Raw genomic sequence first — 139323 nt, forward strand, 5'->3', positions numbered from 1 at the left:
TTTTTGTTTAGAGGTTAAAAATTGAATTTCGAAAAAGTTAAACAATTTTGACGGATCAAAATTTTGTTTGAGAATTAAAAATTGAATTTTAAAAAATAGTAACTAAAAACTTAGTTAAAAAAAGACACTAGCATTAACGTAAAATGGATAATAACCCTGAAATAATTTATTGGAATTGCACAATTGAATTGATGTTTGAAAAAAAAATAGCGTAAGTTTCTTGATACTAATAACTAGTGTAAGTTAATATAACCAAAAAAACCCTAGTATATATAAACTTATAAATAAAAAATATCACCCATTATTATACAACCACCACTACTACAAAATATACGTTTAATATTGTTAGAATAACATCAATTTTATAGAAAATGGATGTAAACAAAAATGCGATGACATAATCATAAATAAAGTAATTTTGTTAACATCAGTTTTTGGGAAAAATCAATGTTGTGTTATCTTATTTGTAATATTTTTTCGTGTTTCTTGCTCTCACTCTCTCTCTCTCTCTGTGTGGCACTTCACTCTTACTCTCGCCCTTGCGACGGTCCTCTCCCTCACGACTCTGACTCACCGCCATCACTTGCGAAGGTGTTCCCTCGTGTTCTGCTGCGAGCCTACGACGTTGTCATCATTTTGTCTTCTCAATACCTCATGACTTGAAGCCCTATTTGGTTTCTTGGCATGTTCCCTCGTAACTTCCTCCCCAGGTTAGTACCTGAAAATGTACAATCTGAGCAACACCTTTGCTTTATGTCTGAAAATGTGCTAGTTGACCTTGATGGTATTGCTTCAGTCATGAACATTGTTTCAATATTATAATATTCAACTTTGGTTTACCTTAGTCTTTTATATATAAGAACCTTCGAATTAAGTGTATTTACATATTGCATTATTCATAATGGTTGATCATCCTATTTGAAATTGATAATGGTGATAAATGCTATTAAACCCTTATGAGATGAATTTGTGATTCTCTAATGAAGCTTGTGTTCGTAAGCTATGGTAGTGTTTGTTTTTTTTTTTTTTTGCTTGGTTTGCGGTTATGCATGTGGAAGTTAAATTATACTTTGTGTTTTTAAGCTACGGTAGTGCATTCTTTTGTGTATAGTTGTGACCTTATATGGGTTATGTATATGGTAGCAACTTCATGTACATGATACGAGGTTAATGGCAATTCTTAGTAAAACTTTAGCAGAATAATTTTGTTTTTGTAATGCTGCATATATGGTGGTTTTATAAAATTTGCATAAGTGACAATGCATCTAATACATAAGAGGTCATATGAAGCTCTGGTAGCTATGGTAGTTAGTTGTACCAATTGTTACAATTTAGTTGCATTAGCATGTATCAATCAATTAAGATGTATAAATTAGATGATAATTAATCATGTTCTATGGTTGTTCATTTTCTTCCATATATGGTATAGTACTTAAAAGATACATCTGCTTTAAGCAAATTTATGGTTCTTAAAATAGAAAAAATGAGCATTTTTTTACGCATTCACACACTCATTTTCTTTTATCATCATCTTTGAATTAATCCATAAAATAAGTATTATTAGTATTATAGTATTTTACTTTTTGCTACAAATAGTTATACTAGTCATTTACTTTTAATTGGCATGAAGCTTTATGAATGGTCCAAAGAAAATGAAAAGATTAGTGTTCTAGTATTAGTGTACAAACAATTTTTTCATACAATTTTATGCTAAGCTTATTGAGATGTTAGTTTTTATATGTTTATTTATGCTTCACAATTTAATAATAGTAACTTTTATATTACAAATGGAGTTTAGAAATGATGAATGAAAATCAAAAGAACTGAAATGAAATGATTAAGACAATGATGAAGATTAACAAAAAATCAGAATAAATGTTCAAAACAACTAATATTAAGGATCAGGTTAAAAATTTCAAGACTATTATCAAATAAACATGACATAATATAACACATTAATATTACTTATATTAGTTTACTTTAAATGTAGGCTTATGGTGAATCGGGTAGGACCTTTGCTGTAAGATGAAAGGATCAACTAGAACATACTTGACATCTATTAGACTATAAGGACAACATGCACTTTGTTACATACAATCAAGATATGGTGAACCTAACTATACTAGTTGAATAGACAAAACTTAGAGATTTCTACAGACTCAGGAAATCATTAAGTGACCATGATCCAGTTTGGATAAAGTGTTTTATTCTTGACTATCTTTAAAAACAGCTCTCAACCAAAAGCTCATCTTAAATGACTCTTTGTATCACAAAATTCATAACTTAGTCACTTTTAAAGTATGCCGAATGAGTATAAATTTACTTGCAACAGTTTGGTGAATAACTCAACACTGTATATAATAAGTACAAAAGCACCTTTGTTTGTCAAATTTTAAAACCATCAAGTTATTGTTGTTTTTACATATAATCAATACAAAAGAATACATGGTACTATACATATCTAAGACAAACTTAATGTTAATTTCAGAACGTGTCAAGTACTATGTACTCATTTATGAATGAAAGATGCATAATTCACTCATTTAAATTTGGAGGAGACTACGAAATGCAGGATTGTTTATAATCACAAAGTTTACAAAAATTAGCTATGAAAAGAGAATTTTTATACAATCATAAAATTTGGAAGCTAGAACTCAATTTTCTCATATCCAACATCTAACTTTGTTTTATTTTAGATTTGTTTGTAATTTAAATACATTATACTATACTAATATCTGCAAATTTACATTATACATTAATGTTAATACTTTTAACATTATTAGTTTAAACTTCTATTAATAACCAATATTAAAAACTTATCTTCTATTATTGCACAATATATTAATTATCATAGTCTTATTATGCTTAATGGTCCAGACTTGGCCGAGTTTGATAATCTTGGCTTTTAAGTCAATAAATTATTAAAGCTTAAAATCTTCCATATGGAAAGCTGCCAATCGAATGGACTAGGAATGGGGGAGGATAAGGCCGGACAACGATTATCAAACTCGTATCAATCTTCAAGCGTCCTCATCTCATGTGCGTAATGCTTAGAAAAAGAAAGCGAAAGGAAATATAGTATATATATATTTTTAAAAAAGTTGTGAAAAAGAATCAAGGTTGAGAGTATTACGAACGTATGTTTTGATACATTTTTTAAACACATTTTTATATTATCGACTAAAATTTATTAAATATTCATAAAACAATGTGATGTGAGTCTGAAACATTGTTTATCATTTAAAAATACTAATACATCTTGATCAATACTAAACAACACATTTTTTTATCCGTATACACAACACATTTAAAAGAATATATGTGAGAATGAAAAAAAATTGTAGTTTTTGAAATTCTGTGGATTGAATATTTCAAGCTAGTTTTCAATTCAATAAAAAATATTTATGTTAATTTATTTTCTATTATCCTTTCCATTATAATAAATTAATTAATAATACATTAATTTGATTGAAACTAAGTTGAAATTCTTTAAGTCTAATCTTAAATTTAAGTTTTTTAAACCGAGAAAAAGGAATTAGAAGGAAATACTCAAACAAAGGTGACGATGAGTTGGCAAACTTTATAACAATAACATAGTAAAAAAAATAATTAAAATGAACATTATTTTACAATATAATTAAATAAAGCTCTTCAAAACGGATTTATTTTCGGTATAAATAAGAGAATAAAATCATCGGATGAAAATTAGATTACTCAAATATTTTTTTTTTATTGAAGATTACTCAAATCATAAACTATATTTCAAATCTAATTTTTTTATAAGCAAGTTTTTGAATGAGTTGTTAAATCTTCATTTACCTATTTTAATTTGCTGATTGCATCATCATCATGGAAGGCCTGATTATCAGTCTCATTGTGGTAACCAATCATGTTGAGGAGAACTAATTAATGATTAAGTAAAATTACAAATTTGATTTCTATTTCTATCAAATTTTGATTTTGATTCTTTTTTAAACTTATTTTCGATTCGTGTCTAATCTGGTAAGTTCGATCAACGGTCTACGTTGTCTGAACTTTAGAATCGAATTTACGGATTAGATATAAAAGAGAGATTAGATTCGTAAATAAATAAATTAATCTAAATTCGTAAATAAATTAATTTATAATTTTGCCTAATAATTAATTAATGACATTAATAATATTTCTCGTGAAGGATTTTGACTTTTTTGGGGGTGAATCCCAAATTCCCGTATCCCGTCGCCACGAGTTGTGGACAACACAATATAAAAACTAAAAAGTGGGTACACCAATAGAAATGCCCTTTTGTGTTGCGATCTTCGAAGAAGCGTGAGAGCTCAAACACACAACAACACCACCTGCCTCTGGCTGAGACAACCTTAACTCCGGTCGCTCTCCGGTTCTTTCCAAGTTCCATCCACGGGTTTTGTGTTTTCCGCACGAGTGACGGAAACAAAGAGAAAGCTCAAATTGCACGTGCCTATCTCTCTTCTCAAGTAAACTTTCTCCATTTCTTCTTCGATCTTGTGCAAATTTTGGAGTTTTGTTTCCCCTTGTTGGTTCTCTGGAAATTAAGTGTTCGGAGCTCTGTGGTTTTTGTTGTGGCTGGATTAAGAAGAAGAAGAATGTGGGGATTTGGTGGTAGATATTACTGGGGAAGAAAAGTGGCTTGTGAGAGAGCTGATGGGATAGTTGTGGTGTTCGCGTGGATGTCAAGCGAGGAGAAGCACTTAATGAAATACGTGGAGCTCTATTCCTCTATCGGATGGAATTCACTCGTTTGCCATTCTCAATTTCTCAATATGTGAGTTCTATACTTAATTCGCTATTGGGTGCCCCTCAATTATTTTTTGTTCTATTTATCATCTTTGTAGCAAAAATATTAATAGGTGGTCACAAAGTTGTATCAGTCGACCGGATTTGATTCCTAAACTGTGCGGTGATAGCTTGTCAATCGACATTTGCTATCCATGTGTATATATTTTATCACAATTTCAACCCTTGATTTTCCAATTAAGGATTATCACTCCACACTGTATCCTCTGAAGTGTACTTTAGAGATGTCCAATCGAAGATAAGGTTTTATCTTATGGTGATTCCTTGTAATCAACTCACTTATCTCAAGGGTAAGTAGTTTTGAATATGAATTCCTCACCTTGAATGTTGGGGCCACTAGCCTATTAAATTTTGGGAGACTTGCACACCACGCAGATAAGTTCTGATCATAGTGTGAAGTCTCACACATCTCAGGCTGTTTTTGTTCGTGATCAATTGAGCTCATGAGTTCGAGATTGGGTCGTGGTTTGTGATAATGGACAGCTACAACACCCTCCCCCTCCCCACACACACATCCCCTAAATTTTTTACCTACTCAGTAAGAAAACCCATGATGAGTGACTAATGAACCTCTGCCAGCATGCATACTGAAGTCTTACTGTCTTGGCCATACATGGGATCAATGACTAAAGACAAATAACAGCAAGAGGATACATATTGCGAAGGGTGTCGCAGAGGTAAAAACAACTCCAAAGCTAAATATAAAACATGAGTTACTACTACTAAAACCATATTATCCAGAGTGCTAAGTGGACATTTCAAACCAAATGATCTCAAAGCAGAAAAGAGAAATGTGAGATTCCAGACTAAGCATTACTTGTATGAACTACTAGTACCTGGCCTTACAGTTTACATGTATAATTGGATATTGAAGCCTGATTTCAGTTTATACTTTCCAAAAAGTTGAGGTGGGGGGAGGGGGTTCCCTCCATTGAGTCCATCCAGTGTACAACTTTTCAGTTACTGATGGAACTGTCACATATTAGCTTCAAGAAGTGTAATGAGTAGGAGTAGTGCCTTTGTCTTTTAGGACTCTAAAATAGACAGCAATACCTGGTGTTTGCTGGTTGGCCTGAAGCATGAAATGTCACAATAATCTTACTCGTGTATATGAATGCTGTCTCTAGAAGCTAAGCTTGCCTTGAATTGATCAGTATGGTTATCATGACCAACAAGTTAGGTGAATCAAATTTTTTCTTCTACAAATTGAATTTTAATTTAAGCTTTATAAATTGAAGCCTTTTGGATGGAAGGGGTTCTTATTCCAATTGTTGAAACTTGAAAGTTTGAGTGAGCTAACTATTATTATAACCTCAGCATTTAATGGATGAATCACAGAAGGTCAAAGTTGTAGCTGTTTATTTGCATTTTAGTTGTCTTTCTTTTTTACTGGGTGTGTGAACACTTTGTTTAAAATTTTTGCTGGTACTATTTAGAAATTAGAATGGTGATGGCATAAGCTTGAGTAGTTAATCTTCAAATCTCTTCTTTAAGGGGTTTACTGGGTGCATGATGAACTAATGCTAAATATGCTAAATTATTTTAATTGAAGTCTTTGTTTGGTTGTTAGGTAAAATGATATGCAGGTGCTTTGGGATTTTATTTATTTTCCATGAGAAATGAGGCCATTGATACTTTGATTCTTTGCACATATCAATGTATATTAGATAATGATTACAACATTGCTATTATTTGCAGGTTCTTCCCAGACAAAGCCACAATTCTTGCTGTTGATATTCTTAACGAACTTGTTGAGGTAAATTTTACTGTAATCTCAATTTTGTAGGTCAGTCAGCATGACTTTAAGTTAGTTGAAAACCTCCTTTAACTTCTTAATTAATTCTGAGGTGGTCTACATTTCTATGATCTTGATTAAGATTTGCTACAAAATGAGTGTGGATGAGATAAAAAGCATTATTGTAACACCTGTTGTTCTTTTATATCCCATTGTCTAGAACCTGTGTAAAGCAGCTTGAAGTGAAGTAAACTTATTATATTTTAAACTACTGTTGAATTTGTCAAAAGTTGATCCTTAGGCTCAAGCTTACAAATACCACCTTTTATTCATTATACAGGTGCTGAAAATCAGGCCTTGCCCCATTGTTTTTGCATCCTTTTCAGGCGGTGCAAAAGCTTGTATGCAGAAGGTTCTTCAGGTATTCTATTCTAGACTGATTTTTATGTTTTGACCATCATGCTATACAGTCTTTTAGTTCTAATGTCTGATGACTCTGTTTTCCTTTCATCCAGATAATTAGTGGCAGCTCTGAAGCTCATAATATGGTATGTTTCCTGCCATTAGCAGTTCAGAAGATGGCTGAGATACATAATTGTATAATTGATAAACTCATCATTGTCTTAAATTTTCTTAAATCATTTTAATGTGTGAATGAGGCATACAGTGTTGAATCCATACCCTGCATTCTGTTTCTGTGTTCCATGATGTAATTGATCATATATTCCCTTTTACCCAGTGTTTTGGTCAAGTCAAGTTCTTGTTACATGGACTTATGTTCGTTGGACAGTATTTTTCATCCTTGTAACTCCTGTTCTCACACAGAAAAAAAAAATCAGTTCACTAATAGTTTTATCTTTTATTTTCTTTACCACTTCTAAACTATTTTCATGGCACAGGATGACTACCAGCTAGTTAGAGACTGTATTTCTGGCTATATTTATGATTCCAGCCCAGTTGATTTTACCAGTGATTTGGGTGTTCGATTTCTTCTACAACCAAGTGTTTTAAAAGTGTCCCATCCACCAAGATTTGCTTCATGGGTTGCAAATGGCATAGCCTCTGGTCTTGATTCTCTTTTCCTCAGTAGATTTGAATCACAGCGTGCAGAGTATTGGCAGACACTTTACTCTACCATTGTAAGTAGCTAAGAATCAATCAACAAATTAACTCTTTTTCCTTTCTCAGGTCTCTTGAATTATCTTATCAAAAATTATTTTGCAGAATATGCAGGTCCCGTATCTCATTTTATGTTCAGAAAATGATGATCTTGCTCCTTTTCAAGTTATTTCAAATTTTTTCCAAAGACTAAAAGACCTTGGTGGAGATGTCAAGTTGTTAAAATGGAGTGCTTCTCCTCATGTAGGTCAGTATCTTGACTTTTTTTTACATAATGGCACATGAATGAGTTGGTAAGATTATAATTGACAAACATATACTGTTGGACTCAAGAAATAAACACGTGGAATTATGAAATAGAAATAATTTTTTCAGGCCAAATTTGAGTACAAACATGAACAAACATAGGGTTTCTCGCTAACAAGGAGTTTCCTCCTTCAAACCACTAGAAATAACAGTCTCATGCCTTAATTGCCTTGAGTATATCACTGTATCTGTCTGATGGGAATCCATAATAACTGTCACGAGCAGTCATGTATTAGTAGATAGTAGTGTAATAATAACTATTATGTGGGTGTTTATGGGTAGAAGTTAGGAGCAGTACTGTATTATTATAATATGTGATAGAAAACAAGTTATCCTGCAATAGATCTTTTTTATTAGAATTAGATGATCGATTTGGAAATAAAATAATATTTATGTGAAATTGAAATGATTTTTGTAACCAAATCATTTTCAGTGCAATGCCAGTTGCAATGTAATATTTAAAGTATGTAGATCAGGGATGAATGTATTGAATTTGTCACAGGTCATTTTTGGCATCATCCAATTGATTACAAGGCTGCTATCACTGAGATCCTTGGCAAGGCTGTTGCAATTTATCATTCCAAAAATAGTCGAATTGAAGATGAGAAACTGGGTATGGAAGGAACAAAAGATGAGATCACAGATCCGTTCTCTGGATTGAGGAAAGCGACAATGTCCTCAACTAGTTTTCAGGGTTTTGCTCTTGCTCCAAGTGATAATTTGTCTTCTAGTTCAACGGAGTATTACGTGGGTAAGGGTGTTGGCACCATAGCAGATGAACGCAAAGGAGGGTTTATTCATCTCCCGAGCCGTCCGAGCATCAATGCAAATGGGGTTCTTGGCCAAATATTGTTTGATGTTTGTGTACCCAAGAATGTTGAGGATTGGGATATCAGGTCAAATTCCAAGAATGCACCATTAGCAGGTACAAGGAAGCATGTTCCATTTAATCCTATAAAATGCATTCGGCGTTCAAGGTTGTAAGATTGTTGACTGACAAAAGCCTCAGGAAAATTATGCTTGGAAGGTTGGTGTTTTCTTCAAGGTTCAAAATTTTTAAGGAGATCCAATGGGCACGAGAGATGTGTAGTAGTATTATTACCTTAAGTAAGAGGCAAACGGACTAATAACTTACCACCTTAGCTGTTCTTTTAGCACTTTGGACTTAGTAATGTGATTGAGAAGCTTGCCTTTTTCTTAATGTAAATTGTACATATACTTCAATGGAGAAAAGAAAAATGTTTTAACTAAGATCACTATGACAAGAATATAGGTGGAATTATAATTGTAGCCCCACCCAAATTCTGTTCGTAAAGAAAGTAATCCTAATCACTGCTTCTGAGCTCAATATCAACCTCGGTGTTCAGAATCAAGGGTTGTTTGACGTGTTGAATAAATGGAATGCTCCTCGATCTTGTTCAGCAGTTAGTACAACTTATCAATAGCACATGTGAATAGTACTGTTCGTTATATATTTTTCGTATCTCTTCTATAACAATGCAACCGACTCAGCTACTAGTACTTGAGAATATATAATGAGAGTATTCTAATTTAGTTTGCTTTTTAAACCTGACTTTTCAAGATAAATTCCTTCCTTTTGCGATTAGGACTAATTGGACACCCATATTAAGTTACATAATAAGTAGCTTTCTCAGTGGTCATGACATTAGTTGAAACAAATAATCATTTACGGAACAAATGTTTAAACTGAATTCTTTTGCTTAATAATTGTGATCAGTAATATACTTTATTGTTAAAGTTATTAATACAGTACTTATTTAAATAGTAACATTTAAGTTAAGTGACAAAATGATAGTACATATGTTAGAGGTCAAACACTTACACGAAATATTGACTAAGGTATAGGCGAGGATTGTTGATGGATTGTAGGAGGGAGTGGTTCCTAATTTGAATTTTTTTACTAACATTTTAACAAAAATTAACAACTAAGTTGATGATTTTTTTATAAGGATTGGTACCCATGTTTAGCTCTATCATATATCTTTAGGGTGAATAATTCATATTTTTATATTCTATTTTAATTTAAAAATAAACAATAAAACAAGACTAAATCTACATTTTTATACTCTACTTTAATTTAAAAATTTTATTTTAATTCACTTTCATTCCATTTCATTTCACTCTTCCAAATTATTCTTTAGTATCAATGACTAAGATAGCTCATGAATCCTTTTCTTAAGAATTATACAACGGATTATTATAAAGAAATGTGACATAATGGGACTTAATCAATGGCCTCGTCTATAACAAGGACACTAATTAGGCATTTACTGAAAAATACTTGTTGATTCTTCTTTTTTGTCATAGTCACTCACATAACTTGCCCACATCACACATTTCACCTTTAAGATTCGGCAAAAACTAAAAGTTGAATTGTACTTCAGAGACTAGAATGATAGAATGATAGTAATAATTAAAAATCTTTCTTTCCCCTTGATTCTAGGCCCATTAAAGGATCAGTAGCACCCAAATTGTTGGACCAACACTTTCTATCATTGGCTATCGAAGAACTTAATTATTAATGACGGGCTTTAAAGCGTGATTTTTGTAGCTACATGTTTAATGACGTCCTTTTTAGTTATATACCTACATTTTTTTAATTTTTCCCCTAAATTAATCTTAACTTTGTTTCTCTCTTATAATTCTCTCTATTCGTTTTTTCTTCACAAAACAAAATCCCAAACTAATTTTAAAAATAAGAATATCATCATACCCATCACTCTCGAGAGAGGGAACACGCATAAAAAACTGAAACACCTTCCTTGGCTGACCTAAATATTTTTAGGTAGTTTTATTCTAAAATGTATACAAAGGTTTGAAATATATGATTTGACCTACTAGGATGGAGCCTTGTTCTGTGCGAGAGACGGAAGAAGAATTGACGAGAAAGGGAACCATAGAAAAGTTGTAATGTACTATAATTTAGGATAAATTTATTTGTTGAAATAAATATTTATTTTAATAAAATAAGTAACTTTTTTTTTATGTTTGTCTAAACTATTTTTGTTTAATTTTTTTTACTTATTTTAAGAAGCAAAACTAATTGCTTTTTAAAAAAGTACTTATATATAAAACATTTATTTTATTTTTTTTAAACTTAAACAACCTCACCCATAAATCTATTCCATCAAGAAAGAGCCAAATTGTCCAATAATCCTTTTTTAATTGGAACCCTACTGGGCAAAATGCAACCCCCATGCTCAATAATCCTAATCTAATACGAAACAAATCACACCATAAAAACTATTACTTGTTTAATTGGAAAACTACCATATTCACATGAAACAATACTTTTTTTTTAAAAAACGAGGTATCATCAAAACCTCCTTCCTATTCAAAATGGTTTTTGACCCTCGTCTTGTTTCTTGGGGCAACAGTTGCTTAGTGACAGTTTAGGAATTCAATCTTCTCGGTTTGTTTTACGGTAGTTTTTTCCTGGACCTTCGGCTCCGTCCAATTGAAAAAAAAAATAGTTTTTTTTTTTTACAAAAAAAAGAAGGAAGCGTTGGGACCTTACTTCGATGGTTGTTGCTAGGTTCACCCAGAATTATTGCTAGTGCACCCAACATTTTATAAAAATACTAAAACTGTACTTTTTTTGCATTTGTGATGGGTGTGTGTGAGGGTGGTTCGTAAATCGTATGGATCAAGTTGATCCGTAAGATTGATACGGATCAAGTTGATCCGTAAGACTTATATGGATTAACTTGATTTGTATTGTTTTGTAAAAGAGTTACGGATCAACTTAAATGGTTTACGAATCAAGAATATTTTTGTCATTTCACCTTAAGTGCGGGGTGTACCAGCAATAATGTTGGGTGTACCTAACAACACCCTACTTCGATTCAACACCGCAAAATACAAAACCCACAAATTCTTCCTATGTGATGTAGTAATAAATTAATCAAAGTTAAAAAATATAAATTTAGTTTTTAAATATGTAAAAAATATAAAAAATTAGTTATATTGTTAAATTTGTAAGATTATTTTATTATTAAATTATAATATTTAAGAATCAATTTAACATTAAATTATAAAATTTAGAGAAGAATTATCCTAAAATAATTAATAGTGATCGATAACAAAAATGGATGGAAATTTTGTTTAAGAAACAAAATCTTACACAAAGATAAAGTCAATTATTCAGACATTTTTGGAAAGGATTAATTCTCAAAAATAAATGTACATTTTTGTAATGGCGTTTTATGACTTTCCTTTTATAATGCCATTTATTTAATAATTATTAGATGAAAATAATTTATTCGGCTAAATCTTAATAATTTGTTTACCTTATAATAATAAAAGAAGTAGTGTAGCATTTTAATTTTTAGCGGCAAGAATGAGGGAAAACCTAGTGCGGAAATGACGCAAGACATTGGGAAGTGGGAATGCAACGGTCGATTGAGGAGACACGACACTGCTGCAATTGCAATGCCATTTTCTGTACGAATTTATAAGATCCAAACAATACATTAACATAACATAACATTATTCTGGGCGTTGCCATTGTTCTCTTTTCCAGAAAGAAAAAATGGTGGCAGCAATAGCATACGAGGAGAGTCGTCGCAAGAGAGTGGAAGAGAACAGAAAGAGGATGGAAGCCCTCAATCTCCCCCTCCTCTCTCAAGCTCTTCACAAATCCCCTTCTCCCAAATCCTCACCGGTAAATAATAATAATAATAATTATCTCTCATCTAATTAATTTATAATTCAAGATCCATTCCTTAACCTTTGGTTGCATTGCATTGCAGCTGAAGCAGGTCAAGAATCGCACCATTCAGAAAGAGTTGGTTGTTGTCCGAAGGTCTAGCCGTGTGGCAAATTTGCCCACTCCTGTTTACAAAGAAGTCGGTTTTCTTTCTTCTTTCTTTTTTTCTTTTCTTCAATCAGTGCTTTTCTTCCCTCACTGTCATTTTTTTTCTTTCTTTCTTAACAGGTGGTTGTTGATCGCGTGACAATACCTAGAAGGTTGGACTTGGACTCTCTCGCTCGCCCTGACTTTCATTTTATTTCATTAGGAGGGGATGACATGTTTTTCCATTTGTCTTTGTAGAACCCTTGGTAGACCTTACAATAGACACAGGGATTATGCCAATAGGGTATATGCTTCTGATGAAGCCAGAGAGGAAGCATTGGAGAAAGCAGAAACCTTAATGTCGGGTCTAGAATCTGAACATCCAGCCTTCATAAAGTCAATGCTACAATCCCACATCAGCGGGGGATTCTGGCTGGTAACATATCAAACTAATTGCTAATCTACAGATTTTATTCCTTCTGCATTCTGATTCATGACTGCATTTGTTCAACACACCATCTTTGTGATGAGAGTTGTTATGATAAGGGTTTTGGAACATCTATATTTTGGTTCAATAGATAAATGAGTATGTGCACACCAAGGAGAGACAAAAAGGGGGAGAGTTTTTGGTACCAAAACCCTTAATTTCCGAAAATAACGAAAACAAGCTTGTTATTAAGATATTAAGTGGAAGTATTGGTCAAAACACACAAGGATTGGGATATAAGATTCGTTATTCGTGAGAAAAGTTGACGCCCTTATAACCACATAAAAAAATTGGCTTTGCAATTATTACAATTCAATAGAAATTGAACAATTGGAGAAAGTTTGAAAATTAATTTGGGAAAAAATTTAGCAATTTGATTTAGGAGATAAAGAATAGATTAAAGATAAAGATAGAGCAATATTTCAATTGGATAAAATTCAGAATTATAAAACTTCCAGGATTGGGGTTTTCAGTCCAAGACTTCCTATTTGACCCTAAGGTAATTTCACTCCAAGACTTCCTTCCTTTATTTCAACCTTCCTTCTTCTCTTCAAGAGCGAATTAACCTAAGGTAATTTCTACTCTATTTAAAGACATAGTATCTAATTGAATTTACTCCTACTTTTGATTACATTCTTTGCTAATTCGTTTTACCCACTTAGGATTAATTGTACTTTAGTGACTTAAAGCCTAAGTCCTTCTCCTATAGGTCCAAATGTTAGGTTCACCTTTCGATACCTCCCTAACAGTTTCAGATTATGACAAACAGTAGCTGAGCGTTTTGCATATATAAAGCAATAAGAGAAGAATTGAGGGAAGAAATAAGAGAACATCAAAATAACTGCATTAGAATTGATAGTTGTCGAGGGCTAGCCCCAATCCTAGAATAAAAAGGACGACTCACAGGTAGCCATATAAAAAAATAGAAATAACAAAGAGAAAGACAAACCAGAGAAGAGGGAGATTAAGATCTTGTTCTCTTTCTAAGCTGTCATAAAACTAAAGTCGGCCAAAAAGGATTTTCAAACTCAATCAGAAAAACCAGATAAAATAAATTAGCAGGTCGCAGTCATGGGCGTGATTAGAATCAGGTCTCCCCTCCCCATGATCTTCTCAAATTGTTTCAGCCCCTTTTGTTCAGCTTCTAGTCATGGGTGTGATCTTCTCTGATATCTTTAGCATGAACCATTCTTTTTCTTATCTATGCGGCTTCCAAAATTCTCCTAATCTTCCTAAAAAGACTTGCTTGAAAGAGAGCAAACATGAAAAATATCATGACAAGTTGAAAAGAAAGAAAATCTACACAAATGCAATGACCTAATACTAAAATACAAATAAAATGCATTCAAAACTCAACAAAATGCTATGCAAAACAAAGGTAAAATTATAATACACCACTATGTTAAAAGCATTTTATTTATAGCAGCAATTGCAATTTTAATCGTTTAACCACTGTGCAATCATTGACAACAGGGCCTTCCAGTCCATTTCTGCAAGAGCAATCTTCCAAAAGGGGACGAAGTGATGACTTTGATTGATGAGGATGGGAATGAGTATCCAACAATATATTTGGCACGAAAAACAGGACTTAGTGGTGGATGGAAAGGTTTTGCGGTTGGTCATGACCTAGCTGACGGAGATGCTGTAATTTTTCAATTAATTAAGCACACTGCATTCAAGGTGATTAAATATTGATCATATTAGGCTCATTCAAGCTTTGGTGTTTATAACATTCATCATATTTTTGTATTATGCGAGTGATATTTATGATTGTTAAAAAGAAAAAAAAATGTGATGTGACTAATAATCAAGTCATTGACTCTTCTTTAGAACTTTAAAAAATGTGCTGGCATATTTCAGTTCATGTGCTGTGGTTACTACTTATACACCATTATAGTTATTCAGTTTTCTTTTCTGTTGTTGCCACCTGATCCCTTTTGAGCTATCTCAATATTGCTATCTACTGCAATTTGAATTCATGAGGTGCCACAGGTGTACTGTTTTTTTTTTTTTGGTACAGAGGTGTACTGTTTGAATTCATTAATCATGACACTAACTGTTGTTGCTTTCAGGTGTACATTATTAGAGCGAATAGTCCACCAGAGGATAAGTGAATTGCAGTTGGAGATTGGATCCAGGAAAGTTAATCTAGGTATTATTTTCTTCATAAGCATAACCAATATGTCTTTGTTTGAATTGAGCGCTTTTGGGAGCGAGAGAAATGAGAGGATAAACAACTTAAGTGAATTGCAGTTGGAGAATTGGAGCTAGTAAAGTTAATCTAAGTATTATTTTCTTCACAAACATAACCAATTGTAAATTACATCCAGAGTATATATACTTTTGTTCAGATTGAGTGATTTGGGAAGAAGAGATATGAGAAGGAGTGAAATGGAAATAAGATGGAGAAATTGTGATTTAAAAAAATTAAATATTTTTTTATAACAAGAAAAGATTAAAATAATTTATTATAACAAGAAAAAAATAAAATAATTTATGTTAAGAAAAAAATAGAGTAATTTTTTAGTTAGTATATCAATATTTTTATATTATTTATTTATTTTCACTTCTTTTTTCACCCATCCAAACAAGTAGAAATTTTTTTTCCAAATTTCTTTTTTATTTTTCATTCAAACAACACTTCTTTTTAACTCTATTTCTTAAATTTTTTTCCTTACTTTTTTTCCTTCTCTATATCACTCCTAATTCAAAGTAGTAGAATAATGATATTGTTTTGAGATTTTTGTTTTACTTTCTCATTATATGCTCAAAATAGAAGTTGACCAGGTTAAGGTTATAACTTGGGTCACTTCTGTTGGTCCCTGGAGCTTTTGGACATCAATACCATGGGAATTTGGTTTGAAACTTTAGAGATGAAAAATTAAGCAACAAGTCTGTATTGTTAGAAAAGGATATGTACATACAAATGACACATGTTATCTAAGAAAATGCCTACAGGGGAAGAGACAATGATCCTTTTGAAGTTCAGGATGAGACAAAGACACAGACAATCTTCCCTGTTGCTTTTGGACATCAATGCCATGGAAATTTGATTTGAAACTTTAGAGATGAAAAATTAAGTCACAAGTCTGTGTAATGTTAGAAAGGGATATGTGCTTGGAGAACTATACAAATGACACAAAGTGACTAAGAAAAAAGGCCTACAGGGGGAATAATAGAAACTTTTGAGGTTCAGGATGAGAGAATTGGCAAAGCCAATCTGCTGCTCATTTAACAAGTGGTCTAGAATGGTGTTGAGTATTGTATAGCAAATTGTGTGTGTATTGGAGAAACTATCGACATTAGTTTCTGAAAGAGATCATTGTCATTTGATAATTTTAAAAGGTAAAGTGATTAGTGATGCCATTGAAAGCACTGGTTACTTTGATACTTGAAAACATTTGTGCTCTTTAATAGGAAGAGTTTATTGCAACAGTGAACGAGCTTTCTTAATTTATCGTAATTGTATTATTGACTTTCTTAGTTGTTTTCCCGTGGTTAGAGCTAGGTTAGGCACGCTAAATTCTAACTTTCCTATCACGTTCTGTCTGGTGGTTGCATAGTCATATATTAATTTTTTTTGTTTGTCGTCTTAAAGAGACATGTGGGCCTTGTGGCGTGTGTGTCAAAGGGATTGTTATAGTTGGTTTCATTTTTGTCTTCAAACAAACATTGTTCGTATTCGAGTCTTGAAGCAGTGAAAGTTTGCTTCTGTTTCAGATTTTAATTAATTCAATTATTTCTGCTGGGGGATACTGCGAGAGCAGCATTGGAGTGCAACATTATTTAGGTGCTCTCTCATGAATGTGTTATTTATTTAATTTATTCTTTTGCAGGTTCTCTTATGTGGTGGAAGTGGAAGGGAACGTCTTGGGATCAGTTTTTGGTCAAGTTTTGAAGACTTGTAGTTTGGCTGACTAATGAAGTATAACTTGTGTTAATATCTGTATGTGAACTGTGAAGGGACGTGTTTATATCTCTATGTGAAAGGGAACTCTTCAGCATCTACATATATACTAGTAAATGAAATATAGAATGATCCCATGACGGATTTCTTGAATCTGATGCTCCATTGTTCAATAGCGTTTGATGTTTTGTGGGGAAACGGTTGGGATAAAATATGTGGAAGAGCGTGGTAAATGGTGTGAACTTGTTGACTCTAACAAATAGATGGCCTTGCCCGAATTCCTGGTTAAACCAGAAGCACAAAGGCAGAAATTAGTCTTGTCGCACATGTTGGCGACGCGCAAACATGTGTCACGAATCACGATCATGTGTTTACTCTAACTTAATCTGGGGTTGCTTATTTTTTACTAAATTAGATAGATGCTTAGGTAGAAAGAATTGAGTGGGTTATGTACAATAAAAAAGGATTTTTTGAACATGAAATTTTGACCCAATTTATTCTTTTGTTTCTTGCATGAGAGAGAGAACTTGAATTTTTCAATCAATTGCAGAAATGTGAACTCAAACATATAAATTGAAACAAACTGAATTTCATACAATCTGTGACATGTTTCAACGAAATAATTTGATTTTAGATTATATTGATCAAAACACGTAGGCTAACAAAATTCTTCAATCAATTTTAAGATTCATGAAACAAAATGAGAAAAAGACAAACAATACTTTTTTAAAGCAAAATCACATATATAATTGAAAAAAAAAGTTTTAAGAACCTAACAAAATTAAGAAGGGATATAAATGTATGTAAATCCACCCCCTTCCAATATAAAATGAAATATAATACCAAGTAGCATTTGCTGCTCAAGTTGATCTATGAATGTATGTAAATTCAAGAGCGCAAAACAAAGAACAGTAACAAAATTGAATGAAACATGTATAACAGAGAGTGGTGTCGACGATGGTCTCAGAGGAGGTGACAATGAGGATTCTCAGAGGTGAAGAGGGGAGGGTTGGTAAGGATAGAGAGAAAGAGGCCGTTCCCGATGGTCACGTCACGTGCATTTAGTTTTAAATTTCATATATTGTCATTTTGTGAATGGTTGTGTGCAAAGCTGATGTGTAAGATTTGTGTGCATACAAGATTTACTCTCATTGAAAATTTAAAATTACAATTACCAGTGTGGTTAATAAACTGCCAGAATCAAATTAGAATAGCTAAACAAAAATAGAAAGGGAGCACATGATACTTTCCCAAGACTAACATAAACCATGGTAAAATCCTGTTGTTACTAATAAGTTCATTTGCTTCACAGCTTTGTTTATGAGAAGACCAAAATGCTTCTTTATCTCGTCAAATCCCAACACACATGACCTCTTGTTCTTACTGTTGGCTCTGCAAATTCCAAATCTAGAACTACAACAACAAATTTGAAATTACATATCTAAAACAAATCTCATTACCTCCTCGGACATTACCCAAAACACAAGCTACATAAATCAGAACATAAGACAACAAAGTTTGTAGTGGGGTTTTGAAATGGGGGAGGTTGGGGGGGCTTGAAGCTAACGACAGAGGAGTCAAAGGAAGCTTTGGTTGTGCATCAGAGAGGGGTTTGGGCATGACGGATGAGTGCGGTTTGGAGACAACGTTGGAGAAGCACGAGTATTTAAAATGGATTTTTACAATTAATGTTTTTAAAGAAAATATGATAAATAGTTATTTCTTTTATCAAAATTTAAATTTTAATCCTCAAAAATAAAAAAAATAATAAATTCATTCATTCATTAATTTTTATCTATCCATTAAAGAGTTTAACTAACACATTCAGAAATAAATTTAATTTATCATTATTTTATATATTTAATGATAAAAATAACTGTTTATCCAATAAAATAAATAAAGTTTATAGTTTATGCCTTTTACTACCTTCTTGCAAAGTTTTAGATTTTCCATTTTTTTTTTGCGTGGTGTTAGTAGAATCATGCAAAAAGGATAAAAATTAGTCATGATTATATATCAAATTTTAGCTTTTTTATATTTTTCTATAAAGAAATTATTGTATAAATGGGAGACTAAAATTATAAATTGAAAATTATGAGATAATTAAAAGTGTAAGTCAGCCATTATTTTTTTTATGAAAAATAAGCAACCTAATATAATTAATTGATTGTGTAAAGTAATTGAAAATTTGAATTTAAAATAATGATAAGTTAGATTCTTTTAGCAAAAATTAACCATCAATAATGCGTGTAATTTGTAAAAATCTCAACCGTATTAATATGATTTGCTCATGTGTCATTTTAGGATATGTTTGGATTTCTCGTAGAGGATGCAAAAGTATATTTGAAAGTGAAATTAATTTGGGATCATGTTTAATTACCTTTCAAAAATATGTTGGAAAGTAAAATTTTACTTCTCAGTTTAATTTTAAAGAAAAAACAGATTTGGGATATACTTTTGCAATCTTTTAAGTTTAACTTAAATTGAAGTTCGGAAATTTTGTGTTTGGGAAAGATTATAATTCCAAACTTGAACTGTTTTATGAGAGAAAAGTTATTTATAAAATAAGTTGAATGTTTGAAACTAAGTTGAAATTTGTAAAAAAACTTTTTTTTTTCAAAGTAAGTTTTTTTTAATATGATTTCTTTTTATGCTTCTTTCTTCTTTTCTTCAAACACTTGTGGGGTACTTTTGTTCATCTTACTTTCCATTCTCACTTACTGTCGTTGTTTTATGAAATAGATAGTTATTGATCGCGTGACAATACCTAGAAGGTTGAACTTGGACTCTCTCAGTCTCTCCCTGGCCCTAAATAATTTTCATTTTATTAAGAGTGGATGGATGACATGTTTTGCATTGGTCTTTGTAGGACTTATGATAAGCACAGGGATTATGCGAATCGGGTGTATGCTTCAGATGAGGTCAGAGAGAAAGCAGAAAAGTTAATGTCCGGTTTAGATTCTGAATATCCAACCTTCATAAAGTCAATGCTACAGTCAATACATTTTTTGTTTTGTTCCATCTGCATCCTCATTCATTCATCGCTATATTTGTTCAACTCACCATTTTTGTGAAGAAAAATATCTAAGTATTTTGATACAGGTACTCCTCTATCCAAAAAATAATTATCATTTTACGTTATTTTACACAAATAATAATAATAAATAAAAGAAAGAGAATAATAATTTTATAAAATTAAGCTTATATTATTATTATTAATTTATTTATATATTTTAGTGTATATCATTAATATTATAAGGTGTATAAATAAAAAATAATAATTAATATTATATTAAAAAATTAAAATTATTTTAAGATATATTTTTTCTATGACAATTATAATGGGATGGAAATATTATATTTTGGATCAATAGTTGAATGGGTTTGAGGAAACCATCGGAAAGGGAGTTTTTCTTACTAAAACCCCTAAATTTCTGAGGATAGCATAGAATTTTTATTTTGTGATTTGTGTCTATTAACTTGAGTTATTTTATATTAATTGGGTAACTTGATTTCAGTGAAGCCTATGCCCCTCTCGTTCAATAGGACGACTTGTTCTCTGTCTCATTCAAGGCGTCTCTTTATAACAGAAATACTAATTCCTAGTTATTTTACATTAAAAAAATTGTACTGGTAGGATTTCTCTCAAATTCCTAAGATTTTTTGTTGAATGTGGGATTTAAATTAAGGTGAAAAGAAAATTGTTAGATCTATTCAAGTTACTGTGTTTTGATAATCATGGTTGCTTTCTTATCTATTTTGAATTTTGTGCCAATCTGAACGAGGTAAAGGGGTGCAAAGTGTATATAAAACTAATACAAGAATGGGGGTGTGACAATGCTGGAGATTTATTTTATTTTCTGCAAAAAGACACTAAGGCCTTTTTTGTCAAAGGTTGCAATAAGAAAGGGATTTATAATTTTGTTCATTCAAAAGTTATAATACAATATCTTGTATATGTAAACGTAAATATATTAAGTTGAATCCTGATAAATTTTAGGCAAAATTGCACTTATCTCTCATGAGGTCTTCTTAAATGTTGTTAACATCTTCTCCAGTTTTTAGATCACGCTTATCTTTCCTAAATAGCATCAAAGAAGGAGTGTGTGTCACTTTTATAAAATATATAAAGAAGATGAATGCTTGTTTAAGGTGCAAGTATTGTTTAATAAAAGACTTAGAAGGTGAGTGTAGTTTCTCCTAAATTTTATATATAGTTTGTTTGTAATTAAAAATATTGTTTAAAACACACAAGGATTGGGATTTCCCACGAAAAGTTGATCCCTTTATAACACCACCAAATTGGCTTAGCAGCAAATGTGTTACCTCAATACTGCAGAAGTGACCCAGTTAAATGCATTCTGTTCATAGCCGAAGTTTTTAACGGATTAATCACTGTGCAATCGTTGACAACAGGGCCTTCCAGTCCACTTCTGCAACAGTCTTCCAAAAAAGGACGAAGTGGTGACTTTGGTTGATGAGGATGGGATTGAGTATTCGACAATATATTTGGCAGGAAAAACAGGACTTAGTGGTGGATGGAGAGGTTTTGCAATTGCTCATGACCTAACTGATGGGGACGCTTTAATTTTTCAATTAATTAAGCGCACCACATTCAAGGTGATTAAATATTGATCATATATGCTCATTCATGCCCTTATGTTTAAAACCTTCATCATATTTTTCAATTATGTAAATGTGACTGGTATTTATGTTTGTTAAATAGATTAAAAAAATGGTGATGCGTCTAATAATCGAGTCCTTGACCCTTTTCCGTTGTTACCTGATCCTTTTTGAGCTATTTTCTGCAACTTTAATTCATGAGTTGAGCTTCTTCTGGTGCCACAGTTGTGTTGTTTGAATTTGAATTCACTAATGACCCATACTACGGTTGCTAATATTTCCTTTCAGGTGTACATTGTTAGAGCAGATTGTCCTCCAGAGGATAAACAGCTTGAGTGAATTGCAATTGGAGGTTGGAATCGGTAAAATTAATCTAGGTATATTATGTCTTCATACACATAATCAATCATAAGTTACATCCAGAATGAACATAACCCCTTTAATTGAACTGTGAATCCGGATGCAGTAACAACTTGAGGCACTTCTGATGTATACGATCGTCAAATGTAGGTTTGTTAGTCCTCGGGCTTTTGGACATCAATAATGGTGATTTGATAATAAGTCTATGAAAAATTAAGCAACAACTCTGTAATGTTAGAAAGGAGATGTACTTGGAGACGTATAATGACAGATTGCATAAGAAAAGACGTACAGGGAAAGAATAGAAAACAATGATTCTTTTTTGAGTTCAGGATGAGAGAATTGGCAAAGCCAATTTGGTGCATTGTTGGCTTCTACGATAATAGGCATGCTAGAATTAGTATTGTCAGAAATTATATGCAGCATCCATTGCTTAAGTCAAGATCTCATACATTTAACAAGATGTCTAGAATGGACTAATGTTGTATAGAAATTATGTGTATTGGAGAAACTAATGGCGTTAGGTTCTGAAAGAGATCACTGCCTATGAATAATACACAGGGCCAGAACACCTCAGCAAGGCTTACTATGATACTTGAAAACATTAAGATTGAAATCGGTTTAGTTTTTTAACCACATACAATACTTGAAAACATTAAGATTGTAAGCGGTGTAGTTTTCAACCAAAATTATTTTCTTAAATAGGGTTTATTGCAAAAGTGAACATGTTGTAATCGTATATTGAGTTTTAGTTGCTTCTGACAGGTTAGGGGCTAGGTTAGGCACGCTAAATTCCAACTTTCCTATCACATTCTGTCCGGTGGTTGCAATCATAGTCATATATATTTAAAAAAATTGTATGTCGTTTTAAAGAGACATGTGGGTCTTGTGCTAGTGTCAAAGGGATTGTTATAGATGGTTCCATTTTTGTCTACAATCAACGTTGTTGGTATTTGAGTCTTGAAGCAGTGAAAGTTTTCTTCTGTTTCAGTTTTAAATTCAATTATTTGCTCCTGGGATACTGCCAGAGTAGCATTTGAGTGGAGCTTTATTTAGGTTCTCTCTAATGAATACATTATTTATTTAATCTTTTGCAGGTTCTCTTATGTGGTGGAAGTGGAAGGTCTTGGGATCAGTTTTTGGTCAAGTTTTTAAAGACTTGTAGTTTGGCTGACTAATGAAGTCTAACTTGTGTTAATATATACTAGTAAATGAATAGAATCATCCCATGACGGACTTTGTTGAATCTTACGCTCCATTGTTCAATATGTAATTTTTATACTTCTTTTTAAAGCAGCGTTTGATGTTTTGTTGGGGAAACGGTTGGGATCAAATGTGTGCAGGAGCGTGGTAAATGGTGTGAACTTGTTACTCTAACAAATAGCTGGCCTTGCCTCAATTCCTGGCAAAACCAGGACCACAATGGCAGAAATTAGTCTTGTCGCACATGTGGCGATGCGCAAACATCTTACAATCATGTTTTTACTCTAAACTTAATACAGGGGTTGTTTATCTTTTATTATCAAAGTTCCATTTCAATTCTTTTTTTTTTTTGCTGAATTAAAGTTCCATTTCATATTTTAACAAATGAAACATTTTTACCTCTATAATTTTTATCATATGTTCGTTAAAAACTATTTATTTATTGGATGTTATTAAAATATTTCATCATTCAAATTATTTCATAGTCATAAATTCTTTCTTATTTTGTGAAGATAAAAAATTTCATCGAATATAGGAAAGGAAGTAAACTTAAATAACTACTATTTTTGTTTAACAAATTTAGAAAGTAAAAGATAAATACAATTAAGACATATTAAAATGAATGACTACTTTAATTTTTTAAACAAAAAGACTTAAGTTTAAACCTTGTTGAGGGATAAAAATGTGATTAAAAATATAGACTCTATTAAAAGTGAATTGTAATAGTCATTGAGATGTTAATCATCAACAAAATTGATAAAATATTTTATACCCACTTGAGTTTTTAGCATGATTATCTAAATTATTTTTACTTAAAAAAATAATTTTATATTTATTTTAAGAAGTAAATTTTATCTATTTCTTAAAAAAATACTTATTTAAAAGTATTTATTTTAAATTTATTTGTTAAGTTTAAACAAACTCATTCAATAAGTTTAGGGATATACATAGGTCTGTTTGAGTGGATTTCACTAAACTCATAATAAAATCCAATCAAATTTAAACCGGATGATTTGAATGATTTTTTAAGAAAAAAAATTAAAAATCTAACCTAAAATTAATTTGTTTGTAAATAATTTATATTTGATAAGAAACGGGTCAAAATATTTAAATTTATCTTATATTTTTTATAAGCTAAATTTTTATTAAATGAAATACCTCATACATTATTTATAATTATTACATATACTTAAATAATAATAAAAAGATAAGGAAGGAAATCACATTATTATAATCATCATCATATAAACTAACTTACTAGGTTAAACATAACTTAAAAATTGAAATATAATAAATAAATACTACACTTATGAAACAAAAAAGAACTTAACAACTAAAACTATTCCAATATAATTTAAAAATTCTAATATTCTCAGATAATCAAATGAGCAATGCGAAAATAAACTTCAACTAAATTTAAAATAACCTTGAAACAAATTAAACAACAAAATATATGTGTTTTATAATCAATTTTACTGTAATAGAATTGAACTAAAAAATTTGAAACATAATAATAATTGATTTTAAAAATTTTTAAAATATATTATATACGCTATATATAAAAAATAATAAAAATTTAATATAAATTATTGAGTTAATGGACCAAATCAGTAAATATTAAAATTCATGATCCTAAGAAAAACTCAATCAGTTTGAATGAATTGGATTAAGTTTGACCCAAACCAAAAATATAATTTAAACTAGTTTAGATTAATTCGAATTTACCGTTAACCATACAGTGAACACCTAAGTTCTTCTGGTTTTGTACTAATTTACAAGTACTAGTAGTATTCAGCCACTCACTCACTGAGCCATGAAAAGTTGGGCATCATTTTTATATTGATTTTTGTAGTGGCTGATTAGATTATGCACTATAATTGACTACTTTCACGCGGAGTTAAACTATGTCTACCTGTTCTGTTCTCAAACCCTCACACGATTGCACTTCAGCAATGGTGAATCTATCAAACTAACCTAAAACAAACAAAGAAATTAGGATCTGTTCCTTTCGGCGATGGTGTGGTGTGGACGCGCCCATAATAGTGCGGCACGGCACTCATTTTTTTTCGGCTATACTATAACAAGCGCCGATAATTGCGGCTTCTGCTCATCAAAGGTAGCTTCAACTTTTTTAGTTGAGGGATAAAATGATCAATTATCTATGGACTCCTAAAAACTAATAATTATATATCATGAGTATTGAGAATCTTAATTCCTAAAAACAAATAAAATGTTTTATTATTCATAAATATTATTAAAAATACTTTTGGACTTTTGCAAGCAAAAATACATTTTGCACGATCTTTTGTTTCTATTTGCTGGCCTTAATCGCTCCAATGACAATTAGGTAGAGAAACCAGGAAGAGAAAGAGCAATTAAAAGCATGTGCTTAGCAATTTGTGTGGATAAGGAAATTCCCAAAAATAAAATGTAAGACCTTCTGATTGTTACCAGTGTACACTAGAGTTTCTTAACTATTTATTGTTTGCTCTTTGACGAAAGTGAAATTACTGTTCATAAACAAGTAATCGAAATTAACTGCGTCCTAAATGGTGCGTGAGTATTTTTTATTTAAAGAATCTTAATTATTAAACTTACAGAATAAATTTTAATAAATCCATAATTAATTATATTTATAACATGTACCACTACGTAATATTAACGATAAATTTTTATCAATATATTTTTTTTCTCTTTTAAGTAAACGAACTGGGTTTAACGGAGGAGTTAGCAGAGCGGCGCAAGAGTTAATAAAATGTTGACATTTTTTACCTTGGCTGGCTGGCGCTGATGCCGAGCGAGCGAATGAAACGATGTCGTTTTGCCATGTCATGTCATTCACCGTCTTCGGGGAAAAGAAACATTTCATTCATTCATTTTATGCTTTATTGTCTTGTGTTGTATGCATCAACCAACCAACAAACCGATGCAAGTTCTGCAGAACGCCGGGATCTTCGTTTTCGACCGCTCCATCACGCCCTATCCCTTGATGCTCTGCGACTCAGGCATTACTCAATAGAGGTGCAAGGCTTACAGAAGTACTGAAACAACCTCAGTATAATCCTCAAAACCTCCCATTCTTCTAATTACCCACATTACATCCTCATTATTATAATAAATGCCCAATTGGCGTAATGAGAAACGTGTGTTGTGTCGTAATTAGTTAACGTGTGTGATTGTGTCGTGATTTTTGGATTCTGTTGTAACTAACGAACGACACAGTCACACCGAGGATTAAAGCAGAAGGCGTTGGTTGGTGTGTCGTATCGGAGAAATTGAGGTTGATCGGCGCCAACAATGTCTGCTCAGAGTGAACACCAATCGGTTTCTCTTTCGGTGCTGCTGAAGCGAGAGTTGGCGAATGAGAAAAATGAGAAGCCGGAGGTTGTTATTTTGCACGGCCAAGCTAGCGAGAATAAGAAAGGAGAGGATTTCACGCTATTGAAGACGGAATGCCAAAGGGTGCTGGGAGATGGGGTTTCTACCTATTCTGTTTTTGGGGTATGTTAGTGTTATGTTTCTTTCTCACACCATCACATCCTCTTTTTTTTTTTTTTTTTTTTAATTTGGATTTAATGGATTCTAAATTTGTAACTCACCAGTGGATTTTAATGTGATTGTGATGCATCAGAAGTCAATGATCGTGTGATGTGTTATTTACGTATGATACTGACATGGCATTATGATGGGGAAAAGTGAACAAGCTATGTCAGTGAGTACAATGCGTTCAGCTTGTTGACTAGCTACTTCTTGTTGAGTTACTTAGAATTTAAAGCCAATTATATCTTCTTGATTTTGCTTATATTTGATGTTTGGATCCATATCTCATTATGTGGTTTTTCACATTTAATGAGAAACTAGTAGTTATAACTTCCACATCTCCAACATGATTTCTTACTTCTCAGCAGGTTTCTAAACACGCTCTTAGACCGTCAAAACTCGACAGAGTTTTAGCAATTTGCATATGATGTTTCTATCAACAAGGAACCATACTACTGACTTTATAGTTCATTGACAAGGCTTTTTTTTTCTCAGAAATGATTTTCCCAAGAGCCCCCCCCCCCCCCAAGAATGATTTTCTTGCGAATTGAAATGATTGTTCACTGGCTACTTCTTGATAACTAGCTTTTGTTTGTGTATATGTGAAAGGAACTCAACTGTATTTTCTTTCTAATTCACTTGTTATTAGTTGAATGACAATAATATGTTAGCAGTTTATGCAATGAATGCTTATGTTATAACAAAAATAAACTATTTTGTATTTTTTTTTCCTTGTTGCATTGGCATTCTCTGATGTAGAAGTTTTACAGCTATTCGATGGACACAATGGATCTGCTGCCGCTATTTATGCCAAGGAGAATCTTCTAAACAATGTTTTAAGTGCAATTCCTTCTGATCTTAACAGAGATGAGTGGGTAGCAGCGTTGCCTAGGGCTTTGGTTGCAGGCTTTGTAAAAACTGATAAGGATTTTCAAGAGAAAGGTATAACTAGTTAATTCCTTGTAGTGTTTGTTCTTGCCTCTATTAATTATTAGGCTACGAGGAAAATTCATGTATTCCATCTGGAATCTTCATAGTAATAATGTAATATTACCAAAGATTAATGCTATATCTCTTATGTAACCTCCTTCTACAAAATAAAGAAAATATTAAGTGAAAAAGTAAATGTATTTAATGTCTTAGAAATATAAAAAGTATTCATACTTTTTTCATCTAGTATGTTGGGGGATTAATAGGAAAATATTGTAGAAGAATTTAGAATTATTTATTACAAAAATAATTTGTCAATATTCCCAATTCCCATAAGTAAAAAATGAAAGAGTAGAAGGTAAAAACATAGAAAACGGGTAGAATGCATGCGGAGCATGTTGACTATATCGGGAAACCTTGATAATTTTTTTCCAACCTCTGCTGGCACATTGCCGTGTCAATAAAATTTCAAAAATGTACTTATATTTTCATCAGCTTAAGCTTAAAATTGTGTAATGAATACTAGGAACAGTTTAACATTGTTTAGCCATATAGACAGTTGAGTTAATGCAGCTATTTTATATATATAGTTGCTGGGGAACATACATTTTTTAATGAAAATTATTAAAGCTTTTGTAACTGAGCTGTGATGGTAGGTCTTATATTTCTGAATTACTGAGTTTTTGTTATATTTTTCTTAACTTGTATGCTGATTTTATATACATTATTTTCTTTGCTTGCACAGCACAAACATCGGGAACAACTGTAACCTTTATGATTACAGAAGGATGGGTTGTAACAGTTGCATCAGTTGGTGATTCCCGTTGCATACTGGAGCCTTCTGAAGGTGGAATTTATTACTTGTCAGCAGACCATAGACTAGAGAGCAATGAAGAGGAGTAAGTTGTTACTGGAATCTTTTGTTTGAACAAAACTGGTTGGAATTGCTCCTTTCCCTTGCAGCCCAGTCTCACCCTTTATTTTTCTGTTCTTTTCATCAGGAGGGTACGCATCACTTCTAGTGGAGGTGAGGTTGGTCGTCTAAATACAGGAGGAGGCACCGAGGTATTTTTCCTTTTAATTGTGATCCCTTTGGGTCTGATGCCTCTAGCAATAGCAATACTACTCTTTTGCACATGATACTTGGGCAGTTAAACCACAAAAGCAGAGATTAAGAAATAAACTAGGTCAATTATACCATGGAGAGTTGAGAGGCAAGATAATTGATGCTAGTTATATGGTCATGTCTTTCGCTTAACAGTACTCATCACATGTCATTAAATTTTTATAATATTTTGGGAAAACTGTTGTTTAAATTTTTGGTGTTATAGTCATATGTGATGCTATTTAGATTATCTTCCTTTGCAATTTACTAATATTCTCTCTAGAAGAAACTTGCATTTGAGTTGTATTATGCCTGGCTAGATTAATGATATTTGTAGGTTGGTCCTTTGAGATGTTGGCCTGGTGGCTTGTGTCTCTCACGATCCATTGGTGATATGGATGTTGGTGAATTTATTGTCCCTGTACCACACGTAAAGCAAGTGAAGGTCAGTCACTGCTTTCCAGTGTTTTTATGTTTATTAGTTGCTTTTCTCATGCTTCCCTTAATTTTACTTTGGTGTATATAATTTGTTTATCTACTTAAGTATAGTTTCTTTTCTATCTCTGCTTCATAGGCAGAAATAGTGTCTTCATTAGCATGATTTTCTACCCATTCATAAAGAGCATTTGAATTTTCATTTTTTCTCTTAAGATTATCTATTGCCTTTTAAAAATTGAAATGAATTTTTCTTGCTTCATTGCTGTAAATCCTTTTGTATTTTTTCTTCCCAAAGTGCTTAAATCCTGCATTTTCCACTCGTGTCTGGTTTTTGCAGCTTTCCACTGCTGGAGGCAGGATTATTCTCAGCAGTGATGGTGTCTGGGATGCTCTAAGTGCAGAAATGGCCCTTGATTGCTGTCGTGGCATGTCACCTGAGGCTGCAGCAACCCATATTGTGAAAGTACGCTCATCTTTTGCACAATTTTTTAATGCTATAGTTTCACCTTGTAACTTGTGTCATTTTGTGGTATGCATTACTTGTTTCTATTTCTACCATTTTTTCCTGTCTCTTTTCTTCCTTCAGGAATCTGTGCAAGCAAAGGGACTTAGAGATGACACAACCTGCATTGTTATTGACATATTACCCCAGGAGAAGCCACCTACTTCTGTGCTAACACAAAAGAAACCGGTAAAAGGAATGCTTAAGTCCATTTTTCGCAAAAAGTCCTCTGAATCATCATCTTTTATTGACAAAGAATACCTGGAGTCAGATGTGGTACAGGAACTATACGAGGAAGGGTCTGCTATGCTTTCAGAGAGGTTTGATGGCGTAACAAGTGTTGTGAATGTTAGCATATTGCTCTCCAGTTATGTCTTCTGACATGGAAACATCTTTGTCTGAGATGCAGATTAGAAACAAAATATCCACTTTGCAACATGTTCAAGCCGTTTACCTGCGCAGTGTGTCAGGTAGAGATTAAACCTGGAGAAGGTATTTCCATACACGAGGGTGTGCCTAACCCAGGAAGATTGCGTCCCTCATATGGACCTTTCCTTTGCCCAAGTTGCCAAGAGAAGAAAGAAGCCATGGAAGGGAAGCGAACATCAGGTGTTTTGATGACGCTTGCTTGTTTTTATGTCCGTTGATGTCTTAAGTTATGCATGCCAATATTTTAATTCTATCCTTCAACCTTTTTGCTTTCAGATAGACTTAGCAGCGGGAGTGACTAATGAATTATCTTGTACATTTGCATTTTTGAGAATGACAAAGATTGTTCATATAACGGGAAGGTCAAACTTCCACGCAACAGTGACCCCCCTACTAGATTACCACGGAGGTTTCTCAGAATACGGATCTATTTTGGAAATCCACATGATAATCAATATGGAGTTTTCTGTGTTGTTCAGTCAAGACATTAACCAACAATTGAAGCTTGTTAGAAGAATTCTGACTCAGAAGAGAGGAATATGAATCACCCAAGTGTTGTGTTAAAAGTGGGAATGCACAACAGGACATCGAGGTGATTCATTCTGTTATTCCTTTTTCCTCCCTGGATCCGTTCATAATCATTTGTATATAGGTCTTTGGAATCACGAAATGTACCTTTAATGGAAGTGATCTTTGTTGTTGTATTGTTCTACAGGGAGGGTTTTCAATTTTTTTGGGGTCCATACAAGGGAGTTTATTTAGATGTCACATAGATCAATTCCACTAAGAATAGACGTGCGCTTAAGGCCTCTGAACGATTTCTTTTATTCTTGTAGCATTCAGTTTTGATAATTTCTTTTACCATTCCAATATTAACTTTTATGTAATCGAAATGTTCGGAAACCCCCCACCTTTGCAATCCCTTTATTTTCCCGAGTAACTAACTGATCCTTTCAACCCATTTCATTGTTTTTTTTTTTACGACTGTTAGATGCATGAACAGGAACCAAGGTGAGTTACTTGTACAGGTAGGGTTTCCATTATTGCATGCACAAGAACTGAAAGCAATTAGTTTTGCAAAAAGTCAGAAGCATGATACTTCTAAAACTAAAATCATGCTGAGCATGTAGCTAGGTACTCATTGGGTACTTACTAAAAACATTTTTCAGCAAAAAAAAAAGTATATACATGAATACTTTTTGGGATACGTACTCATGTTGAAGAATTTAATTTCCTTGTATATTATAAATTAAATTAGGCTTATTTATGTTTTTTTTTCATTTATAAAATTTAGTCATATTTATATTAAATTTTATTTTCATACATATATTAAAGTACATATTTTTAAAAAAATTATATTAACGTACTTGTACACTAAATATTCATGCACCATATTGAAAAAAAAAGACATTTGTGAAAAGTGAATTTTTTCTATTTGGTAAAAAAAAAGGCAACTCCTTAATCATATTCTATACTGGTACCTTACCTATATTCATGCAACATATTGAAAAAATAAGACATTTGTAAAAAGTGAATTTTTTCTATTTGGTAAAAAAAAAAACAACTCAACTCCTTAAATGGATTAGAACCTCAGGGATTAGTTTGTAACTTTTGGTCGGATACCATAACTTGCCAAAAAAAAGAGAAAAATCCTTTTCTAAACATAAATGATTATTGAAAATATTAATTTGTGAATAAGTAAATATATATATATATATATATATATATATTTATATAGGTTAAAATATTTTTTTAATGATTAATAAATTTTTTATGATAATTAACTGCAAATAAATTATTCCTATAAAATTGAATAATGATTAAACATATTTTATAATTTTTAAATAATTTTAATCCTAGGAATCTTATTCTTAAGAAAGTGACACTTACACTACCCCTCCCCCACCTGCGTCTCCTCTTCCGATCCCCTTTCCTTCTCCCACCTCCATTGGCGGCCTCTCTTCCCCATCCTCCACAACCCCTTCCCATTCCCAATTGCCTCCCATCTCTCCATGTGTACTGCTACACAAAAATTCAATTTGTGTATCGGATGCATCACCTATTAAGAAAGTGATTTAATTAGAAATGCAAGATTCTATATACCAAACACTAGCTATGATTTTGAGTAAGTTGACAAACTATTTTCCTAAGCAGTATATATTCTTGGGGTAAAGTAGGTATGATTCTAGATCAGTTTAATGAATATCTATCTATGGTATAAAATAATTTACATTTTTATTTAATTATTGTTGGTATAATTTTTAAAGTTATTATTATAAAAATTAATAAATTTATCATTTAGACTATGATTAAATAATAATATAAAATTATTTTATATCGTGATTGTGAATATATAACATTTTTTCTCTTTATATAATTCCTATACAGTCAAAGAGATAAGAAAAAAGAAAAAAAAAGTGAAATATATGATTAATGAAACGAAAAAAAAGAAAAAAAAGAAAAAGGTTAAAGAGGAGTGGAAGTAATGTTTAAATATGGATATCATTGTTATTGTTGCATGAGTATAAATATATTATTGTTGTTTCTTTGTAAAGGAGTTAGACTTCAATAAGCAAAAACAATTGTTATCAGGGGGAACCAAATAATTAGTGTGATCTTTGTTTATGATTCTTTTGCTGGGATGGAATGCATCATAATTGATAAAGATAATTCAGTAGTCACTTGAACTGCTAAATCTAATTGAAAGCCAGCGACCAAAGGGAGGACATTATGTGGACATGCAAATTTGAACCAAAGATGGTGTGAAATAACGAATTGTTGGTTTTTAACATGATTATGTAATTCTATTTTGGAACTACCAAATATATTACACCATATAATCAAGACAATAGAGATACATTATACATGCTTCTAATAAATTGATGCTTGCGCGTGCAATTAGGTAATAAACTATACAGTGCATGTTTAATTACTCTTAGCTAAATTCTGTTAAGAATTCTTATTGATATTTGTTATTGTCATGCTTTTATAATTTGAACATATATATATATATATATATATATATATATATATATTATATACCCAGAATTTGTAAATATCAATAATAAGCAAATAAACTGATTTTTTAATAAAAAAAATTATAAAGCTAACGTCAGCTTAGTTGATGCTTCACATCTACGTTGGCTTTAAGGTTGATGCTATTAGATAGACCTTTTCTATAAAAATTTAGCTTTCCAACTTTATGTTAGTTTTGTTGATTTATAAAAATTTAAGACATGTATTAAAAATTGATGCTAGTTAATGTTGACTAACAAGAAATTAGCATTAAAAATTAACTTCAACCAATTTGCGTTGATTTTGACACTAACACAAAACTAATGCTAAAATCATATTTATTGTTGATTTTGCTTAGTCAGCGTCGACTTTTTGAGGGACCCGGATCCTCTCCAAAGTGGTGCTCTCTCCCGCACAAGCATGACCTGTTGGATTAATTCAATAATTTTGATTTCAAAAGAAAAAAAAACGCAAACAAGCAAATTGAATGCAGGCCAGCGTTTGCCGTATTTTTCTTAAATATGTTGTTGGATTTTTTATGATTTATTAAATTTGTACTAGAAAATCTCTACTTAGATTAGTTCAGACAGAGAAGACCATCAAATAAAAATCAGAATTCTGAGAAAATGAGAAAAAAAAATCAGATTCCAGCCCTAGCTATCTACTAATTCGGGGAAGTATGCCATTTTTTCAATGAGAAAAACATAAAAAATATTCAACGAGAAATGTCACATAGATGATATAATAAAACTAAATTGATTCAATAAAATGTGGGTTGGATATTTGTCAGTGGTCCGTTTGCATGTCTTAACACTGGCATAGGACAAATTAAAGGCTCCCCCTCCTACATGAGTTAAAGCATATGTTCACAACAAAAGTCAGCATAAACTAGTAAATATGTTAATTAAAATTAAAAGTTCACACGAGCTATTTCCTGTTTGAAATTTTGAACCGTCGACTTCACTGTCGGATAGGTAGGGGGATACAAATGATCCGGTAGGTATAGCGAATCATATTGTATAAGGAACATTATTACATTTACTATTTGATTAATTAAATTTTTGAATTTGAGTTACAATTTCATAGATATTTAGGATGTGTACTTCTCTGGAATAGTGTCCGGCGATTATTTTTTTTTATCAATAAATATTAATTTTGTTAAAAATGTTAGTTGGGTTAATTATTTAAATCCACCACCTTTTTCTTTCTTTCTTATTTTAGGTGTTAATCTTATATCTCATTTGATGATCAATTAGAATTGAGATTTACATGTACTCACCTCACCTAAGCCGAGAACTAGATGGAGAACGGGTGACCCTTGAACTATGTGATTGTAAACGTTTACTCTTTCTCCTCTCTCAAACGCTAACTTGGCGTGAGAGTGTTGTAGTTATTTCACTGCTGTTATACACGCTACCTCCATCGAGCTCGGTCACTGTACTCCATCGTTTCTGATGAATATGCATGGAATCATTAATTGAATGAAGCATTTGCTGTATTTAGATATATATTAGTACGATATATAGTTTAATCTCGATATATAGTCCAGTAATAAAAGTTTCTAATAAATGTTAACTTACATTATTAAGGTAAAACTCTAATTCTAATTAAGAAACAACAAAAAACACATATGATACTGTATCTAATTAATTCCGTTAAATATTGCAAGACGCAAATCATTGTAATCTCTAGGTGGGTGCACATGCATGCTAAGATGAAAACGTTATCCGGTTTCTCGGGGATTTCTGAAAAAGATTCAAAGTACTTTTTCTGACAAGTTGAAACGAAAACAAAAGTCATCGAGGAAAGTGAGGTGATCCCTCAATCTGATCCAAGGTTTTGTTGTTGGTGTGCTGTTTCATGTTTTGGAAAAAGGGGCGTGTGAGTGTGATTAATTGAGTTGAGGGATATATTGAATGGCTAATATGAGAGGTGGAAACGCAGAAGGATCTTTATGTTGTTGGATGGCGAAGGATTTGTTTTATGCTACAACGTGTTTCTCTCTCTTATCTCAAAATGTAGAATAGAATATAATATTTACTTATTTAGTGGTGAAAGTGGTTCAGTCCAATGCAACCAAATAATGGCTCCATGATTAACCATGCATACAAAATTCCTTTATGCTTGCACGTGTGTGTGGGTCTCTCATCACCCCACCACCTAACTATCTATATCTCTCTCTCTCTCTCTCTTTTTTTTTTTAAATTTAATTTTCTTCAATTCTATTCTTCTAATTAATATATATGTCTTATGAGCTTAATTATATGACTATAGAAGTAGTCAAATGTATGGTTGTGTACTTGTACATATATTGTATAGATAGATGGATACGCAAACGCAATAGGGTAGTGTAGTTGGCCACCGTTGGATAAAGGGGCTCACAGTCACATGACCACTCTCCCCTAAACGACATTGGCCATTGTGTTTCTTTGAGCTTTCGCGTTCATCAATGAATGAATGGGTGAACTGAATCATTCCCAATAGCTGGCGGTGATCATGGCCCCTCCCAATCTCCTTTTTCAATTTAAAAATAATTTCCGACCATTTATTTATGTGATTATGCTTGAGGATCTTGTTAACAATTTTTTGCACCATGCATTTTTTATTATAATAATTATGTTTGAGCCAGATAAAACTATTATCAACAATAAAAGTTTTTTTAGTGCAACCGTATTTTAAGTATATATCAAATACCACCTATTTTTCACAGTAGCAATTATGTTTCGATCCAAACAATCTCATTTTTTTAGTTATTCAAAAACAATTTTATTAATTGTTAATTACCTCAAGTCCTCAACTGTTAGGATAATGGTTACAAAAATTAATTAAAAATAATATTTAATGTTATTAACATTAATAAGAGATTTTTTAATAAGTTTTTTTTATTAATTTAAAACAAATATAAAAAGAATGTTATTATTTAATTTTTTTTAATATATAATAATAAATTAATTGAAAATATTATTTACTCTTCAACTATAAATGTTTTCAAATATCTTTTAATTTCTCACTATGTAATCATAATAAATTTTAAACACATTTAGTATTATCTCATAGTTAAAAAATATTTAAAATATGAAAGTTGTATGATACAAGTTTTTTTATTATGATTTATATGTAGCACGATATATAGTTTTTTTTTAAAGAACTACATGTAGTTAATATCTAGGTTGAATATAAATGACAAAATATTTCCTTTAAATTTTTAGCGTAATTACGTATAATCTTATATTTTAACCCTTTAATTAAGTTAAAATAATCTCGTATCAATTATCAAATAATTATTACTTTACATTAGATATTGACAAATTATTTGAAGAACCAGCTATTAATTAATAAAAAATAATTACTTGAAAGATCTCCACGGCAAAGTTAATTTTAACAACTTCCCGATTTGTGTGGAAAGTGTCTTTAAAAAATTAATTCAAAAAAACTAATATAATCTGACTTCGTACAAAAAAAAAAAGCATCTTCTAAAACTGTTTTTGGGGTGCTAGCTAGCTCTTTCAAGATTCAACTGTGCATTGTCTAGCCTCTTAATAAACTACAAGAGTTGGGTAAATCTTTCTAATTCTTCTTGTAATTTAATTATGTACATGGAATTGATTTATTTCTCTAGGGACCTTCTCACTGATTGGAAAACAAAGTCCAAATGTCTCGAGTGAAATCGGCCATGCCAATCCCATCTTCCTTTAGTGGCCAAATTTGGATGTTTGCGACCTCATTCCCAAAACCAGCACAACAATTGCTGTTGGACTTGATAGGGACCCAACAAAGCACAGCTCTACTAACCCTTATAACACACGAGAAAAACATATATACCATCTCATTCTCATCTCATCTCATTCCTCAGCACCCTTCCATTAGTGGGAAGAAAAAAAAAATCCATCATTGATAATGCTTAATAATCATCACACGTAAATAATACGCATACACACTAACACAGTTTGGTGTCTTATGAAAAAGTTTCAAAAGAAGGCAGACCAAGTCTAACGCTGGTTTGACAAAGACCCTCTCTTTCTTTCCATGTTTTTCGGTTCCCTTATCCCTCATAAAGCTTTGTTAACATCCATACAACAAATTAGAAAAGATCACAACACAACACCTCTCTTTCTCTCCACCAAAAAGAAAAGATCATAAAGCGAGAATTTCACATACACATTAGTCTTCAAGACCATCTCAACTGTAATAATGGAAACACATCATCAACCCCAAAAGAACAAAGAAAACGATGTGCAAAAGATAACTGAAGAAGGAGTAGCAATAGCAAAGCCACCTTCACCATCCTCTTCCCCTTCTCACGAATTCTCCTTCACAATCTCTCTCCATTCTTCTAACACCACAATCCATGACAAATCCAAAACTCCACCTTCTCTTGAAGTAGATCTATCTCCAGCAGATGATATTTTCTTCCACGGTCACTTGCTTCCTCTACACCTCTTATCTCACTTCTCTTCATCACCTCGCTTTTCCACCAACTCCGTGGACAGCTTCACACTCCCCATCAGAGAGTTCTTAGAAGACGAAAAACGCAACAGCTGCAATAGCTGCAACAGCAGCAACATCACCATAGATAGCATTACCAACAGCAACAACATAGAAGACCACAACAATAGAGTCACAAAGGAAGGAAGTAAGTCCAAGCCTAGTTTCTCATTGTTTGGTTTATCAAAGGGGCGTAAAGGGTGTCAAGTTAGAGACAAAGAAGATAAAGAGGATAACATCAAGCACAAGAAGAAACTCGGGTATGATGTGATGCATGCACTTAAGAAGTACTTGAGAATGGTGCAGCCACTAGTGCTTTTCGGAGGGAGAAGAGAAAAAGGTCGGTTCCATGGACAAGCTTATTCTCATTCGGGGAATTTGATCCGGAAAAACAAGCCTGAATTGAGAGGAAGAAGAGGCGAGTATTCAGCACCAGCATCTATGAGAACTTCTCCAACAAACAGTGGTCTTCTGCTAGCAACTGCTGCTCTTCCTCCTGCGAATGACAGCACCATGGAAGAGTTGCAAGCAGCTATTCAAGCTGCAATTGCTCACTGCAAAAATTCTATTGCCAAAGAAGAGAAGCTCAGTTGCTGATACACGTGGTAGATAATATTTTTTTTGTTACTAGTTGTGCTTACTATTGTTATAGTTTTTGTATGTTATATTTTAGTAATGTAAAATCTATGCCTGAAGATTATTACACTTGGTTGCCAATATGTTACTTATTGATTACTAACATTTGTCCACTCGAAATTTATTTTTTTAAACAATATATATATATATATATATATATATATATATATATATGTTGATTAACTGATAAACATTGATGATCGATAATTAACACATTGGTAACTGAATGTAACTCTAGTGTGGATTTTTACATGTGGATATAATATTTCTGTATTTACTAATTTGCACCCAAAAAAAATATTATAGTATTTATATTTTAAGTAATTTTAGGCATAGAAAAATTCATGTTCTATTATGAGAGTTTGAAAAGAAGGGCAAGTGTAAAAAGTATAAGTCAGAGAAGATTGATGATTTGTGTCTTCTAGCATATAGTATCTCATAAAATTCTGAAAACTCTGGCAACCGAGTCTTTTTCCATGATGAGGTGATAGTAACAATTGTCCCACACTAGGGCCTCTTGATGAAAATGGTAAAGCTAGAGTTGGGTTTTTTTAAGTAAAATTTTAAGTTGGAGTGTCATGATCATGGGAAAAAAATTGACTGTAATTAAGATAATTTTACTTCGTCCAAATCAATTAAACTAGTCAAAATTCAAAGTAACTCCCGGTTCGAGAAAAAAAATGCATTAAGACTACACTAATGCAGAGAATGGGAGTGCTTATATATATTAACATATAACTGTTACTATAAATTTATTTAATAAAAAGGCGCTGAACTCTATACATGGGAATTCTCAATTCTGAGATTCCAATGATAAGCATATACTATATAGCAGCTAGAGACGCGTCAGAAAGTTTCAAGTCTAAACTGCCTATGTTTTCTCTGACATATTCTCCTAGTAGATCCATAGTGACCAGAGCGTTTTTGCATCGATCTGTTATTTTTCATTTTCATTTTCCTCTGTCGTGGTTATTTTGTTTAACTTTTTCCTTTGAAAACATGTCCAATCGAAACATATTTGGACCCGATCGATATATTAGATTCCCCGCCAAATAATCTGCTTTACCTTGTCACAATCATGTCCCATTGCAAGAAAGACTGTACTCATGGAACCACGAAGGTGAGGTTACAACTGTCACTGACTTATATGTACGTAAAGGGTGGGAACATGCTCTTTACAGGCTTAACAGTTAGGAAAGCGCAATCTAAACCAACCAAATTAAGCCTATAGTCACAACAAGGAAAACTACATATCATTATATCATTATACTATAGTTTCGAATTTAACTACTGAAATACCTACATTATAAAGTCAAAAAGGTCAAATCAACTTTTTCGTAGCTCCCTACACATGAAGACAATGAATGAAAAAGGTACTGGAAGCTAGGAGGATTTTTTATCATAATAATGAATAATGAATAATGAATAATGAATGAATTAAAGAACGGTCGTGAATGGATAGGGATGGCATGGGCAAAGAACAATTAAAGGAAGGCCATAAAGTTCCAAGTACAATTATTTGAAGTTCATATACTATAATTCACATAAAATATATATTTCCCTGCATCTAATAATTATAAGGAGAGACAGTAGTGATGATAGACATAAGGGTCATGCTAAGAATTAATTATAAACATAATGATGAGCTTAGAAATACATATAAATGTGGGCAAGTATATGGTTACAAAATGTTAGCATTATGAAAGAGGACCACCATCTGCGCGCGATCGCTGTTGTACTACGAGTCAAATTGGAACAAAATCCCATTCTCTTTGCAAAGTGCATGTGTTGTGTTTGACCATTCCACTTTAGTATTAAGCTGGAAGCCACGCACAACATACGTCACGGAGTAACCGTTCATGTATCTGGTAATAATTAAGTTAAAGATGTAACTGGATAAGTTCCACTGCTTCCTTTCTTGTGCATCAGAACGCATCAATTATCAACAAAATAAACTTTCTGCATCAAATGTTAAAATGAGTCAAGTTTCAATGATGTAAATACTTAGTATTCTAACCAACAAGTTTTTGGTTCGGATAATCTTGAGTTTGATCCCTTAAGTAAAGTCTCAGATTGAAACTTGTGGATAAGAAAAACTTGGTTAAGAAGATTTTTAGGCATAGGCTAGTCAACAAAAAAGGTAGTAATACTATGCACTAATGAAAAATTGATAATCTATATTTGTTCTAAATAAAATGATAACTTTTTAAGATGGGGGATTGAGATTCACGAGCGGGTTAATAATTGTTGCTTCTTGCACCCCAATAATTGCTTCATGCACTTCTCTAAAATATTTTTTTCACCTTTCAGATTGGTCAATTCAAAATGTAAAAGATGTAAGTGTAACCAATCCTATCTTGAATGTAAAACTACATTCCGGTTGGTCAATAAGATGCAAAACGCAATAATCTTTTGGTGCAGGAAGCAGCAGCAGCAAAGGTGAGCCTAATGACCCAATCCTATTAAGTCCACAAACACAAGGTGAAAATATGACCATTTCGTTTTTGTCCCTCCTAAATGACAGATCATGCCATGCTCAATTTGTATTTAAGTGTGTTGGACTGAAATTTCTATTTGTTCATGCAATTGGGTCAAGAGACAAATGACCCAAAAGCCCAAGAAGAAAACTATCTACTGAACAAAGTCCTAGTATCATTTTATCAGTTAAAACAAGCAACAGACAGAGGGTGGAACATAATTTAACTAGCGATCTCCCATGCTAATAAGCTAGTGACCTAATTAATTTGTGACAGGGGAATGATATTTGGACATCTCATTATTCTAAATGATAGAGCAATAATACCACCAACAAGAGAATTTGACTACGCAAACATGTCCAAATTGGATCTCCCACTCCTGAGCAACATTCTTTGATTTTCACTCCCCACAGGAAAATCGGAATGAGTTTTTGGGCATGCAGAATCCAGTAAATTAATTGCACATCAAGAATCAGACTCTAGAATGATGTTAGAGAAACCTCGGCTTCAAGGAAAACAAAAGGCGATGGCTCAACACGAACGATGGAGCAAAAACCAATATATAATTACACGAAAACATTAGAATATAACAGCTCTAATATGATTGTGAAATGACCCACCACAATTTAGATGTATATATCTAGCACAAATCCATCCGTATTAATTAATTCAGGTATTCGGAGTAGCTTGCCATGAATTTGTGTGTTTTGGTTTCTACATTATCCTGCTTTAATGCACCCCAACCTCAACTCGAGAGAGCCAAATCAGAGGTTGGAAACCGTACGTAGTGGAGCGAAACAATATATACTATCCAATAAGAACATATAACGTTGATTCAAACTGGTCCTACAGATAGAACATATCCCAAGTCACATGATTGTGTCCATTTCCGAGAAGAATAATCTATCGGCGCAGCCATGCATCCGCAGAAAAGTTTGTGTTCGCTCGCTGTGGTCCCCTTCCTTTTCAAACAAAACAATTAACCACCTAACATTACATTACTGGGTTGTTGACACATGAGAGAATCATAATCAGACTTCACTCTCTAGTGGTCCTCACCCAAGGCAACTATATTATTAGATCGATTCATTGGAAAGTGACGGTCTTTACATCAATTTAGAAAGAGAAAATAATTCGATTAAATATAGTAATATTAAAAATAAAAAAAATCTTAATCTTTATAAAATCATTTTGTGTTGTCCACAAACTGGTTAACATTTTCTTAGCAAAGGATATAATTATTTGTCGATTCAATTGGGTAAAATTTGTTGATGAAAATAGCAAGAAAATGAATATAGCTTTACATCCTTTCTAGTTATAAGCTATGTTATGTATAATAGTGTTATCTTAGGAATTGAGGATGAGTGTTAGTTATGTGATGTGATTTGATTTGTGTGTGAAAATGGTGAAAATGAAGAAGCGTGAAGCAAGCAGCAGGATCGAACGGTGCGAAAAGAACCAATGAATCTGAAAAGCGGGCCCCACATCCCGCCGCGACAGGCACTTCCTTCCCCGATCACTTCTTCGTCTTACACTGCCGGATCGCCTCCTTCAATATCTATTCTCAAATTTAATCACTTCCTTTTTTCTTTGTGCTCGGAATCGAAACAAAATATCCTTTTTCCTTGACGGTTATTCATAATTCCGCGATCCACATCTTCCCCATACTCCACCCCTGATTTTATAATTACCATCACGTCCTACAATTCTTTCTGAATTCGTAAGGACTTTAATTATTCATCCATGTTTTTTCTTAGATACATTGAATTTATGAGGGAGGATGCAAGCGGTGGGTAGAATAATTAGTCAGGGTGTGTACACGTTTTCGGGGCCGTTTCATCCGTTCGGTGGCGCCGTTGATATTGTGGTGGTGGAACAGCAAGATGGAACTTTCAAGTCCTCTCCTTGGTACGTTCGATTTGGCAAATTCCAAGGGGTTTTGAAGGCAAGGGAAAAGGTTGTTGATATCTGTGTCAATGGGGTGCAAGCTGGTTTCCAAATGCATCTTGATCATAAAGGGGAAGCCTTTTTTCTCAGGGAAATCGATGCACAAGAAGAAGAAGCCATTTTGATGTTTCCTTCTTCTTCTGGCGATGATGCAGATGATCAGACTCGCTCTCACTCTCTCAGGTCCGAGAGTTTGAATTATGATGCTGCTGCTGAGGTTGTGGGAAGGACTACTAGCTCTCGCCGCTCCCGGATACTTGGCCTTGTGTTTGGGAGAAGGTCTTTGAAGAGGGAAGATGGTGCGGGTGTTGGTGATGGTGATGGTGTTGGTGATGGAATTGGGAACAGGGTTGGTTCCTTGGAGCGCGCCGAGATTGCGGCTAACTTGTTAGACATCAATTGGTCCACCAATCCCTCCGCTGAACAAGGGCAAGATGTTATTGCTAACCCGTCTGGGGATGGAGAGGTGGTTGTGGAGAATGGCGAATTGAATGAGGAAGCTTGTTTTGGTGGCGAGTGTGACTTGAATTGGAAGGAAATTGTGTATGACATTGCAGAGTCTGATGTGCAAGTTGCATGTGTGGAGGTGGAGGTTGAAGCATGCGTAGAAAAGGAATTGAATGGAGAAGAGGTTTCTATTGATGCGCCGGGTGAAAATAGTAATGAATCATCATCAGAGACTTCCAAGTTGGGAGTGGATTGTTCTAGTGAACAAGCTCATGAGGTGATGTACCTTGCTGGCCCAGAATGTGAAGAAGTCCATGTCCATGTCCACGATGAAGTCTTGCATGGTGCAACTGTACTGCTAGCTGAGGTAAATTGAAAAATTCATGGACAAGTAGCCTTCACCTATGGTTTTGGCTTAAGGAATTGGAGATAACTAAATAGTACCTAAGCAAATAATGTTCTCCAATCAGAACTGGCTATATAATATATAAAACCGGTTTCCAAGATGCCAATTTTGTTTACTTAGATGAAATTGATGGCTGCATTGACGGTCAGCAGCAGTGGCCGGGATAAAATATCATACAGCCAATTTTGATTGGTGAACGACAGCACTAGTATTTATGGTACTATATTTAAGTTTTGTCCGATAACAAATGACACTAAATTCCTTACATGGAATTTTTTAAGTCAACTGGAATAATTAAAGAATCATTCTCAATCCCTAAAATACTTCTACTAATCCAGTAACCTACTACTTACTATATAAAAAAAAAGTATTCAAACTTTTTATGTTCTTAAGGTATTAAATGCATTTACCCTTTTCATTTATTACTTTCTCACAAAGTATTAGGAGGTTCTTGTAAGAGGGTATACCACTGTAGCATTGCTCATAATTACATCAAGAAAACATTTACTTTGTTTCGGTTGACACTGACACCCTAAAGTTATGCTTTAGGATACAGAAGCTGAGGAAGTTATTGAGAATGCTGATCTTGAGTCTCATTCTCGGATTCAACAAACAGATAGTTCAGATTCTGATGATATTAGGTACAATGAGGTGGTTGTTGAAGAGCAACCAACATCTCCAAAATCTCAAACTGTCAAAATGGGCCTAGGACATTATTCAAATGAGAAAGTTGAGCCAAATTGTATTATCAAACCTTCCAGTTACAGCATCTTGGCTGACCAAGCCTTAGATGACAATAATATGAAGGACAAAGATGTCTCTAGCACACTATCATCTCCTCTGGATTCTGTTGATGATTCTTTACCTAGAAAAGCATCAAGGAGATCATCATCACCAAGTTCAGAGGACGAAAATTTCCTTTTTAGTGGCCATGACAAAAGTGTTATCAATGATCGATTCGAGAGATCATTCTCCCCTGAACATGTAGATAAAGAAGATCATGTTTCTTATGGGAATGACAGTGAAAAGTTAACAGCAATATCCAATCCCATAGACATTCCTATGAACAAAGCTGCTGGGGAGGAAGTTGTGCAGTTTTCGGGATCCTTGCCAAATATTTCTTCTGGTAGTGACATCATGGTCGAACACAATGTTCGATATCCTTTATGTCAATCACTGGACTCAAAATCCACATCCTTGCCATGGGCATTTCCTGGAAAAGATGACTTGGAATGTCTAAAATCAGACGAAGACAAAGGAAACCAGTTATCACATGAAGGGCAAGGTGCCAAGGATTACAATGATTCTGGGGAACTCAAAGGTACTGTTCTTTATCTTCCCCTTGGTAAGAGAACTTATATAAGTTGTCTTTCTACTGAATTGAAAACAATCCATGTCTTTAGATAATATTTCATCTCTTCTAGTAGTGTACTGAATATACTGTTTTTTATGGAATGATAATTGCTATACATTTTATAGCAACAGGTTGTAAATTTCACAGAAGATTCAGAAGCGACTTTCTATTTTGAACAATAATTTAGTTTGAGTAGACTTGTGTGTTTTGTCAGAGCAAAATGAAGGGTTTTGTCATTGTTGTAACTTTGAAAAAGGCTTTTCAAACATTAAGCTGTAGCCTGTAGGTAGTTATTATACTGATTTATCGTTTATGCGAACAACAGTCTCTGTAAACACTTGTTGTGTGAAGGGATGGTAGCTGACTGTACTTCTAAAGCATTCAATGCCGAATATCTGGTTGGTAAATAAATCTACTTCTCTGCATCCTGGGGGATGATAGGCTTGTTATTAATATTGGTTATCATTATTTTCCATGAGATTTAGGCATGGTGTCTTTTGAAAGCCCGTATATATTTAAACTGAAAGGCATGATACCAGCTGACCAAGTTGAGAAAAATCATACAGGAGATCCATCAACACGCAACCCTTCCGCTGGTGGAAGTTGGAGAATTTGGCCTTTCTCCTTGAGGAGAGAAGGATCTAGAAAGTCTATGTTGCCCCCTTCTCCAAGTGATTCCAAAAACACTACTTTTGTTAATTCTCCAGAGAATACGATTAGTACTGATATGAACAAAAATGAGCTCAAACCCAATTTAATGAAAAAGAAGGTTAAGGAAATGACTCCAACCTCTGAACAGCTAGCCTCGTTGAATCTGAAGGATGGGATGAATACTGTAACCTTCACTTTCTCTACAGCTGTGCTGGGGAAGCAGCAGGTAAATAATCATGAATTTCTATAATTTTATTTTAAGAACATGAAGTTTACTTCTCGTTTCCTTTTATGTACATTTCTTCAATTGAAATCTCTCTTCTACTTTTATTTTTTATTTTTTATGTTTGATTAACAGGTTGATTGTCGAATATATTTATGGAAATGGAACGCTCGTATAGTGATCTCAGATGTGGATGGTACAATTACAAGGTGAGGATACATCTTTTTGAAAATGAAGCTGTTTTTAAAATAGATAATGCACTCAGACAACACTCTGGTTAATATTCATTCTTTTAAAAGTTGTTTTTCTCTGTCATTTTATTTGTTAATTTGATGTTATCTGCCACATAAAGATAATTGGTATCTACCTAAAATTATGCTCCTCTGCAATCTCATTTAAATCTTAGAGCTGGTTGACTTCTTTTTCTTTCAATCAAATATGTCTTGCCGCTATCAAGTGAAAAGATATCCATGATATGCTGTATTCCTCCATGAGCTTAACAATCCATGCTTTTCAGACCTAGGAGTAACATATCACACCAAATTTCTTTAAATATATGCCAGGATAAAATCTATTCTGCTATATATCAGTAAACTTCTATTATGTGATGTTTATATGGTGGTAATTGGCAATCAATTAGATTCTCTATGGATCTTGTTTCTTTTGAGTCCCGAATGTTGCTTTTCCCTATCCTTTTATCACTTGAAAAAAACTGGGTATGGACTTTCCAACCTTGTTTTCAGTTTATAGTGCTTACGGGATTCCAACATCATAATTCATCTGCTTTGTTCAGTGTGTTCAGTTGCTTGCTCCTAAAACAACATATGAATTTTATTTCATGTTTTTTCCTTTATCATTTAGTTGCCTTTTTGTTTTACTTCCTGTCATACGCTTTTTAGAATTAGTATGCTCTTGCTAAAATGTCTAATGAAAACACAATACAAACATTAATCTATCAACTTATCAAGCTTGGAGTATATATCCAATAATTTAGTATCATTAAGGGGTACTTGTAGTAGATTGCCCTTTGAACAATTATGAAAAGCAGGGCATATTTTCTGGTGTTTCTCTTCATGTTTGCTTCTTGTTGGTTGAATTTGTATACATATATTTGTTTACCTTGTGCTTAGACTCATTCTCTTATAAGCTGAGCTTTTAACTTAAAAATTTGTTTAAGGGAAATTAGACATGTAAAAGTTTCTAATGGTTTTAAAATACATGGGTTCGATTTCTAATGAAGAAAAACTCTATGAGGCAGTTCTTTGATTTGTATTGGAATTTTATGGAAGAAATTTGACCATAATTTATGTTGTTTGGTTGGTAAGTGTAAACCCAATCAGGCTTATGAACTTATTGGAGTTTGACATACCCTGTAGAAGGAAAATGTCATTCACTTTGGGGTTATTAGATAATCGAGCTAGACAACCTAGGTTGTCCAGTTGCCAATCAACAACCTGAGTGGATGTAAAAATTTAAGTAGATAAAGATCCTTGTTTGGTCCGCTCTACTAAAATATTTAAGCAGGTATAATTAGTTTAACAATTACGATTAGACCTTTAAAGTTGAATTGATTGACAATTTATGGTACTATTTCTATGAGAAAATTTGAGGCCGAGCCCTGGTGCAGCGGTAAAGTTGTGCCTTGGTGACTTGTTGGTCATGGGTTCGAATTCGGAAATAGCTTCTTTGCATATGCAAGGGTAAGGCTGCGTACAACATCCCTCCCCCATACCTTCGCATAGCGAAGAGCCTCTGGGCAATGGGTACGAAGTTTTCTATGAGAAAATTTACAATTTGTAGCAATATCTTGGCCAATTTTGAGATGATAAGGTAAAGTTAGCATATTTAGGGGAAATTGTTTTTGTTGGAATGGCAAATACATTATGAGTAGGTACATAAGGAAGTAAGACAAGATGGACAACACAACACAAAATAAAATTGTAGAAATTGTTTGAATTTGAATACCCTTTCCTTCTTGCTTCAAGGACTTTTAACATCCTGATAAGCTTTTGCCGAATAGAGTCCATGTATTTTGCTTCTCTTCTGTTATTTTCAAAAGATCTAACTCTAGTATGAAATTGTAATTTCTTTATCTTGTTTCATGTCTTACAGGTCAGATGTTCTTGGTCAGTTCATGCCTTTGGTTGGTATTGACTGGTCACAGACAGGTGTTGCACATTTATTCTCCGCTATCAAGGTTTGCTTATCTTGTCCTTGTTTTAGATGTTTTGAGACTGCTACAATATGATAATGTGGTTAAATCCTCTGAATACACTGATCATACATCATTGCATATGGGCAGTTTTGGGGTAGGTATGCTCAAACCAAATAATTGGGTTGCTTTATCTGTTAAAGGCACTAAATTGCTTATATTCTAAAAGTTTTTATCATTCTAATATGATTAAATTTTTAGGAGTTTTATGATGGAAACTGTACCTATGTCCTTCCCATAACAACTATCCTTTGATCTCTTTTCACCCTGTATGGTGTCTCATGATCTTTTCCCTTGTCGATTTCACATTTACAGGAAAATGGTTATCAACTGCTTTTTCTCAGTGCTCGTTCAATTTCTCAGGCCTATATTACACGGCAATTCTTACTAAACCTTAAACAGGTGATGTGTAAATTTAGCAATCAGTTTCTAATCCATATGGACAAAAATATAAAAGGAAATAAAGCTATTTACATTTTCATTTTTATTTTGTATATTGCAGGATGGAAAAGTTTTACCAGATGGTCCTGTTGTTATTTCCCCTGATGGACTTTTTCCCTCTCTATATCGAGAAGGTAATAACTCTGCTTGTGTTTCTTTTCTGCTGCTTCTTATTGTTCCCTTTCTTCCAATCTAACACATCACTGTGTCTTCAGTTATCCCCCCCCCCCCCCCCAAAGAAAAGTACTGAACTACCGATTTCAAAGAAATCCTACTTGAATAATTAAAAATTTCTCTTGACGAATGGGCAAGTTCTTTGATGAAATTCAAGTATTTTAGCTAAAGCAGTCTGCAAAGCCTGTAACGAAAATCTGGAGTATGGACTTTTGTGCCCTGCTTTTACCTTAAGTGACATATAGGTTTTGTATAATAGAGATTGGAAGGCTATACTATTGTACTAGGAACCTCTAAGAATAGTATAAATGTGCAAAACTTCGCACCCCATTGCCCGGAGGCTCTTCGTTATGCGAAGGTATGGGGGAGGGATGTTGTACGCAGCCTTACCCTTGCATATGCAAAGAGGCTGTTTCCGGATTCGAACCCATGACCAACAAGTCACCAAGGCACAACTTTACCGCTGCACCAGGGCTCGCCCTCAGTATAAATGTGCAAAATTGAATAAAATAAAAACATTCAACTTTTATTCCCTTATATCACATGAAAACACAAGCAGTGTGGGTCATTTTGTTAAAAAGATTACAAAGTGACTAAGTTTTGGATTTCTTTCATGGCATGATTTCTGATTTTGTTATATTCTAGTTCGTATAAGACACCACCATGTGGAGCTGTGGCCAATATATGTACGACTCTTGTATGATTTTTTTTTCTTATGACTCATTGACCTCTTAATTTTGATGTATATATACGAGAGTGTGAGGATTCATCAAATTTTAATTCAAGTCTGTGTATGAAATGCCCTGGTCTTGCATTTATAATATTTTGGACTAAAACATTTTTTTTTCTCATCTATTTCCAGTTATTAGGAGGGTTCCTCATGAATTCAAAATAGCATGCTTAGAGGTTAGTTTCCCGCTGCTACATATTACAATGATCATATTACATTCATAATGTTATTAAAGTCTATTTGAATTTTTATGTCATCAGGACATCAAGGCACTTTTTCCTTCTGATAGCAGTCCATTCTATGCTGGTTTTGGTAATAGGGATACGGATGAAATCAGCTACCTTAAGGTTGGAATTCCCCTAGGAAAAATTTTCATTATTAATCCCAGGGTAAATAAATCCTTCTTTTTTAAAAGTAAAAATTTGCTTCATGCTAGAAGTTCCTAAAATGTTTGAAGTTCGTCAAACCTTTCTTATTTTTAAGTTCGCAGGGAGAGGTGGTTATAAACCGCCGTGTTGACGCAAAATCATATACTTCTCTGCATGCTCTTGTGAATGGAATGTTCCCCCCTACGAGCTCTTCTGAGCAGGTTTAATCTTGAAGAAGCTTTATTTTTTATTCTCTTGTTCATAATGCCTGTCTTGGGGATTGTGTTCCTCAAATTTTTTTCAGTCTTCCTAGAATTTAAATTTCAAAGTAAAGCATGTTGAGTGTGAGAGCTGGCTGGATCTTTTTATATTTTTCTGCGGTGTGATTTATCCTGGTTACGTTATTATGCTTTTTAATGCAAGTTTCATTCTATTAAGGATTTTTTTTTGTAATCTTGGTTACCTTTGCCCGTTTTCTTGCTGAACCTTGTTTGCAGGAGGACTTTAATTCATGGAATTTCTGGAAACTACCCCCTCCTGCCATAGATATTTGAAAGGGTCCCATGGATTTTTAGGCTCAATTATGCAGCCTAGATATGAATGGGCGCAGGCGGTGCTGCTCCAAAAATTATATGGGTAAATTTATCAGCTCTACATAATCTATCCAGACTCTAGGATTTAGTTTTAGTAATTAGATACTTGATCTATTTTGCATAGGTTTTTAACTCAAGTGTTTCCTCTAATTTAATCAGAAACTTTATAGGTAAATATCTTTACAATTTTCTAGTATATGTTCAATATTTCTCCTGGAACTGAAGTATTGAAGATATTATTAATATAACTAATTTTATTATATACTTGCATGTCATGGTGAAGTATGTTTTGCCATCACTCCGTTTGCGCAATTGTTCATGCTACTTCATTATGTTTTTGTTTTTTTGCTAATACAGGTTATGTATCTGAGCCCAATGAGAACCACCTGATTCTGTTGATGACTTGTACTGTGGATTGATTAATCGGAACGCATAACATAATTTGGTGGATGGAATTCGTATGAAAGAGCAAGATGGAACTTCTTTCCTGTTTGATGCTGCGAGATCAGATCCATTTTTGTCCTTGGTTAGTTATAATGTTAACCGGTGACCACTAAAGTCATGGAATCACACACACATTTGATATCATTTCTTGATTATAGATAGATTCGTGCACAGTTAAGTCCTTTTCATTTGACTGCTAACTTGTATATGTATGTAATTGTGTACTTGAGTGATGCCTCTTCAGTTTTATTATTCTACCATATAGAAAAGTTTATGCTTGTTTTCATTCGTCATTTGTTCTTATTGTAGAACAATTGTAAATGGACACTCCAACCTTTGACACCTCTTATTTCTCTTTCTTTCTCTTGTTACATTATATCACTTATCACGTTAACTTCTATCTCTTGGATTTTTTTCTCTCTCAAGGTGTAGACTAGTATTGAATGTTCACATAACATCATTCCTTATTTTCATGCGTTTCAGTCACCTGCCTGTTTAAGTTCTATGACTTCAGTGCAACTTCCATTATCAAAATGTTTTCATATAGTGGCACATTCATATCTTATAAACACTCATTTGACTTTCTTTATTTCTCTCTATCTTTCTCTTATTATGTAATATCTACACTTTTCTTTCTTCTCTATCTCTCTGAAGGTGTCAACAAGCATAGTGTGTCCATGCATTTTTATCCAAAAATTAAAGATGCATCTTTCTCTTCTTATTTATAGCATTTTTTTTATAATGTGATATTCTGATTATTCTCCTCTTATATATACTACGTACCTCTTTTTAACTATTGGGCGCCAATCAATACTCCCCCCCCCAAAAAAAAAAAAAAAACTTCCACATCGCCCTTCAGGAAAAAAAAAAAAAGGAAAAGTCTTCTCCAACATGCCATTTTATCTTTTCAATCTCAATCATCCAATTAAAAGTTATTATATATAACATTTTCTATCACGTTGGGCACTTATACAACATTTTTTTAAGTCTTGTATCAGTTGTATGTTAAACAACACCCAAATTACCATTTTATTTGTATTTGCGTATTAAAAAACCTTAGTTGTATCTATTATATTTCTGTCCTTTAAATGTAATTAATTGTTAATAGCACAAAAATTAAAATGTTAGTAATTTTTATTTTCAGTAAAATATAAAATCATTTCATTTTATCACTTTCTCATTTCAATAATATTATTTAATTTGTTTCACTTAATAAAAATATTCAAACATCTATAACTATTAATAAAAATTACTCATATTTGGTGTACATGTTTTGTTAGACCATTTTTTCCTTTAATTAATTCTGAAAACTACCTTTGAATCAAACGGTTATTAAAAAAAATAACTCCTCAAATACAGTTATTAAAAAAATAACTCCTCCAACATAATAATTATTTAAATCTTTTAATTACTTTTATTTTAATTTAAAACTAAAAAAATAAAAGAAATTGGTAGTTGATGCACGTAGTGCCTGTTTCTAACTAGTAATAATAAAGTTAAAAAAGGAAAATGACTAATTTACATAGTATGAAGAAGAATTAATCACCCTTTAAGTACAGATTTTCGTACAAATCAACATTTCCCTTAAAAAAACAGAGAAGAAGTGAACTAAACTCAGTGCAGGTGATGAGAACAAGTGAAAAACTAAACTAGCGTGTGATTCTGACATTGAAATACTTGCCTGCAAAATGGGCAAGGTTTCTGAATTTATTATCATCAATGAAACCATCGCGGTTGACGTCTGCAGACTTGAAGGCTCGTCCACTACTTTATTATTAAATTGCTCCACAGTCATCACACGCTTCCCATCACTCCACACATTACGCTCCATGAACGCAATAATATATATCAATGTGTTCTTTCACTCTGATACTGCTATTCAACCCCTCGCTACTGTATTTGTGTTATGTCTAGCTCGTGATCACCTTCCAAGCTTGGCTTCTGTATTTATATTGTCACTTTTGTTTTCCTATGTTGTTGATATGTATCCATGTTTATCATTAATAACTACGAAGGTATATGGAGTATTCTATTTATTAATTTGAATCCTTTGTGGGAGAATAAGAATCATATCCCTTTGCTATTTTGCTGGTTGGTACTGCATGCGTGCTACTTAACAGGGTGGATCGATATGATATAAATTCTATAATATATATAGGGGCGGCACAATGTATAAAATTGTCCCTTTTGCAATGTACGTTGTATATATACAGATCCTTTAGCCTTATTTCAATTATGGTTGCCTATGTGGTGCTTTTAGCCTTTCTCTTTTTTTTATTAATTGGTATATATACAAGCATAAATAGTGATGTGTTTTATTCTCTTTGCAAGTTCGTATGTATTAAAGTATAAACATGTATAAAGTTATCCGTGCTCATCCTTCGTATGTAGATTAAGATCCTAGATTGTAGGCCGTTTATGATCCTCTCCATTAGGCATGCAGAGAGAAAAGAAAAGCACTTTGAAAGTTGAAATATTAAATCGGAATTCCGATTTAATGCTGGTTTAATCTAAAGCTTCGAAGCTTTAGATTAAACCAGCATTAATAATTTGTGGACTTAAAGGGTCTGCCAACTGCCATGTTAAAGGCAAACAAGTTATTTACACAAATACTAGAATAAAACTAGCAAGAATGTATTTCAAGTTAAAGATTGCATTTTGTTCATATTAGATTATAGACACCAGGGAAGAACGATAAGGAATTGTGAACCTGTCCATATATACACCAAACAAGGTAAAACTAGTTGGTCATCAATGAAGCATGAACATTTAACTTGTATAAAACATTCATTAAACGTTCTTATTATTTTTAAACTCTTCCGTTAAATATTGAATCTACTCTCGTAAATTAGAATGGAAAATAGTTTATGGACACCAGCCTGATACTCCAAAAATGGAAAAGTATCGATGTCATTCCTGTGTCCGACATTAATACACCTCCAATACGTCTGGTATGTATTCAAGAAGTATAAATTTTTTTAAAAAAATTGTCGGACACGACTAAGATATGGCTCAAGATGACTAGATACAGTTTGAGCTTCTTTCTGAATTTTTTTTTTAATGTTTTATAATTTTGTTGTTTTAACTTTAGTGTTTTTAAAATCAGAAAAGGTCCGAATGTAAACAAAATGCAACTCATTTTCGCTTCTTAAAACATAAATAAAAACACAACACTCCCTTTTCCTCTTCTCTTCTCTGAACATGACAACTCCTTTTCGACAGCTCAATCTAGATGTTCTTCCTAGGAGGGGGTCTTTCTATTTGTGTGATTTTGGCTTTGATAGGATATTCTATTTGTGTGGTTTTGGCTTTGTTCGAACCATGCTTTTATTGAATAAGTTTACTTTGTCACTCAACAATTGTGTTCGCAATGTTTGCTAAAACATAATCCACATATTTGCAGTGTTTTAACAACACTCAAAATCATATGTATAATAATTGCATTTGAACACCAACACTAGTTGCATTTTATTTTGCATTCATATATAATTTCTTTTATAATTTTTTATTAACATATTCAAACATGTCGTATCCTTAATTTCAAAAAAGTTGTTGTATCTCCATATTCGTGTCATATTGTACCTATGTTGTATCACGTATTCAGGCTCCATACTCCATAATTAACATCTAAATGATGCCTAGAGAGAAAGAGAGAACAAAGATAAATGAAAGTTAAGTGAAGGAGTGATAGGTAATATAGGGATATAAGGAGAAATAGACGGAAATAATACATGTCTATAGAATGTTTGATACATATGAGTATTGATATATCATCACTCAAATTAGTCGAGTTGACGTAGTGATTAAATATCCTGTGCTCACATATAGTGGGAACAATCTATTATCTATTTAGCAGAGAATTCTGAGTTCAATTCCTTATGTGCGAAAATCCTTTGGGCCAGTAACAATTACATTATCACAAGCAAAGTTAACTTCTAACCAGTGGGCTAAAAAAGAATGTAGTTTTCACATCTGACGGTGCAATAGATGTTTTTAAGTATCCTATATATTAAAATTACTGGATGGTCAAAATCTTATCCTATTATTTCATAATTGGAGAGGATCTTTCTCCATGGTTTAATTTTACTCTTTCATCTCAACTGTTCGAATTAAAAAGTATTTATTGAATGATTTCCAATATATATTGGATATTGGTGTTTTTTTTTCTAAATCACTTATTAGATTAAAATGATCTTATAGCAATTGATTCATTCCCATGTAATACTAGTATTTGGGTGTTAAAAAAATCATAATTGTATTTATTATATTTTTGTCCTTTCAATGTAACTATTACCTTGTCATTTCATTAATCACACGGTGGATACATGGTGAACCCAAAACCTTCTCATTTCATTAATATTATTTTGTTTCGCTTAATACAAACAAATATCAAATTATAAGAACAAAGTTAAAGACAATCCTCCAAAAAAAAATGGATGAGAAGAAGTGAATTGAGTGCAGAAGAGAACAAGGTTAGCGTGTGATCCTGACATTGAAATGCTTGTCTGCAAACTGAGCAAGGTCTCTGAATTCGTTTTCATCAATGAAACCATCGTGGTTGGCGTCTGCGGACCTGAAGGCCTGGCCACTATTCCACGAAGCAAAGATCCCTCCAGTGAGGCGCACGGCACGGCGAAGTTCGGCTTTGCTGATTCTGCCATCTCCGTTTGTGTCGAATGCTGTCATCAGCCACCGCCTAAACTGCTCCACAGTCATCACACGCTTTCCATCACTCGACACATTCCGCTCTATGAATGCCATGTGCTCTCTCACTGTGCTACGTATTTCGTACTTGTGCTATGTTTAGCTTAGCTTGTTATCACCTTTCAAACTTGGCTTCTGTATTTATATATATTGCCACATATGTCTTCGTATTTTGTTAATGCTCACATGTTTATCATTAATTACGAAGATACATATGAAGTATATTCAATATATTAATTAGCATCCTTTGTGCAAGAATAAGAATCGTATCCCTTGCTGGTTGGTACTGCTAGCTAGCTTAGCTGCTTAATTAACAGGGTGGATCTATACGATCTAAATTCTAAAACAGGGTCGGGACAAATGTTAGAAATTTTCCTTTCTTCTGCTATATACGTTTTATATAAAAGAGAAATTATATAATAGTTCTTACTAATCTTTACCTAACATATTATTATTTATTAAGTTTTTTTTGTTGTAAATTATTAACTTTGAAAGTGTCATGTAAATATTACTTGAGACTAAGAAGACAGTGATTCCAAACTATCTAATAATTTTTCTAATGTATAGATGAAAAAGTTTGATAGACAACAAACTTATTTAACACCTAATAATATAAATTTAATACTCGTACTTGTGGGTGGTGACACTAATGTATAGATTTGGATTGGTTCTTATTTCAATTAAACAATATGGTGGCTGTTGTGCTTTTAATTAGCCTTTCTTTTTCTTTAAGCTTAAATATTGATGTGTTTATTCTTTTGCAAGCTGGTATTTATAATAGAAAGTATAATCATAAAGTTATACGTGCTCGTCCTTCTTGTAGATCTAGGCTGTATATGACCCTCTCTCCTCCATTTGGCATTACGTGGTTGGAAATGATAAGAGCATTTGAAATATAAAATCGAAAGCTTTAAACCGGAATTTGTTGGCTTTAAGGGTCTGCCATGTTAAAGCCGAAAGAACTATATAAAGCAAGTTACTAAAATAATACTGGCAAAGAGAAGACGTACGTATACAAGTTAAAGATTGCCTTTTGTTCACAATTGATTATAGACACCAAGGAAGAATGATTTGGAGTTTAGAACTTTCCATATACCATGCATGCACACGGCAAAACTAATATATCTTCATTCAATGAATCATATGAACATTTTGTATCAAACATGCACCTTAAACATGCACTAAACGTTTTTATTATTTGTAAAACTTCAGTTAAATGATTTAAGTTTTATTATGACGTAACATATATATCTTGTTATGTTATATGTTCACCACAATCGTATATATCAATAACGCCTTTGGTCCTATTCAAAAAATTAAAAGTAAACTTTTAACTTAAAATTGAATATTATTAATTGATAAATTGTTGTATCCTCAGCTCCCCGTATTCAAAGTTCAGAAATTCATAAGTTTTGTTTCGAGTTAGGGGTGTGTATTATTTAGGTCGAAAAGAGCATAACTCAATAACATCTTAAATTGAAGGGTTCTTTCATCAACTTATTCCCTATTTGTTTTAAAGTTAGAAAATCAATTTTCATACTTTTTAAATAAATAAAAACACATTTCAATATAAATATATGGTTCAAATTAGTTTTAATTTAGGCACATGTCTTAATTATATTTAACAGTTCAAAATCAATTTTCACCCAAGTTTAAATTTTTTTTAAAAAAAATAGGATGCTTAGGCCATCTACAACCGTTTCCATTAGAAAAACCAAGCTTTAAAGCATTAATTTGAAATAGCATTTGTTATCACCGGAGAGCAACTCACATCTTAGCACCTTATAGTATTAGATGCTAATAGAAGCTGCTAATTAAGGGGTGGTTTATTTTATATATGTATAAAATAGCCATATGCTATATTTCAATGACAGCTTTATAATAAGTACTGTGCTTTTTTCATACTCTAACAATAGTAATTCAAGGCATAGCTACAAGAGCACGACATAGCATTGGTCGGGCAGTTTTAACAAAAGAAGGTTCAATAGGCAGACCAAAACTTCTATTTGAGATTGTTAAAAAGTTGAATTTTCAATGTCGTTTTTGTAATATCCTTTGTTTTCAAATTTTGAAACAAAACATGTTGTAGGAATATCATGATTATAAAATGATGAAATGGATGCCTCCATGCACTGGCGGATGCACATGTAACATAATGGGACAATTGTTCTCACAAGAATTTATTTATTTATATATGTGTAATTAAAAAAATTTACCCCGATGAAAAAATAGATTTTGTCCCATAAGATTATTTTTTTTCAAATGAATGCAATATATTGATACTAATAATTTGACTGTTTTATCCTTTTATTTTTTTATAACATTGATAATGTAAAATTGTAGAATATTTTAAAGTATGAAAATGTATAAAGGATAGTTATAATTTGTAGAAAATTAAATATTTTGAATTTTTTTCATCACATTATGTATTTAAGTATTTTGTAAAAGTTTATGATATTTTTCTTTTGTAAAAATATTATAAACTATTGGGTTAATTATGTTTTGGTTGTTAAACTTTTTTTGTAAATTTCACTTGTAATTTCTAAGCAAATTTTTTTAACATTTTTGGTTCCTATGATTTTCTTCGATTAATAATTATTATAGTTCCTATTACCAAATGATAATATTAATTAATGATACAATCATACATGTAACGTGTCAATCATCAACAAGTCTCTCAATGAAATTTATACTTCTAATAATATTAATTGTGTTTTTAACATGAAATTTTTTTAATAAATTATACTTTTAATATTTCATATGTTCTATTAATTAATGATTTCAATCAAACTTATGAAACATAATTTATTATAAAAATTAAATGTGATTGTCATGTGAAATTCTTTGATGATGTAACAAGTCATTAAATAATAAACATAAATATTAGATCATCAGTTAATATTGTTGGATAGTTAGGACTAAAATCATTAAAAAAAAAAGTATAGAGACAAAATAATAAAAAATTAATGCCAAAATTTTTTTATTTAGAGCTAAAAACAAATTATCCTAAACTATTTGTTGCGCCACTAATAAAAATTATGGATCTCCCACTACCTCCGTGAGATGGTAATATGCGATGGGTGTTGTTTCTCGATCCTCCATTATTTGAGTTAGACAAAATACGCGCACCACATAACCAATTTGATGTTGAAAAATCGAACAAAAAATGTAGGTAAGTGTTAAATGTTTCAGTCAACATCGTGCTCTAGACACTAGCTCAATCTTAGAGCTCAACATTGTCTAATTCATTGATGTGTTCAGACTCTTTTCTCATTTTGTAACCGAAAAAAGGTATCTTTTCTGATTATGTATAGGAGGCTAACATAAATTTATAGTGAGACATATAAGGAGTTAATTAATTGACATATGAGTGGTTAATCAACATATTAAAGATTAATTGACATATTAGGTGTTAATTGGCTTATTTAGGTATTTAATTATCAAGCTTACAGTCTTGTCTAATTTTGAGGAAAGTCATACTAGGGTATCAACATAGCAACATTGATGATGTATTAATTTAAGACTTATTTTTTTTACTAAATAAAGTTAACTAAGATATTAAATTAAATATAATTAAGATAAAAAAAATTAAATGAATTAATCTAATTTTTTTTTTCATTAAAATAAGTATTACGGTGAGAGAAATTAATTTTAAAAATTAGGCAAACAGGTCCGTAGAGTTTGGACTTGGGTATGCGTTACGATGGCAAAAACAGATTTGGGGCGAAACTTATTGACTCGTGGGCCCAAGCGAAGCGATTAGCGGATTAATCCATAAAGAAGGAAATGGGATATTTATGTATGTAGTTAACGTGGAAGGATTGGGTGAAGACGAAGGCTTAGAGTTAGATGGAGTCGCGCGGACACTCAAACCCGCTTCTGTCATTTTCCAGCTTCATCCATCAACACTGCGTCCGCTTAGGGTCTGACCTCGCGACTCGTTTGGATGACACGAAACGAGCCCTAGCTCAAGCTCATCATAATCTTCTATTCCCCAAACACGCCCTCGCCGCCACTTCTACTCTGGGCTCCCTGCACGTGGCTAAGTCCCTCGTCGGCACCTCTGTTTACACCGTCAGCAATTCCAACAATGAGTTCGTTCTTATCTCTGACGCTGATGGAGCCAAGTCCATTGGATTGCTTTGCTTTCGCCAAGAGGACGCCGAAGCCTTCCTCGCTCAGGTTTCTCCTCTCAATTCCCATTTGGCTTCTTATTTTCATCCTCTTTTAATTGCATTCTTCTAATTTGTTGTCCTCCATTTTAGGTTCGATCACGGAGTAGAGAGCTTCGAAGCAAGGCTAGGGTTGTTCCAATTACTCTTGACCAGGTCTTTTTCTAAAAGGAAAATAAATGCCAGTGTGGATTTCTTCAACGATGCCTTGGCTTTACTTAGTTCTGTTCAATTGATGCATATGTTGCCAAATTATATATATTGATAACATATTTTGCCAATGTGGAGCCTGTATTCCATACTTGTATCTATCAAATGCCTTTAGTTGTCTAATAATCCTTGTTTCACACTCAATAGAGTTGTGGCTTGGTTTCTATCATGTAGGAATTGAGTAATCAATAATGAGGGGAGCACGTGCTACTGACTTCAACTAGATAATGTTTTCAGCTTGTTTATTATGGTGTTTATTTTTACATGACTATTCTTGTGCTACAGGTATACATGTTGAAGGTTGAAGGCATTGCCTTCCGATTCTTACCCGATCCTGTTCAAATAAGGAATGCTTTGGAGGTTAGCATCTTACTATATAGTTCTCGCATACAACATATCACTTTAAGCCACACCATTATTGTTCATCATTTCAGTCCAGTAGCAATGACAGTATACATGGTAGCTGCAATGTGGGAATTAGTTCTGTGGCATCAATTTAAACTAAATTATACATAAACATGTAGCATGTATGTTGGTTGATCCGCTGAGCTGCTAGATTCTGTTTAATTTAGTATCCATTTCACTCGTCAGCTTAAACCAGCCAACAAGGGAGGTTTCGATGGAGTTCCTGTTTTTCAGGTATGTTTTCTTATTTGCTTGTGAACTTTAGATGGTCTGTGGGTGGGAGTTACAAAATGTTATGAGCTCATTTTTTGTTTTATACATTTATCAGGTATAAAAAAGGAACTATTACTATCAGAACAAACTTAACTTCTGTACATTTTTTTTTACTGAACTAACTGTCAACTAATTAACTGCAGCTGATTTGTGGTATATGATGTATACAATGTTAGAGACTGGTTGATTTTATGCCATTTAACTATTTTAGTATTGCCTCATCACTGTGGTAGATTGGTACTATTGACTAATAATCATATGTTCTTACAGTCAGAGCTTTTGGTTGTGAAGAAGAAGAAGAAGCGTTACTGCCCTGTGTATTTCTCTAAGGTTTGTCTGACTTATTGATCTACTTGTTATTTCAATTACATTATTAAGACATCATAAGTCACGTGCATGTTGCTTCATAGAATATATTTATAAAGTATTTTATCATTTTCTGGTTAAATGGACAGGAGGATATTGAGCAGGAACTGTCCAAAGTTTCCAGGGCATCAAGAGGACCTGGTGTTTCTCAACATATAGCAGTATAGAATCTACCATCTCTTGCTTTTTATTTTAACTTTTATACTTTTGACAAATCAATGTATTTGTCAAAGCTGCTTATTAGTTTCACAATTTTTCTAATCACCAAAAGCAGTAGCATATTTTATTGAACCCTCAAAAAGGTAATTTGTGTTGCATATGCTTTATGCAAGACTTTTCTTGGATAAAAATAAATATTTAATTACCTGTATGATCAACTTGAAAACATGCTGAACATTTGGTTGAATCATAGTGGTCTGTGTAGTGTATCTTATTGATATTTGATAACATGAGATGAATTTTTTGAAGTCAGTGATTAAGGTAAGAAATGCTTGTGCTATTTAAATTTTTCTTTGAACCAAACTATATGGCTGTGGAAACAATTATGCTGATGGAATAGTTAGTTTTCGTTCTATTTCTGATTTTCTTTTTGTTGATGTCTTTTTCAATTTTCATGGGAAACAAAGCATCTGTTCAATGGATGATTTCAATGTGGAAATAGCAATCTAAGGGATTTTTTTATTAAAGAAAATATTTTTGTTTTCATTTTTTTATTTTCACTAGTAACTATGAAAATGCTGTGTTGTTTTTATTAGATTCCCTGTTTGCAAAAGTTTATTATATGAAATGATGAAAGGTTAGGAGAAGATCAAAGATTTGTATTCACAGATTTCTGTATATATCTTTGAAAACAGGTGACCAAGTGAAAACAAAGTAACTATTGTAATTCTTAGTGAAAATAAGAAAAGAAAACAAAGAACATTTTTTCAAACCAAATAAAAACTTAAATTCTATCCATTTTCGATTAAGCTCATGTAACTCTTGTAATCTGTCTTGCACGAAAAAGGTTAGGGGAAAAGGGAGAAACTTGTTTTTTTTAAAAAAAAAAAAAAAAAAAAAACTGAATGTGGATTTGAGTAACCACATGGTCCCCATGTGCTAATCTCAACCCTGATATTCTGGTAGATATCTAGTGTATTTATATAACAAAATAATTTGCATGCTAGAGTGGAATTGTTTTTGTTGTTTATCATTTATTTGAAGTTTGTTTATGTTTCTCTATTTTCTTAACTTTTTAATAAATTAACAGGTTGGTAGCTTGGAAGATGTACTGAGAAAAATGGAGGTAGTTAAGTCTGCTTACAGTTTCAGTAGCTTATAAGTTTGGCTGTAATTTGAAGTCTGATAAGTTCTCTCTCCCTTGATACAGATGAGTGAAAGGAATTCAGGATGGGAGGATTTGATTTTTATTCCACCAGGAAAAAGTCGCTCTCAACACATACAAGAACTTAATGAATGATTCCCAGGGTGCGAATTTAAGCTAACCATGATTTCATGTGGTTTTCTTGAGCAAATTGGATGTTACTGTTGTCACAATTTAGTCAGCTAGTGAGATACTAGGACCTCTGCCTTCAAATAGTTGTGTTCTTCCTTCTTCTCAACCGAAATTCCTTCTGATGCGAATACTGCACTAAGATTCTCAGTGGATATAAGGTAAATGTGTATGTGAGAGGACATCAACGCTAACGTGCATTTCAATTAAGAGATCGTTCCACCATTTGTTGAGCATGCTAGATACCCAATGTGTGAGGGGGGTTCTTCCTCATACATGTACAGATAATTTATTTGTTTTGGCAATAGCTGTAATCCTTTTCCTTGAATTCTACTTTTATTAGTTCAGGGAAGAGAACGATCTTCATTTACATTTGATATCCATACTGTTTTTGAAGATGAGAGATCTAGAAATTTCTTTTCTTTCGATGGAGATTAAGGAGGGGGTTATCACGATTCACAACCCTTTTTTGTGTTTGGAAAGATATAATGGGATAGATTCACCACCTGAAGTGAGTGATTTACCATAATCCTAAAAGACAAAGTTGACCTACTGCTGCGCTTCATTTCATTGTATGGGTGAAATGGAGAGCACCACATTGGTCTCGCATATTGTCCCCACTTTTACGTGGTCTGATAATCGTCCATGGATGTGGGGACATAAATGTGATAGTTTATCAGCTCTTATGAAATAGCCGTGCAAAACTTCCACTGAAATCTTTTTTGGTGATTTTTGATGTGCGGACGCGCAACCTGCAAACATATTATATATCAATTTTGAACAAGCTAAAGGAGATTTTCATTAGATATATTATAAACTATCACGAATTGGTGGAGCCTCGCAATTGAGGAACAAATTATTAGCAATCTCTTTTCGCATGCAAGAGGGTGACGTATCAACCGAATAGTTGGCGAACCTTCTATCCTGCTCTTGTACGTTTCCAATTGTGTATTTTCCAGTGCTAATGGACTTGAGGATTTTACTTCTCTACCCCTCCCTTTTGTATCTTAACTGATTTTAGCTACTGGAAACATGCAATGATATAAAGGTAATTTCAAATTTTGTTTGGAAATTTAGTTGACCTTCTGCCTGAAATACAAGTAAAGCAGTTTCATTCGGATCTTACTTGTCTCGCTCGGTAGGAAATATTAAAGCTTGGAAAGGACACTTGGAGCTACGTAAATGGTCTGCCTTGATTTGAGATTTACTCTAATGTCTAACTGCTACTGCAACTACTACCGATCCTTGCTCCTTATTCCCTTCACTATATTTAACTACTACTACATAATAAATTGATGAGTGGGGAGTTAATTTAGACATTTAGTTAGTCCTCTCTACTCGGGCATTGTTGATAATACTGCTCAAGGGATGCAAGGTTCTAGTCTTAAAAAGATGCTGAAGACAATGCCATCTAAAGCTTCGATTACCAGAATCAATTTGGTCTTCCTTGTTGTATTTCTGGTTGTTTATGCCACTGTTCTTCCCCATCCATCTTCTGACTATTTGCAGGATGCAGGATCCATAGTGAGGTGCTCTTTGGGCGAATGTCATCACAGGGTAAGGTGAGCCTACTTTAGTGGCATCATACCTTTATATTTTGTGTGTACGTGCTAAATTCAAACTTCATTTGATGTGCACTTGAAGCATGTATTCTTATTTGTCTGTAGACACGAAAACTTCAAAATGAAAGCGGCATTGGATGAACCTCAAGCAAACCCACAGAGGCAAAAGAATAAGAGTGCAAAGAAGATAGAAGTACCAAGCTTTTTTAGCAAGTTAGGGGAAAGAATGAAGATTGGAATGGTAAACATGAAAGAAAACGATGTAAGTAACTGGAGCACGCATGGGGAAAGGACAAGCGTTTATTTTGAGAGGGTATCGCAGTTTTTGAACTGGACGGACTTGTTTCCCGAATGGATAGACGAGGAGGAAGAGAATGATGTGCCATCATGTCCAGAGATACCTATGCCGGAGTATGCAGAATACGGAAGCATGGACGTGATCGTGGCTAAGCTGCCATGCAGGTATCCCGAAGAAGGGTGGAAGAGGGACGTTTTCCGGTTGCAAGTTCATCTTATAGTTGCGAATCTAGCCGTGAAGAAGGGGAAGAAGGATTGGAGAGGGAAGACAAGAGTAGTTTTTTGGAGCAAGTGTAGACCAATGCTGGAGCTGTTTCCATGCGACAACTTGGTTAAGGGTGAAGGTGAATGGTGGTATTATGAACCTGAGGTGAAGAGGTTAGAACACAAGGTTTCATTGCCCATTGGGTCCTGCAAGTTGGCCTTGCCTCTCTGGGAACAAGGTATATACGCTATACGCCAGTATTTCAACGTTGCATATTAAAGTAATATGATACATAAACATTTCTCTATTTCTAATACATCATATTATCATAACACCTATTGTTTTTCTCTCTATCCTTATCTTATGACCATTATACCTACATTTTTTTCTCTTTTCTATTTTTCTTGGTAGGTGTCGACTAGGTTTTTTTTACATATTATTTTTTCTTTTCCTCCTTAAGTTACTTTCCCTTCATCCCAGCAAAATAAACACATGCATTAAAAGCAACCAAACGTTCCCAAGCAGAAAAATTTACGAGGCAGATGGAGGTTGAACCTAAGACTTCTGTTTTGCTTAAAATTAGAAAACCTGCACCCACAGAGCTACGGGAACTGGCTTATTTTACTTTTTACCATATTGGTTAAATTTTTTAAACTACTATAACCTTCTGTTTGCCATACCAGATTCTTTCGTTGTGTCGTTTTTTATTTAATACAAATAGGCATAACAAAATCATGAGTTCATTGACTCACAATCCATTTTTTCATTACCAACAATTCATTAGTCCGAGTGGTTCTGGGTTCGATTCTTTTAAACAAATTCTCGAATTCGAATCTTATAAATGAAAAAAATTAAAGATAGTCAGTCAAATTTTTTGACGAAAATTAGTTATTAGTGAAAACTGATGAATATTCTGTACCATAAGATAAAAAAAATCATGAATTCATTGTCTAACCATCTATTTTTTGTTGAAACTATGTTATGTAAATATTAAATAATAGCCTCTATGAACAAAGGATGTGTTTTCATGGTGGACTAGCATACAGCAGAATTCAAAAAAGAATAATAAGATAAGCAATTTTGATCTAATGTTTGATATTAATTTAACTAAATTTGTAATTCTTGTTTTCTCAGAAAGAAATATTTTTCTAAGGCTTAATCCAATTCTCTTCATATTTATTAATTATCATAAAATGTACATATAACATATTGCGTTTGCCAACTTTTTGTGCCCAGGGAATCGTGCCGGCATTTCATTTTTCTAAAATGATTGTCCCACAATATTTAATTTTTCTATATTATTTTTGCACTAATTACTTATGTTTAAATCTATACTTAAGACATTATGTTTAACTAATGGGATAGTAATTTTTAAGATCTTATTAACCATAAAATATGCGTTAACCACAAATGTATACATTTTAAACCCATATAAAAATTCTTGTAAAAAAAACCAATATAAAAATTATGTACAGAATTTAATTGCAAATATATATCAGCTTTGTTATTTTTTTCAAAGAACTTTTCCATTTCTTCTCCATAGGGAGTGTAGTCGAAGAGAAGACAAACGAACGGATAATAATATATACTTTTCAATCTTTTTATGTTAGCGTTAGAAATGTTTTAATTTTTAAAATTGTGAAAAAAAAATTATAGATTCTGTGATTTAATAATAAAAAAAAAGTAAATGATTAAGAAATAAAAGTGGGAAAAAATATCAAAAAATGTTACTAATATATCTCTACCATGACTTGTAATGTATTTTCAATAGAGAAAATTTATTACCTATATCCTAAAGTAATATGGGGAAAAAATGTTTCATAAAAACTTTTTTTTTCTGAATTTTCATAAAAACATTTATTTCCATCAAGTTATGTTTCATAAAAACGAACAAACAAACAATAAATGCATATGATACGTTATTAAAGTTTTAAAATTCCCTAGCAATAGCAGTAATCAATGAGCTAACTGTTATCTTTATGGAAGCTTTTCCTTGCTAGTGGAGGCAGGAGGAGGACACTCAAAATTATTAGTACAAGCACATTGATTTGAATTGTGGTTTAACAACCTATACCAACCAGATAACCACTTCACTTTTGCATGCTATGTGAAATAACCACTATCAAATTTAGATTTAGTTGGCTCCATGCTTAGTGCATGTTTGGTGAAAATACTGTTGCAGGAAAAAAGCAGAAAATTTTCAAAAAAATCAGTGAGTCTCATGCAGGCTTACCTCCACCCCAATATTTAATTCAAACATTTTTCTTCATTTCATTTCACTCAACCAAAATGACTCTTAACCTCCCTTTGATTTTTTTACTTTTGGTCAAGTTCCCATTAATTTTTAAGAAACATCAATCGGAGCATACAAACAAAATTAGTGATGCAAAAGTTGACTCGTGCATTATTTTGAGTAACAACCACTCATGCAATATATGATGTAATTATCATCTTAATATCTTATCTAATTTTTTTTCTTTTTTTATTGCATAAAAACTTATAGAAATATCAATTTTCTATTACTTTTGTTACATATTTTTAATTAATAAATAAAAATCAATCTGTTTGTTTATACTTCTCAAGTGTACTGCAAAAATAACAGAGTTGAAATTTGCAGTTGTCGACGAGGTGTACGAATTATCCAAGATTGAGAAAAGCGTTGAAAGCAGAAGGAGAATAAAACGCGAAGCGTACGCAACAGTGCTGCATTCTTCGGAAGCGTACGTTTGCGGCGCAATAACACTAGCGCAAAGCCTGCTCCAAACAGGTACCAAACGCGACCTTATCCTCCTGATAGACAAGTTCATCTCGGTTCGTAAACGCGAGGCCCTATCCGAAGCGGGTTGGAAGATCCGAATCATCACCCGGATCCGAAACCCGAAGGCCGAGAAAGGAAGCTACAACGAATACAACTACAGCAAGTTCAGGCTATGGCAGCTCACGGACTACGACAAAGTAATCTTCATCGACTCCGACATCATCGTACTCCGAAACCTCGACATCCTCTTCCACTTCCCGCAGATAACGGCCACGGGGAACGACCAATCGATATTCAACTCGGGAATAATGGTGATCGAACCTTCCAAGTGCACGTTCCGTACATTGATGCGGCACCGGGACGACGTCGTTTCGTACAACGGAGGGGACCAGGGGTTTCTGAACGAGGTGTTCGTGTGGTGGCACAGGCTGCCGCGGAGGGTGAACTTTCTGAAGAACTTCTGGGCGAACACGACGGTGGAGGCGAGGGCGAAGAACGCGTTGTTCGCGGCGGAGCCGGCGGAGGTCTACGCGATTCACTACCTGGGATGGAAGCCGTGGCACTGCTACAGGGACTATGACTGCAACTGGGACACCCCGGAGCAGAGGGTGTACGCCAGTGACGTGGCGCATCGGAGGTGGTGGAAGGTTCACGACGCGATGGAGGAGGGGTTGCAGAGGTTGTGTAGGTTGACGAAACGGCGTCGGAGTGAGTTGAACTGGGAGAGGAGGAAGGCCAGCAAGATGAGGTTACCCGATGGACATTGGAAAATCAATATCACTGATCCCAGACGATTTGCCTCTCTCTTTATGGATTAGACAATCATCTTATGTTTTACCTTCTCCACCCTCCTCTGTCAATATTTCTTTTTCTGTTAAATATAATAATAATTAATTAATATTATTATTTCTAAAATACACTTCACTTCGTTAAACTATTAGTTTCCTACGAGCTCTTTTGTTTTTTATACCAAATTTTAATGAAAAGTAAATTAAAAAAAAATATTTTTTAATTAAAATTGATATAATTAATTTTTTTTAGATACATTCCTTTTTTATTTTACTTTTTAGCAAAAGTGATTCTGCCAAAGCTGCACAACCCGAAATATATTAAAATAGAAAGAATCATAAAACAAATAAAACATGGGAGGCCAAAATCAAACCCATGAGAAAACAAGAACAAGCAGGAGCTACCTGAGCCATCTAGAACTAATGCTTCAAGCAGTGATAAGAAGATAACAAGTTTTCTCGTTGAAAGCAAAAGCTTCAAATAACAACATTTCAAAAAGAGATGATGAGGACAGATAAGTCCATCAAGGGATCAACAAACTACTTCAACACTAAACCTTGGAACGATTCCGAACAAGGTGGCTTTCAAAGGTTGTTTTTGTCTTTTCCTTTGCTTTCTTTTTCTGAGTTTTGGTTGAGACAGGAATGAAGGGGGATCCATACCCGCCTCAGAGCTGGGCTCTTCCTCCACCTCCCCCGCCCAAAACTTACACAACAAATTGAAATCTAGTTGAACGTTGACAAACCACAATTCCATAGTGTTTGCTAAATCAATAGCAAGGATTTTACTAACTTTCTTAGATAATATATGTTGTCATGTAAAATTCAAAGTTAGTCGGTAATATGTTTTAGCTAACCTTACTTCAACATGATCCCAAATAATGATCAATCAATTTATCCCAAGAAAGAGAATATGTTCTTTGGCTATGGTTTCCAAGCTGCTTCGAAAAACGTTTGGTGTAGGTGAACGGAAAAGAAAAGGAGAATATAGGATTTTGAGTGAAAGGTAATGATATAAAATACAGCTGTAAAGGAAAACAATACAGGAAAGGTTGTAAATGAGAGGTTTAAGTGGAAGCAATAAATGACAGAAAATGTAAAGAAAGGTGATAAAAAAAATACAGGATAAAGTAGACTTGTGTATTGGATTGATTGTTTTTGTAAAATTTGAAGTACAAAGCATATTTATAATCTAACTCAAATCCCTTACAAGATCACATTTTTCTACTTGATGATTTCCTAGAACGTGGTTTGGAGTTATACAACTAAGTTTGGGGATCAGTCGACTAGTTTTACATTGAATCGGCTAATTCTAGAAGTTGAATCGGCAAGCAATAATTGATTTCGACTAGCATTTCAATTAACCAATTATGAGACAAATTTATCTTCTAGTGATTGTTCCTAAAATCTAGAAACATTATCCTCTGCTCACAAGCCAATTGATAAGTTATTTCAAACTTGGAGAGGATGGCAATTGCTTCCTATTTTTTAGGAAGCATTATCATTGATTAATTTAAACTACTACAAGTCATTTAAATATAAAAAAAAATCATGAAAAATATCATCTTATCTTTGTTAAATTAAATCTGGCTTAATTCAGTTAATTTTCTTATGCTTAAAGTTAGTCGTATTGACTTTATCCATATTCAACTAACCTTCATGTCCATCAAATATTGAAGATTAGTCGGTTGCACATTTAACTGAATTGACCTCCTTTTCATTTAGCTAACATTGATATTAGTCAAATTTTTTCATTTTGCTAACATTATAGATAGTCATATCAACATTGTTCATGTTCTACTAACCTTCTTATTTGACTAATATTGATAAGTCATCAATTTCATATTCAATCAAACTAGCCTTCACTTCATTCAATTGACATAAAAGTTAGTCAAATTTTATCTTATCCGGTAGTCATTCTGTTGAATCCTCGATAACTGAATTTTGCAATAAAATTTGGATGTTAAGTATATAAAACAATTCTTTTTTCTTATATTTAATAGCGGAGGGAATATTATTTCACAACTTTAGATACATTTTTGGGTTATTAGTTAGTTAAAATAACACGATTTTCTTCTCACAAAAGAAAATAAAAAATAAAAAGGGATTTACGCAAATATTCAGGATTTAATCAAGGATAATATTTCAGTTTAAGACGACAAAAGTTCTTAAAACCAATCATTTATATTTATCTAACTCCAAAAAACATTTAAGTTCTTTTTTTATAAGTAAGGATTTGAATTTGTGATCCTTATGACCTGAGACTCAACAATTATTATCGCAGCTTAAATTACCTTTGTAGAAAATGTGCTAAATGAGAGTGTTCTAAGTTTGTGCTCTTAAAAAAAGTATATAGACCGATAAAGCTTAAATGAATTTTATTTTGTAAATTGAAATTGCAAAAGTAATTCTCTCTTTTTTTTATTTCAAATTGAGCAAAACTCATTTTATAATCAAATCTAGGTGAAAAACTAAACAAGAAAACTAACAAGTCTTTGAGAGTGGTTGTGAGTTTTTTATTTTTTATTTTTAAATGTAATTTTTAAAATAAAACACATTTGATAAAAATGGAACAAAAATTATTTTTAAATTATTTTTGAAATATTTTTACACTCATTTTTCAAAAAATAAAAAAAATTGAATTTGGTTTAGTTTTTTAAAATATATGCATTTTTCACATTTGAGAATATCACTTTTTCTTGTCACCGGTACTACCAGTATCACCTTCGCCACTGCTACCAACACCGCCAGTAGCACTGTCATTATCACCACCACGAATATCACCTCCGTCATTGTCATCATAACTACCACCACCGCACTTCCATCGTTGGTGGCCAATACCAGCACTGCTACCATCATCATCACCACCATCGTCATTGTCACTAGCACCGTAGTCACTGTCGCCACCATCGTAACCAACATTACTATCATTGTTGTCGTCATTGTTACCACTGCTACCCCAACCACCACTACCAACATTGTTGTCACCACCATCGCCACTGATATTACCACCGTCATTGCTACTACCATCGCTACTGTCAATACCATCTTTGTTGTCACCATTGGTTATCACTACTAGTACCGCTACCACCACCACTACCATTGCAACCACCCCTGGTATCTCTACCAACGCCATTATTGATACCATAACTATTATCATTTTTTTCATCCTCACATAAAAATACTCTTGAAATAGTTTTAATATAATATGAAACTTTTTAAATGAGTTTATTTTTAAACTTATCATATTTAAAACTTGGTTGTTATTTTAAAAGACTGGTTGTTATTTTTAAAAATTTCAAAACTCAGACCTAAAATCCACCCCAAACATGACCTAAATAAGAAGCTTTTTCTTCTTTTTTTTTTGTTTTTTGTCAAAAAATAAGAAGTTTTTTCAATTTTGCTTTTTGAAGTCTGAACAAACATTATGGGGTTCCAAATGGAAAACCATAGAATTTTCTAAAATTAATAAAACTAAACACAACTACTTCATTTTAATATGATTAAAACTTAAAACATACAACTTTGATGGATATGTGATTTAGATAATATATCGTTGGAAAATAATTCATAATATAATTTCTCTTTGTAAAATGAAAATCCCCAAGTTAAAAGAAGATAAATATTTTTTAAATAAATTAAAGTATGAAGTTAAATGAATTAAAAATGACAATCGAAAAATAAATTAATAAAAGCAATGGCTTGCACCACCAAAAAAAAAAAAAAGGCAAAAGCAATCCTCCTAGTTTTATTTTTCCTCATTTGAAAGAAGAAAAAGTTGACTATCTATGCACCAAAATGTATGACGACTCCTAAATTGGCGGAACCGGTGCACTTTGAAAATGTTATGGATTAATGCAAAAATATCACTTGTGAGTCGTCATCCTAATATTGGAATGATCATTAAGCAACAAACTAGTAGTAGTCCTTATTTTAGTTTTGTTTTTCTTTGAAGATATAAAAATTGACTATATATAAAGAGAGAGATCAGTTAATTATAAAACCAAAATAGTTTATAATTAAAATTAAAAAAATCTTCTGAATTTTTGCAATAAAACTAAACACAACTTCTCAATTATAATATAATTAAAATACTATTTTAGTTAACTTTATCGTTAGAAAATAACTCTTAATATATAAATCTGTTCTCTTTGTAAAATAAAAACCCCTAATATAAATTATAAAAGATGAAAACTATTTTAAAAATAAATTAAAGTACGAAGTTAAATGAATTAAGATGAAACATTACAAAGAATTCCAAAAAAGAGATAAAAGACAATAAATTGTAAAATATTCCCCGCAACCAATCTTTTCCTCCCTTTCTTTTTTGTATTTAGTTGAAAAAAGTCAGCACATACTTCTTTAACCCCACCCCCTAACAATGATTCTCCAGCAAAAGCCGAAGTTTACGCATAAATTAAACCCAACTTTAGTGCCAAAGGATCCTTGGACGTGGCACGATTGGGTTGGTAGGTCATAAAACCAAAAGAATAAAATAATCCGTGGCCCCCAAACTTAAGTTACACCATACTATTAAGAAAATCAATTAGCAGTGTAGAGCAAATCACAACATTTTTTCCCCTCAAATATAACTCGATTATTTCCATCAATTGAATTTCTATACAGTAATTTATTTTTGAATATCAATATTTTTTTTCTTAGCTTTATTGAATAAAATAAAAAATCGATCGAAAATCACTTTTTTTCCTTGTTTCACACCTTATTTAGCTTTTTTTCCGTGGAAGATCGCATCTGCCAAACTTCAAAAACACAGTACAGTCAGCATTATTGAGTTGGTAATTTGTTTCAAATTTAAAAAGAATTAATATTAAACGATAAGCATAATATAATTAAAATACAAACTCAACATGTGCATGGGCTGATCAAAATAGCCGTCACGCTATCTGGCAATTAGTCGATAAGGGCCCCATACTACAAAATCCAACGGATGAGAAGGTGTTGGTCTCTTTTTGGGCGTCCCAATCAACCAAGTCCAGTGCATTACATTACATGTAAATCATGCCATTAGACAGTCAATTGGTAAAGAAAACTCATTAATTAATTTTCATTACAGTGCATTAGTGTCGGTATCATGGATGTCATGTGGGTCTCCATTTTCACGCTTCCTCATGCTGGAATCTACGACAACATTTATTTACTATCATCGCAAGTGAATTCATTGCTTCACTTGTCCCCTTTGAAAATTCTCAAACTCACGCTTTTTGCTTCATGCTTTAACACAATCACTTCTTTAGTAAATACTACTACCAACTACACCAACTACAGTATTTCTTTTCTTTTTTAACACGTTATCGTGGACAATACTTTTATGAATTATCTTGAGATAATAATAGGGAAGAAAAAGAAAAAAGGAAAGTTGGTACGCAACAGAGAGGTAAACTAGGAAAAAAAAAAAGAGAGAAAAATAGAATCTGGACCACCTACCAAGAAAAGGCATGCAAGGTGGGTAAGCTAGTAGTGGAAAACTTTTGTCTTGTAATTGACCTCATTTCTAAATAATTTTATTAATAATTGTGTACGGGCACTTTTGATATAACACAATACCAACTACTGTACAAAATATTAGTACCCGCATCAATTACAAGTTGCGTAAATATAAAATGAAGTTTCCGTTATGAAAAAAGGATTGTGGTGGCTTAGCGAAGAGAATAATACACATAAAATAAAATGGCATGGATTCATTTATTGAAGAAAATACTAGACTAGAAGGGAATAGAATAGATATTTGATATGAGACTACTGCAGATGGATCTAATCCGTGGGATGAGCTAGGGTCCACTAACTGTGTATCTTTCTCCGTATTTTTCTGTGTTCTAATTTTAGCTGCAATATTTTTCCACCTCCATTTATTTTTGCAGAACCTAATTTTAATTTCCTCCTCAAATAGTATCTGTATCTATCCATCGCTCACCACTTTGAATTTTCCACTTATTCTTATTATTCCGAATCCTAATCGGGTATGTTCTTTCTTTCTTTCTTCTTTCAACGCACCTTTTGCTGCATAACCATGAATCTTGTTTCTTCGTATAATTTATCCCTCTGTTGTGTTCTATTTATTTATGATCACATGTAACTATTTGTGAGCACTTAGAGCGGGATATAACATGTTTTCCAAACGATTACACACTTCCTTGAACCTTACAGGGAAGGAAGGAAACAGAGCGTGTGAATATCAATTGCCTTTGCCAACTAAGATGAATTCACTTTTCCGTATACTTTTGGTTTTTGTTCTTCTTTCGTGAGATTTTTCCTGCAACCAACCGCATAGTATCCTTAACGATTGAAGTCGTTGCTTTCAAAAGGTTAGCCACAAGAGATGCTGCAATGTGCAGCGTTTTTTTTTTTTGGTGAAAAATAGGGTAAAAAGTTAATCAGGCTTCCTAATTAGAGATATGGAGTATTTATTTTCTGTTGTAATTATTATTTAAATCACTTCTTCTTCTTTTTTGCCGATTTGTTCTGTCTTCTTGTTTTTGTTATTGTAAATTACATTTTGATAGGAGCATGTATGAAGAGGGAAGACCTGTGATCTTTCATGTGTTAATGTTATATATGATTAATTTTTTTGTTGATCAATCGTCAAGAACTATAGGCTATAGGTGTGGTTGGAACTAGAAATAAAAGGAGATCTTTGGGATGCTCTGTTTCATACCATTTAGACTTGAGATATTCCATTTAGGTTAATTTATTTGTGGTTTGTGAAATGAGAATTATCCGTATAGAAGTCTCTCGATTTGTTTTCTGAACAACTGAAAACTTGGGAAACAGCTTTTCTTTTCTTTTCTTTTTTTTATTCAGCCAATTGGCTAACACCTTGAAATAAATAATTTCATTTTAACTTCCCAATAGACATGAGGATTGGAAAAAGGAAAGTAATTAAATGGTATATATAGAATTCAATTCTCAATTTGTGGCTTGTTCTTGTGAGTACCAATCCCGCTCAAAATTGAAACTTATACATGGTGATTTTTAATTTCCAATTCAATTGTATTTTTTGAAAAGCTTATATAGGCTGTAATTCTCTTGTTTTGCTTTTATTTTCCACTGATTGATTTTCCTTATTATTTAGAGGTTAGACACTTTTAGCGCTCCTGACTGCTCCTTACAATGGAAGATGTTGAAGACAAGATACCCCCTGTCACCTCTTCAAAAATTACTGAAGAGACAACACTGGCAGAGCATGTTGGAGACAAGCTTCCATCTGAATCCTCTCCAAAAATTGCAGAAGAGACACCCCTGGCAGAACTTGTTGGAGACAGGCTTCCATCTGAAGCTTCTCCAAAAATTGCTGAAGAGACACCACTGGCAGAACATGTTGGAGACAAGCTACCATCTCAATTCTCTTCAGATATTGTTGAAGACACACCACTGGCAGAACATGCTGGAGACAAGCTACCATCTGAATTCTCTTCAGAAATTGTTGAAGAGACACCACTGGCAGAACATGTTGGAGACAACCAACCATCTGCATCCTCTTCAAAAATTGATGAAGAGACACCACCGGCAGAACATGTGACAGACAACTCTGAATCCTCTTCTAAAACTGCTGAAGAGTCACCACTGGCCGAACATGTTGTCGACAAGCTACCCTCTGAATCCACTACAAAAATTGCTGATGAGATGCCACTGGCAGACCCCCCTGAAGAAAATACTGAAGTGATAAACCCACCTGGCAATCAATCTTCCACTGAAGCTCCAACAATCCCACTTAGTAATGGAAAAATGGAGCCTGGTACTCATTTGCCAGTGGATGAGTTCTCTGAATTAGCAGTGTTGCCAAATGCTTCTGATGATCAAACTTTAATACAAGATGTTGCAGTTGATGTAACAGAAAAAAGCCAGCAGGTAACTTCAGCTGAAGATTCTGAACCAGGTGCTGTAGAAAATGTCTCTGACAGGCATGAATTGCAGGATGATATTTCTAATATCACTGCTGACAGTGATGCTGATAATGAGATTAGACTCTCAGCTTCTTCTTCTGAAACAAAAGATTCACAAAGTGATCACAATGAACTTACAATGGCTATGGGAACAGTTGGCTCACTCCCCCGTGCCAAGCTATTTGATGCAAAAAGAGGCCTTATTGATACCACAGCTCCTTTTGAATCTGTCAAGGAAGCTGTTTCCAAGTTTGGAGGAATTGTGGATTGGAAGGCTCATAGGATCCACACCGTGGAGGTATATATGTCTTGCATTTTACAGCATCTTTTTGTATGACCATTATTTTCATTTTATCTTCTTCACACTTACTTAAAATTTCAAATTCTATTACTCTTATTGCTTTTCAAGGAAATAATTTTTCGGACTATTCCGTTTGCTTCTCAAAGTTAAACCAATATCCCATTAAAGATAGGCAAAATGAGGGGAAAAGATGAAAGCAATAGTTTCAGTATCATTTGGATTAACAGTTGCAGAGTTGGTAGTTAAGCTACACCCACTAATGATGGAAGGTTAACCAGGTTGCTTTGGGGTCGGCTTTTAAGTTAATGTAAAATTACAGGGATAATTGTAGCTATTGAGCCATGCACACATGTAGTAGAAACATGGAACTTTTATTTGCCACACATTCCCTCAACACTATTTATGTAGCATATTGACAATGTGGCCTTTACATATGCTGTATTAAGTAAAAATGACTATCTTGGCAGTTTGTTGCTGAATGCTGACCCTTACAATGCAGTTGTCTTTTTTTCTTTTACAACTCTTTTCCTATCAACTTTTTTTAGCAGAGAGCAGAGCATATGCTTTATCTTAAATTTATGACACTAGAATATGACGTGTGTTATTTTGGGATATTTGTGTCTGTGTATGTTTCACCTAATACTTAGGCAGAGTTATGTATGCTCTGATCAGTTTTGAGTGTTAAACAGGCTAAAGTTCTTGAAGGTGATACTCTCTGATCAGTTTTGAGTGTTAAACAGGCTAGTGAAATAAACTTAAATAGAAAGTATTTATTGAAAAGGAAAGCATTCATTATATTGAAAACACAATAATAACTTCGTACTTGTTTTTTAAGTAATTATAAACATTTTTAGAGTGTATTAAATGCTACCTAATAGGTGCCATGGGGCACTTGTTAGCAACCCAGTTTAATAGTACAAGGAAAATATGAATTGTGTTATTCTGTAAGCCAAATGCTTCTGCTAGTGCTCGTGCATTTCATACATATGTTTATGATTTCCTTGCTTGTTCATTTTGAACTGAGACGAAGTAGAAAATGAGTCATAGGTACTTTTCTGCCTATATATGTGTTTGGCTTTCTAATATCCATAGTTGTTTTCTTTGTGAGGCAAGATGAGACATTGATGGTAATTCTTCCTGCCTTGCTTCCTGCCATGTAGACGATCAATTATTTATACTAATGACCATGCATGTTTGTCTGCTGGAACTGAAGTTAACTTTAGTTTTTCCTGGATGTACAGAGACGCACTCTTGTAGAACAAGAACTTGAAAAGGCACAGGAGGAGATCCCAGAGTACAAAAAACAAGCAGAGACTGCTGAACAGGAAAAAGGTCAAGTACTAAAGGAGTTGGACAGCACAAAGAGACTAATAGAAGAATTAAAACTTAACCTAGAGAGAGCACATACAGAAGAGCGTCAAGCAAGACAGGACTCAGAACTTGCAAAGCTCAGAGTGGAAGAGATGGAGCAGGGTATTGCAGACGAATCAAGTGTTGCAGCCAAGGCACAACTTGAGGTAGCCAAAGCCAGATATACAGCAGCTGTTTCAGATTTAATAGCTGTGAAAGAGGAGCTGGAAGCATTGCACAAAGAATACACTTCCTTAGTGACTGATAGAGATGTAGCTATTAAGAAAGCTGAAGAGGCTGTTACTGCATCAAAGGAAGTAGAGAAGTCTGTTGAAGATTTAACTGTTGAACTAATTGCTGCAAAAGAGTCATTGGAGACTACACACGCTGCGCATTTGGAAGCAGAGGAACAAAGAATAGGAACAGTCATGGCAAGAGATCAAGATTCTCTCAATTGGGAGAAGGAACTTAAACAGGCAGAAGAAGAGCTCCAAAGACTCAACCAGCAAATTTCATCTGCGAAGGAACTCAAATCTAAACTGGAAACAGCCTCTGCTTTGCTGATTGATTTGAAAGCTGAATTAACTGCTTATATGGAATCAAAGTTAAAGCAAGAAGGAGGCCCAGAAGAACCAGAGATAAAGACACACACTGACATACGAGAAGCAGTGGCATCAGCCGGAAAGGAACTTGAGGAAGTAAATCTTAACATAGAGAAAGCAACTGCTGAGATTAGTATCTTGAAGGTAGCTGCTACATCATTGAAATTGGAACTTGAACAAGAAAAAGCAACTCTTGCCTCCATTAGGCAAAGAGAAGGAATGGCCTCCGTTGCAGTGGCATCTCTGGAAGCTGAATTGGAAAAGACCAGATCAGAAATAGCTTTGGTTCAGATGAAGGAGAAAGAAGCTAAAGAGAAAATGACCGAGCTTCCCAAGAAACTACAACTAACAGCTGAAGAGACTAATCAAGCCAACTTGCTTGCTCAAGCAGCTCGGGAAGAGCTACAGAAAGTAAAGGCGGAAGCAGAGCAAGCCAAGGCTGGAGTAAGTACCTTGGAAAGTAGATTACTTGCAGCTCAAAAGGAGATAGAGGCTGCAAAGGCTTCTGAAAATTTGGCAATAGCAGCAATTAAAGCATTGCAAGAGAGTGAATCAACTAGAAGCAAAAATGAAGTGGACCCATCTAATGGGGTAACACTGTCTTTGGAAGAGTACTATGAGCTTAGCAAGCGAGCACATGAGGCAGAAGAGCGAGCCAATATGAGGGTTGCAGCTGCTAATTCTGAAATTGATAAAGTCAAGGAGTCTGAATTGAAAGCCTTTGAAAAGTTGGACGAAGTGAATAGAGAGATAGCTGCTAGAAGGGAATCCTTGAAATTGGCAATGGAGAAAGCTGAGAAGGCAAAGGAAGGTAAATTAGGTGTAGAACAAGAATTAAGAAAGTGGAGAGCTGAAAGTGAACAACGAAGAAAGGCCGGCGAGTCTGGCCAAGGAGTAATAAACCAGAGTAAAAGCCCTAGGGGTAGTTTTGAGGGGAAAGCAAATAATTTTGACCGCACTAGTGATGCAGCTAATCCCGCACATTACTTGACAAGTCCAAAGGCTAATGAGCATGCAGACAATGATGAAGGTGGATCATCCCCAGAATCAAAACATGGAAAGAAGAAGAAGAAGTCAATTTTCCCAAGGGTTTTGATGTTCTTTGCAAGAAGAAAAACACATTCAACCAAGTCTGGGTAAATCCCAAATTATACTGCAGTTGTCTTGGCTCTCATCCTTTTTGGAGATCTCACAGTGACTTGAAATGCTGGACTATTCAATTGCACCGACCTGTAAATGTTGGCGATTGCTGTGTGTATGCTTTGATTGTATTCTCTCTCACTGAAGGGTTTGGTTTGGTATATGGTCGCCTGCTCAGTGTTTTACGTGGACATAAAAAATAAGTTCATCTTTTGTGGGAAAACAGAAAATTAGATGATTCTGTATTGTGTATAGCTTCTGATATATTGAACCTCGGCTTTTGTAAAGATTTGTCTGAGATTTGACCAAATGAAAGAAAAAGTTTTCCGAGTCTGAGATTTGATGTGCTTTCCGAGTCTGAAAAACCTCATCAAATTGAAACAGGAAGAAGCTTCTAAATGACCCGAAATCAAAAGGTGAATTGGTGTGAATCTTCTGATGCTTTGGTTCAGATTACACGCCAAATCTTGAGTCATTAAGGATTCAGCTCCACTTTTCTGTGCTAGTTACACACTTAAATCTCTATTCTCTAGGCTCCTATACCCAGATTTAATTTTTAGTAAGCTGTCGATAGATTTTTTATTTTGTGAATAGTGATATATTTATTTTTTTCTGTTCGCAACTTCGCATTTTGTTTTTGTTATTCAACTTTAAATGTTAGATTTTTGGAATTAAGGGTCCAATTATTTCCTTTCATGAACTCAACACTGTGTCATAAGAATGTTATCCTGGTGATTAAGGAGAAACTGTTCAATGGAATGATTTCATATGGAAGTTGAGATAATTGCCGTCTCTGAAACCTGAAGGCTTAAGCATTCCAAAAATCCATAGATTAATCCATATATTTAATCGGAGTACAGAAAGAATGGGCGATTCGTGCAACTGGCATTCGCATAATGCGCTAGTGATTAAGGCTGGCAGGAGTATGCCTGTCTATTTCTGGTTAAATTATTTCACTCGTGTGGAACAATGTACGAAGATTTAAGGGTAAACGATCCTTTTGTTCGACTCACATAAATGTATTTTATTTCAATTCTTATATTAATTAATCACGCACCAAACAAATTTAATTCATATTATATCCACAATTAACTAAGTATATTAATCTAGGAAAATAATTCGTTGAATAAGTTTGAGATTTATACATGAACTAGAATGGAAAACTTCAATGGTGGTTAATTATGTTTGATTGTTTTTTTAATATTATTATAATTTGCTTTGAAACATAGAACATTTCAGTGTCAATTCTTCTTTTGGACTATTTACTAATATCTTCTCAAATCATCAAAGCAGGGGTTCAAAACATTTTAGTGATCAGATTTTGGACCACGTCTAGGGTGGACCATGAAGGTAAGTGGTCTTTGGTGGACCACTATCACTGGCCTTCAGATTAATCTATGTGCACAATTTTATTGTGCACCTTCCCACATCAAAACTTTACCTCCCTCCCTTCTTCTCTGCACTCTCCCTCCCGGAGTCTCCCATGGCACCTCTGCCACTCTCTGACATGTACTGCTGTCGTCGGTAATTTCTCCAATGCCGACAACGTAATTGTTCCACAATATAACACAAATAAACACCATAATCAGATTCACCAATGAACACAAAACGCATACCAAGCTTTTCCAATCAACTTTACTATAACCAAATAGTCATAAAAATCAAGAACCTGAAATGAAAATATGGATTCAATGATGAAATGATCACAAATCTAGAAAAAAATAGAGTTAAAAAAATCAGATCTGAAGCACGGATCCTCTTCCTCTTGTTGGTGGTGCGTCGAATCAAATCTCGAACTCCAAACCAGTAGAACAACTTTTGGGTTTTTGGAAATCATCGACTAACAGAGATCGGCCGTGGTAACGCGGAGAGATTTACGGAATCTAGTGCGGTGTGGCTGTCGGAGAAAAAGTGAAAAAGAGAACAAACTGCGGAGGAGCGACTGTTGCGGAAGCGAGACTGCGCCGGAGGAGCGACGGCAACAGAGGGAGCGTGAGATGTTGAGGGCGCAGTGAGGGCAGTTAGTCCGATTGCAGGCGAGATGGGTATGGGTGATGAAGCAGATTGGTTGTGATTTGGGAAAGGTCGCAGATCTGCGGCGGTGCGGTGGTTTTGTGCGTGGGTTTTGGTCGTGCGGTGGTATGGCGCGGTGAAGTCGAGCAGGTGTGGGTGGTGGATCTGATGTGGGAAGGTGCACAATAAAATTGTGCACATAGATTAATCTGAAGGCCAGAGATAGTGGTCCATCAAAGACCACTTACCTTCATGGTCGACTCCACCCTAGACGTGGTCCAGATTTTGAATCATTTCCCCAAAAGCTTAAACAAACAAACAAATCAAATTGAAAATGTATATTAAAATACAATTGATCCTTGACCACAGTATGGTTGAGGTGGGAAAACAACAACTAATTTCATGTTATGGATAAGCCCAAGCCACATAATTCATACTGTACTTTCTAGAACTAAAAAGTAGAACTCGCAAGGGTCTGAATATAAGTATAGTAAAGTCAAAATGCCCTGTGACGATTAATCCGTTGTTGAGGAGAATGCATAGGGTATGTTTACTAATTCATGTTCGATATAATAGTCAAAGAACACGAAGAATCAGATTCAAAACTGAAGGAGAAAGATAAGAGACAAATATATATTTTTTGTTATTGGAAAATGTAAATACCCTGGCTCTAAGCCTTTCAGTGAAGCTTCCAATCCAAAGAAAGACCCCTCTTTAGCTTGAGATCCAGGACTAACAAAATCCATGTACCTTTTTGTTTCCACAAACCTGTGCAAGTAAAAGTGATGAAGTCATACGTAAAGGCCACTGAATTCTCAAGGATAACTAAATTATGGAAGCCCCAGTTCATGACTAAAGTTCTACCCCATCAGAAGTAGTTGAACAAGGAAGAGTGTCTTTGTATTGGCAAAGTCGTACTTTACTGCACCAGCTTCAAACCAAACTGGTATCTTGTTAATTCCTGTGACGCGAAGTAGCTGCACACAGATTACCAAGAAATTCAGGCTGGGACTTCAATAGTAAAAAAAAAAGACTCAACTTATAAATCTTGATTACTGTTTTATCAATGGCGGATGGTGGAAAGCCAAAATTCCACCATATAAACAAGCTATTGCGACCTATGGCACCGCCATAGCAGGCCATTCAAAAATTTCCTATGGCAGTTGGAAAACCATCATCAACACCATTCTGCCATGGTGATGGTAGTAGCACCGCCATTTAACAATGGTCTGATTGAATTCTATCAATTTATTATGAAGACGTTTCTAAAATCAATATTTATTATATGCACATGTGCAAATTGTGTGTTACTCACATCTGTCACCAGAATTCCGAAGACCCCAAGCATTGCAAAGCGACAATGAACCAGCTCTGCCTGCACATACCACCTTAAGCTTGCCGGATCCTCCGCAAGCCCAAGTGGGTCAAATCCAAAATCTCCAGCCAGACTGAAAAGCATGTAGTTATTATCTTCATTAAAACTTGAAAAGAGAAAGTGACAGTAGTATCAGTAGCAGAACAAGATGTCCCATAGAGATGTGCGGGCTCACTTTCCATCAAGATGAGGTGGAGGATCAAGTCCCGGGAGCCACGTAGGTCACTGTTGCGCCGCTACACAAGTTTGCCTATAATATGGAGTGGCAGCAGCAGCAGCATGCCCAAGCCACGATAATCTTCCAGCTGGTGAAGCTCTATCTAAGCTCTTGCTGTTGAAGAAAGAGCGGGGCTGAATGGAGAAGCTTCTACCTATTGCTACGGCCATTGTTTTCTGATTATCTGCTCTTATTCCCGTGCTCACTCAAATTTGCCACTTTCACCACAGCCACATGCATACATATTATTGGTTTAAAGGTTAAAAAAGAAATAACAAAAAAAAATAAATGGGCCCACTTATCCATTGAGATTGGAGTGTTGGATAACAAACGTCTGCTTCTAAGGCTCCATGATAACATAACAATTTCTCCATACTAGAGACATCCTTTCAAGGCCACTCTAGAAATCAGAAATTATTCTCCCCAACTTTGTAAAATAAAGGAAGTCAGTCAGATGTTCCTTCAACATCTTCCATAAGAACAAAGAGAGGTAAACTTTACCGAATTTGTACTGTCTGGGCTCCTTTTAGTTTCTTCAAACCTTTTCAATTCATATACTATTTTAAAAGCCAAAACACACAAATCAAAAGAGGAGGCTGAGCAGGCCTCTCCCACCACAGCTAGAGTTGAAGCGCTTAACTAAATTAGGGCTTAGTACGTGAGAAAAGAAAAAAGAAATTCAGATAAAAATGATACAATTCTTGGACCAACTAATATTATCTTGAGATAACTGAACATGCTGGTACAATTAGACAACCATCACACTGATTTCCCTGTGTTTTAAAATGCTTAATTAATATCTGAAATGATATTAATATCAGCTACACCTTCAAATATTCTACATACAACTAAAAAGTCTTCAAAAGAAACATATGAAATGATATTGATGAAGCTAAAAGAGCAACTGGCTGTGTATCATCGCTTGCTAGATATGCTGAATGAGCTAACTTTCATTGGGGTGGCTATCACCAATGGAGCCTCAGGAGAATCAGTGACTGCAAACTTGTCATGCATAAATCGGCTCTCAACAATGGAATCATCCCTAAGGACTATCTTGTAGCAGAAGCAGCTCTTTAGACCCTGTTGGTTACGGTAGCACTCATGAGAACCATCCTTGACTTGTTGGAAGTTCCATATCACACTGAACTTCCCCACAGTGGCTACTATATGCCGCTCCTGTTTCCCATTCTCTGTCACCTAAGCATCCAAGAAGTTGGAATAATAAAAATATATTTCCACATGATTAAAATATGAAAGACACAATAAAAACCAAGATGTCATTTCTCAGCAGATGTGGGAACAGAACAGACAATCTAGCTTCAGGGAAAAGAATAATTCTTACCTGAGATATCTGTAATTTCTTTCTTATCAGTTGAGAAAGAGAGGAGTTTTTACTATTTTCTATACAAACACTGTTTAGTGACATCACAAGTTATCAAGAGCAGAATTAGTTATAATACAATACTACTGTTCAGCTATTTCTGGTCCAGTTTTATCGATGCTCGATAATGCTCTTCACTGATAGGTACAAGCATAAAGCTTCAGTTCACAAAACAAAATAAGAGCATGGCAGTATACTATGAAAAAGATGCAACCAAAGGAAAAGTCATTAAGTGATAGCTTTCGAACTTAAACCCATCTCCTGAAGCAATACAAGGAGGTAATAACTTTAATTTCAAAAGTATTCATAATTTAATATCTCCTTCTATTGTGATTTGCAAATAACTCAAGCATATTACAAGCTAAATGTATGAGGAAACATGTCCTTGTATTGTAAATTGCGTCGCAGTTAGTCAAGAAGATATTTATTATCAACTATCAATACTGCACACACTAATAAATTATGACTCAAAAGGAACTTCGCAATATAGGATGTAATTGAGAAGAACAACAAAATAATAATGATAATGATTAGTTTCCATGACAAATCACAGGCAATACAGGATATCAATATCATGATTCTTAATTTGCAAGATAAGAGCAGAAACAAAAATAAACAAAACAGGCAATGCAAGCAGTGAATTCAATTTATACTTACCCACGAAAACTGAGCATTGCGGAACTTGTTATTTGCTCCAGCCAAATGTGAATCAAGAGGGTTGAGCTTCAGCAACCTGGGAGCAGCAATCCTATTCCCCATCCGTCCAGCAAACCCAGTCTTCGTCGTTCCATTTTTGTCAGTAAAGAGGGTACAGATAAGAATCAAGTAGGAATCAGTAGTACCCACAATCCACTTTCCATCAAAGGTTACATCAACATGAGTAACCGGCGATCCAAGGCCAGGAAATGCCGTCTTCGCCTGCCTCATTGTGTTCACCGAATACAGCCTTATCTTCCCATCCAAAGACCCCACAACAATGGACCCATCACCAGTAGTGGCAAAGCACTGAAAGTTAGTCCCCCTCGAGAACTGATGCCCTTGTGCCCAATTCAACACAGGGGCATTTGAATCAGCCAAGTTCTGAACCATCCCATTACGATCCCTCATATCCCACCTACAAAGCCTGTTATCATCCAACCCTAGAAAAGTTGACCCAGAAGGATCCAACTGAGCCCCTTTGCTATCATTCGTAATATCCCTCATCGTAATTTCAGTCCCATCCTTCCCAAACATCCACTCACTCACAACCTTCCCTGTCTCAATATCAAGCTGATGAAGACCCGTTGAGTGAAGCTTCCCACCACCCATTGGGCTCATCAGAAGCATGTTGGTCTCAGCCCTCATCAGAAGTGTCTTCTTAGGGGTACAATAGGTAGAACCCCCACCCCCATTTTGATACCCATCACTGAAATTCACAAAAGCACCCTTCCCGTGAATCCCATGTGCGAAATTCTTCACAACCTGAATCCCATTATCACTCACCAAGAAACTGTTGTCCAAAGCCCCCAACGCAAGGCTCTGAATTCCACCGTTGGAGGCTTCTTCGAACTCCTCTTTTAGGTCTTGGTTTGACCTAACCGGTGTGGGGCTCTTGGTGAAGACTTCCTCTGCGTCCTCCCACATGGAATCATCGGCGGCTTCGGGTTTCGCCCACGCCACGAAATCCTTGCCATAGACTTTGAGCTTGTTCGCCTCCGTGGCCTCGACGCCGTGCGTGTTCTCGAAGAGACACTTCTGGAAGGAATCGATGAAGTCGATCTGGTCTTGGTCGGTGAAGAACTTCATCGCCCAGACGCCACGCGCAACGAAGTCCACGCGCCGCTGCTCGGGGAAGCTCTTCAGTCCCATCTCCGGGCCCACCTTTGATCGGATTTTCGAACCGACTTTTAAAACCCAGAAAGGCTTTTCGTTTGTTTCGACGTAGTCGTCGTTGTCGTTGTCAGAGTCGTTGTTTTCATCGTCTGTGTCGGTGTCGGAGTGGGTTTTGACGAATGAATAAGAGGTGAGTTTTTCGGAAGTTACCCATTTGGCTTTGGGGGTGTTGCCGCCGATGTGGACGTAGAGCTTGACGGCGTTATTGACGGCGGGGGTGGAGTTGGAGGAGTATTTGAGTTTCAGGGCTTTGAGTTTGGCCTCCACGTCATCGAGGGATGACGGCGTTGACGGTTTCCGTTCGGCGCTTCCTTCGGTGGCGTCTTCGAAGGTTTCATGCTCCTCTTGCTCTGAATCGGAAGATTCCAACAGATCTTCGCGACTGTGATTGGCACCCATTGAATTGAATTTGATCGGTGAAATGGAAGTTGGAGAAGAAGATGGATTCGTAGCAGAGCGCCAATTTCGAAATTTGAAAACGGAGTGTTTTCTTTTGGGGGTTAGGGCTAGGGTTTTTAAAAGCACAACGGATAGAAACACGTGTCTAATGATGACTCAGAAACTCAGAAGCGGGTTGCAACTTGACTGGAGTTGCGTGGTTTTATTTTTGTATCCAAACCGCGGATTGGGTAATGGATTTTATATTTCAGACTACTCAACTCAATGATATACATTACTTTTTTAATAATAATAATAATATACACAAAATCAAAATTCAATTTTATTTTACTATCCAACAAACTGCATTGTTGCTTTTAGTTTTATTTTATATCACTATTGTCAAGTGGTGAAGTACTTCAGATGATAAATACCCTCAAAGTGATAAAATATATTATATCTTGAACAAATTGACTATGAACATAAAGAATGTTAGTTATACAAAACAATTCAATTTTAAAAAAAAAAATCCCATTTAAGATTAGTACATACTTATTATTCAATTTTTTGTTTTTCACAATTTATTTAAATTTAAACTTTCCAAAATAAAATTATTTTTAAAATACTGTAACATAATTAACCTAATCCAACTCATTCATGACTAAATTGATTTGAGTTGGGTTCGGTAAAAAATTTCTCAAATCCAACTCAATCCAATCCAATTTTTTTTTTATTGGGTTGGATGTTGAGTTTAGCCAAACTCAATCCAACTCAACTTGTGTACACACTTACTTTTAATTTTCTAGCTATCAACTAAATTTTGGTTATCTATCGTTATCTTTTAATTTTATACAAAGTTCAAAAAACAAATGTTGTATTAAAACCACAATTTTAATTGTATAAATTTAACAAATACCTTATGTTATAAATCAATATAGGTATAGTACAATTTATGAAATGAGACACTTCCACTCCATTTATTACACCAATTCTCACCTAAATCGTTCTTATTTCCATCCCCGGTTCCTATTGGGGGTAGAAAATATCTTTATCTATATTGGGGTTGAATTTCCCCACCTCATTTATCACTCACCTTCACAATTCAAAGTTTGCATTTTTGTGCTTGCTTTTGTCATATCTACAATTGCAACTAACTTTACTGCATACATAGCTTCTTCCAACAATGTTGGTTTGTGTAATTGTTTGCAATCATTATCTATGACAATCTTGCATATCTAAAAGGGATAATAGAATTCTAAAACACGGAGCAAGTTTTCAAAGTTCAACAAAAATCAAATAGCAATATGATAAAAGCAGTCCATGTAGCAATATATTAAGTACAATGACTATGTGAATAACAAGCCAGACAATATAAGAAAGCATGCACTCTTCCATTAAGATACTAATTTAGAAAACATTAATTCAACTTAGGCAAATTAAATAAAAGTAAGTATAGTGCAACCTGACTAAGAGAAAGGCAAATCTTCATGAATCTCCTGGGTTTAATCTGTGGAGAAAGCAAAAGTGAGCAAAGACATTGTTGCACAACTAGGTCTTTATCCAATATTGTAAAACTTAGATTGGATCGACCAAATACTAAACCTTTGAATGGTGTAGTCAAGCCAACGAATTGGATATGCTCATAAATTGATGTTGACATCATTAAATTGAATAAAAATTGAATTGAATCAACCCAACTCAATAACCCCATTTATAAGTGGCCTTATTACAAAGTAAAGAAACACACAAAAAATGAAAAGACAAAAAAATGGAAATTGCTTGAGCAATAGGAACAAACGATCTGCATCTAAAGGGAACAAGAGAAAGAAATAATAATGGATGATAGAATGTGATAAATGAAGAAATAAAAATGAACCAATAGGATAGGAGAATCACAAGAACGTGACTATATGTTTTATGTGAAATAGAGAAAGGAAATGTAGGGTTACACTAAATGTGATCCTATTGGGCTTTAAAAATTGGATTTGCTAATTTGCGAACGAGAAAACAAAAGTGAACAAAGACATTACTATACAACTAGGGTTTCATCTAGTGTTGTAAAACTCGAAGCAAATTGATCAAGAACAAGACCTATGATTAGTGAGGTCAAACCATTGGATTGGATATGCTCATAAATCAGTGTTAACATGATTAAATTGGATAAAAAAAAATCAAAGTAAATCAACCTAACTCAGTGACCTGATTTATAGATAACAAAGTAAAGCAACACACAAAAAATGAAAAGAGGAAAATAGGGAAAAAGAAACAAGAAAGAATAAAAATAAATGAAGATCGCAATAACAATGATACCATACAATCTGCATCTAAAAGGAACGCTAGAAAAAATGATAAAGGAGTATAGAATGTGAAAATGAAGAAATGAAAATGAACCAAAAAATCACAAAAATGTGTATTGCGGCAAATATATGTTTTTCGTTAAATAGAGAAAAAATGTAGGGTTACACTAAATGTGGGCCTATTGGGCTTACAAATTTTGATTTTTTAACTTGAAAGATTTGCACAATAACCGTGCACCGTTATAATAAATAGTAGTTATGTAGTTGTAAACTCTTAATGTTGGAATCAAACTTCTAACTAGACACTAGAGATAATATTTATTCAATTAGTGACTCACTAGTTCCACTATTGACCCAATAACCTAGTCCCTTGATTAAGTTAATGATCAATTCAAGTTTTATAACACTAGTTTCATCTAAATTAGCTCACATATTTGGTTATATACATGATGATTTTGTAATTTCATCCTTAGCAAGGTAGGTATAGGCAGATCAATATGCCTATCCTCGTCCACAACCCTAGCTTAGGCTGGAAAAAATTTGATTCCAACTTTGATTAAAGTGAGTTTTTCTTATCATAGTTCAAATGAGTTCAAATAGGTACAAGGTACCCACAACTATAGGTCAATTTGTTCGTCATGCCTAATTTCAAATGTGATTTTAAGAAATTAAAAGTTATAGATTCTTTATCTTAAATACAGTTTCTTATTTTCAACGAGTTTCTCAACACACACTATTAATGCATGTTTATTTATTATGACAAAATTAATGAAATTCACATTCACTATATGAGTTTATTTTACATGTATAGTTTACTAGAAAGATTTACTAGATTCAATCAAAAGACCTTACTCTTAATTATATAGTCAACTTTTTTTCCTCTTCCTTTCTTGCCATGTGATTTCATTGTACAGTTACCTTAAAAAAGCATTATTAATTATAATAATATTAAAATGTATTCAAATATATAAAACAAACAAATAATAGGGAAAAAAATAAAAATTTTATTAATTTAAAAATTGAAAGAAAAGAAACTTAGTTCAGACAATAAAGATGAAAATGTGCAAAATGAATATATATATATATATTGATTTCTTATTGTTATTTTGCATATAAAATTTATTTAAATATGTTTTTAATTTTATAAATATGATTTTAAAGATTAATCTATCTTCAATATTTTGTTTTAAGACTATTGAGTAAATAAAAATTATTTATTTATACTTCCTAAAAAGTACTTAGATGATATAATAAAAATTAGAGTTGTTAAAATAGGTTGGAATCGATGAATCAAGCCATGTTGAATATAAAAAAAAAGTGACCCTTACAAAAGCATATCAATATGGCCCGACATCAAGTCAAGTTAGGCTACAAAAACATAACCCCAAATTCGACCCCATCTATTTTGGTTCCATATTATTTCAATTATTTTTTAAAATTTATATATTTAGATAAAAATAAAAGTAAAATGGATATGATCCATATAGAATCTGGGTCAGGATGACCTAACTCATTTTTCACGTTTGCCCTGCAAGGCTGGAATGAAGGTCCCATTTTACCAGTTATAATAAAAATATATTATGTATTTCATTTGAGTGCATAAAAAAAAGAGTAATTTTAAAAATTATAATATTTGTAAGATTAATATTTCATGTCTAATAATAACTTGCATATATAAATAATAAATTATATTAAAACTTTATTTTATAAAAGATAAGAAATTTACCAAACAATATATATCCTACTTAATTAAGTGTAATAAATAAAATATTAAGAAAACAGCATAAATAAAAATTATAACAAAAGTGGTTTTTTCTTTCTATTTTTAGTTATAATTCTATTTTATATTAAATAATTAAATTAAAATAAAATAACCAAAATTATATTTTAGTCTAATAAAAATATTAGGAAATCAGCATAAATCATAAACCACAGTGCGTGGATATGGGGAATGCGCGTGTCTTCTCCTCATTCGAAGTTTGCTGTGCATAGATATGGCAAAACCGCGCTTTTTGGTTTCGACGATTCCTGTGTCTGTCAGGTAACACACTCTTCCTCTTCTCAAATCAAAACCAATCCTTGCTCAGTCCTTTCTCATTTTCCCATCGCTATTCTTTCTGATTCATTTTCAGTACTTCGTACCATCTATTTGTTTCCTTCGCCTCATTTTTCATTTCGTTTTTTTATTTTTTATAATTCGACTTCAAATTGTAGTACAACTCCCGTGAAGTTAGAATTAGAGTGAATGCTAAGTTGAACTCACTAGCAGGATCAAACATGTTGATATAAAGGTTTAGGTTGTTTTCATTAGTTGGTCTTGTTATAAGTCACAATAATATGTTCTTGCTCTGATTTTGGAATGGAATAAACTTCCTTTTTACTTAAAACATTTTTCCTCGCTCTCAAAAGCAGGGCTGAGTGGGTGTGCAATGTTATAAGGGTTTCTGAATTCTGATTGCTGCTCCTTCAAAATTAAAGATCATGTTCTCTCAAGAGTCAAGACTATGTTTGGCTTCCAGTTTGAAATGCTTACACAATCATGGCTGTATCTAATCTTTGTGTTTTTATATAAACATCAATGTCCATTGAAGCACAACCATTTGTAATCATTTCTCCATCTGCCAAATAGTTCACATTTTAGAGATTTTGTTTGTAGCCACTCTAGCTTGGGAAAGTCATTCTCGTTATTGGTCATTGTCTTACCTTTTTACCCCATGATGCTTGTATGTGGCATTGGTACCTTATCACTTAGCTCAGACAAGTGCCTAAGAAATGCGTGAATCAATTCAAACACAGTATTCTTTTCTATGAGGTACCAGCACCACCAGCTATCAGTTAACTTATCAAAATTTTCTCTTCCAAACTCTTGATTACGAGCCTTGAAAGATTTTGCATGCAAAAGATGCCACCGGTTATCATTCCCGGGCAGAATAGCAAGTCCTTTGTCAGTGTTAGACTAGACATACAGAAACAAGTTGAGTGTAGAATTTCCCGTGCAGTTTTCAGCTTGGTTCCTAGGCACATTCATGGCAAACTATGCTTTGGTGGTACAAAAGTTGAACCTCTAGTAAAAATCAGGCACACATTCTGCCCTAGCAGGATAAGAGTTGCCGAAGAATATCAAGAAGGTTTGTCTGATGAAGATGATGATCTCTGTCCCGTCGAATGTGTAAGAGAATTCACCACTGATGAAGAGTTCAGCAAAATTCTGGACAAGGCTAAAGAAACTGGATCTTTGGTGGTGGTAGATTTCTTTCGCACCTCTTGTGGAAGCTGCAAGTATATAGAGCAGGGTTTTGCAAAACTGTGCAAGAAATCTGGTGATCATGAAGCTCCAGTAATCTTTCTAAAGCATAATGTAAGCATGCTATCTGTATAGCTCCTCTATATTTCAGACAATATTTATGTTTCTATTTCCTGTATAACAGTTTTCTTATGAGATTATTTTCATAGACAGTGTAAAGATTTTTAAATTAGAAATCATTCTATGTATGACTTTTAAAGTAATTATTATAAAAGTCAACAAACTTATCATATATGACAATCTATGATTAAATGAGACAATGTAAACAACTCTTACATTGTTATCAAACTGCAGTCTCTCTTCAGCTTTTATTTGACCAAATAGTACATATAATGACAGTGTAAATAATCCATATACTATTATTCAATTACAAACTGTTATGTATGGTAAAATTATCAACTTTTATAATAATAATCTTAAATTCATATTAATGATGATTTCTTATTAGTTGATAGTGTAAAATTGTTTACAATGGAAGTGGATAAAAATTAAACTCTTTATTTATTATTAGTTTCTATATAAATATAAGGACTTAAATATTAAGTCTATCAGGAACAACATATATATGCTCATCCCTTCTCCTCTGTTTTACAAAGTTCTCTTTAAGCTGTGGTGAAGAAAGTCATGATCAACTAATATTTACTTTATCACTGCCTCTCAAACTAGAGGTTTTATTTGGTTACTTTCTCATTGAGCATGTCAATAAAAGTTTGTCTATAGAGACCCTTATTACGCTATTGCTTGCAGGTAATGGATGAGTATGACGAGCAATCCGAGGTTGCTGACCGACTTAGAATCAGGGTATTTCTCTTCTATTCTCTTGATTACTATTTACTGAGTATCAAATGAAACTTAATCTGTATAAAACTGACCTACCTCCCTTGGAGACAGCTAAGTATCAGCCATCAGGTTAATCTAAATGTTTGTTGTCCAACTTGTCTTCAATGTTCCGTGGTTAGTCTTCATTTGCATGATTTCTCTAGTTTACTCTAATTAACTGGTGCACATGCCATTTTCGTTTTGGTTCTGGTTTATCTTGTCATTGCTTTTTATGATTATCTCTAAAACTATCTTTACTTTCTTCACCTCTCTTTTATGGTTAATTCCATCTTCTTCCTATCCGCGATATAGATATCGGTTGTGCATCATTTTTGCTACTAGCTACTGCATGTAATCACTACACTTTCTAGTATTCATGCTTTATGATATGTTGAATATGAAGCGGAAACAAACTGATGCAGGCCGTGCCTCTTTTCCACTTCTACAAAGATGGGGTCCTGTTGGAAGCATTCCCAACCAGAGACAAAGATAGGATTCTTGCAGCTATTCTCAAGTACTCATCTCTTGAAGCTGAAGATATCTTAGGTTAACATCAAGAGATGGGGTCATGGCACCCTCGGGGACTGTTGTGCACTGCAGGGAAATTAGTAAATTTTTGTACGTGACAAAGTTCATTAAACAGCATGTTGTATACACAAAATAAAATACTTTAGTCCTGTCAGCCTAATTCACTTTGTTAGGATAGGATATTTTCTTGCAAAATATCTAGTGAAGAGTTTAATGTACACTACGATACGCCTTCTCTTTCTCCAGAGGTCATAAATAAAATTTTCATTCTGCTTATTTGTTACGTCTTATATACAACCAAAATGCTTGCAGATACTTGTAAAGGAGCCGGGCACGGGCAATGGGATTCAAAACTAAGTCGAGTGTATGTAAGTTTAATTTTATTGAACACCCAAACTATTTTTATTTCTTATTTCCTTGCAGGATTTTTTTAAAAAAAAATAAAAAATCTTCGCTTAGTTGGGAATTTATATAGCTGACATTTTTCCCCTCTTCGTTTCTTACCATTTGATTTTTATTTGTACAGTTCCACTTCTACGTGCCATCTCCACTTAAAATTCCTTTTACGTTATGCTTTTCAAATCTTTGTATAGCGGACAAACTGCATATTTTTGCAGCCGAAGAATGTGATAGTTATTGTACTGTGAAGTCAATATAGACACAAATGTTGCCAAATGCTTGTATTGAAATCGACCTCACTCGGGCACAAGTTGTTATTCGTGTCTCTGAGGGGTGTCACTTCAATAACACTAACACCTGAACATCCATCTCCTCCACTGTCTCTCATCATACCCCTCACCCTTGCTACATCATCCCACCTCCCAACAATCGCATAAAGATTTGACATTAATACATAAAATCCACCGTTTTTGTAATTCAATAAAAACAAATTTTTGGCCAAGCTTTACTTCCTGTTGAATCCAACAAGCACTTAGCAATGCTACCCAGACAGCAGAATCAGGCCGAATTTCCATGTTGTTAATAATATCAATTGCTTCCTTGAACAACCCTGCCCGACCCAAGAGGCCAACTAGGCAAGCATAATGCTGCAAAGTTGGCATCAAACCATACTCTTCTCTCATGATACGAAAGTATTCCATTCCTGCATAGACAAGTCCTCCATGGGTGCAAGCTGCTAAAACTCCCAAGAAAGTGATTTTATCAGGTTCTAGTCCTTGTTCTTGTAGTTTAGAAAAACAACTGAAAGCTTTGTGTTCAAGTCCATATAAACTGTGACCCAATATGATGGAGTTCCATGTTGCCAAACATGGATCATTGATGCTATAAAACTTCGTACCCCATTGTCCAGAGGCTCTTCGCTATGCGAAGGTATGGGGGAGGGATGTTGTACGCAGCCTTACCCTTGCATATGCAAAGAGGCTGTTTCCGGATTCGAACCCATGACCAACAAGTCACCAAGGCACAACTTTACCGCTGCACCAGGGCTCGCCCTCGGATCATTGATGCTATAAAATACCTTTTCAGCATAATCTAATCTTCCACACTTAGTATACATATCTATTAGAGCAGTTACTGTAAAATCTTCCACTTTCAAATTGTTTCTAAGGATATAACCATGAAGTGTCTCTCCAATCTGCAAGTACCCAAGCTGGCAACACCCCGATAGTAGACTAGTGATAGTAATTGCATCTGGTTTTTGTCCACACATGTTCATTTGGAAGAACAACTCCATGGCATCACTTGAATTTCCAGCCTGAACACAGCCAGATATCACAGAATTCCAAGTGATCAATGGTTTTTCTCTCCTGTCAAAAAACAAAGACAAAGCAGCTTGTATCTCATCAAATCTTGAATACGTGCTTATTAACCCATTTGCAACTAAGCAATCATTATTCAGCCCACTCTTCAATCCATAACCATGGAAAGCACATCCAATAGCAAAATGAGAAGGATCACTAATTCCATGAAGGACTCTAATCAAGGCAACTGCATCTGGTTTTATGTCTAACTGCACAGTTTGGATAAAACCCTGAACCACAGATTCTACCTCGCCTTTTTCAGAATAGCTAGAGATTATCCCAGTTAATGAAATCAGGTCTTTTGTGGGATAATATTCGTAAATCAATTTCGCCATATCAGTGAACCCTTGCTATTGATATAGACAAACTAGTGAGGTAACAACAGAAGCATCACTGGTGAAGCCACATTTGATAATATAGCAATGGACAGTTTCTGCAACTGCATCAGCTGACATAAGTTTCATCATTGTCACTGGACTGGGTAGCAAACCTTCCTTCAGCATCTCTTTAAAGCACAACACTGCCTTGTCCTCAAAACCATTTTGGCCATAGGCACCAATCATGGTATTCCAAGAGATAACATTTTTCTCACCCATCTCTTCAAATAAGAGTTGAGATGCTTGTAAGTCATCACATTAAGCATACATCGAGTTAAGTGAATTACTCAACTGAGGATCCAAACCAAGGCCAGCTTTGATTCCAAACGCGTGAACAGATCTACTTTGAAGGAAAAGTTCACGGTGACCACAAGATGGTAACAAACTAGCAATTGTTATTTGGTTAGGTCTGAAACTCTCTCTTAGCATGTGGACAAAGAGTTGAAGGGCATCATGAGGATGCCCATTTTGTGTATATCCACAAATCAAAACGTTCCATGAAACAACATCTGTAGAAGGCAAATCTTCAAACAGTTGGCGTGCGTGAGTGGTAAACCCAAGTTTCATGTAGAAGTCAATGAGAGCGGTGTTTACATATAGAAATTGGTCAATGCCCCGTTTCAACAACTGGGTTGGAATCTGGTTTACTTGTATCCTCGTAGTTGGTGATCCACGAGAAAAAGAAGAGGAAGAGAGGAACGCTTTGATGAGTAAAGAAAAGGTAAGATGGTTGGGATTGGCATTAGACTGTAGCAGTTGTCGAAAGATGAGGAGTGCACAGCTTGCATCATGGAATAGAGAGTGAAAGAGAGACAGATTAGGTTTCATTTCATGACAAGGGAGCAATTATCATCCTTTTTCACACTCCCAAAGGTGTATGAAGGTGTGCGGTATTAAGACGTAAGAGCCAAGAGATTACTGTATTACAGCCTTAGCAATGATAACCCACGTTCTAAATACAGATACAGTTCTCAGATTTTGGTTTGGAGCCGGAAAAATAAAATAAAATATGAACCATTGATTTAAAACTTAATATATCTAACGGTAGAAAATGTATTTCCCATGGTAGGAGACATGGAGTTCCCACCTTAGACTTCACCTTAGTTTTGATTGAAAAACAACTCTAAAAATATTTGTGACATTCCATTTAAGTTTTTTTTTTTTATCTAAAAAAATATAGTATTTGTCTTTATTACTGGACTGATTGACCGACTCGGTCATACAAAGAATTGATTCATACATACACGCACTCACGCCTAAATGTTTAATTCTTGGTAAAATGTTAATCGTTCGATCCAGATTGTTCCACCAAAACTGACTAATACTTATCAAGAATATTGGACCGTCCATGGTGAAAGAGTTGGATATGTAATATTGAGTCTTAGACCTTAAGCCTACTCACATTACATAAATAAGGATAATTTTCTCTTTATTTTAGATTTACACACACTCTAGGATTTCATGACAATTATAAAGCCTTTGACTTTAGAGTTCCTGAAATCCGGATATAAACAATTACTACTATTATTAAATGTTATTTATTTTAGTCTTCATTTTTGTAATTTTACAGTCTAAAATGTCCTCATAAACTAAAAGTTAAAATTACTATCACTTGATAATATAAGAATTAGAATGAGATTTTTATACCAAAACAACCAATAACTTCAAAAACTGTTTCGATGTATTAATCTTAACATGCGAAAGTCTATTTACACTGGTTTAGTACGTTAAATGAGGTTTTGTCAAGTACCATATCAAGAGGGAGAGAAGGATACCTACGAGATCACAAGAATTTTACTGATGTTCTGCTAGTAGAATACAAAACTACAGAAAGGTTGGTCATATTAACACATGAACAGTAGTTTTTGCGGCAACAAGTATTTTATTATTTTCTTTTAAAATGTATTGAGGTTTTTTGAATGTGACTCATTCTTTTAACATTAATTATTTGGTATTCTCTGAAAATAGATCCAAAAACAAAATGTATTGAGCTTGAGACGAGGTTTTTTTTATAAAAAAAAGCCAGAATACTTAATGCATTTCATTAATAATTTACGGGGGAAAAAGGCCATTAGAATGTGCACTTTTTTTTTCTTCATCTTAACTTCATGTCAACTTCGAGATTGTTCGCAGTATTTTGTAGAATTCATCTACATATAAATTACAAAAATCACTAGGGATTAGAAAGTAGAAATGATCAATCATTTAGCATTGAGCGGCAAACAATAAAAACACGCCCAATTGATGCAGAGACTGTAAATTGACGTCAACTATGTTCTTCAAGACAAGAAACTGGTGCAGAATTTTATGCCCTTTTTCCATACGAGTTTTCAAGGACCCGCACTTCCGGTCCATATACCAAGCGGCAACGCTCAGTAAATGAACCAACCATCCTAGAGGCTACCTCCTTAAAGAACATCGATGCAATCTGATCACCATAAAAGAACATTTCATTAGTCATTACCAAAAAATAATAATAATAATAATAATAATAATAATAAACTAATAAATACATAATGTAACTTATACAACTACAACAAGTCTACAACCTCTGTAGTCTTAACAGTATTGTTATGAAATGAGTTGTTTAGGCAATTATATGAATACAAATGTGGGTGCATAGAAGAGAAAGTCATGCCTTAACATACACACGTTTAAGGCTTTAATCGAATGAAAAGTGAGGACAGCACAGAAAAGTGAAAAGTGAGGACAACGAATGACATGCAAGGTTCGGCGCTACAAAATGAGAAATGAGGACAACATAGGATTGTTTTTCCAATCAAAGCATAAAGACACCAAAAAGCAAGTTGTGGAAAATAAATGCATTATAACAGAACTATACCTGTCTGTAAAGTGGAGACTGAAACTTAAAATCCACCAAAAAATAAAGATCGCAACTTCCTGGAACAGGGCCAGGGTTAAACTCCCATATGTTTATCAAATGTTCAAACAGGGTACTCTGCGACACAGTTGTCTGGAAACACAAAAAAAAAATATAAGCACAAAAAAATAGCAATGAGTGGAAATTAAGAGCAAACTCTGATAGCAAAATTCAAAAAAGAGGGAAAGAAATGAAGATAAAAACAAAGATCCATTTTCATGATCAACCAGTTTGAATTGCATATTGATTTGTGAGTAAAGAATCTAAAACCCACATATAACATTCAATATTCTATTAGAAAGGATCGGCACTCTAGTAATTATAAAGATTTGATATAAGAACAATCATAAGTATTTAGTAATAGCAGAGCTAAACTCAGCTGTTCAAATCTGCATCTCATATGCCAATGCACATTTCAGCACATATATCATGGTGGCTAGGTCATAGAAGTTTTCTCCAAAGGATTTAATACTCAACAAGTACTGCATACCACACATGGAGTGACCACATGATGCTCATGCATCACAATTTGCATAATGATACTGCAAAAATATACTGTAAATCGGGATTCAGACAAGTGAGAAGTTCATTCAATGAACAAGCCAAGCCTGAGAGTTTTACTATCTTGCTCATTAATTGACCGTATGAACATAAAGCATAAACAGTATATATGTTATATGAAAAAACGGGAGAAAAAAATTTTATTCCTTCAGTGAGATATCTAATTTTGTTACTGGGTATTCAATATATAAAGAATATATTTCCTAAAATAACTCCCTGATACTAAGAACCTAATAATCAATTAAATTACCATACATATAAAAGCTAATAATCAGGAAAACAGGATAAAATTAGAGCAAAAAGGGAAACAGATACCTTCACTATTCCCTATTAATTAGGAAAGAAATCTGTCTATGAGATGTCAATATCTCTGAATTGATGTGAACAACACTGTATGAAATTTGTTAGAATACTAAATACTATCAGTTATCTCAGAATATATAACCAACCATAATTATGTTGATTAGTTTCTGGTTAGGCTACAAGTTAGCTACTGATTACTAAAGTATACCGTAGAAGGGAGAGGAAGAAAGGCATGGGAGGAGGAGTGGCGGAATCTGTCCTGCATTCCCTAACAGAAGGGACACATAGCAGCAGGAAATTATGCAGCAATCATGAAAGAGAACATTAATATGAAGGGAATGGATGGTGGTGTCGTGGACTCATCGTTTGGGTAGTTTTGGTGTGGCTGAAACCACAAGACAGAGAAGGCACTCCTTCTGTGAGTGGCTTTTTTTACCCGTCTGCATTTAAGTTTTCTGCTATTTCTGTTGTAATTAGAACTTGGTTCTCTTTTTTTTTCCCTACCATTTCTACAGTAATACCATATCAGTATCTGTAACACTCATTTGAAGCTTGTTTTATTACCTAGGGCTCATCTAGGCTTGAACTTGTTTATATAGAGTAGGTATACACATATAGTAACCAAACTTGAAACTGACTGAGAGTCTGAGATTAAGCTCGAATTTTCACTCATTAAGACATAAGTTGAACCTTTGCAGCATATTCTATAAACAAGCTGAGCCTGAGCCTCCTGCTACTTGACGGCTTGATCAACCCCAGAAAAATGTAAGAAATTGCTAATACATATAGTTACAATTTTACTTCATCTAGTTTTTAAACGTTTCACTTTCCCCTCTAAATTTCAAATTGATGCTACTCTGTCCATCAGAGTGATGCTCATAGGGCAAGTTTATTGTTTATGAGGAACTGTGTATCATAACATCTCCACATCAATGATACAATGAGAAGGGGCTTAATTATATCAATTTGAATGATAACCAAGCAACATTGGTCAGACTGAACTGGAAAGACCAGAATGCAACTTTTTCTTTATACCAGAGTCTGACTATCCATTTGTGCAATTAAGTCCAAGTTAAAAAAAAAAACAGAAAAAATAGACATATGGAGCCAGCACCCAATGCCAATATAAACCATCAGAATTCAAATGTTTTAATTGAAGACGAAAGCTACAAATTTCTAGATAAGATGGGCACTGTCTCTAACTCATTAACAAATATTGGCTTGAATATGCCTATAGATCTCATTATTTATGGAAATTTTAAGTTGTGCACTAACAAGTAACAGCAACAACCAGAAAAAAATCTCACAACCATGATCCTCCTGAATGCAAGCATAAGGTAAGTAGGTAACTACTAAATACCATATACTAGAGGAGGTTGAATACCTTTATACGCTTTGGTCTGTCCAATTCAACATGAGAAACATAACTTTCAACAAGGAATTTAAATCCAATCTCCAACTCAGCATCAAATGATCCATCTGGATAGTGTCTAAGTATCTCCGACCTTTGACACCATGGGACAAAACCATGATAGAAGTCAACAGCAGAAACAACATCAAATAATTGCTCTGGAGAGTACCTAATAATTCATAAGTATATCTGTTAACAAATACAAAGAATGAAAACAACAAAAAAATAATAATTATTCTGAATTCAACAGTAATATATACAAAGCCGGGATAAGCAGAAATTATTAGGTAGTCCTGGACCTCATGTGTCCATGATTATGGTCAATCTCTATCTATGTGACACGTGTTTAAGTTTTATAATTTACAAAAAAGGAATTAATAACACTTGATTACATGCCATATGGAGATTAATAGGGACCATGATGGTCCAAGACTACCTAACAATTTCTCCAGGATAAGATGATGATTTGTACACTCAAATCCATTAAGTTTCTTTTAGAATCCAAACATCAAATATTTATCATATAATCTCGGTACACAAAGTGCAAATTTAAAAGCAAGCTTCGAACCACTACTAGAATATATGCTAACATAATAAAACTAGTTAGACATCACAAAAATCAACTTTCTCCTAAGGATTGACATAAATAAATCCTATAAAAAGGTAGGGCCAACAATGATGGGAAGAATTCAACAGTCACCAGAGCCATCTATTGAAACTCTAAAATTTCATTAAGAAAAGCTTTGATACAGAAGACACCAGCTAGGCTACACTTGAAAAATATCAACAAAATGTCACTTATTCTAAATCAGTGTGCATGGAAATAATATGGTTATAGAAATCTACAGCCAAGAATAATAATAAAAACAAAATGCAAATAGAGCCAAACATATGGCAGCATAAACAAAGAGAGATGAGAAAAATCCCGTTACCCCAAAACGCGCCTCTCCTCGTAATTTCTGGATAGAATACCTTCTTCACCATCTCCGCATCCAAGAAATTGTCTTGTTTGAACAACATTATAATTAGTATTACTATTGCACAATCCTCCGGTGAGAGGGGAAAAGCCAATGCGAGAGAAGGAAGGCTGAATGTGATGGCCGGTAATGGCGGTAGTGATGCATCTGCATCCATCGAGTTTCCAACTGCTCTTGCTAGACCTAATCAATTGACTCACGCCACTTTTGCGCGATGCCAAGGAGCAAAGGGCCTTCGAGGTCGACAAAAATGGCGGCATCGTAACTACAAAAAATAATCAAGATACCTAATCTAATTAAATTGAGAAAATCTGAAATACAAGTGCAGCTAGAACCGCGGATTGGGATCCGGAATGTGAAACCCTAGGATTCCAAAAATAGTTGAAGGGAGGAATATTCTAATGGAAGGATACGCGATATCGGGAGAAGAAAAAGAAAAAATGGGATGAGATTGCGTGTGTAGAAGTACAAGGTTGAAGGGGAAAAATTCGGTGGTCGTTCTTTGAAGGAGATTGATTATCCAAACATGTAATGTAATGGTCAAGTGGTTGTTTAGGCCATTTTAGTTCTTTCTTCACACGACACTGCTTGAACCGCCACGCGACGTCGTTTATAGTTCACCGCACACGTGTACATTGTCGCCGATAGTACGAGAATCCCGTCGTCGGCGCCTCAGCTCCTCCCTGCCTTTTTTATTTTTTTCCCACCTTAATTAGGTTAGGGTATGATTGGTTTAATGGTGGTGCCTTGCTATTTGCACCCCGTCTTTGCTATATTGGTTATCCTTAATTAGGTTAGGGTATGATTGGTTTAATGGTGGTGCCTTGCTATTTGCACCCCCTCTTTGCTATATTGGTTATCATGTTATTGGTACTGAATATCCATCGACTTTGATGATATCTGAATTCCTATCAATAATAAAAATTCAATAATAATAAAGAAGACAACAGTAAAATCATATTATACATAATAAAAAAAATGAAGTAAATAGTAGAATATTCAAGAGGCCTTAAAAGATCAAGATAAAGACGAATGAGCCGACTTGAGATTTTAGCATTATAACAAAAAAGAATAGTTTTCAGATCTCTATTTTTTATTATCGTCAAAGAAAATTAGAATCAGGATTAAATAAAGAAATTTCAAACTTTCTATTACTGATATTTGTTTTCGTTACAAGCAGTATTTGAGTATTTTTGTTTGAGTCGTACGAGATGAAATTCTCATATACAACCTGACTAGCCATCTTTAATGAAGTTGTCCCCTCCCAACCATGTTTATTTCATCCACAAGGTTCAAACTCAAGATTTTACTTAAAGGGATCGAGTCTAATACACCCAAACCAATGACTTTTTTTTTATGAATGTTAAACTCTCTTAGGAGTTACTATTATTTATGTCGACAAAAATGTCTCCTCACATTGAAATTCAAAACAAAAATTTGTTTCAATTGTATAGTTGAGTGTTTATATATAAGGCTAACTATTGAATGGTTCATTGTTCAATGAATATGCATCCATTATCAAGCACAAATATAGTGGCAAGACGTATGCAAATAACCATAAAACAAAATATTGATCCATAAAGTTCAAACTAGGAACTAACAAAGAGAAGGTACGAAGCCTTAGGGCTGGAAATAAAAAAAATGACCATTTAAGGGATATTACCTTAAAGGTGAAAAACAGTCATTGAACATATGTTGGGAATAATTCAACAAGTTTGCCCCAGTGATTCCATAAGTTATCAACTTAGAAATATCCTATCATGGACCTGGTGCATGGTGAAACCAAATAGTAGGTAAAATGAATCTTGGCAAGTAAACAACTCATGATATCGTGAGTTAATGACTCGAGGACTTCAATAAAGTACAATACCTCAATTGGAACTCATTCGTATGAAAGGCTAAAATTAGCCTCTAACAACATTAATAGTATGTTTCCTATCGATTAAGGAACAAAGCAAAAGACTCTTATTATCCCACTAAGAGATGACCTTATGAATAAGGCGATCACATTACCTTAACTTTTTTTAAAATCAAGAAAGACCTATAAAATCCAACATAATTTTATATTTCATGCACATTTATTCCCTAGCCACCTTGCATAAAATGCATATTAACTTAAGTAATGGAGACTTTGCAAGTGGTCTCCCTTTATTACTCTAACTCTCTAAGAATTTAGACATCAAGGCATTCAATAAGGTATATCAAACTTAAAGCCCAACCAAGAAGCTCATGGAGATTCCAATAGGCTATATCAAACTGGTTATCAAGCAATCAAATGAATGTATAAATAAATAAATAAAAGAGATCAATTTACACCAATGTAACATTGTTAACTATTATCATTTTTATAACTTTCGTTTTCTTAAAATTTACCGTTGAATTGAAAGTTCCTTTCACATATATCTTATATGCAAAATTTCATATTAATTCAAAATCATTTATTATCTCGTTTATATAGATTAAAATCGATGAAATATAAATATTTAAAAATATACTAAAATATGAATAATTTAATTACCTTCTTATTGTTGTTCTATTTTGATAAAATTTAACACAAACGATCTTAGTAATATGAAGATATAATTCAACAGTTGGATCAATAAACATCACATTTTATATCAAATTATAAAAATGATATAATAATTATCAAAGTTATACCAATGTAATTTGATTTCTCTTCACACACACACACACACATATATATATATATATATATATATATATATATATATATATATATATATTATACTTACTCACAATTAATTTAATAAATTAAATATAAATATATGTTTAATTATTCAATAAATAATTCTGAACTTAATGATTTTGTTTTTGTATAAAATTTGACTTATTATATTTTATATGATTACAAACACATGTAGAATAATTCTTCCGTTGAAAAAAAAGAACTTGTGCCAAAAAAATTTAGAGAAATATTTTTATTATATATGAATTTTTAAAATTAATAATGAAAATATACTTGAAATACCTATTTATTTTTGCTAATTTTCGAATACTTATTTATTAAATACAGATTCAATTGCCTTTAATATTAAAAAAATGTTATTCTTACAACAGATTATTATACAAATTTTTTTATCTAATTTCTCCATGTCATTTGTTACATCTCATATTTATTTATTTATTTTAATTATATTTGTTTTACATATAACATTTATGAATCAAATATTTAAATTTAAATATAAAGAATGAATAAACAATAGTCGAGTTTGTGATATAAAAATGACTAGAGGAGAGGCTGGCGAGGCATCTTGCTAAACTTTAGTACTGCAGACTGAGCGTGTGACTCAGTGTGGGAAAACGATAGATACCATTACCATGTTGGTTGGATAACTGAGAGATGATGATGATTTCAACTTCAACCATGGCTTTGGCTTCTTTACTACCCAAAACGGCACCGCATGTCCTTTCCCTCACAAACCCTTCCGCTTCCACTCCCTTCATCTTACCTTTCAGTTTCCACTGTTTGCCTCACCCTCCTCTTCTCTCTGCCCTCAAAGCTAGTTCCTCCGGTGGCGACGATTTACGCGGCAAGCCCCTGCTTTCTCAGGGAATTGGAAAGGGAATTTTGGAGGAACATGCCTTTGAAGACGACGACGACGACAAATGGGTTGATTGGGAGGACCAGATTTTGGAGGACACCGTTCCTCTCGTCGGCTTCGTCAGAATGATTCTTCACTCTGGACAGTATGTCTCTCGAACCCTTACTATACATACTCTATTCTATTTCCCCTTCATTTCCACCCGCAATCCGCAATCCGCAATCCGCAATTGATAACGCTGCTGATGAAGTCCATCACTGCATAGTTACATCTAGGGTTTTGTGTATAACAATATAGCTACAAACGACGGAAGTAAGGAGAGAGTACTTACTTATATATGGGTGCTGGAAATGCCCTCTCTTTATCGTGTTATGTGTCAGGCCTCAATTTTGAGATTGATTTGTAAGTGCTCTACCTTTATCAATATTGACTGGGTTTTACACACAATACCTGTGCTATTTGAAAAGGCGCAGGCAAGTGGGATTTTTTTTTATCCAAATCCTTTGTCCATGGAGGTCTGGTTTCTAGCATTTCGGTGGAGACAGGGAAGAGAGGACTACAATCAATGTAACCTACTAGTGATCTGCCTCTGTACACAGAATCCATTGAATACTTGAAAAGAAATTTAAATTGATTATTGTTTTCATGGATGTCAAGGTTCTAAATAGCATCTTATAGTGGTGTAGCGATGTGGAGTGGCCCCTTGCCGCTAGAGAAGCCACTATAGTGGAACAGTTAACTGTAGTGGCCGTAGTGGACCAAATAGCGGCCGTAGTGCACCAAATAGCGGCCGTAGTGGACGAGATAGCAGCGCTATGTGTTGATTCCAAAAACCCCCTTTGAACAGAGACATTACATTAAGGCTTTTTGGGATTTCAATTTCTAAAAATGAAATCTGCAGCTGTAGTTGTAGTGAAAATGATAAAGAAGAATTGGATTTAGAAGACCATGATTGATGATTCCAATCTAGGAAACTTGTGTTGGTTTTTTGTTGGTATTTTTACTTGTATGTTTTTTTAAGAGAGCTATGACTTTTTATTGTTGATTATAAATGCCATGAATTTTGAGTTTTTCTATCATTTTTGAGAATTTATATGTATATAGTTTATGTTATATAAAGTATATAAAAAATTTCAGAATAGTGGCTATCCCACTATTTGCTATCCTGCCATAGCATTTATGCCTTTATGGGACTAGTTGCTATGCGCCACTATCTGGGATTTAAAACACTGATGGAATGATGGATTTACATGCTTTGTTTTCATTTCTCTTGGAAATTCTGATAATATTTATAATACTTTGTTGCAAAATCTTGCCTCAAATATGAAAACACATGTTCTGTTTTGTTTCTCTTGGCAATTCTGATAATACCTTGTTATAAATTCTTGCCACAGATATGACAATGGAGATAGACTAAGTGCAGAGCATGAGAAAACCATTATTGAGAAGCTGCTTCCCTTTCATCCAGAATTTGAGAAAAAGATCGGAAGTGGAGTTGATTATATCACTGTATCTCTCTCTCTCCCTCTTTCACTCACTCTCTCACACACACAATATGTGCACTACTTTTGTTGACCAAAGGCTTTCTCAGTATTTCTTTTATTCGGTTGTAACCAATAATCATAATTTTTTTAGGTTTAGCAATCTATTAGATTAGATATATGACCATGACATCTGTTGTGGCCTACTGCTAAGATTTCACCTTTCATCCATTATAAAATCAAAATGGCTCTGGTGGATGGTTGGTGTTGGAAAGCTGGCTTAATTGCGGTTACCCCTAGTCTGCCTTAATTGCGGTTACCCCTAGTCTGCCTTAATTGCAGCCTTTTTGGATGCCTTCATTTCAGCCTCCAGCACCATCATTGTGTTAGGAGTGAGGGTGTGTGTTTAATCCCACACGCCAAGTGATATGGCTAAGTAGTCTATATAAGGCTTGGATAATCCTCACTTTACCCCAATTGTAGGAGGGGGAGGGGGGGCACTAATAATAGTTGTCTCTTCTTAAATGCAGGATGCAATAGTGCAACTTGGTAGTTAACTAGTTATTGATGAAGTAATTAGTTTTTGTTAATTCATAGAGAGTGCTATCTGATTGCTTTCGTTTTATGAAAATTTATGCCATTGATTTGTTCATCAATGTTGATCCACTCCACATTTCACTTCGCAAAATGCTCCTTGCACTTAAAGGACTCCATCCTTAATATTGGTAATCTTTTACGTAATTAGTTTTTGCACCACCCGATTTGTTAATAACTGAACTTAAGTAATCTCTTCTGTCTCTCAGCCTCTGGTACAGATAAGTTCTTTCAGGATCTTCATACTAACATTGTATTCATTTTTCCCTTTCTAGTGGGTCAATTAATTTGGTGTTCCAAATTCGACTACTTTGCTCAATCTTTTTCTCATTCTATGATAGTTATGAATTCACATGATAAATGAATTAAGTAATGTTTAGCCCTGTAAAGATTTTTGCTGCTAACCATGGAGGCGTATAAAGAAACCAATTAAACCAAACCAGACCTGAATTCAAATCATATTTTAAAAAATCCAAACATTGTAAATTGGTTTTTGAATCAAAAACTGGTTTTACTTTTTAGCAAATGATTCAGTTAACATGGTTAATATGTTAACGAAAACTGGTCCAAGTCAAATTTTAAAACTACTTTAAAACCAGATTGAAATTAGTTTTGGTTCAAAAATCAGTTTTGGTTAAAAACTGAATTGGGACCAAAACCAGTTTAAAACTGGTTTGACCAAAACCAAACCAGTTTTGAAATATAAAGGTAGTTCAGTTTTGAAATCCAATTCATATAATTGGTTGGATTTGAACTGGTTTTACATGATACCAAACCTTGCACATCCCTACCTAGCCAAACGTGGCTTTTGGCTTTGGTGTTACTAGGGGTAAGCGCCGGTCGGTTACAGTCGGATTCACGCCAAAATTTCTAAAATTGAAGGTAACTGACTGAGTACTAATCAAGACCAAAACTGCCCGTTTCCTTTATTGGTTAAGTTAGATAAGGGTTAAGCGGGTTTCGGATGCATCGGGCGGGCATGTGTGGGTTGGTTTTTGAAATGCAAATGTTTCCAGTTTTCGCCAGATGGTGAGCAATCGGAGGAGACTGATTGTTGGAGTGATAGTTATGGTTGCAACCTGCATGCTAACGGTGATGTGGTGGCGGGACTCAAAGTTGCAAAGTAAGTTGTAGGAGGAAGTCGAAGAAAGTGGGGAATGAACAAAGGTGGAGTGATCTCTTGAAGGTGTACTACTGGAGTGTAACAAGCTGTGCGTCACTGCATTTAAACACTGATAGGAAAAACAAAATGTCACAAACCGAGTATATGTGTATGAGTGTGTCCCTATGTTATGCTTCAGGATTTTCAGATTGATGACAGCTGATGGCCTTTCAGTGGTGGAAGAAAAGGCACGTGGATTGCAAGCACAATGTCCAAGGAACTTGGCAATTTGCTGAGACTCTGACTCTTTTCTGTAATTCTCATATACGTAATAATTAACTGTTGAAAATATAAATTTTGAATCAGAAAATGAATCCAACTGTCCACTGAAGATGCATATGAACAGTCTAATTTGCTTCCCTTGGTCGAGTGCGGGCACCAGCAGATTGCTTTTTTCGGACCCTCACCTGCTCGATGCTATCTGCACTCAACTGATTTTGTTTATATTTGCAATCCGTGGTCCAAACTGATGCAGGAATTCGGTTTCATTTTTAGTCAGGTTTTTCGGTTCTCGGTCAGTTAACATCTTTATTCTCACCCCTTGGGTGTTACCATCACGTGTATGAATTTTATTCCTGTTTTAGCCACTGAAAAGGATGTAAAACAAAACGAGCCCATGTCTCCCTTGCTAGGCTAAAGATGCATAATGCATTTATTGGCTGCTGCTCTCTAACTGTCTTCCATCACTTTTCGATATTAGCTTTTGTAAAAACAACAATAAAATTAGATAAACGATGCATGCACTGCTCTCATTGTCTTTGGGGTAAGGTTAACTATAACACTTGTTTTGTGATCTTTTCATGTTGCTGAAACGGTTATTGTATTTTACTATGGCAGATTGGATATCATCCTGATTTTGAACGCTCTAGGTGTTTGTTCATAGTACGAGAAGATGGAGAGCTGGTTGATTTTTCATATTGGAAATGCATAAAGGGCTTGATCAGAAAGAACTATCCATTATATGCAGACAGTTTCATTCTCAGACATTTCAGGAAGAAGAGTCGTAATTTGTGAAGTTAGCACTGTCTTTTGCTGGTTGGACCATTTCGTTTTAGAATTCGCTTCTTCTTTTTTAATCCCTTTTGATTTCTCGTGCTATTTTATTGCTGGTAGCATGTTATTTTAAAGGTCTGAGAAAAACGAATACAAATTTTTTTGGAGTTCTGAAGAGTGGTTAGCATTTAACGACTCACGACAAAAGATTGCCATCAATGCCGGAAATTGTACCCATTTTATTGTTGACAATATTCGCAGTGATATAAAAATATGGGAATGTAGATTATGTATATAGACCTTGATGATACTGTACCTTTCTGTTCAAATAATTTTTCAATTTGAAGAATTGAAGTTTATTTTATACCGTTATCGTTTAGCCGTTTAGGGATAGATGCTATCCTATTTTAATTCCAAAACACTTCATAAGCTTCAATGATGACTTATGGTAATACTTACAAGTTGTTTATATTAGAATTGCATCCTAAATGAATTAACCGTGTGTTTGTAACTATAAATGGAAAGTAAAGGAGAGATAAGATTGAAATTTGAATATAAGGAAACGGAAAAGGAAAGAAAAATTTAATGAATTTAAACTATTCAGCACAAAAGATTACCATTGATGAGAAGTCTTTTCTCTTTCTTGCAACCAAACAAAATAAAATGTATCATTTATCTGTTTTTTTCTTCTTCTTAGTATCCTCTTTCAAAATAATTTTGTTTGAGGTATCGTCGAATGTGGAAATGGATATTTATTTTGACAAAGATTCAAGGCTTAATTTGTCATATATGTAGGAGATTAGTTCTTTATGCTAAACATAATCCTTGTTGGTTTATTTATTTATTTATTTTATTTCCCTCCATCTAAATTAAACTTCGTGGAACATTAATGTTCAGTTATGATATTTCACAATGGGGGAATTTCTCCGTGGTTTCTTCTTGGTAAGCCAATAGATCATGACCTGCCATGTTGGTGCCAAAGGTGGGAGGCGCTTCCAGAAACTCTAATGCTCATGTTAGAGTCCAACATAATAATGACCTAGACATGTGAAATATGTGTTACCATGGAGACATTTATAGGGAAAACGCCGAGGGGTATGGTGGCTCTCCTTCATCATGGTTTGTCACATCTTTTAAGGGGATTTAGTGCAAAATGCGGCTGAAGTCTTTTCATATATGAGATTTATGTTTGTAGGGGTTGTTTGATTGACCGTGAAGATTATGACTGTTTGTTTTGAAGGATAAAAATAATATATAAGAAAAAAATTATATTTTTTAATGTGGGGTTTTTTATATTTTACTTTAATTTTATTTTTATTTTTATGTTCTTTATTTTTATCCTTTAGATAAAAAAATTCCTTGAATGATTGATGCTGATGATTGATTAATGATTAGCCGATGATTATCCTCGAGGATAAGCCAAGGACTTGGTCAACACGTGAGAAGGCCAATTGGTTAACTTAGTCAGAACCCAAGTAGAGTGCTCGTTCCCATTTCACCTCTAGAACTAGAACGTAAACATACAATAAATTGACTTCTCGAGCGATGTATGTCAGTTCTTCCTGGTCGAATCAAAATTACCGATAAAATTTGTTGAAAAGGCTTTCTTTTTCGCAGAAGAACTTACCTACGAATGGTTTAATATTTGACGTTTTTGTTAAGTTGTTCTCATAATCTCAACATTGATGTGCTTCACAGTTTCGATATCCTTGACTTCCTGTTCACTTTTTTATTTTATTTGTTTTGTCGAGATGAACTATGCAACAAACATATAATTTGTAAAATGGAACTTTCAGCTTCTCATTGGTCCTTAACTTTCAACACCCACTCAACGTTTATGCAATTAACATACCGAATATGACCGTACTCTACTGATGATGTCTAATGTTCACAATGAAAAGAAATGGCGAAGCCCAAATTTATTACTAACTCTGGTAACTACTTTACAAAAGTTTATAACTTAACTAATTATATTAAATTTATTGATATTTGTATATTTTTTATAGTTATTTTTTAAATTATTAGAACTTTATTTGCTTAATCTTGTTTAATTGATTAACTAATATATGATTAACATGGTGTAACGCGAATACATGATTATCAGATAATCTTATATTTTAAATAGTTTGATTCTTAAGTCTATATAATATCCATTTAAAGAGATCAATCATAGATATTAGTCTTTAACTCCTAGTTGGGAGATAATATAGATTATAAAACAAAGTTAATATATGATATTTATAACATATTCTGTAAAAAAAATAGTATAAAAAACGAATTAGAGAAGATCTTATAAATAAAAACATATCAATCATCATTATAATCTACAGAAAAAAATCTGATAAAAAGCATTAGATGCAGAGCATTGAGGTTCTTTGCTGGATGTGCATGTGGCGTGCACTTACGGGCTCAGGTAGCGAGGAGCGTTGGTTGGACACGTGTTAGTGCTCCCATATTGTTGGCCCCAATATAATATTACAAGGTTTTGGTGCCTTTTTGAAACGGTAATGGGGAATGGACTATATTTGACAGTGCTTGTCTCCTTCTTCTCTTTGTAACACCTGTTCCGTTCATGTAATCAAGTTCATTATTCTTTCTCTCCATTGCTGGAAAAGTGATGAGGTGTCCTAACAAATTTGGACCTTTCCAGAGTTGGTGACATGGTGACCAGCAAACTTTATGCAGAACACTCTGCTTCGCTTCCTTAAGCAACAAAATAATATCATTCTATGTGAGATCAGATTGTATCCACTTTTGGTACAAGTAATAGATTAAACAAAAGTATTGAACTTTACGAAAATTAAATAAAATTCTTTTTTTTTAATGCTAGGGGGTGCAAATTTGACTATCCAAAGAAACTAAAAATATCTAACATCGTCCATTGAACTTGGATATTTTTTCTTTTTTCTTTTTACACAAACTTAGATGTTATTTGACTACAAAACTATTTGTCTCACTTTATTAGCACAAACAAACAAAAACTTCAACAGCAGCTTCAACCTGAACATGTCTCTGTCTCACACTCACTTGAAATTTACGGCCAAAACTTAGACGGGTATTAGGCTGTGAAGAAAGAAAAGAAGAAAATTAAGATTGCTTGAGTGAAGAGAAATAAAAAAATAAAAGAAAAATATTTAAATTAAAGCTGTTTGGTAGGTAAAAGAAGAAAAGAGAATCTATAATATAAACACAATTTTATCCTTAAACATAAAACTAAGTAAATAAAGTCTGCACAAAAAACAATGTAATTTTAGAATTTTTAAAAAATAAATAGACAACTCACAATTTAGGATAACAAGTAAAGTAAAAAAAAAAAAACAATTATGAAGTAGCATGATAAATTTTATTTTGGTTTTTAATGGTAGCATTAACGTTCCAACTAGAACAAGATATGTTCTGGTGTGCAGTGTGCTGCTTTCATACGGGGCTGATTTAGTAAAAAATGAAAAAAGGTTGACTTTCTTGCATTTCTTCACAGTTGGGAGCAGAAATTCAAAAGCATGAGACTCACTATTTTTTTTTTTAATATTTCTCTTTTATTTCTTCTTTTGTCAAACAGCATAAATGAATTTGTAACTTTTAGGCTCATCTCCTCTTTTTTTCGCACCTTCTGCGCTTCCAAACAGCCCCTTAAGAATTTATACCCATTATCGAAGAAGACCCTGTTTTTGATTAAGTTCCTTTTCGAAAACAAAACAAAGGGAATAGAACACTTCTCCATATATTCCGGGTTTGATTTGAAAATGGAGTGATGAGAATTGATTGGTACAACACACACACACACATATATATATATATATATATATATATAAAATATTTTTAAAGCATATTTATGTAAATAGATTTAGTTTGTGTTTTCAGTCATGTATTTAAAATTTGTGTATATCAATTAAATGTTTAAAAAACTAAACAGAATGGATATAACCTGTAAATTTAATACCACTACTGTTTTGTTTTGATTTTTTTTTTTTTTCCATTTCCGTCTAGTTTATTTTTTTTGTCTTGATTAAAAGTGGTAAAATAGAAAGACAATCCAACAGTACCAGGAAAGGTGTCAATGATATATAGAAACTTAAGGATTCACCTATAAGATTATTGTATAGGCTGGAACGACAAATAATTTCAGTGTTTCGTTCAATTGCAGTGGCTCATGCATGCCTCAACCAATCCCTAGACATCAAGAAATTTCCATAGGATCATAGGTAAAGTTTTCCATCAAGCGAGTAAAGTTATCTTCCATGCATGTAGTCTTCTTGTTCTGTCTTGAGTTTAAATGATCATAGGTAATGTTTTGATTTGAGACCACAACTCAATTATAAGAAACCCCACTGCATGCCATGTCACGCGGAATTAGCAATGGTGCTTGTCCTTTTGCAAAGCTTCTTCATCCCATTCCCATCCATGAAGCAAATGCAAATTAAACCCCACTCCATTATGTATAGTATAGATATTCACTTCTTAAATTTACAAATTTTAACATATTTTATTTTAAAGAAGATAAAGACTACTATGAACCACTTTAGTCAGCTTCCTGTGAAAACGACGCTAGCTATCTCGTGCTCGTGCTATATATATGTATGTATACATTTTTTGGCGTATTTATGCCGTTACCAATTAGTACAAATTAAAATTATTATTAACACCAGCTAATTAGGATCTTTTTAGGCCACAAATCTCTTTGACTTGGGCCCGCTAATTTAGCATGGAAAGTCTAATGCTTCATTTATTGTAAATCATTTATGCCCGTAGTTGATGGCGGTGTTCGGCTTTTCAGTAAAATTTATCAGTTTATACCCGTCAATACCAAGTTTTCAAGATAGAGTTAAAAAAACATGATAAGGATAACCGATATTGTGAACTTGAAAAAGAGTACATGAAAACTAAGATTATTCGTTTGTTTTTAATATAGTATATAGTGTTATTATATTATCACACCATGAACTTATTAAAAATCATTTTAAAATATTTTTTGAAAATAATTACTACAAAAATCTACCATTTACAATCACATGACAATACTTAATTGGATAATAGTGTAACATTCTCTTGTTAGTGTAGTCCAATTAAATTCTATTTAATTACATGCATGCACATTTTATTAATTAATTATTCTCCAACCACATGTATGTCTCTGAAAACTAATTCACTTGAAATGAATATAGTATTTTTCAACAAAATGTTTTTTTTTTCATATACACAATCAAGGATTAAACTGTAGTTAGCATATTTAAAACAAACTATTTACTAACTGTGTTAGGCCTTAGATGGTGGTGTGGACTGAGTTTAAAACAAGGCATTGAAGAGAAATAATTTTGATCAATGATCTTATACATTTAGAAAATAGTTGTGAATCGGAAATTTTCAGACGTGAGGAGCAAGAACATCTCAAAACCCACTTCTTTAATTTGAGAGTGAACTAACGATAGAAATGGATATAAAATATTAAAATTTGCGTGGATGAGGTTATTGGCAACTAGTTTAGCTTAATTGTTTGACTACAAGAATCAGGAAATCCTTATCTCCTTTTTGTTAATTCTAGGTAAGAAGTAGGTTTGCAGGCATGTGTTGATAATTATGTATCATAGACTCTTGCGTTAATTATAGAGAAGATATAAGTGGAATTATTTTAGTTTTTTTTTAATTTAATTTGTTTCAACATAGTTTTTTGCTCGTTTATTCATATAAACACGACATTAATATTTTATTTTAATTAAAAATATTAAGTTAATCACTCAATGTCGCTCGAATTTGATGTGACAAGTTATTATATTCTGTCACTAGGTACTATAAATTTTAACGACAATTATAATATTACGTGTTCGTGTATCACACACACAAAAGTTAAAATCGGGACCAAAAATTTCAAAAGTCAAATGCCTCGATACCTATATTAAATAACGTGTTTTGTTTTTTTACAGTAATATTTAAATTGAATTGAATTAGGCACAGCTAGCGGCACAAAATTAGAAATCCACCACAACCTATTGCTGAGTTGAAGAAGGCACAATATCATCTAGTTGTTTAATCAATGAAAGCAAAAATGGAGACATCATTTTCTTATAACAGGAAACATCATTATTAAATTAAGTTAAACCCTAAGAATAAATCAGACAATGTGTGGTTATGCTTTATATTTCTTATATATAAAGATGCTTTATTTTTCTTTTCAAATAATGTTTGAAATGTAAAAAAAACAATTCACCACTATGGATAGGGATGAATAGACACGCGTGAGAAATGACACAGGATTGTTCGGGATGAGCATGTACTAAGAGTGGGTACAGAAATGAAAACATATCTTCCAATTAATTTGCAACATAATGTTTAGTGGACCATATATTATTATGCAGAGAGCCAAAAACCGTTGCACTTAATTTGACACTTAGCCATTCGTAATCATTTTGTATTTTATTCTCGACTTTGGATTGGATCTGAGTCTTACTACAAAGATAATGGACAACTCTTATTCGACACGTATTACCCAAAGAATTCATATATCCTTTTCAGCTTTGAAACATTCCAATAAAAGAAAAATCATTTGAACGGAAGAAAATGATTATTAAATTTCAAAATTTGTAGATCGCCCATATCTATATATAAAAAAAGAAAAAAGTCTTGTATATAAACACCTTCGTGACATGATGGGCGAAATTATTAATTATTTTATAATTTTCAAGTGTTCCACCTATATACTGCACCAAACATAACGTATGACGACAATATATTATTGTTACTATAAATAATGTAATCTTTAAAAATATTAAGAACACAATTCTAACATTAATTTAATAAATAGACGAACTCATGATATATAAACAAATATACAGTTATATATCATTGTTTATTGTTATTAATTATTTAATGATATAACCTATCTTTATTAAAATATATTTGTGGAAATGAGCATAATAATATGAATCACTTTATAATAATAATAATAATAGAAGTATTAAAATAGTACAATATCAAACTTTCAGGGTGGCCCTCAACAGTCAGTCATTTTAATTCTTTTGCTCTCTTTGTTGTATGTGTGTGTATGTGTTTTTTCTTTGAAAAAAAAATATTTATTTTTTGTTTGCAAAAAGCTTTCACGTGCATCAAACGGAGATGCGGACATATGGACCAATATGTATGTGCATTGCCTGATAAATATCTCATGTGGCTTGCAGCCTGCAGGATCTCATCCTGTCCGTCTGAATTAGAAAGAAAAGCTTTAATTTTTTTATTTTCTTGTTTGGTTCAAAAAATATGAAAAAATTGACAAATAATTTTTTTTTGGAAGGAATTATTTAATCCCTCCTAGTCCCACTCCTGGTCCTGGTAGTACTAAAAGATTTTTCCTCTTTATTTGGAACTTTATTTTTTTTTTCTCTTTAAACAAGTAATGGGTTGAATATATATATATATATATATATATATATATATATATATATATATATATATATATATATATATATATATATATATATATATATATATATATATGCTTTGAACTTTGAAGGATAAAAAGAAAAAAAGGAAAGAATTCAAAAAGAATTTAATTATTAAAGTTTGGTATAAACAACAGATAGTTGCATTTTTTTAATGTAGTAATTAGGGTTTGACTTTTAGCTTCAGATATTAAAAAGATTAAATTATTAAAAGAGGTAAAACATGATTTAGTAATCTCTATTTTTAAAGGAAAATCTTTATTTATTTTTTTAGATTCATAATAATTTGTCACCAAGAAATTTATGGGAGACTTTAAAAACGATTATTTTTAAATGATATGTTCTCAAACATACACTTATTCAACAATACATTTTTTAAGAGAGAAAATATAATTTAGTATAATACAATTTTTGCAAACCTTGTTAGTGTCCCTCCTTTTTTCATTACTAAATTTGGATGGAAAGAAAAACTAATTAGCATATCAATTAGGAATACAACACAAAATAGAAGAAAATAAAAAGAAATGGGTAAGATTATTTCACCCGTTGTTATAGTACAGTGGTGAGTATTCTCTCCTATCAAGCGGTAAATCGGTTTGATCCTCGACAACCACACCAAAAATTAATTGATCACAACATATGTACTAATTGTACAAACAATTAAGCTTAAAACATACTATGATCGCAACAAGTATACTGATCATACAATTAATAAAGACACTGAGAAAGAATTATTAGATCCACTAACTTGTCTCATTTTGAGTCTTTGTAGGTGAAAAACCACTGATCTTATACTCAAACACTGTCATATTTTCTTGTTCGTGTTTTTTTTTTTACACCGACAAACTCAAATAATTAAATAAAATCATTAAATTTTGAATGAACATCTCAAGAACACGAATCACATAAAATTTGGTTATTATTAATCATTTCCTCATTCAATTCCTACGAGCCACTGCATTATCATGTAAAACATCTGAATAAATCCGTATGAACTTAATTTATCAGCAATGTAAAATAGAAAAAAAATGGTAAGATTTCATTTCACTATGGATGAGGTTTGGACTTTGGGTATAAATTCTTTTAGACTTGTTATCTACATTTTTTATGTTTTTTAATCGTGAGATATAAAACTAAGAAGAAAAAACCTTTTTTCCAAAAATTTTGTTTTCATGTATAAGTGTTTTTATAATAAAATTAAGTAAATACAAAACATTATTTATTTTATCATATGATAATTAATTTCCTTATACTTTACCCCCTCTAATTTCTTTCACAACTTTTATGATAGATATTCTTTTTTCTCCGAGATAGCAAACAAAGTCTTATGGTCACGCACTTTGTTTCATTTTTTGAATTTGGGTGGAAGGACAGTGTTTAGTGTAAGAAAGCAGGGATTGCTGACCACACCTTTAAAAGAAACGTGTACGGCTGAGATTCTCCCAGAAAGCGCAATCCTATTGGTCGGTATCACATCACACATAATCCTTTTTTCATTGGTACACGTGTCCAAGTCGGCAGTCTGCAACCTCCATTATTATGTCTTTCTCATAATACTATTATTAAACCCTAATAATAATAGTAATATTTAGACAACCATGACGACTGCTTTAGAAATACCGATTAAAAAAAAAATTCTAGATCCATTTTAATCAATATTTTTAATTTTTGATTATATTTATTAAAATTTATTATTAAACTAGTAGTAGAAATAATGCGAATAGTGTATTTCAAAATTCAAACACTTTAATGTTGTTAGATACTTTGATTAATATTTTAAGTAGATTTATTATCATTGTTTAATTTTTTTCATAGAAAACATAGCATTTAATGATATTAGTGTATTTTTATGATTTTAAGACAAACTATTTATTAAAGCAATGTGTGTTTTCCATATTTTATTTTTTAAAGCAAGAAATATATTTTAAAGATTGAAAATAACTTTATATTATTATTTAAAATAACTAAATAAATATATCATAAATTATAAAATTATTTAAATTTTAATAAATAATATTTACATGATAGTCTTAAAAGTTAATCTCTGTTTTCATAGAGACAAAATCCTTTACTTTCGGTAAAATTTGAAAAAGATATCAAGTGAGTTTACTTTTAGAAAAAAATAAATAATCAAGAAGCATTTCTTGAAACAAAACTAAAATAAAATTAAAATATGATGGAAAATTTATAATTATAATAAGAACTGTATCAATCGAATGTATTGTCTAAAATTTTAAAATGGAATCAATAAAGATTATTATGATATCTGATTAACGTAATATTTGAAATTTGATTAGAAAACTATGAACTAATGAAATCCTTAACAATCAATAAATAGTAGTGTTTTTAAATATATTAATTAAACGCAATTAGTTGACATTGCATTAAAAAGATTTTCTTTTTGTTGAGAGGAGGTTTTTTTTTTTTGAGAGGAAGAATAAAAAGATTTTCTTATAAAAGAGGAAATCTAATATTTACATCAATAGATTAGTTTTTTTAAGGGTTCACTAAATATTTTGGAGGAAACAAATATTTAACAATTGAAGAATGTTTACTTATTTAAGTAACTTGCGAACTTGAATTGATTTGACTTGGATATATATATATTGATTTACATTTTGATGACCTTGTAGTTTAAATCGTTTAAATTTATCAGTTTTTCGTTCACGTAATGACTTTTCAATTTTAAATTCGAAAACTTACAAGTGTTTTAGAAAGTTTAAAAGAATGTTCAAGTTTTCTTTTACTCGGTTAACTTGACCTAATCCAGTTAGTCATTGATCAAATCAATTCTGTTCGGGTTTAACAAAAAATTATTCAAACTTTACTAAACATAATCCAAATTTTTTTTTTTTATTGAATGGAATATGTTATTTAACTCGACTTACATGCTACAATAACAAGTAGTATCTTATAAAAGAAATAAAATACTACTGTAGTAGCTGTGTTGAAAAGCGAAAACGAAAAGACATTAGGACACTTGGCGCATCCACCACGCCCTTAGAAACCGAGGAAGGAGGAACTCTCAACTCTCAACTCTCAACTCTCATCGTACCAAATCAGGAATACCTAAGTAACATCAAATTAAATACCAAACAAACCGTCCTAAGGTAACTAAATCCTCTCCCTCCCTTCAGATTTCTCCCCCTTTTCTTTTCTCCTTCAATTCTTATTCTACCCTATCTTTTTTTTTTTTCTTATATATATCCCCTTAAAATCGCACACGCAGAAATTGTCTTAGCTAGGAGGAGCGTTAGCTCACGAATATAATCTTACCATGAATACTTGGCTAGTAGTATACTAGGGGTTCAAATTCAAACTATTTCAATTAGGAGGATCTCAACTCAACTCATGTTTTTATTAGGACTGTTTCATATTAATACTGTTAAAGTTTGAATTAATTTTTACCTGTCCAACCGCTATATAGATAAAATAGGTTACCAAAACAAAATGTAAGTTTAGGACACAATCCAACTGTACCTCACTCACATCAGATTGATCACTTTTTTTTTTTAAAAAAAAACTTTCATTATTCTTGCAACCTCAGCATAACTTGGTTTTTTTTTTTTTTTGTTAGGTTTTAATTTGGATGTAAATAGTTTGTGCTTTGTAGCATAATCTATGGTTTTCTGAATTTCTTGGTAGAAGATTAAAAATCAGATATTGGTGTTAGTTTTGGAATTTAGGAGGAGTGGAGGGATTGAGATTTGGATTTGGATCAGGTTGAGACTGCTCAGATTTCCGGGCATGAATTTCAAGAGCTTTGGAAACGAGGCCGGCGGCGGCGGAGGGAGACAGGCGGGGAACTTCTCGCTGACGCGGCAGCCGTCGGTGTACTCGCTGACGTTCGACGAGTTCATGAACAGCATGGGAGGTTCGGGGAAGGACTTTGGGTCCATGAACATGGACGAGTTGCTGAAGAACATCTGGACCGCGGAGGAGGTTCAGACAATGGCGTCGGCGGGAGTGGCCGCCGATGACGGCGGCGCCGGCGTCAGCCATTTGCAGCGGCAGGGGTCGCTGACGTTGCCGCGGACCCTAAGCCAGAAGACCGTTGATGAGGTTTGGAAGGACATTTCGAAAGACCACGGTGGGCCCAACTTGGCCCAGACGCAGAGGGAGCCCACGCTGGGAGAGGTGACGTTGGAGGAGTTTTTGGTCAGAGCTGGTGTTGTTAGAGAAGATGCCAAACCAAACGAAAGCGTTTTCGTAGATCTGTCTCGCGTTGGGAATAATAGTGGTTTGGGGTTGGGGTTTCAGCAGAGGAACAAGGTTGCTGCTGCTACCGGTTTGATGGGTAACCGGTTGAACAATGATCCGCTGGTGGGTCTTCAGCCTTCTGCTAACTTGCCTTTGAATGTTAATGGGGTGAGAACATCCAATCAGCAGCCACAGATGCAGAGTCCACAGTCTCAGCATCAGCATCAGCATCAGCAACAACAGCAGCAGATATTTCCTAAACAGAGTGCTATGTCTTATGCAGCTGCTCAGATGCCTCAGGGAATGGTGAGGGGTGGGGTTGTGGGGCTTGGTGATCAGGGTTTGAGTGTGCAAGGTGGAGGGATTGGTATGGTTGGGTTGGCACCTGGGTCTGTTCATGTAGCTACTGGCTCTCCTGCTGCTAACCAGCTGTCCTCTGGTGATAGGATTGGGAAGAGCAATGGCGATTCCTCGTCTGTGTCGCCGGTTCCTTATGTCTTTAATGGCAGTCTGCGAGGAAGGAAGAACGGGGGAGCTGTGGAGAAGGTGATTGAGAGGAGGCAGAGAAGGATGATAAAGAATAGAGAGTCAGCTGCCAGGTCGCGGGCTCGCAAACAGGTGATGTTTTGTTCTATTATCCTAAAGTTAGCAATCGTTCTTTTCTAGCATTTGCTTATTCAAATGAACACTTCTTGGATGGAAGAATACAAATTTAACTTCTCTAGTTATATATGAACATCAAGCGACTGTCTGATTGATGCAATTGATTTTATCTTGTTTTATATAGGCATGTTTGACTAAACAATTTAGTTAAAAGCTTGTCATATAGGAGGCTATGTCATAAGGGCTTAATTCAATTAGCTTATTTTGATGAGTTTCAGCTAACATTAGAGCTTTAGGACAGTCATAAGCTACTTTCACATGCTTAATCAAACACGTTTAATTTTCAGGTTTAAATACTTAATGATAAGATGAACCTAAATAAGCTCGATAGAAGCTCGTCCAAATACTTCCTCAGTCAGTTAGTCTCCTTTTACCAAAGTGAATGAAAACTCGTGTTTGTTTGTAACTCATCTTTGGTCTTGCGACCTCCATCTACTGGCGTCAGATAATCAAATGCCTGCTGTTCAGCTGTAGGTTTTACTTCCAGTAGCACAGTAAAAGAAGGGAGAGAGGAGTTACTGTAGCCTTTTCTCATGAAAATATACCACATAATTTTATATTAATAGGGTTTATTGATATACAATCATTTAAAAAAAAAAATGATAACGGTTTGCGTCATGTTATTGCTTTACTAATAGTAATACTGCTCAGCCATTGACGTTCTGCTTTTATCCTCTGTGAACATGCTGTATACCATGAAAGATTATGCAGCAGAATGATAATATGATAGCGATCTAACCTGATGATAGGTGAAAGATTTTGAGAAGTTACAATCATGAGAAGTTGTAAAGATCCAGGTTATACAAGGTAATTGAACAACTGATTGGGGAACATCACTAACAGTTGGACCATCATAAAATACACAGAAGCATATCATAAGTAAATATGTATTACCTTGCCTTGTAAATGGATTTTAGTGGGGACTGGGGAAGGAAGTGCAGGTGGAAATTTTGTAAAATGTATGTAGTTATCTGCTGTAAGTTCAGTCTAACATTTTTATTTTCATTTATTCCAGGCTTATACCATGGAATTAGAAGCAGAAGTTGCTAAGTTAAAAGAGGAGAACCAAGAACTTCAGAAAAAACAGGTAATTTTGGCTATTGCCACATGTGACATACAGATGCAGGCACTCACATGTACATGAATTTATAGCTTAAGTTCACTCACATGAAATTTTTCCCTAATCGATATTTATTTGGGTACTGCAGGCAGAAATTATGGAAATTCAGAAAAATCAAGTAAGTTGGGCTTTTGTTTTGTTTCTTTCTTATACAGCATTCCTTTTTCTCCTTTTTATTTTTCATCAGTCATTGCTAAGTATTTGGCATAGACCTTAATTATATACAAGTGTGTACTTTTCATAGGATCAAGAACCGTAACCTTATGCACCATTTCATGACAAAATTGGTTAATAAATCATGAATCATGGTTTAGTTTTCCACACATAATTGCATACTATTTTGTCAGTCCTCAACTAAGGCCATTTTTTCCCACAAAAATTATACTCCAACCAATGGAGGATTTGAAAAAGGTCATTCTGAAGACAATATTTGGTCATAAGATATGCCAATCAGCACAAGTTGGTGTGCTTGCCATGTTCAATATGTGGTGATGAATGAGGTGGTTGGTTTGGTGCATAACGATGATATGATGATGATATACCTGCTTTGAACTACTGCCTAATTTAGGTTCTTTCATTAATTTTGCCATGCCATCAATTATTAAAATAAGTCTCTAAGTTCATTTGTATCTGACTGTCAATGTATTTTCTGTAAGGATGGCATTTGTAGCACTTTTCTGTAGTCACGAGCCTTTGTCTCTCCAGACATGTTTTTTCTTCTGTCTTGTACTTCCTTGATGGTTGTTGAATTGATTTGATGATCATTTTATCTACAAACCTAGTAAGAAATACGTTTTAATGTAATATTATGTAACTGAACTGAAAATCCTGTTCAACAAGTAATCATCTATCTTACATTAGTATCACATGAAAGGCTACAGAAGAGAAAGAGACAATAACAATCCAATGTTAATGCACTATGTTTTTTGAGCTCATTTTCAACCCGTATAAACGAGTTCACAGATCAGTTTCTATGTATTATGTCAAAAAAAAAAAAGAAGGATTAACCTGTGTTACCAGTTCGGATATTTTGGGGGTGGGTAAATTTTTGTGTTTTATATTCCTTGTTTGATATCTATATCCAACCATCACATGATTCTAATTTTTCATCATATTAGTATGTCTAGGCCTCAATTTGGAATTCTTTTGATGAGTACGGTAAGAGTGATTATGAACTAGCATGTCATATTGGCAATTTCTTTTTTGATGAATGTTTTCTTATCTGCTTCGTTGTGTTATGTTAGGACTATTTGCATTTAACATGTAATGCATTAGATTGTATCTCTGTTCTTCCTGTAAAAAATTGTGATACTTGAAAGCAGTTGTTAGTTGTTACTGTAATATATGCTAGGACAAACTGATTCAAAGTTTATCATGTAAGGGGTTACAATTGATGCCACCTTAGTACTGAAGTTCCTGGCATTTGGTGATGTTGCAGGTTAAGGAAATGATGAATTTGCAACGAGAAGTGAAGAGAAGACGCCTAAGAAGAACACAAACTGGTCCGTGGTAGAGTGAAGATTGGACTATGATTGCAGCGTTAAAATATATGTACATAATTATAAAAACTTATTCTGTAGATTGAGGCTGTAGTAGTTTTTAGATTAGCACTTGAAAACTTTCACGACTTACTTCTCTTTTGGACTCATGTTAGGGAGGGTATCATAGTACCATGAGAATATGTTTCAGCACACGTCCAATTTCTTGCCATCATTGGTTAGACAATCTTCTTTTGCAGTATAGCACTTTCGCTGAATTTGATTCGGTGAGATTGTGTCCAAAATAAGCACTATATTAACAGTAGTTTAGACCAGTGACTTACGAGTTACGCCACCTCCCACTTTATCATTTCCATCTGTGAATGAAGAGTCAGATACCTTTTCAGTTCTCTGCGAGAGCGTATCTTACCTGTTCTGTAGGTGGATGAAATAATTAAGTAAACCAAACTAGTGGGTGTTTGCTTCAGCATTAGGGATCCAGAACAAAATCACGTAAAAAAATAATTATTAGCTGCTTCTTGGATCACCGTGTTACCTAAAATACGGTCAGTGTCCTCGAGATATACGAACATGTACTGTGTGGCAGTAACGTTACCTAGTAAGTGAAAGAAAAAAAAAACTTTGAAATTATTATCTTGAATTTATAAAAAAAATTGAAATAGTTATCTGTCAAAGTCATTTTAATATCTAAACGATTTATCAATTTAAAAGACTAGTCATTTCGCTCCTAACTATAATAACTATTAGTCGGCTTGGTCTTTTACTTTAATATGCACCAATTAATTTAATCCCTAACTTTATTACGTTTTCCTTTCTCCCTATTTATCACCCTGCGCTGTATAGCAGAATCAAGCTCAAATTATGAGCTCCTAAGACAATAAATCAAAAGTAAAATCCTAGTGCAAAAAAGATGTATTGCAGTAACATACAATACAACCTACTTGTTGTAATAATGTCCTTTATTCTTAAAAATTCCGCTGACAGGAAATCATCTCGTCTTTGCTAGGGAATCTCGGATTCAGAATGGAAAGAATTAAATATAACCAATAAAAGAAAATACTACAAGTCTACAACAACTATGTAGTAGACCTTAGTAATGTACAACTCTTAAATTCCACCCATGATGCCTGCTCTTATACTGGAACCCAACTAGCTGCATTTGCCAGAAATTAAAGCATAATAACAAACACTCAAACACCAAAAATGACCCCTTCAAAATCTATCATAGTATCCCAGTCAGTTTTTTGGTTGTAGAGTCAAGAACAATGAAGTTGCACGGTTGGCTCAACGCATATTACAGAGGTACAACATCATTATCCTTGCGGTACCATATTCCGTAGCATCCATTTGTCACCTCCAAAGCTGAACATTCCTGCTTGGGACAATTTGGAGGGGTATCTTCACATAAGATCAATTTGATCCTACCCTCTGGAAGATCCAGACAGGAACCTACCACTATTAGATACAGCTGGAATTAAGTTTCATGTCTTTCCATGAGATCATCTTCCTGCGATCCCTTCCTCTAAAAGATCTACCCAGGAATCTACCAGAAACAGGCTTGCATAAGCCAACATCAACCACGGAAGTACAATTTGTCCTTTCAGATGATGGGGATGCCTCATCCAAATAATAGTCAAACAACATAGCAAGACAACTCACTTGATGAGCCAATACAAAATTTTGTTGATTGACAGTTAACATCTTTAGTAAGTGTAGATTGACCTACAATTTAGAAAGGGAAGCACAAATAGGCACCATGAGTAGGAGAAAATCAAGTAAATAGGTAACATGTGCATGATGCAGAGATGGGTCACAATTTTCTATCACAAACATATAGTGACCAGTGGTTCTAAGAAGCTAAATTATTGAAATGTATTACCATTTCATGATTCCCATTCCTTGAAGAATCATATCCACTAGATACAGTCTAATAATTTTACCGCAGTAACATCTTGAGTGATCAGTTACTCACCTCTGCTTCCATTGCACGAAGTTCATTGTACCACTCCAATCCTGTCTCATCATGGTTTTCCCCAGACGATATACAACTAATGCTCAATAGAAAAAGAGGAGGCCTTAGAGGATATTCCATACTGATCTGGATCTGTCAAAAAGTAAAAGTCTAGATGAAAATGGCAATAGATTGCTGAATTCAACTTAGATAAAGGAGAGGGTTTTATTTACCTTGGCTTCTAAATTCAAATTGCTCTCATCTGTACCGATTTTTCTGCAAAGAACTAAGTGAAATTCCTTGAGCCCGTAATTCATCCATGAAACAGACTTTCTGGCATGATAATTGGATTTTTCATGTTCTTGTTCAATCTGTGCCGGCTCATCAAGATCACTTTCAGTATCCAGCAAGAAATCAGAACTATCATCAATCTTTTTGAAACTTTGTGACCTGATTTTATTGAGTGGAGGAACGATACTTTTTGAAATTAAGTTCAGTTGTGCGGAAAGGCCAAGCTTAGACACTTTAGGAAGCAACGTTGGAAGCTCCCCATCTTCTGTTATACTCTCTGGTTCTGCTTTTGTGGCACCAGATCGTTCAATTACATCAGCATCCATTGCTTCCTGAATATGCTCTTCTTTATCTATGACAGCAGGAGATGAGGACTCTCTAGGTACAGGTGGAAGTTTTACAGGTGACCAACTGTCCAAATTGCACAAAGGAGTGTGTAAAGCCCATGGAACACTTTTGCAGGGCAAACGAGGCCACTCTAGCTTAGTGAGAGATTCTAGCTGTTCCCTGTAAGCCAGTGAAAGAACTCAACAAATCTGAACTGAAGTGTGCTCAACCACATTGGTAAGCAAGATAAACAGAGATTCTCGAAAATAGAATGAAATTTTACCAAATTCAGGATATGTACAACCAGAATTCACAATGGGACAAAGAAACAATACTATGATGCAATAACAACACAAGCGAAGCAAGGCCCACTAGCAAATTTTCAGTTGATCAAATTATGTTTTTTTTTTTTATTGAATATTTGAATATCAAGAAAGGCCCTTTACATTTTAAAACTGCAATCATACTAAAACAGTGACTCACAGAAGGGCCAATTGAGCTTTTCTTCTTGCACGAATTCTCTGCAGAACTGTCGGTACTCGGTTCTGCTGGCGATATAGTGAAAGACCAGATATAACATTTTCATTCTTGGCTGCTCCACTGTTGTCAGTAAGAAGCAAGGGAGACATCTCAGGCAAGAAATCAATCCCTGCCAGGTGCTGAGCCCATCTATAAGGACGTGAGGTTCTTTGAGTATTGAATGTTATAGCATCTTGAACAAAGAGTTTGGCTGACTGCAACACGATTCAAATAGAAATAAATGGCATATAAATAATAAATTAGATAATAAACGAATGATATGGAGAAAAAAAATGCCAATAACTGTGTAAAGAAGACACCAAAACCTGGTGAGGAAGCTCAAGTCCCGTATCATTAGGGAATAAATTGCATAAGAGGTCATTCTCTGGAGCATCATTAGATCCTTCTATTCCAACACATACAACATTCAACTTCACCAAGTACTCGAACCTTAGAGTAATGAGTTTTGCAGATTTAGGACCCGAAGCCTCATCTTCATACACATGGATAATGATTTTTAGTGGGTGAACTTGATATATTCCCCCCTGGTCAAGGCTCTCCTTGGCTTGAACCCTCCTTGGCCTTTTTCTCCGTCTCTGACCATCTTCTTCTTCATCAGGAGCATCATCTTCCAATTTGGAACTCTCCACGGTAGTGGAAATGTCTGAGTAATTAAACATCGTAGAGAATCCTTAAGTTTACCATTCTGGTATGCAGAAAATAACAGAAATTAATTTGAACTTGGTATAGATATTCAAAATCCATGTCAGTCACATCCCAAAGAAACATGAACCGAAGACCATTAATAAACATGACAGATGGTAGTACTTCAATACTGGTAATAAACTTCCTTTACTTTACTTTTATCCCGACTTACTCGTTAGTATTAAAACAAACAATAAATTTCAAAATCTATCAATCTACCATTGGTTTAAGTTACCAGTGTCCTTGTGAGCTTGTTGACGAGCAAAAGCTTGAGCATCCTTCAGGCTTCCTATAATCTCCAGATCAATGGGTTCTCCAAAGGCCTCCTTTTGAGCCAACAGCTGTGAGTAAATCACATAAAGAGCTGGAGGAAGCAACTCTGCTGAATGATGCTGCTTTAATCTCTTTGTATGATGAAGCCCTAGCTGGTTTTGTACAGGCAAGGAGGCTTTCTTGAGAGACTTTAGATGTGAAGGGAGACTGGTCAGGAACTTCTTTCGGTTTGCAATAGTCTCCAAAAGGATTTTCTTTTGTTGTTCCAATTTCTCATGAAGTTTGCAGAGTTCTTTGCGCTGATACAAAATTGCAAATAATAATTGTAAGCATATCTTGTGCTATTTGTAACAAAATTCAAATAAGGCAAGTTATTAAAGCAATAATAATAGATAAATGGACCTGTGAAAGAATTTTCCAAATCTAACCCTATGTTCAGATGAGTCATGAGTGAAAATAGAGAAGAAAATGGAGAGGAAGGCAATAGGATACAAATACCAAAACTTTCATTGTTTGCTTGAGAGGAAAAAAGGAAGGACGTAATTTTAAATGTGGTGCTATATATGAAAACACTTTGCCCTTAAGTTGTGGTGAAATTAGGAGGAAGCCTGATTTTTATTTGCTTTTTTTGTTTATTTTTTATAACATAACAATATAAATCATTTGATGCCAAGAAAAAAAATAAAATATTATTAAAAACACTTTTTATTTGATTTATTTCTATTTACTCTTCCACTCATCCAAACAAACAGAGAAATTTCTCTGACACTTTCCTTCTTATTTCTTTTCAGCCAACCAATGTACCTTTTTTCACTCTATTTCTTTTATCCATTCCTATTTCTTTCTGCTTTATTTGTTTCATCTCTATTTCATTTTCAGGATGTGTTTGGAAGAACTTGTTTACAGGTTATTTAGCTTATCTTATGACACAAGATGCTTATTTAAAAGATTCACAAAATTGATATGATGACACTCATTTAACAGGTAAGCACAACATATACGCTTCCAAATAAAATGAGAATCAAATCCAAACATGTCTCCAAAAACACAGAGATGCAGCAACAAAAGCCTCCCTTGTGTTTATCCTACAATCCCTTCTCACTATGCATTAACTTCTAGCCAAGGTTTTAAAAATCGGTCTGCAACCACGGTTTCAGACACAACATCAATGCTTTGGGGGTCTTTGTGGCATCATTTATCCGCAATTTCTCACAATATCAAGGATTGCTATGAAACCGCAACCACAATTTAAAACCTTGCTTTTAGCTTATCAATGCAAAACTTATATTGAGGGCAGAGGCACACTAGTGATACTGCAATAAACTTTTGCTAGAAGCCAATGTAATAAGAAAATATATAATAATCATAACGCACACTTATTTCTATTTCATCAACTAAATTTTTCAAGCAACCTAATTGCAAATTGTGAGGCATACTCCCAAGGTTAAATTTTTTGCAAGAGAATAATATTGCATAGTCACCTGGAATAGCTCGAAATTGAGCCTTCTGAGCATGAGATTGTGCGCGGCGTCGTTGGACAAGAAGGAGTCCTGGATATCTTGAGGAGCGTCGCGGAAAAAGTCCTCCTCAGGAACAAGGTCAATGTCAGGATATTTGGACTTGAAGTCTTTGCAGGCCTTGATCGCCTTAACGTAGTGGCTTTTCTCGTACATGAGGTTGTGAAGCTGCAGCGTGGTGAAATCCACCGGCGCCTTGGCACGCTCCGTTTCGGTTTTCACGCGGTCTTCCTCCAGCAAAATACTGCGATTTGCCTAAAAACAAACGTAGAGAGAGAGAGAGTTAGAAACCCTAGATTAGAGAAGGAGAGTGGAAGAATTGAGTAGAGTACCTGGCGGAGAGTGATGAAATGTAGGAACATCTGAGTAACGAGATCTCGAAGTAGTTGCTTGGGTTTACCCTCTTTTTTAATGGAGAGCATATCGGCGACAATGTTCTGTACGGAGGCCTTGCTGTTGCGCAACATTTGGTAGGGCGATTCCTCCGACTTGTGAGGCTCTGGTGATTGTTCCTCTTCCTCTACACCGCCTATTGATCCCTCTTCAATCTCACCGTCTTCCATTGATTCTCTTCTCTGTCACAACCTTGACCTAAACCCCTTTTTTCTTCCGCTTCCCACCTTTTAAACACAAAGGCAATCAGAACTGGGAGGACACTCAGGCTTCGTCTTCTCAATGTAACTCGCGGTCGCAGAGGTTCACTTTTGTTCTATTTTTCGAAATGTTGAGATGATTAAATTAAAAAAAAAAAACATTTTTACATCTACTGTTTATTTATATGTATACATAAAAAAAATAAAATGGTGTTGATAGGGACAAAACAACCCTACCAAAAGACCTATAAGTTCTTCCATAACAGATCGAAGGCAAGTAGCAAGAATTTTAGTCACCGTCTTGTGATTTGTGACTTTGTTAGAAACCATGTTGCATAAGCTATTTGATTGAAAATGCTTCATAGAGCTAATGTTATCAATTTCGGGAATTGAAGTAATAAGAGTGTCAATATCGATCATCATCAGAAAAATATCAAGGATCAACTTAAAGAAAACGCTCAATTGTACAATTAAGGTTGAAACTTATTTATTTCGTCTTTTCACCCCATTATTAAAATTTTATAAATTATCAACTGAAATAAAATTAAAATGGCAACTTGCATTTCAATTGTCCTATCAATATACTTGATTGCGTTGTGCTCAAAGTAAGCCATGACCTCTTCCGCTTTGACTGACTTGTGTGTAGACAGAGCTGCTCCATGAAGATTTCTTATAAAGTAATTACAGTAAAGTACAAGTCTTATAAGATTAAATGGAACTTAAAGTATCGCTAAACATATGTTAGATATTCGATATCAGTTATATATGCCTTTTTTTTCCAAGAAAATGATATTTTTATACTTAAATTTAAGGTTTTTTTTTGTATTTTCTCCCAATTTTTTACGATTATTTTTAATTAATCAATACTTATGACTTATGATATGAGATATGGAATGTAAATTTGTTATTTTTATTGTAGCTATTTTTACAATAATTTTCAGATAAATTATACTTTATATTTGATTCTATTTATATTTATATTATTATTTAAAATAGACAAACTATATTTAATGAAATTATATTACTTCTTACTCATTTTTTTTACTTTTTACTCGTATCTGGTTGGATACTAGTAAAATCATATTTATCTAATTTTATAAAATCATTTTTAGAATTTTTTTATAAAATATTATCTAATTTTTAGATGCATTAATTTTTTTACATATTTTTATTTTATTATTTCTTCTTCAAACATTAATAAGAAATAATTAAATAAATAAAGAAATAAAAAATATAATTTTACAATAATAATATAAATAATTTATAGATTTAATATGATTAATTAAATTAATTAATTTTTAAAAAAGACGTGACTTAAATAAGGAGAAAAATAGTAATAAGTAAAAAAGACGTCATTCACTATGTTCTTTCTGATTCAAAAGGAACCAAAATTTTCCGTCAGCCATGCACCGATAGTTGGAATTGGATCTCTTAATTTTGTCCGTGGAATGAGCTTTTTCCGGTAAATATTTGTAAAAGCATGATTTGATGCATATTAATATTATTATTATTTACCGAGATGAGATCCAGCCATATGCATTTTCCTGCAAAAAGATTACAAATATGACAAAGCTGCATTCAATTTTCTCAAAAACAATATAAAAGGTCAGAGAGTGGGACTCGCTCATCACATGTGCCACTCCCACACATCTAGTTCCTGTATACAATACAAGCATGTCACATTATTAATAATTTCAAACCATTACGCGTTTTTAATTCTGATTAATTTTCTAGTGACATACTATATATAACTGATTGATTGCCACGCTCTTTTTGCTAATGACGAAACCGAATCTCTTGAGTGTGATTAATGTGAATGCGAGCGAGCCAAAGTCAATGCTAAGTTAGTAGTTTGACAATGGCGGGTGACAAGATGGTCCAAGAAACATAGGGCCCTATTCACTGGCAGAAGCTCAGAACCAGCCAGATGCGTTCTTTGAGTGGTTTTTTCACTTGCCATGCCTTTTAAGCATTCTTTCATGTTTGAGTGATGGTGGGTAAGTTTCTCTGCAAACCTGTTCTAATTTAGAAATCACCTCTTTTGTAATTCTTGAATTTGGCTTTGAAAGTTCATAAAGCAACATGCTCTCCCATATAATAGTTTACTATTTTGAAATTTGAAAACTTCGGATTTTCATCAATGTACTTGAGATTGTTGATAAATGAAAAGGTTTGGCTAGTTGGACGCTCTTGCTTCATTCTCTAAAATTCAACCTCTATTTTCCCCCTAGTTTTGATAGGCTCAAGCTTATTATTTCCTTTGCTACTTGTTTAGAAAATTTTGTACGAATGACTTCCTTGTTCATTCTTATGCATTTTGGTACAAGACATTTTACATCCTCGACCAGGTTTCCAAAGGATTCTTCAATGGGCCACATGCTAATGATTGAAAGGGGCACAACAGTTGACAAAATAGGTGTTGTCACGTTTTGCTATCCATGGCACCTTCGTTGAAAGTCTCCGATATCATAAAATCTAAGCCCCATGTTCGGTCATCCTCGGGAGTTGGGATTCAAATGTGTAAAAGTATATGTAAGTAGGCCAATTTTTAGAAATAAGATATTTTTTGTATTTTTTTCCTCCTCCCTACATGACTGTGTGCTGTTCAAAACTTCAAATGTAATCTACCTATATAGTATAACAACAAAAGCAACCACGATATCTTTTCGTTTTTAAAATTTGCTCTCACGCTTTGTTTTTCCCCTTTCATTTCATACATTTTCTTCTGTCAACAAACGGATCATAATTTTGCTTCTCTGGTACTAGTTTCCATCTGTGCTACCCAAATTCTGCTATTTTTTCTGGAGCTACTGTGTTAATCGGAAGGGTGCATGAAGCCATGAACCAGATAATTCCGTGCGCGCCATTGGTATGATGAGTTTTGGAAGACAAATAAAAAAAGCATTTGGTGTTAAACTAGATGTGTTTTTGAGTCAATGAGAATTTTGATAAAATTAATTTAAAACTGTTAAATGAAATTATGATGTTGAAATTCCTCTTATACAAAATTTTGTTTTTATATAAAACCAAGTGTCATGGTTGGAAGATGTTGATCATAACGTGTCGTAGTGTGGTAATTGTCGCTGGCTACGGTCATGAGCCAACCATCTCTGTAGCCCTAACTCCTAAGACTTCCAGATTCTACTAAACCATTAAGATATGATCTATTTAAAAGTGTCTTAAAGACGGTAATAAATGAATTAAATATTTTTCTTTAATAAAAATCACACTAAAATCCTTTTTTAAGGGGCTAAAATCGTATTAGTAATAATAAAATTAAATGTTAATTTTTTTTTAAAAAAAATTACATATAATTTTATAGCCATGGGTAGCATTCTCCTTAAGATGTTTAGTATTTTTTTTTCTTGGAATCACAGATCATGGATGTTTCGTAATCCATTAGATCATAAACTAGTTTTGTTTATGATATGAGATAATTAAATAGATTATTTTTATATATGTAAATGCATCAGATCTTATATCATTACGTTATAAATGATGATTAATTTTAATTATGCAAAATAGATATGTTTATCATAAAGAAATTTGTTGTTCCTAACTATACTTCACCTTAATTAATTTTTATTTGAATTTATTTGAATAAGTAAAGTTATGTCTTGGTCATAAGATAAATATTATTTTTTAACATGATTTATTTCATATCTAGAATTAAAATTAAAATTTTAAATCTTTTAATGTTAAGAAGACAAGTCACTCTCACTTGTTAATAATTATTAGTTAATATCTGATTCTTTGAATATAGATAGAACCGCAGCATAGTTATTCGGTTTTAAATCCCAATATTCTAAAACAAAAATCCAAAGAATTCATTTTAGATTTTTAATTGTATTACTAGTTTAATTTCTATCAAACAAAAACTATACTAGTGGAGGTAATTTCAACATCTAATTGTTAGTATATGGCATTTTTTAAATATATTTAATCTTGGTTAAACTTACCAAAATGATTTATAAATTTTTGAATAAATTCTATGTAATTTATTTCAATAAATTTCATACTTAAAAAATAAAAATAATTTCTTACTAATTAAGTACTACTCTACTGATTAAAGAAATACTCCTACTTATCTAGCTAAGTTATTTATCCACACACTTCCTTATATTGAATTATCAATGACATTTTATAGTTGTTCAAATGGATGCAATTAATGGAGGATCACTTGTTTCATCATTTGATAGTGATCAGGACAAAAGTCAACAAAGAGAAGATGACAATTAATATAGTAATTGACTAATATAATATTAAAACTAATTTTAATATAAAAAATATTAATTCTATTTCTTAAATTATATATAAAAATAAATCAAGATAAAGCGAACCTCAAATTGGGTACATTATTTTATCCAACATTTGTTTGGTAGAAATAGAGAATAAAGAAATGGAGAGGAGAGAGATATAAGGTGAAAATATAAATTTTTTATTGTTTATTGGAGAGAAGAAATAAAAATAATTTTTCCGATGGTCCCAAATATAAAAAACATTTCTCCGTAAGTTGCCATAAATAGGAGAAAAATATTTATTGGATTTAATGTTTTCACTTAACTAATTCTTTAAATCATAAAAAATAATAAAGAATTTTATGTTAAGAAAAAATAATATAGTAAAAGATTCTGATTTTTTTAGTTAAATTAATTTTTTTAATTAGTATAGGTTTTTGTTTATTTCCACCGACTCTTTCACTCATTCAAACGCAGAATGATTTTTCCACTTTTATTTTTATTTATCTAAAATAATATGTCTTTTTCTATTCTTTTTTTTTTTTATTTCTATCATTATTTTTATTTTTTATTCTTTTTGGAAAGCTAGAGAAATAGAACAAGACTACAAAAGTACTGCTCAGATTTATTATTATTATTATTTTGTTACATATTGTTCTCGTTTCATTTGACTGATGTCAACACATTATCTAATTAAAGCCGTGAACATGTTATGTGCTGTTTCTTTTCACTACACATCGAATTTTCCTTCAGAGCTTAAAGCTGTAGGCGAACATTGAATTCTTCATCTTCGCGTCAATCTAGAGAAAGAAATTGGATAATGTTTTGGATCTAGAACACATTTATATCACATATACGATGGGACGATGCAAGAATGAACATTGAATCAAAAGATTAGATTGTGTCAATGTGTCAAGTTCTTCTCTCCAAGATACGCTACAGAATCCAATCCTACCCACCAATATCTTTATTTTATACACAATTTTTGTTCGTATATCGATCATTTACTTTCGGTTTGGTCATATTCTCTTTACTCGTTAATATAAACTATCAGTAGAGGGGGAAATTATTAAAAAATTACAATGATCTAACTGAAGTGAAGAGACAAACCGTATAAGGACAATTAATATAACGATCATTGGCGAAATAAAGGTATATATGTTTGGAAAGCGAATTTAGTTATGGATCAAATAATTCATGTATACGTTTAATCGGCATGTATGATTATTTTGAAAAAAAAAGTTATAAGCAAATAAATTTATTGACAGAGATGTAAAAAAATGACAGCACGAAAATTGTTCACGGAAGGAAAAGATAGAAGCAATTAAACGCGAGTTCTGTACAAAATATGCAATCCAACAGACTACAGAGAGATATTTTAGTTTATTTCACGTGAGATTTTGGATATTTAATTGAGGAGATATCTTAATCTGAGTGAGGAGCAAACTACAGACAACTTGGCCTCCCCTCAGTGAACCAATTAAAGTATACAAGATGAGGGATGTTGGCGTCGCGACAAGACAAGCACATGCCTATTCTGATATCTTTCTTAATTACTATATTTCTTCAACTTCAGCTGCTGATATATATATATATATATATATATATATATATATATATATATATATATATATATATATTGACTGGAGGGAAGAAACAATCAACTTCAAGATGCATGAGATACACTTGAAGATAGATTATACTTTGACTTTAAAGTAAAATTATCATGTCGTTACATTAAGGCAGAATATCATTGTACTTCAGAAGAGGCTATAGAGGCTTCGTACCAAGAAATCTAGCTCATCTTTGATTCCTATACAGAGGATGCTAGCCAGTAACATTTTGTCTAACATGATGACAAAGTTGATGAAGATAATATGCTGTGCATGGCTTATATTCTTGGGCTTGGACAAGCTATTGTTGGTTATGACGTGGGTTGAGGGTGTAAAGGGTGAAGTCTCCCACAGTACGGTATAGAGGTGATATTGTAAATCTGTATTGTATTTTATTTTTTATAAAATGATGTAATCTTATTTGTTAAATAATAATACAAATAATCGTTTTACTCACAAAGATGTAAGTACACTTATTAAGCTTGTGTTGGGTTTTTACTCAGATTTTAAAATTATGGTTGCTATTACTAACACAATCTAATGAAGCTATTGGTTGTTGTGTTAGATGTGGATTTAGGCTTAGACTAGGTTTTGTTTTATGATGTAGCCTCACACTTGCCTATGCTGGCATTGCTTGTAATTTGTCTAGGTTACCGTAGGTGTTGTGTGTGCGTTTGGTTTTTTGTTTAAGCTTTTATGACAACATTCCTTAATTTCTTAAAGAAGAAAAATGAAAAGAATGATTTCACAAGACTAAAATTGAAGTTCAAGTTAAATATTCAGAGCTATAGTAACCAAAAATAGTAGCAAAAGTTCAAGTTACTATTACGGTTATTATGCAGGAAGAAACTATTCTGGTATTGCTATAATAAAGTGATAAAGGTTCATTGAAACATGAATTAAGCATTTTCTTCCGAGGATCCTAAGTCACAAGCATAAACGACCACCAGCCATAACATAGAAGTTAATTGAATTCAAAAACCAACATAAGTGATTTGTCATGCCAAGTTGTGGTTTTATTTATTTTTTGAATATTGAAAATAGGGGAGTCTGACAAGCACAGACGTCTAAATCCTGTGAATAATGTTTGGAAATGTATTACTAGGGTATGAATAAGATTGTTTGGGCAAATAAGTATTGAATATTATCCAACGTGAGATGAAACGGTTGAGCAAGCAGATGGAGATCACGTGTCGGTTGCTGACGTGGAAGGACGTCATCACCGTGCCCGATCGTAAACGCAACCACCTCAATCCTGTCAGATAATCACGTGGATTTCTCATGCATCCTTTCCTCCTCTATCCCCGTGCAGTGCTCTTTTCTTTTCTTTTCTTTCTTCTACTTGCATTGCTGCTAATGCTATTGCAACTCTATGCCCTCAACAGCGCAGAGACACCTCACATTCACACTTTCGCTGCCAATTCGGCTTGCCCTATCCTGTTGCTTTTGGAACAAATCAAAAATATCAAAATATATATTTTTAAACTTGATGCAAAATTTTATAACAACTTTTTTATGTGAAGAATTATATTATATAACATTTGTTTGTGTATATACTCCCATAAATATTATTGATAATATCACCTAACTTATTTTGCACTAACACTACTACACCTTACAGCTCGCATCATGCTCTTTTACACTGTGTCCACCATTTGTCGTCTTCAACTTTTTTAAGCCTCGGAAACCCAGACCAGCTACCCTCCCATTATGGCCGTACAGGTGTTTCAAACACCACAACATAATTTCTTTCCCATTGCTCCTTAATTAAAATATAACACGCGGAATTTCAATTACGCCGTATCATTAACTCAAATTAATTAATATATCGACATGTTTGGGAGTTATTATATACTACATCCTCTTTTCTCTGTCTTCAGCTTTTTTTTGTCTACCATGTCTCGCATTTGCCCCATATAATTCCTATTAGGGGAATTCTGCAAATTACCTTAACTTTAAATAATATCAATATCAATATGTTTAATCTTCTTTTATTTTCTTTCTTCCCTGATTTTTTTTAAAAACTCACTATACGCTTTTACGCTTCTATTTAATTATATATATATATATACACATAACACAAACAACTTGGCCAAGTTTCATTAATTGCCCTTAAAATGATGAGTATGAAATTGTACAACAACAAAACTTCACGCCTTACAAAGAAGGAGAGATTAGAATTGCATATTTCTCGTTTGTGTACAACTACGACAACAAGCTAATTAGAACTTAGAATTTTACGCAAATTATTCAAATCTCCCAGTATTAAACCGATCATAATGAAGTATACTAGCATAGCATTTGGGGAAAAATTGGAATTTCTTGCAAGCAAGTTAACTAACGCAACTGGATTTAATTTCAAAGTAGAAGCCTGAATTGAGACGAGCCAACCAGCTATGCCATGCCATGATGTACAGCATACATATAATTGTTACCAATATATATATATATATATAATCTCAGAGGCTAAAGCTTAAAATATAATGAATTGATTAACTAGCTAGTTGTACACACTAAACAACCTTAATCATATCTATCGTGCATATTCTCCATGTGGCGAGCTTGGTAAGGTTTAGGCAGAGGAAAATAAGGGGTGGAATTGGAAGTGGTAGACATAGCAACAGGGAACCCTATTCCTGTTGCGTTAACAGTACTAGTACCAAGTGGCCTAATATTGTTGTTAGCGGAGGAAG

At 33.6% G+C, this 139323-nt stretch overlaps 19 protein-coding genes and 1 pseudogene across 34 annotated transcripts in view; 12 read left to right on the forward strand and 8 right to left on the reverse strand.

Annotated features, from left to right (window-relative positions):
- The first annotated feature begins 4261 nt into the window (after positions 1-4261).
- LOC114408692 lies at positions 4262-9399 on the forward strand. Of its 3 annotated transcripts, none has more exons than XM_028371825.1 (8): positions 4262-4475; positions 4589-4783; positions 6514-6571; positions 6891-6971; positions 7066-7098; positions 7450-7689; positions 7775-7916; positions 8478-9399. In XM_028371825.1, exons 2-8 carry the CDS (start codon positions 4605-4607, stop codon positions 8957-8959), a joined length of 1215 nt encoding a protein of 404 aa, XP_028227626.1. In that variant the 5' UTR covers positions 4262-4475; positions 4589-4604; the 3' UTR covers positions 8960-9399. The 3 variants fall into 3 exon arrangements, with proteins under 3 accessions (XP_028227626.1, XP_028227625.1, XP_028227627.1); XM_028371824.1 differs by having other exon boundaries at positions 4595-4783; XM_028371826.1 differs by lacking the exons at positions 4262-4475; positions 4589-4783 and adding an exon at positions 4818-5492.
- A 2968-nt stretch (positions 9400-12367) lies between these two features.
- Positions 12368-17475, forward strand: LOC114408693 (B3 domain-containing protein At5g42700-like). Its single transcript, XM_028371827.1, has 7 exons — positions 12368-12659; positions 12748-12843; positions 12933-12964; positions 13050-13227; positions 14752-14958; positions 15351-15430; positions 17115-17475. The coding sequence occupies exons 1-6, from the start codon at positions 12528-12530 to the stop codon at positions 15390-15392; spliced, it is 687 nt and encodes a 228-aa protein (XP_028227628.1). The 5' UTR covers positions 12368-12527; the 3' UTR covers positions 15393-15430; positions 17115-17475.
- A 667-nt stretch (positions 17476-18142) lies between these two features.
- On the forward strand, positions 18143-22147 carry LOC114408307 (B3 domain-containing protein Os06g0194400-like). The gene is made up of 4 exons (XM_028371338.1): positions 18143-18240; positions 20055-20106; positions 21602-21805; positions 22097-22147. Exons 1-4 carry the CDS (start codon positions 18143-18145, stop codon positions 22145-22147), a joined length of 405 nt encoding a protein of 134 aa, XP_028227139.1.
- A 3959-nt stretch (positions 22148-26106) lies between these two features.
- LOC114408694 (probable protein phosphatase 2C 12) lies at positions 26107-31218 on the forward strand. 3 transcript variants are annotated; one of them, XM_028371829.1, is made up of 10 exons: positions 26759-26872; positions 27003-27083; positions 27682-27853; positions 28587-28740; positions 28843-28906; positions 29284-29391; positions 29722-29847; positions 29971-30206; positions 30296-30495; positions 30592-31218. In XM_028371829.1, exons 2-10 carry the CDS (start codon positions 27054-27056, stop codon positions 30615-30617), a joined length of 1116 nt encoding a protein of 371 aa, XP_028227630.1. In that variant the 5' UTR covers positions 26759-26872; positions 27003-27053; the 3' UTR covers positions 30618-31218. The 3 variants fall into 3 exon arrangements, with proteins under 3 accessions (XP_028227631.1, XP_028227629.1, XP_028227630.1); XM_028371830.1 differs by lacking the exons at positions 27003-27083; positions 30592-31218 and having other exon boundaries at positions 26107-26872; positions 29971-30075; positions 30158-30206; positions 30296-30433; XM_028371828.1 differs by lacking the exon at positions 27003-27083 and having other exon boundaries at positions 26110-26872.
- A 6040-nt stretch (positions 31219-37258) lies between these two features.
- LOC114408695 (BRI1 kinase inhibitor 1-like) lies at positions 37259-38554 on the forward strand. The gene has a single exon (XM_028371832.1). It carries the CDS (start codon positions 37522-37524, stop codon positions 38410-38412), a length of 891 nt encoding a protein of 296 aa, XP_028227633.1. The 5' UTR covers positions 37259-37521; the 3' UTR covers positions 38413-38554.
- A 3593-nt stretch (positions 38555-42147) lies between these two features.
- LOC114408696 (phosphatidate phosphatase PAH2-like) lies at positions 42148-51318 on the forward strand. Of its 4 annotated transcripts, none has more exons than XM_028371835.1 (12): positions 42148-43689; positions 44278-45049; positions 45649-45959; positions 46092-46165; positions 48069-48153; positions 48484-48570; positions 48671-48743; positions 49646-49689; positions 49774-49902; positions 49997-50102; positions 50379-50517; positions 50832-51318. In XM_028371835.1, the coding sequence occupies exons 1-10, from the start codon at positions 42709-42711 to the stop codon at positions 50030-50032; spliced, it is 2592 nt and encodes an 863-aa protein (XP_028227636.1). In that variant the 5' UTR covers positions 42148-42708; the 3' UTR covers positions 50033-50102; positions 50379-50517; positions 50832-51318. The 4 variants fall into 4 exon arrangements, with proteins under 4 accessions (XP_028227636.1, XP_028227637.1, XP_028227634.1 ...); XM_028371836.1 differs by having other exon boundaries at positions 49774-49860; XM_028371833.1 differs by having other exon boundaries at positions 42149-43689; positions 50004-50102.
- Positions 51319-55247: 3929 nt separating this feature from the next.
- Positions 55248-55749, reverse strand: LOC114408063 (polcalcin Phl p 7-like). The gene has a single exon (XM_028371189.1). It carries the CDS (start codon positions 55677-55679, stop codon positions 55392-55394), a length of 288 nt encoding a protein of 95 aa, XP_028226990.1. The 5' UTR covers positions 55680-55749; the 3' UTR covers positions 55248-55391.
- A 3671-nt stretch (positions 55750-59420) lies between these two features.
- LOC114408698 (protein TIC 22, chloroplastic-like) lies at positions 59421-62936 on the forward strand. Its single transcript, XM_028371839.1, has 8 exons — positions 59421-59804; positions 59888-59950; positions 60290-60364; positions 60596-60643; positions 60953-61012; positions 61138-61209; positions 62298-62333; positions 62418-62936. Exons 1-8 carry the CDS (start codon positions 59472-59474, stop codon positions 62505-62507), a joined length of 777 nt encoding a protein of 258 aa, XP_028227640.1. The 5' UTR covers positions 59421-59471; the 3' UTR covers positions 62508-62936.
- Positions 62937-63084: 148 nt separating this feature from the next.
- LOC114408697 (UDP-glucuronate:xylan alpha-glucuronosyltransferase 2-like) lies at positions 63085-68286 on the forward strand. Of its 2 annotated transcripts, none has more exons than XM_028371837.1 (3): positions 63085-64102; positions 64208-64842; positions 67222-68286. In XM_028371837.1, exons 1-3 carry the CDS (start codon positions 63909-63911, stop codon positions 68178-68180), a joined length of 1788 nt encoding a protein of 595 aa, XP_028227638.1. In that variant the 5' UTR covers positions 63085-63908; the 3' UTR covers positions 68181-68286. The 2 variants fall into 2 exon arrangements, with proteins under 2 accessions (XP_028227638.1, XP_028227639.1); XM_028371838.1 differs by having other exon boundaries at positions 63983-64097.
- Positions 68287-70839: 2553 nt separating this feature from the next.
- LOC114408308 (N66 matrix protein-like) lies at positions 70840-71286 on the reverse strand. The gene has a single exon (XM_028371339.1). The coding sequence runs from the start codon at positions 71284-71286 to the stop codon at positions 70840-70842; it is 447 nt and encodes a 148-aa protein (XP_028227140.1).
- A 2529-nt stretch (positions 71287-73815) lies between these two features.
- On the forward strand, positions 73816-80149 carry LOC114408699 (protein WEAK CHLOROPLAST MOVEMENT UNDER BLUE LIGHT 1-like). 3 transcript variants are annotated; one of them, XM_028371840.1, is made up of 4 exons: positions 73816-74128; positions 74316-74473; positions 75241-76349; positions 77594-80149. In XM_028371840.1, the coding sequence occupies exons 3-4, from the start codon at positions 75279-75281 to the stop codon at positions 79442-79444; spliced, it is 2922 nt and encodes a 973-aa protein (XP_028227641.1). In that variant the 5' UTR covers positions 73816-74128; positions 74316-74473; positions 75241-75278; the 3' UTR covers positions 79445-80149. The 3 variants fall into 3 exon arrangements, with proteins under 3 accessions (XP_028227641.1, XP_028227643.1, XP_028227642.1); XM_028371842.1 differs by lacking the exon at positions 74316-74473; XM_028371841.1 differs by lacking the exon at positions 73816-74128 and having other exon boundaries at positions 74135-74473.
- A 528-nt stretch (positions 80150-80677) lies between these two features.
- LOC114408702 lies at positions 80678-83589 on the reverse strand (annotated as a pseudogene).
- A 150-nt stretch (positions 83590-83739) lies between these two features.
- Positions 83740-86879, reverse strand: LOC114408701 (protein CYPRO4-like). The gene is made up of 2 exons (XM_028371843.1): positions 85088-86879; positions 83740-84246 (listed from the first exon to the last, which is right to left on the reverse strand). Exons 1-2 carry the CDS (start codon positions 86699-86701, stop codon positions 83965-83967), a joined length of 1896 nt encoding a protein of 631 aa, XP_028227644.1. The 5' UTR covers positions 86702-86879; the 3' UTR covers positions 83740-83964.
- A 4034-nt stretch (positions 86880-90913) lies between these two features.
- LOC114408703 (thioredoxin-like 4, chloroplastic) lies at positions 90914-93904 on the forward strand. Of its 2 annotated transcripts, XM_028371845.1 has the most exons (4): positions 90914-91018; positions 91390-92335; positions 93029-93082; positions 93523-93904. In XM_028371845.1, the coding sequence occupies exons 2-4, from the start codon at positions 91871-91873 to the stop codon at positions 93649-93651; spliced, it is 648 nt and encodes a 215-aa protein (XP_028227646.1). In that variant the 5' UTR covers positions 90914-91018; positions 91390-91870; the 3' UTR covers positions 93652-93904. The 2 variants fall into 2 exon arrangements, with proteins under 2 accessions (XP_028227646.1, XP_028227647.1); XM_028371846.1 differs by lacking the exon at positions 90914-91018 and having other exon boundaries at positions 91025-92335; positions 93504-93615.
- Positions 93905-94285: 381 nt separating this feature from the next.
- Positions 94286-96738, reverse strand: LOC114408704 (pentatricopeptide repeat-containing protein At2g04860-like). Its single transcript, XM_028371847.1, has 4 exons — positions 96053-96738; positions 95769-95986; positions 94990-95738; positions 94286-94858 (listed from the first exon to the last, which is right to left on the reverse strand). Exons 1-4 carry the CDS (start codon positions 96591-96593, stop codon positions 94438-94440), a joined length of 1929 nt encoding a protein of 642 aa, XP_028227648.1. The 5' UTR covers positions 96594-96738; the 3' UTR covers positions 94286-94437.
- A 1078-nt stretch (positions 96739-97816) lies between these two features.
- Positions 97817-102620, reverse strand: LOC114408705 (coenzyme Q-binding protein COQ10 homolog, mitochondrial-like). Its single transcript, XM_028371848.1, has 4 exons — positions 101854-102620; positions 100895-101090; positions 98608-98739; positions 97817-98193 (listed from the first exon to the last, which is right to left on the reverse strand). The coding sequence occupies exons 1-4, from the start codon at positions 102156-102158 to the stop codon at positions 98071-98073; spliced, it is 756 nt and encodes a 251-aa protein (XP_028227649.1). The 5' UTR covers positions 102159-102620; the 3' UTR covers positions 97817-98070.
- A 2538-nt stretch (positions 102621-105158) lies between these two features.
- LOC114408706 (protein DCL, chloroplastic-like) lies at positions 105159-110055 on the forward strand. Its single transcript, XM_028371849.1, has 3 exons — positions 105159-105606; positions 106856-106970; positions 109536-110055. The coding sequence occupies exons 1-3, from the start codon at positions 105260-105262 to the stop codon at positions 109710-109712; spliced, it is 639 nt and encodes a 212-aa protein (XP_028227650.1). The 5' UTR covers positions 105159-105259; the 3' UTR covers positions 109713-110055.
- A 10010-nt stretch (positions 110056-120065) lies between these two features.
- On the forward strand, positions 120066-124887 carry LOC114408709 (ABSCISIC ACID-INSENSITIVE 5-like protein 5). Of its 4 annotated transcripts, XR_003665927.1 has the most exons (6): positions 120066-120231; positions 120699-121939; positions 122734-122791; positions 123000-123071; positions 123193-123222; positions 124543-124563. XR_003665927.1 is itself a non-coding variant. In XM_028371854.1 (5 exons), exons 2-5 carry the CDS (start codon positions 120869-120871, stop codon positions 124615-124617), a joined length of 1248 nt encoding a protein of 415 aa, XP_028227655.1. In that variant the 5' UTR covers positions 120071-120231; positions 120844-120868; the 3' UTR covers positions 124618-124887. The 4 variants fall into 4 exon arrangements, 3 of the variants coding, with proteins under 3 accessions (XP_028227655.1, XP_028227653.1, XP_028227654.1); XM_028371854.1 differs by lacking the exon at positions 122734-122791 and having other exon boundaries at positions 120071-120231; positions 120844-121939; positions 124543-124887; XM_028371852.1 differs by lacking the exon at positions 122734-122791 and having other exon boundaries at positions 120072-120231; positions 124543-124887.
- Positions 124888-125526: 639 nt separating this feature from the next.
- LOC114408707 (THO complex subunit 5A-like) lies at positions 125527-130920 on the reverse strand. 2 transcript variants are annotated; one of them, XM_028371851.1, is made up of 9 exons: positions 130519-130920; positions 130151-130441; positions 128632-128968; positions 128018-128355; positions 127656-127906; positions 126788-127352; positions 126576-126707; positions 126151-126325; positions 125527-126031 (listed from the first exon to the last, which is right to left on the reverse strand). In XM_028371851.1, exons 1-9 carry the CDS (start codon positions 130747-130749, stop codon positions 125898-125900), a joined length of 2454 nt encoding a protein of 817 aa, XP_028227652.1. In that variant the 5' UTR covers positions 130750-130920; the 3' UTR covers positions 125527-125897. The 2 variants fall into 2 exon arrangements, with proteins under 2 accessions (XP_028227652.1, XP_028227651.1); XM_028371850.1 differs by having other exon boundaries at positions 125527-126325; positions 130519-130919.
- An 8084-nt stretch (positions 130921-139004) lies between these two features.
- The window catches only part of LOC114408064 (transcription factor HEC2-like), a 1282-nt gene continuing 963 nt past the window's right edge, over positions 139005-139323 (reverse strand). The window contains exon 1 of the mRNA XM_028371190.1: positions 139005-139323. This exon is cut by the window's right edge and continues 963 nt beyond it. Coding sequence (XP_028226991.1) covers positions 139154-139323 — 170 coding nt within the window. The 3' untranslated portion in view covers positions 139005-139153.

Source organism: Glycine soja, chromosome 4 (assembly GCF_004193775.1).
Source record: "Glycine soja cultivar W05 chromosome 4, ASM419377v2, whole genome shotgun sequence".
NCBI classification, from domain to species: Eukaryota; Viridiplantae; Streptophyta; class Magnoliopsida; order Fabales; family Fabaceae; genus Glycine; species Glycine soja.

Excerpts from the sequence above, each read along its gene's own strand:
- LOC114408692 (XM_028371825.1), top strand. The coding sequence starts at position 4,605 with ATGTGGGGATTTGGTGGTAGATATTACTGGGGAAGAAAAGTGGCTTGT. Across the intron at positions 6,572-6,890 it reads TTCTTAACGAACTTGTTGAG|GTGCTGAAAATCAGGCCTTG; the intron begins GTAAATTTTACT and ends TTCATTATACAG. Across the intron at positions 7,690-7,774 it reads AGACACTTTACTCTACCATT|AATATGCAGGTCCCGTATCT; the intron begins GTAAGTAGCTAA and ends ATTATTTTGCAG.
- LOC114408693 (XM_028371827.1), top strand. The coding sequence starts at position 12,528 with ATGGTGGCAGCAATAGCATACGAGGAGAGTCGTCGCAAGAGAGTGGAA. Across the intron at positions 12,844-12,932 it reads CCACTCCTGTTTACAAAGAA|GTGGTTGTTGATCGCGTGAC; the intron begins GTCGGTTTTCTT and ends CTTTCTTAACAG. Across the intron at positions 12,965-13,049 it reads CGCGTGACAATACCTAGAAG|AACCCTTGGTAGACCTTACA; the intron begins GTTGGACTTGGA and ends TTGTCTTTGTAG.
- LOC114408307 (XM_028371338.1), top strand. The coding sequence starts at position 18,143 with ATGGTCTCAGAGGAGGTGACAATGAGGATTCTCAGAGGTGAAGAGGGG. Across the intron at positions 18,241-20,054 it reads GTTCCCGATGGTCACGTCAC|GACTTATGATAAGCACAGGG; the intron begins GTGCATTTAGTT and ends TGGTCTTTGTAG. Across the intron at positions 21,806-22,096 it reads TTAAGCGCACCACATTCAAG|GTGTACATTGTTAGAGCAGA; the intron begins GTGATTAAATAT and ends ATTTCCTTTCAG.
- LOC114408694 (XM_028371828.1), top strand. The coding sequence starts at position 26,669 with ATGTCTGCTCAGAGTGAACACCAATCGGTTTCTCTTTCGGTGCTGCTG. Across the intron at positions 26,873-27,681 it reads CTACCTATTCTGTTTTTGGG|CTATTCGATGGACACAATGG; the intron begins GTATGTTAGTGT and ends GAAGTTTTACAG. Across the intron at positions 30,496-30,591 it reads GGAAGGGAAGCGAACATCAG|ATAGACTTAGCAGCGGGAGT; the intron begins GTGTTTTGATGA and ends TTTTGCTTTCAG.
- LOC114408695 (XM_028371832.1), top strand. The coding sequence starts at position 37,522 with ATGGAAACACATCATCAACCCCAAAAGAACAAAGAAAACGATGTGCAA.
- LOC114408696 (XM_028371833.1), top strand. The coding sequence starts at position 42,709 with ATGCAAGCGGTGGGTAGAATAATTAGTCAGGGTGTGTACACGTTTTCG. Across the intron at positions 48,571-48,670 it reads TCTTACTAAACCTTAAACAG|GATGGAAAAGTTTTACCAGA; the intron begins GTGATGTGTAAA and ends TGTATATTGCAG. Across the intron at positions 48,744-49,645 it reads TCCCTCTCTATATCGAGAAG|TTATTAGGAGGGTTCCTCAT; the intron begins GTAATAACTCTG and ends ATCTATTTCCAG.
- LOC114408063 (XM_028371189.1), bottom strand. The coding sequence starts at position 55,679 with ATGGCATTCATAGAGCGGAATGTGTCGAGTGATGGAAAGCGTGTGATG.
- LOC114408698 (XM_028371839.1), top strand. The coding sequence starts at position 59,472 with ATGGAGTCGCGCGGACACTCAAACCCGCTTCTGTCATTTTCCAGCTTC. Across the intron at positions 59,951-60,289 it reads TTCCAATTACTCTTGACCAG|GTATACATGTTGAAGGTTGA; the intron begins GTCTTTTTCTAA and ends CTTGTGCTACAG. Across the intron at positions 60,644-60,952 it reads ATGGAGTTCCTGTTTTTCAG|TCAGAGCTTTTGGTTGTGAA; the intron begins GTATGTTTTCTT and ends ATGTTCTTACAG.
- LOC114408697 (XM_028371837.1), top strand. The coding sequence starts at position 63,909 with ATGCAAGGTTCTAGTCTTAAAAAGATGCTGAAGACAATGCCATCTAAA. Across the intron at positions 64,103-64,207 it reads GAATGTCATCACAGGGTAAG|ACACGAAAACTTCAAAATGA; the intron begins GTGAGCCTACTT and ends ATTTGTCTGTAG. Across the intron at positions 64,843-67,221 it reads CTTGCCTCTCTGGGAACAAG|TTGTCGACGAGGTGTACGAA; the intron begins GTATATACGCTA and ends TGAAATTTGCAG.
- LOC114408308 (XM_028371339.1), bottom strand. The coding sequence starts at position 71,286 with ATGGCGTTGGTAGAGATACCAGGGGTGGTTGCAATGGTAGTGGTGGTG.
- LOC114408699 (XM_028371840.1), top strand. The coding sequence starts at position 75,279 with ATGGAAGATGTTGAAGACAAGATACCCCCTGTCACCTCTTCAAAAATT. Across the intron at positions 76,350-77,593 it reads ATAGGATCCACACCGTGGAG|AGACGCACTCTTGTAGAACA; the intron begins GTATATATGTCT and ends CTGGATGTACAG.
- LOC114408701 (XM_028371843.1), bottom strand. The coding sequence starts at position 86,701 with ATGGGTGCCAATCACAGTCGCGAAGATCTGTTGGAATCTTCCGATTCA. Across the intron at positions 84,247-85,087 it reads GCAATGCTCAGTTTTCGTGG|GTGACAGAGAATGGGAAACA; the intron begins GTAAGTATAAAT and ends TTGGATGCTTAG.
- LOC114408703 (XM_028371845.1), top strand. The coding sequence starts at position 91,871 with ATGCAAAAGATGCCACCGGTTATCATTCCCGGGCAGAATAGCAAGTCC. Across the intron at positions 92,336-93,028 it reads TAATCTTTCTAAAGCATAAT|GTAATGGATGAGTATGACGA; the intron begins GTAAGCATGCTA and ends TATTGCTTGCAG. Across the intron at positions 93,083-93,522 it reads CTGACCGACTTAGAATCAGG|GCCGTGCCTCTTTTCCACTT; the intron begins GTATTTCTCTTC and ends AAACTGATGCAG.
- LOC114408704 (XM_028371847.1), bottom strand. The coding sequence starts at position 96,593 with ATGAAACCTAATCTGTCTCTCTTTCACTCTCTATTCCATGATGCAAGC. Across the intron at positions 95,987-96,052 it reads TGGTTTGGATCCTCAGTTGA|AGATGGGTGAGAAAAATGTT; the intron begins GTAATTCACTTA and ends TCTTATTTGAAG. Across the intron at positions 94,859-94,989 it reads GCCTCTTTGCATATGCAAGG|TTTATATGGACTTGAACACA; the intron begins GTAAGGCTGCGT and ends ATTGGGTCACAG.
- LOC114408705 (XM_028371848.1), bottom strand. The coding sequence starts at position 102,158 with ATGCCGCCATTTTTGTCGACCTCGAAGGCCCTTTGCTCCTTGGCATCG. Across the intron at positions 101,091-101,853 it reads GAGGAGAGGCGCGTTTTGGG|GTACTCTCCAGAGCAATTAT; the intron begins GTAACGGGATTT and ends ATGAATTATTAG. Across the intron at positions 98,740-100,894 it reads ACAGACCAAAGCGTATAAAG|ACAACTGTGTCGCAGAGTAC; the intron begins GTATTCAACCTC and ends TTGTGTTTCCAG.
- LOC114408706 (XM_028371849.1), top strand. The coding sequence starts at position 105,260 with ATGATGATGATTTCAACTTCAACCATGGCTTTGGCTTCTTTACTACCC. Across the intron at positions 105,607-106,855 it reads ATGATTCTTCACTCTGGACA|ATATGACAATGGAGATAGAC; the intron begins GTATGTCTCTCG and ends TTCTTGCCACAG. Across the intron at positions 106,971-109,535 it reads GTGGAGTTGATTATATCACT|ATTGGATATCATCCTGATTT; the intron begins GTATCTCTCTCT and ends TTACTATGGCAG.
- LOC114408709 (XM_028371854.1), top strand. The coding sequence starts at position 120,869 with ATGAATTTCAAGAGCTTTGGAAACGAGGCCGGCGGCGGCGGAGGGAGA. Across the intron at positions 123,072-123,192 it reads AAGAACTTCAGAAAAAACAG|GCAGAAATTATGGAAATTCA; the intron begins GTAATTTTGGCT and ends TGGGTACTGCAG. Across the intron at positions 123,223-124,542 it reads TGGAAATTCAGAAAAATCAA|GTTAAGGAAATGATGAATTT; the intron begins GTAAGTTGGGCT and ends GTGATGTTGCAG.
- LOC114408707 (XM_028371851.1), bottom strand. The coding sequence starts at position 130,749 with ATGGAAGACGGTGAGATTGAAGAGGGATCAATAGGCGGTGTAGAGGAA. Across the intron at positions 126,708-126,787 it reads ATTTGAATTTAGAAGCCAAG|ATCCAGATCAGTATGGAATA; the intron begins GTAAATAAAACC and ends ACTTTTTGACAG. Across the intron at positions 126,032-126,150 it reads CTTATGCAAGCCTGTTTCTG|AGGGTAGGATCAAATTGATC; the intron begins GTAGATTCCTGG and ends TGGATCTTCCAG.